This window comes from Populus nigra, chromosome 5 (assembly GCF_951802175.1).
Source record: "Populus nigra chromosome 5, ddPopNigr1.1, whole genome shotgun sequence".
Lineage (NCBI taxonomy): Eukaryota > Viridiplantae > Streptophyta > Magnoliopsida > Malpighiales > Salicaceae > Populus > Populus nigra.
In genome coordinates this window covers 9,733,260-9,877,438 of record NC_084856.1, presented here as the reverse complement: position 1 = coordinate 9,877,438, position 144,179 = coordinate 9,733,260, and the positions used below count along the sequence as shown (strand labels likewise).

At 35.5% G+C, this 144,179-nt stretch overlaps 1 protein-coding gene and 1 pseudogene across 1 annotated transcript; both read left to right on the top strand.

The window, feature by feature from the left end:
• The first annotated feature begins 60,964 nt into the window (after positions 1-60,964).
• On the top strand, positions 60,965-139,890 carry LOC133694377 (uncharacterized; annotated as a pseudogene).
• LOC133695459 (uncharacterized) lies at positions 100,183-103,346 on the top strand. Its single transcript, XM_062117472.1, has 2 exons — positions 100,183-101,544; positions 102,979-103,346. The coding sequence occupies exon 1, from the start codon at positions 100,316-100,318 to the stop codon at positions 101,420-101,422; it is 1,107 nt and encodes a 368-aa protein (XP_061973456.1). The 5' UTR covers positions 100,183-100,315; the 3' UTR covers positions 101,423-101,544; positions 102,979-103,346.
• Positions 139,891-144,179: the final 4,289 nt, after the last annotated feature.

Here is a 144,179-nt window from a genome sequence, read left to right as displayed (position 1 = left end):
ATATAAGCCTAAGAAGGATGACTACAAGGGGGTTGTCAAGATTAAAAGAGAGGCAAAAATGATGATGATTAAAGGATGAGAGCTAGAGGAAGAGGAAATTGTCATCCCACCATTCCAAGGTCTGTAGAAGTGATTAGATTCGGCATAACAAATATTCATATTGGTACTCTAGAATGCTAAGATAAGGAACAAACTAAGAAAGTGGAAGCTGAAATAAAAATGAAATTTTATCACAACTTTCTGTCCACACAATTAATGAGATCCCTGCAAGAGCTTTTGTGAGGAAGTTGGTCGAAGGAGAGGTGTACTAGAATCGGAAGATGGAGCCTGCCTCTATTATTTTCAAAAAGTAATTTGGCTTTATTTGATCATGTCCATAAAATTATTTTAACTTTATTATGTTTCGACTAATTATAGTCTTGTCGGCAATTTAACTCATAATGCCACAAGATTTTTTCTATCAAATATGCCCTTGTTTTTAAGGAGATCATGCATTTTTTTGTGTTCATGATGTGCCTTCATTTTTTTAACACACTTGCACGAGCATAACCTATACTTTCAGAAATCCTAAAAGTTCCATCAATTCATAAACTCACTGCAATAAGAATAATTAGCAAAACTTTGATAATACTATTGCAATGGGTGATGAAGAATTGGAATAAGAGGACATGAAAGAGTTTGTTAAGTTGGTGGAAAAATCCAAGAAAATTGGAAAACTATTAGTGAAGAACTATAAACTATAATTCCAGAACTAAGAAAGAAAAGAAAGAATTGAAGATTGACACTCTTATTACAGTTGAAGAAAGAGATAGGTTGACATCTCTACTGCATAAGTATGCAAACATTTTCGCTTGGAGTTATGCAAATATGTCTGATTTAGACACAGATATAGTGGTGTATAAAATTCCTTTGGTAGAAGCAAGCAAGCCAGTTAAATAGAAGACCAAACGAATGCGCCTAAATAAGTTGCTAGAGTAAAGGCAAAGATACAAAAATAGTGGATGCGGGATTTCTGGAAGTAGTCGACTACCCATAATGGGTAGCCAATGTGGTTATAATCACCTAAAAGGATTGAAATGAGATGCTTCTATAAGGACCAAACTTAATTTTTACAAAGTCAATTGATTGAAATCAGGGGTAAACTTGCAAGAAAATTGGAAGTTTAGGGTCAAATAGGAGTTGAATTGAAGAAATTCATAGCTAAAGACCTTTTTAAAAAAGGCGCTAAACTTCAGGGACTTAATTCGATTGAAGATAGGGGTGAGATTAAAGATAATTAAAAGTTTAATGGTAAATTGAGAATCAATTTTCATGAATCCAATACCAAGGATCACAATGAAAAATGAACTAAAATTTAGGGCTGAATCAATTGCATAAAATCAAAAGTTTGCGATCAATTTGCAATTAAAATCAATCAAAAGATGATGGACTACATTGAATTTTGGTTGAATCCTTAAATTAAAACCCTAAAAGCCAAAATGATAGTGTTTTGACCAAAAAATATATATATAAAAAACCAGATGACTTGTCATTTGATTACTGCATCTCTTCCACTTTTGTACCATAAAAAACCACTCAAGTTGCTACTTTTTCATATCATTTAATGCTTCATCTCTCAACCAAATCAGACAAACCATACACTACTATGATAGCCTGACATTGTACTACACCCCATAGTAGTTCTTGCTGGCTGGTTGTCCCTACAACCATCGCCTTAAAAAGGCCAACCTAATCAACCTTTTTGCAGCCAATTTTCACAGACCATGATGACACCTTTGTGCCAAGAGTTGGGATCCTTCTCGCTTGAATCAAGGGTCAAGATTTGTCCCCAATAAAAGTAAGATGTCCCTCTTCCACCTTCCCATAAATAGGGTTAGATTTTAGGCATTGAGAAATAAGAAATTAGTGTGCAAAGTTGGCAAAAAGGGAGAAAGGATTATTGGGTCGTTAGTTGGCCCAACCCATTTCGACTGAGCTAGGTTGGACTCGTTTCAACCTAGCCTAGATGGATGGGTCGGGTCCTACCCAATATATTTAATAATAATAAGATAATATAATAATATTAAAAAAAAATGAATTTTTTTTTCAAAATTTTCAAAAGGCTTTTTAAAAATATTTGTGAGTCCTTTGCATGTTTTTACAACAATTTTGCTTAATATCGGGCAGTAGACTTACATTGTAAGATACATACTCAATATTAAAAGCACCTGTTTTCTCCGAAACTTCAAAAAGAAATTCCAAAAAAAGTCCAAGAATAGAAAAAAAAGGCTTTTCATGTTTCAAGAAATGCAAAAATGGATATGAAAACCCAATAATTGAACAATGTTCCAATTTGAATTAGGATTTGGCTAAAATACAAAAAAATCCCATTATAACTAGTTTGTTATTCGGAATGTTAGGACTTGGTTGTATTCAAGAGATAAATAAGTCTAGGTCTTAGAATAGTTAGGACATAACCCAATAAGGTAGAGACTTTCTTATGAAGGAAGATCTGCCTTGTACGTTTGACAAGATCAATGGAGAGAAATACGACTTAGAATAACAATCAAACAATAATGCAATTTATCTTAGGTAGGGTGCATTGGGGTGATGCGTCTCCCCTTTGCATAACTAATCCTCTTATCCAGACTTTCGTAGATCTTTAGGTTTTCTAGTGACTATAATACTAGGTGACTATTTCTGAACTTTATAATCTTATGATTATGATTACACCCAAAAACCCCCTTTTACCATTTTTAGAAGGCAGATTCGTCATTCAATGACAATTCCAATCCATAGTGACATATGGTTTGGTGCACAATGAATGAGTGATGCCTCTAAGTGTTTTTTTTTAAATTCTAATTGTTCTTATTTTTTTTGTTTCTTCTTTAGATGTAACTAGATTTGTGGCCCGCGCTCTGCTGTGGGTCGTCCAAATTTTTTTTCCATGTAAGAAAAATAATAAGGAAAAAAAATCCAAGAATCGAGTCATTGGTTAAATTGGTAATTTAAATAATATGAATTAAAAAAATACATTGACAATAAATAAATTAAGAAAAAAATAACAAAGAAAAAAGGTTAAAAAAACCCAATCTGAGCCTATTCAGATTATTAAATAACCTAATATTGAAGGGAAAACTAAAAAAGGATAATTTAGAAAAAAACTACAAAAATTATATCGGGTTAACTCGCAAATTTTATGTCTATGGACATAAGATTGGTATAATCTCATAGAAAGGAAAGTAAAAAAAAAAAAAGGATGAAGACTAATTTCTAATAAATCAAATGAGAGCATGATAGCTCCATAGAAAATAAAATGAAAAGAAAAAAAAGTTGAAACTTAATTTCTTGCAAATAAAATGTTGAAGGACAAAATTTCAAAAGAAATAATTAAAAAAGGTAAATAAAACTCAATTAATGTAAACACTTAAAAAGTAAAGCCAAAAACGACTCCACCGTTGCTGCCGATTTTTGAATTGGCAATGGCACACTTCTTTGCTACCGATTTCTGGATCAGTAGTGACATAGTTTGTGGTTGCTGATTTTTGGATAGGTAGCGACACAATACTTGGTTATTGATTTCAGAATCGACAGCGGTACAGTTTAAGGCTGCTGATTTCTAAATCAGCAGCGATGCAATTTGGCTGCCGATTTCAAAATCGGTAGCAATAAAGCTTTTGGTTGTCGATTTCTAAATCGGTAGTGGCACGGTTTGGCTGCCGATTTATAAATTAGTAGTGACGTAATTTTTGTTGATGATTTCTGAATCGGAAGCGACGTAGTTTGCTACCAATTTTAGAATCGGCAACGACAAAGCTTTTGGCTGCCGATTTATAAACTGACATGGGTGTAGTTTTCGTAGATGATTTTTGAATTAGCAGCGATATAGTTTGTGGCTACCAATTTTTGAATCGACAGCGACGCCGAAAAGCCTAACAAAAATTCGTGTTGGATCGAGCTATTCTAGATAAGAACAATAGAGGACATGACCAACCTTAGATTAACCCAAAAGAGGGATAGGAACAACCTTATCCAGCCCACCAAACACCGTTTTTGCATTTAAGAAGGTATAAATGTAGCAAGGAAAGAGAAAGGGGCACTCTTTCCAAAAGGGGCTGTATGTTCTTGCCTTCTTCCTCTCCAAAAAAAACAGCCAGCTAGCAGCCTTGGCTGCAATAACCTCTCTCCCCAAAGCAAAACCAGCAAACCTAGTTGCATGCATCTCCTTGGAACGTGGGAGAAGAAGGGAGGATTAGGGAAAAACAGAGGTGGCTGAAGGCATGGAATAAGAAGAAGTCTAGACCTCTCCCCAATAGCCAGCCAGCAAACACCACTGCAACCGCTGCTTCCCCAAGAAGAAAACTTAGCAACCAGTTGCATGCACATTCCTTGAGTGTTAGAGAGGAAAGGAGAGTTAGAGAAAAACATAAATGGTCAAACCATGGAGGGAGAGGAGGTGTAACAAATGGCTTAACAAAGGAAGAAGAAGAGGAAAACCGTGAGTAGAGGGGAAGAAGTAGTAGAAGAAGAAGACTGCGAGTAGAGGGGGAGAAAAACTTGTTGAATCCTTTCCTAAAACTACCAAACACAGTAAGGTATGAACCATACCTCTCTCCCCACTTGTTCTTGAGACTTTGGGATTAAAATGATGAATAAAAAACTCCAGGTAGATGACCTAGAATTCTTATGTCAGCTGCTAAGTAAAACTAGGCTGAAGAATACATGTAAAACAGGGGTGAATGGGAGGCTAAATTCCAGAACACTTAATAAAGGAAATGGATAATTTAAATACACAAACTGAGGTGGAAGACCGACCTTGGTGGGGGCTAGATAGAATGCAAACACTATGAGAAGAAAAGCAGGAATTATGACCTTGTTATAACTTTAGACCATACTAAAGTCAAAACAGAAAACATGCTAGTGTTATTGACTTGATTTCTTATTGTGTTTGATGAAATTATGTGATAACAGTCTTAGAGTAAGGTTATGCGCATGATTGTGTGTGTTTGTAACCTTGAAAGCATGCTACAACTGAAACAAGAATCTAATGAAAAAGTATGTGCTGGAACTGAATTTGTACAGCTAAAACAAGAATCTAATGAAAAAGTATGTGCTAGAATTAAATTTGCATGTGTGTTCAAGCTGAAATTGTATGATTTTGCTGGATCCAAAGAACGAATTGAGGCGTCGCAGCGAATAAGTTTTCATTGCGAACTGTGTTTTCAGCAGCGAATCAGTTTCGCTGCCGAACTGTGTTGTCTGCAACGAATGAGTTTCGATGCCTAATTGTGTGTTAGTAGCGAATCAGTTTCACTGCCAAACTGTGTTGTCTACAGTGAATGAGTTTTCGTTGTCGAATTGTGTGTTAGCAGAGAATGAGTTTTGCTGCCGAATTGTGTTGTCAGCAGCGAATCAGTTTCGCTACCGAACTGTGTTGTCTACAGCGAATGCGTTTCGCTGCTGAATTGTTGATTAGTACTTAAAAGTGTATTTTTATCAAGGTTTTATATCATCATTTTGCACTTGAAGTATCAATAACTCCTTAACTAAAGCATGTTTTATAATAACATGTCTGATACCATAAGATACCTTTAATTTATGGTAAATATTCATCTTAAATGCAGGCCTATCACATAAATGAAAGGGTTGATTGATGAGTTTAAGTACGGAAATTGAAAGGACAAAGAAAGGACCAAATTTAGAAAAGAGATGTTAGTTCAGTCCAAACTGGAACGCTGTTCAGTCATCGGGTCAGTCATAGGCCTAAAACTTTCATGTGGAGTTTAAGATTTAAAAAGGTCGTTTTCAAGTCCAAATTGTAGCAACAATGGAGAAGTCCGAATCTGTTCTACAGCCAAGACACTGTTAAGTGTTCAGCCTATATCTCGAGTTCTAGAAGTCCAAATGACCTCAATGTTTTTTTTCTGGAAAGCTGAGATAATGTCCCAGAAGTTTCATGATTTAAGTATGTTCAAATTCGGACGCTATCAATGACCATTATCAATTTCTGAGTTTATACTATACTTGTTTGAAATACCATTAGTGGATCCTCTAACCCTGACAATTATTTTTATTAGTGTTTAATCCTTATATCAATATCACATCTCAAAGCTCTCTTTATTACTACTACTACTACTACTACTACTACTACTACTACTACTACTACTACTATTATTGCTGTTGTTGTTGTTGTTGTTGTTATTTATAATTTATATAGTTAACCTCCTCGTGGTTCGACCCCGGTCTTGCCGGGTTATTTATTACTTCGACACTCCTGCACTTGGGAGAAGACATCAATCTTTTAGTCGTGTCAATTGTGTGTCAGCAGCGAATCAGTTTCGCTACCGAATTGTGTTGTCTACAACGAATGAGTTTTCACTGCCGAATTGTGTGGTAGCAGCGAATCAGTTTCGCTGCTGAATTGTGTTGTCTGCAGTGACTGAGTTTTCGCTACCGAATTGTGTATTCCTAGCGAATCAGGTGTTTGTTGTCGAATTATGTATTCCGCAGTGAATCAGGTGTTGGCTGCCGAATTGTGTTGTCTGCAGCGAATCAGGTTTTTGTTGCCAAATTTATGTTGTCCATAATGAATCAGGTTTTCGCTACTGAATTTGTGTGGTCCGCAGCGAATCAGGTGTTCACTACCGAATCGTGTTGTCTGCAACGAATCAGGTGTTTGCTGTTGAATTGTGTTGTCCGCAGCGAATCAGGTTTTTGCTGTCGAATTATGTTGTTCGCAGCGATTTAGGTTTTGGCTGCTGAATTTGTGTGGTCCGCAGCGAATCAAGTGTTCGCTACCGAATTATATTGTCTGTAGTGATTCAGGTTTTCACTGCTGAATTTGTGTGGTCTGTAGTGAATCAGGTGTTCGCTGCCGATCGTGTTGTCCACAGTGAATAAGGTTTTCGCTGCCAAATTATGTTGTCGCAGCAAATCAGGTTTTCGCTGCTGAAATGTGTTCACGTGAATCAGGTGTTCATTGCCAAATTTGTGTTGTTCGCAGTGAATCAGGTGTTCGCTGTTGAATTGTGTTGTCCACAGCAAATTAGCATTTGTTGTCGAAAGTGTGTTGGCTGCAGCGAATTAGCATTGGCTGTTGAAGTTGTGTTTTCTGCAGCGAATCAGTGTTCGCTACCGAAGTTATGTTGTCTGCAGTGGAAGTGTGATTCGCTGCCAAAATCAAGTTGCCTGCAGCGAATAAGTTTTCGCTACCGAAAGCGTGTCGGCTGCAGCGAAGTAGCATTTGCTGTCGAAATTGAGGTGCCTGCAGTGAACCAATTTTTTCTACTGAAGTGTGCGGCTTGCAGCGAACCAGTTTTCGTTGCCGAATTGTGTGGCAAGCACCAAATTAGTTTCACTGCCGGTTTTTCTACAATAGTCCCCCAGGCAGAAAGGACTTAAATGCTTGTAACAATTTCATTTTATGTTGGTGTAAAATGTGGGACACTTGAATGTGAACATATGAACTCTTGAAATAAGTATGGTGATGAATGTGATTTAAGGATGCAAATGTACTGATTTGTGACCATTGATGTCTTAAGTGGTGTGGTCGGGATCGAACCATCGCTGACAACCTGCAAGTGGAATAGGTAGGTGGTTTCCACCTTTTTCTCGTATGACGTTTATGTTTTGAAATGATTTACTTATGATGATATTTTATTAAATCCTTGTTGAATGATGAAACAACGAATGAAGTGTTTGATTGAATTCTTGATGATTGTCGAAACGACTATGAAATGCCAATTGAGTTCTTAATGAAGTTGAAACAATGACAAAAATGTTAATGTTCCGAAATGACCTATTTGAGGTAGATATATTATTGTTTTGTGATGAATATTAAACCGACTATGAGGTGTTGATTGGGCTATTATGAATTTCAGCTGTTGATGAATAGTAGTATGAGTATTACGAGGGATCTACTGTTTTATTTTATTGAATGTATTTGTGATGAACGGTTGTATGAATATTACGAAGGATCTACTGTTGTATGAGTATTACGAAAGATCTACTATTGTATTTTATTAAATGTAATTCTGAGGAATGATTGTATGAGTATTATAAAAAATCTACCGTTTTGTTATATTGAATGTAATTGTGACAAATGATTGTATGAGTATTATGAAGGATCTACCATTTTATTATATTGAGTATAATTCTGACGCATGGTTGTATGAGTATAACGAAGGATCTACCGTTGTATTATATGAATGAAATTGTCACGAATGGTTGTATGAGTACTACGAAAATCTATCGTTGTATTATACTGAATGTTAATAATCACAAATGGTTGTATGAGTGTTATGAGGGATCTAATTGTTGTATTGTATTGAACATTAACTTTCATGAATAGTTGGATGAGTAATACGAAGGGTGTACTATTGTGTTACACTGAACGCTAAACTGTTATGGAATGTTTGTTTGTGTTTTACAAAGGACGTATTATCTTGTTACTAAACGTTTAACTATTATTGAACGCCCATACAAGTATCACGAAGGGTCTACTATTATGTTGCAGTGAATGTCAAGTTGTTATAAACTGCTTGAATAAGCAATTCAAAGGATATTACATGTTATAGTGAATTCATAAACCGCCTCTAGAACGTTTGATTGGTTGCTTGATTAACTTTGACTAATGGCATCTTAAGCGGATGACCGGAATGAGCAAATGATTAGCTACTGCTAGTATCATCCAAAGCGGATGACCAGGACAAATGATTGATTAATTTTGGCTAATGGCATCTAAACAGATGACCATAATAAATGATTGATTAGCTACGACAAATGGCATCCAAAATGAATGACCTGGACAAATGATTGATTACTTCTGACTAATGGCATCCGAATGGATGACCGGGACAATTGATTGTTTAGCTTCGGCTAATGGCATCTGAACAGATGACCATAATAAATGATTGATTGGCTACGGCTAATGGCATCCTAAGCGGATGACCAAGACAAATGATTGATTAACTTCGGCTAATGGCATCCAAAGCGATGGTCGGGGTAAATGATTGATTAGCTTTAACTAATGGCATCTGAATTGAAGGTCGGGATGAATGATTGATTAGCTATGGCTAATGGCATCCAAAATGGATAGCCGAGATGAATAAATGATTAGCTTTGGCTAATGGCACCCTAAGGGGATGACTGGGATGAATAAATGATTAGTTTCGGCTAATGGCATCCAAAGTGGATGACCATGATGAATAAATGATTAACTTTTGCTAATGGTATCCTAAATGTATGACCAGGAAGAATAAATGACTAGCTTCGACTAATAGCATCCTACGTGGATGACCAGGATGAGTAAACGATTGGCTTCGGCTAATGGCATCCTAAGAGGATAGGCGGATTTGAGAGTTATGAGTTAGTTTCAAGAATTGATATGTTTATGTATACTATGTTTTGTATATACTAAGTATATGAAAGAATTACGATTAGTATGCTTTAACGAGAGAATAATATTAGTTTGCCTAGTGGTATTCGAGATGAATGATCGGGTTTGAGTATTGTACCTAGCCTTGATAATTGACGAATTGTTAATGGTGGTATTTACACAAGTAAAGGGAAATGATAGAATTACGCTCTTTTGGTCCATGAATGAAATGGAATGATAATATTGCTTTATTATGTTTTTAGATTGCTTATAAAGCTTGAAATTATCTTGTGTTGTAATAGCGACATCATACCAACATGATGCGTAAGAAAATCCATTTCGCAGCTCACACATTTCAAAAAGAAATATATATTTGGACATTATAGGTGATATGAGTTCTGTAGCAACAGACGTGTTAATCACTCAATTAGTCGCTCGACCCCTTTTGTAAAGACTAGTAATGAAAAATTTAAATGGAACATGGATGTGAATGTGCGAACATGTTGATATGATGTGTATGAATATACATATGAGGTATTCATCTTATGAGGATGTTATTTTGTGAAATTACATGAGGTCAGGATAACAAAAGTACTAGTTATGTAACTTGTTGTTCAACACTCTTGATAGTTTGAGGCGGGTTCAACCTCCTTTGCATTTCCCTTATTAGTTTCGCATTGTCTTCCAATAGTATGTGATGTATACACATTGAGGGGTGAATGACTCCTGCATCATGGAGAATAGTTTGCAAAGCTTGCAAAGCCAATGCTGATTTATACACATTTTGGGGAACACATATATGCCTCTCCATCTCTTATATCTTGGTAAAATCATAGCCATAGCTTAAAGCTACGCTTAATCCATCCTCACTATCAAAATCACAAACTTGCTACACACACTTATCAACTTGGTCATAACATGTGATATAAACATTGTTATAAGGATATTTCATTGCATCATGAAAATTAAATTCAATCTTTTCATCTCCTACTTCCATAGATAAAGTATCCTTACCACAATCAATCTTTGTATTGGCAGTTTTCAAGAATGGTCTCCCAAACAATATAGGAGTGTTGTTTGATGAATCACAAGAATCATGTTCCATATTAAGAATATAAAAGTTGTATGGAATGACTAACTATCAATCTTGACTAGGACATCTTCTATCACACCAAGTGGGTAAACAAAACTAAAATCCGCAAGTTGTATTACAATGCTAGTTTTATTCAAAGGCTCCAAACTAAGAGAATCATAAACATATTCAGGAATAATGACACGACCAAAAGATTGATGTCTTCTCCCAAGTGCAGGAGTGTCGAAGTAATAAATAACTCGACAAGACCGGGGTCGAACCATAGGGAGGTTAATTGTATAAATTATAAACAACAACAACAACAACAACAACAACAACAACAACAACAACAATAATAAGTTAAAGAGAGCTTTGAGATGTGATATTGATGTAAAAATTAAATAAGGATAAAAATAATTGTCAGGGTTAGAGGATCCACTAATGTTATTTTAAACAAGTATAGTATAAACTCTTTTTATTACTCAACTGGACACCACACACAAAGGAGGTTCCTATCGGATTATAAATTGTTAACATGATTACATTAGTTATCTTATTCGAATAATGCTAATACTTGTAAATGTTGTCAGGCATTCATGATTATAACTTATGTTAACAACAAATCAAGTTCCTTTCATAGCTCAGGTGTCGGTTATACCATACAATTTGGGCTATGAAAGTGCCAAGTATTTGTTGTACCAAGTGTTATACAACATAAATCTAGATTAACCATTTAACAAGCAAAGTATTAAAAGTGAACAAGATAACAAATATAAAGCATGTTAGTATCCAACATTAAGGTCCATGTTAAGTTTATATTATACTTATTCTTACACCATTAGTGTACCCTTTTCACCTTGACATAATTAACTTAGTTAAACATAATGAAAGAAAGAAACATAAACAAACAAAATAAGAACATAAAATAAGATAAAGGTTAACTAAGTAAAGGAAAGGAAATGAAAGGCATAAACTTGATATTAATAAAAGCAAAACATAAGTAATACAAAGAGAGAAAACAAGAGCATGATCTTGATCTGAACACCAAGATGCCTAAATACATGGCAAATGCCTCCTTTTATAGGCCAAAATTCAGAACTATTGATTTGTTGACTAATTGATGAATGGGTGGCTACATCTTGACTTGGTGACAATTCTTATCTTCTTGTCTGCCAAAAACATCATTGATAACATCATAATTTGAACAGACTTCAATCATGAAAGTTCTAGGAAATTGTCTCATCTTTCCAGGGTAAAATCTGAGATCATTTGGACTTCTAGAACTCGAGATATGGGCTGAACAATGAACAGTGTCTGGGCTGCAGGACAGATTCAGACTTCTTCTTTGTTGCTACAATGTGGACTTGAAAACGGCCTTGTTAAATCTTGGGCTCCACATGAAAGTTGTAGGCCTATGTCTTATCTTTCCATCCATATAAAATGGACCTAAATCCAAGATCTACAGCTCCAGATATGACCCAATTACCGAACAGTGTTCCAGTTTGGACTGCACCAACATCTTTTTTCTAAGTTTGGCCATCTCTTTGTCCTTTCAATTTCAGTACTTCAACTCATCAATCAATTCTTTCATTTATGTGATAGGCCTGCATTTAAGATGAACATTTACCATAAATTAAAGGTATCTTATATAATTAGATATGTTATTATAAAACATGTTTTAGTTAATGAGTTATTGATACTTCAAATGCAAAATGATGACATAAAACCTTGATAAAAATGCACTTTCAAGTACTAATCACATAACACTAATGGATGCACCTAAATCACAAAAGGCCCTTTTGAAACTAGCATTACCAATAACAAATGAGATAGTAAATGCCCCTGGGTCCTTTTGCTTCAAATTTGAACAACAACAATACAACTTCACCCATACTTACCATTTCATGACGTTTCAGTTTGAAAGCTCTCTTAGTAGCATACAACTCCTTCAAAAATTTGGCATACTTAAGAATTTGCTTGATAGTATCAAACAAAGGAATGTTGAGTTCTACTTTCTTGAAAACCTCTAAATCTCTTTTTCTTTGTCCTCTTTCTTTGATTTAGAAGAACTCATAGGAAAGGGTGGAATTGTTTTAAAACTGGAATTCATTGAGAGAGGAGTTACCTTTGGAGTGTTGGTCATTGTTTCAGTTTGTGGAGGAGGAGGAGGATGTTCCTTCTTTGTACTCAATTCGGTTTCTATCTCTTCTTTTTCCTCAATCTCAATTTGTTTGGACCTTTGCCTTTCAAGTTCTTTCCCACTTCGCAACATGATCGCATTAATATTCTCTTTTGGATTCAATGCTTGGGAGAGCAACTTTCCATTCATTTGTGCTTCCAATTTCCCTACACTTAAAGTTACTTGCCCCATTTGCTTCTCCAAGTTGTGAATAGTTGACCTTGTTTCCTGTTGAAAAGACATGACATTTTGCTATAAGGTCACAGTGTTAGAGGCCAAAGTTTTCATCATCTCACAAAGATCATCACTAGATGACTACCCCCAAAACATTGGAGTTTGTGAATGGAGGGGGTTATCTTGCTTGATAATTCTATTAGGGCTGAAATCTATAGGGATGGAACTATCAGCCTTAATTGCCTTGTTGAGGTGGGTTCCCATAGTGTAGGTTTGGATGATCTCTTCATCCGGGATTATATGTGTTGGAAAAGGGATCATATTTAAGCTGGGGCTGTTCGTTGAATCCTCCAAAACTGCATTAGCTTGTTCAATGTAATCTTCTTGCATTGTTGGGCACATATCCGAAGCATGTCCTTGTAAGGAGCATATGCTACAAACTTTCACTTGTTGTACATTGCCACAAGCCAAAGAACGCACAAGAGAAGTAAGATCATTAACTTTATTCTCAAGGTTAGAAATACTTACCTCATTTACTCATTTACTTGGGAAGTCTCCACACGTGCCAAATTGTTTCGAGTTGGCTGCCATATTTGAGATCAATTGGCATACAACCTCGGATGTCTTATTTACCAATGCCCCTCCACTTGCAGCATCAATGATATTATGATCAGTAGGCATCAATCCTTCATAGAAATATTGAATGAGCAGTTGATCGGGTATTTGATGATGAGGGCATTGAATGCATAGTTGCTCAAATCTTTCCCAATACTCGGAGAGAGTCTCTCCATGAGATTGCCGAATCCTATATATTTCTTTCCTTATGTTGGCAACTCGAGATGATGGGAAATACTTCTCACATAAAATATTCTTCATGGCATTCCAAGTTCCAATAGATCCTGGGAGAATAGAGAAAAGCCATGCCTTTGCTGCCCCCTTCAAAGAGAACGGGAAAGCTTTCAACTTAACTTGTTCTTCATCAACTCCATTCGGTTTCATGCCAACACAAACCATATAGAACTCCTTGAGATGAGTATGAGGATCTTCTCTTGCAAGACCATTGAATGTTGGTACCAAATGTATAAAACCAGATTTGAGCTCAAAGTTTACATTATTGTCCATGTTTATGCACAATGGTTGATTTTCCACGTTAGGGGTAGCAAGCTCCTTGAGTGTTTGTTGTCGTGCAACCATCATGGTGTTGAGGCGAGCTTCCTTTCTTAACTTGCGTAAAGTCCTTTCTATTTCAAGATCAACCTACACTTGAATTTGATTAGTAGAACGAGTCACAACCATAAATCGCTATGAAAACTCAAAAGAAAGCAACCATACAAGAGATAAAAAAAAACAATGCAAATTATATGAAAATCCTACGCTAGAAAACTAAAATTGCCTAAAAACCCTAGAAAAAAGTGGAATTTGGCCTCGATAGGGTGGGGCTAGTGGTGACCACTAGTCTTGTTCAGAACGTCGTTTTCCTTCCGGAAACAAAAGGTCGAAACCTAATTCCACCAAAAATTCTGCTTTGAATAGTACCGCTGCCGCAAAAATTCTGTTTCTCTTTTTTTTTCAAAATATAAATAACAATCACAACAACTAAAAATAACAGTACAAGCACAAGAATCAACTAAAATTACTTCCCTAACAATGGCGCCAAAATTTGTTGCGATGTCGTGGTCGCACAAATTAATTACCCTACCTTAAAACACACAAGATAATATAGAGTAAGGAAGGGGTCGATCCCACGAGGAAGTTTTAATTCAGATTTTTATGTTGTACGTTATGTAATTGGGGGGATTTGGTTTGTGATTATCTAAACTATGGCAACAATTAAACTAGCAAATAAAATCAATTAAAACCAAAACTTATCAAGAAAACAAATCTTGGTCGTAAGCACACATCCACCTACAGAAATTAGAACTGATCATGGAAATGAAACATCAATTTATATTCTGAATATTTATCTCTTCTTAACATTGGTTAGTTAACGGATCCGCTGTATAATTAACCCTAACCATCAAACAACCACAGTGTCCGCACTAGTAATTTAATTCAATGACAGCCTTAAGAACTAGATAAGTTGATTAATCAAGAAAACATAATTGTCTGCAGTCTATGTTTGATTTGATTGAATGTTCTCCCTAAGATTAATAACGTAGATTCGCCACAGTTATTAAACTCAGTTGTTTCACAAGTTCATATACCACAACTCTGGTTTTGATATCAAACTTAGCAATATATTGTCTACAATAATAACTTAGAGTCCGCTCTAGCAATTAAAATAAACAATCATAGGAAAAATAAGCATAGGAGAACAAACATATTCATCATATAAACTGAAAATAAAAGGAAGAATAAATCTCACGGTTCTTGAAATCTGAAGGTTTTTGCGTCATTGCAACCAAGAAAACGAGTTTAGCCTTGCATATCTATTGAACAACTACTCCTAAAGATAGAAGAAAGCATTATCTCTGATTTGTAGAGGGGAGAGTTTGTGTTTCTTCTCTTATGGCTGCCACCCCTCTTTCTTTTATTCTACTGCACTCTCTTTCCCTCTCTCTTGGCTCTCTTAATAGCATAAACTTAGCTGCCTATTTATACACAAAATGTAAGTAAGAAAAATCAAAGTTCAAGTGTGAACATCAATAGATGGTGGTAGTATGAAGGCAGCTGGAGGCTGGCAGCTGGCAGCTGGTTTATGATTGGTGGCTGCCTTCCTTGACCTTCTAGATTGATTTATTAGAGGAGCTAAATTGCTGAAATTAAAACTTGGATGTCGGTTTAGATGCTTCAGGATATAATTTGGATTCGTTTCTTCACAAAACCTGTTTGCTGACAGAATTCAGTTGTCATCTTTGAAAACTCATATCTCCCTCATATGACATCTTTTTTGGTTGCAATTTGGAGCGTTTATAGGTCTTTGAGTCAGAAATCCAAAAAAATTAAGTTTGCATCAATTGGACTTCTGAAGGTCCAGATATTGAATTTTGAATGACCAAAGGTCAACACTGGCAGAATGCAAGATTTGACTTTGAAGGATGTGATTTCCATGCTCTTTGTCTTTTTTATTTTTCTTGACTTTGATTTCCAGAAAGGTATGGATGTTAGCTTTCTAATGCCACTAGAATCACTTCGTTTCAACTTTTGGAGCTCATGCTCTGCACAAAACATCGACTAAGGGTCAAATCTACCAATTACCTCCAATTTACTCCTTTTTGCATCTTTCATCCAAAAGTGCCTTCAAAACATAAAACAAAAAATATCAAGGCACTTTATACATAAAACATAGGCAAAATACTAGTTAAATATGGGTGAAACTATCGAATAATATGGTTGAATCAGTAACCTGCGTAAAGTGTTTTCTATTTTGAGATCAACCTACACTTGACTCTGGTTGGTAGAATGGGTTACAGGCATAAATCATCAAGAAAACTCAAAAGAAACCAACCACATAAGAGATCAAAAACAATGCAAATTATACAAAAATCCAACGCTAGAAAACTAAAACTACCTAAAAACCCTAGAAAACAGTGGAATTTGGCCTCGATAGGGTGGGGCTAGTGGTATAATAGGCCTGTTCAAAATGTTGTTTTCCTTCAGGAAACAAAGGGTTGAAACCTAATTCCACCAAAAAATCTATTTTGAACAGTATCGCTGCCGTAAATGAACAGTACTGTAGCAAGCAAAAATTATGTTTCTCTTTGTTTTTAGAAAAATAAATAACAATCACAACAAATAAAAATAAAAGCAAAAAAATCAACTAAAATTACTTACCCGGCAATGGCGCTAAAATTTATTGCGATGTCGCAGTCGCACAAATTAATTACCCTAACTTAAAACACAACACACAAGATAGTATAGAGCAAGCAATGGGTCGATCCCACGAGGAAGGTTCAAGTCAGATTTTTATGCTAGATGATATGCAATTTGGGGAGGTTTGGACGTTATCTAGTCCAAAGCAAAAGAAAACAGAAGCAAGCGAAATTAAATAAAATCAGAAAATTATCAAGAGAACAAACCCTGGTCACAAGCACACATCCACCTACGAAAATTAGAACTGATCATGAAAATGAAACATCAATTTATATTATGAATATTTATCTCTTCTTAATATTTGTTAGTTAATGGATCCGTTGTATAATTAACCCTAGCCATCAAACAACCATAGTGTCCGTATTAGTAGTTTAATTCAATGGCAGCCTTAAGAACTAGATAAATTGATTAATCAAGAAAACATAACTATCTGCAGTCTATGTTTGATTTGATTGAATGTTCTCCCTAAGATTAATAACATAAATCCGCCACAATTATTAAACTTAGTTGCTTCACAAGTTCATATACCACAACTCCAGTTTTGATATCAAAACTTAGCAATAGATTGTCTACAATAATAACTTAGAGACCGCTCTAGCAATTAAAATAAACAATCATAGGAAAAATAAGCATAGGAAAACATTCATATTCATCATATAAACTGAAAACAAAAGGTAAAATAAATCTCATAGTTCTTGAAATCTGAAGGTTTTCGTGTCCTTGCAACCAAGAAAAAGAGTTTAGCTTTGCATGTTTGTTGAACAACTAATAAAAAAGAAGGAGGAATGCATGATTTCGGGTTTTTTAAAGGAAGGGGGCGTTTTTCTCTTCTTGGCTGGCTGCCCCCTTCTCTTCTCTCATTCTTTTTATATCTTAGAAAAGCCTAGTCTCTATTTTACAAAATAGTCCTCCCTTAAGTAGACAGTTTATATTTAAGTACTTCAATAACTATTTTGCTAAAAAAGAAAAAATAGCTTTACATGAAATCTTCAAGCTTAGGAAACCCTAGTCTCTATTTTACAAAATAGTCCTCCCTTAAGTAGACAGTTTATATTTAAGTACTTCAATAACTATTTTGCTAAAAAAGAAGAAATAGCCTTGTATGAAATCTTCAAGCTTTGACTTAGAGGAGCTAAATTATTGAAATAAAAACTTGGATGTCGGTTTAGATGCTTCAGAACGTGATATGAACTTGTTTCTTCACAAAACCTGTTTGCTGACAGAATTCAGTTGTCATCTTTGAAAAATCATATATCCCTCATATGACATCGTTTTTGGCCGAAATATGGAGTGTTGATAGGTCTTTGAGACAGGAATTCAAAACAATTGAGTTTGCATCAATTGGACTTTTGTAGCTCCAGATATTCAAGTGGGAATGACCGAAGGTCAACATTGGCAGATTGCGAGATTTGACTTTGAAGGCTTCGATTTCCATGCTCTTCCTTATTTTATTTTCTTGCCTTAGAGTTCTAGAAAGATATGGATGTTAGCTTTTTAATGACACTAGAATCACTTCATTTCGACCTCTAGAGCTCACGCTCTACACAAAACATCGACTTAAGGTCAAATCTGCCAATTACCTCCAATTTACTCCTTTTTGCATCTTTCATCCAAAAGTGCCTTCAAAACATAAAACAAAGAATATCAAGACATTTTATATATAAAACATAGGCAAAAAACTAGTTAAATGTGGGTGATACTATTGAATAATATGGTTGAAAGTGTGTTGGCTGTAGTGAATCAGCGTTTGTTATCAAAGTTGTGTTGTCTGTAGGAAATCAATGTTCACTGCCGAAAGTGTGCTGTTTATAACGAATTTGTGATTCGCTGCCAAAATTGAGCTGTCTGCAACGAATCAGCATTCGCTGCCGAAATTGTGTTGGTTGCAGTAAATCAGCATCCATTGCCAAAAGTGTGTTGTCTTCAGTGAATTTGTGATTCACTGCCAAAACTAAGATGTCTGCAGTGAATTAGCTTTCACTGCCAAAAGTGTTGTTTTGTAGCGAATTTGTGATTCGCTACCGAAATCTAGTTGTCTGCAGCGAATTAGCATTCGTTGCCGAGAGTGTGTTGGCTATAGCGAATTAGCATTCGCTGCTGAAGTTGAGTTGTTTACAACGAATCAGCGTTCACTGCTGAAAGTGTATTGACTACAGCGAAATTATGATTCGTTGCTGAAATTGAGTTGCCTGCAGCGAATTAACATTTGTTGCTGAAAGTGTGTTGGCTATAGCGAAGTAGCATTCGTTGTCAAAATTGAAGTGTCTGCAGCGAAATAGTTTTTGCTGCCAAATTATGCGGCCTGCAACGAATTAGTTTCGCTGCCGAATTGTGCGGCTTGCAGCGAATCAGTTTCACTGTCGATTTTCTACAATAGACAAGGGAGCTGAAATTACTTAAATGCTTGTAACAATTTCATTGTATGATGGTGATGAAATAAGTATGGTGATGAATGTGATTTAAGGATGCAAATGCATTAATTTGTGGCCATTGATGTCTTAGGTGGTGTGGCTGGGATCAGACCATCGTTAGGGCTAGGACAACCCGCAAGTGGAGTAGGTAAGTGGTTTCCATCTTTTCCTCGTATGATGTTTATGTTTTGAAATAATTTACTTATGATGATATTTTATTAAATCCTTGTTGAATAATGAAACAACGATGAAGTGTTTGATTGAATTCTTGATGATTGTTGAAATAACTATGAAATGTTGACCGAGTTCTTGTTGAATGTTGAAACAATGATGAAAATGTTAATGTTTTGAAATGACCTATTTGAGGTGGATATATTATTGTGTTGCGATGACTATTAAACTGACTATGAGATGTTGATTAGGCTACTATGAATTTGGGCTGCTGATGAATGGTCGTATGAGTATTATGAAGGATCTACTGTTGTATTTTATTGAATGTAATTGTGATGAATGGTTGTATGAGTATTACGAAGCATCTATTGTTGTATTTTATTGAATGTAATTATGGCAAGTGGTTGTATGAGTATTATGAAGGATCTACTGTTATATTTTATTGAATGTAATAATGGTTGTTTGAGTATTATGTTGCGATGTCGCGTCGCACAAATTAATTACCCTAGCTTCAAACACAACACACAAGATAGTATAGAGCAAGCAAGGGGTCGATCCCACGAGGAAGATTCAAGTTAGATTTTTATGCTAGATGATATGTAATTTGGGGGGGTTTGGACGTTATCTAGGCTAAAGCAAAAGAAAACAGAAAACTATCAAACTAAAAGAAAATTATCAAGAGAACAAACCTTGGTCACAAGCACACATCCACTTACAGAAATCAGAACTGATCATGGAAACGAAACATCAATTTATATTCTGAATATTTATCTCTTCTTAACATTGGTTAGTTAACGGATCCGCCGTATAACTAGCCCTAATCATCAAACAACCACAGTGTCCGCACTAGTAATTTAATTCAATGGCAGCATTAAGAACTAGATAAGTTTATTAATCAAGAAAACATAACTGTCCGCAGTCTATGTTTGATTTGATTGAATGTTCTCCCTAAGATTAATAACGTAGATCCGCCACAATTATTAAACTCAGTTGCTTCATAAGTTCATATACCACAACTCCGGTTTTGATATCAAACTTAACAATAGATTGTCTACAATAATAACTTAGAGTCCGCTCTAGCAATTAAAATAAACAATCATAGGAAAAATAAGCATAGGAGAACAAACATATTCATCATATAAACTGAAAAGAAAAGGTAAAATAAATCTCACAGTTCTTGAAATCCGAAGGTTTCCGTGTCCTTGCAACCAAGAAAAAGTGTTTAGCCTTGCATGTTTGTTGAACAACTAATCAAAAAGAAGGAAGAATGCATAATTTAGGGTTTCTTAGAGGAAGGGGGCGTTTTTCTCTCCTTGGCTGGCTGCCCCACTTCTCTTCTCTCATTCTTTTTATATCCTAGGAAACCCTAGGTCTCTATTTTACAAAATAGTCCTCCATTAAGTAGACTGTTTACATTTAAGTACTTCAATAACTATTTTCCTAAAAAAAAAGAAATAGCCTTGCATGAAATCTTCAAAATTTGACTTAGAGGAGCTAAATTGCTGAAATAAAAACTTGGATATCGGTTTAGATGCTTCGGAACGTAATTTGGACTCGTTTCTTCACGAAACCTGTTTGCTGGCAGAATTCAGATGTCATCTTTGAAAAATCATATCTCCCTCATATGACATCATTTTTGGCTGAAATTTTGAGCGTTTATATAACATTGAGTCATGAATCCAAAAAAATTGAGTTTGCATCAATTGGACTTCTGTAGCTCCAGATATTCAAGTTGGAATGGCCAAAGGTCAACACTGGCAGATTGCGAGATTTGACTTTGAAGGCTGCGATTTCCATGCTCTTCCATATTTTATTTTCTTGCCTTAGATGTCCAGAAAGGTATGGATGTTACCTTTTTAATTCCACTGGAATCACTTCATTTCAACCTCTAGAGCTCACGCTCTGCACAAAACATCGATTGAAGGTCAAATCTGCCAATTATCTCCAATTTACTCCTTTTTGCATCTTTTATCCAAAAGTGCCTTCAAAACATAAAACAAAGAATATCAAGGCATTTTATATATAAAAAATAGGCAAAACACTAGTTAAATGTGGGTGAAACTATTGAATAATATGGTTGCATCATATTACGAACGATCTACCATTGTATTGTATCGAATGGAATTGTCACGAATGGTTGTATGAGTATTACAAAAGATCTACCATTGTATTATACTAAATGTTAATTATCATGGATGGTTGTATGAGTATTACAAGGGATCTATTGTTGTATTGTATTGAACATTAATTGTCATGAATGGTTAGATGAGTAATATGATTAGTATTTAAAAGTGCATTTTTATCAAGGTTTTATATCATCATTTTGCACTTGAAGTATCAATATCTCCTTAACTAAAGCATGTTTTATAATAACAAGTCTGATACTATAAGATACCTTTAATTTATGGTAAATATTCATTTTAAATGCAGGCCTATCACATAAATCAAAGGATTGATTGATGAGTTTAACAACTAAAATTGAGAAGAAAAAGAGAGGGGCAAGCTTATAAACAAGATGCTAGTTCAGTCCAAACTGGAACACTATTCGGTTATTGGATCATACCTGGAGCTGTAGAACTTGATTTAGGACTGGTCTATATGATTGGAAAGCTAAGAAATAGGCCTAAAACTTTCATGAAGAGTCCAATATTCATAAAGGTTGTATTCAAGTTCAAATTGTAGCAACAATAGAGAAGTCGAAATATGTCCTACAACCCAGACACTGTTCAGTGTTCAGCCCCTATCTCAAGTTCTAGAAGTCCAAATGCACCGATTTGTTTTTTGTTGGAAAGCTGAGACAATTTCCTAAAACTTTCATGAAGACTACCTGTTCAAATTCTGACGTTAGCAATGATGTTTTGTTCACACATGAAGATAAGGATTGTCACCAAGTCAAGATGTGGCCACCCACTGAACAATTAGTCATCAAATCAATAGTTCTGAATTTTAGCATATAAAAAGAGGCATTTGCCATGCATTTAGGCATCTGGGTTTTCAAATTAAGATCATGTTCTTGTTCTCTTTCTTTATATTTTCGTAATGCTTAGGATTTGCTCTCATTAATCTCTTGTTTATAATTTTCATCATAACTATGTTCTTATCTAGTTTGTTTATGTTTCTCTTCTTAATCATGTTTAACTATGTTTATCATGTCAAGGTGAAAAGGGTACACTAATGGTGTAAGAATAAGTATAATATAAACTCAACATGGACTTTAATGTTTGATACTAACATGTTTTGTATTCGTTATCTTGTTCATTTTTAATACTCTGCTTGTTAAATGGTTAATCTAGATTTATGTTGTACAACCCATGGTACAACAAATACTTGGCACTTTTATAGCCCAACCGTATGGTATAACCGACACATGTGCTATGAAAGGAAGTTGATTTGTTGTTAACATAAGTTATAATCATGAATGTCTGACAACATTTACAAGTATTAGCATTATTCGAATAAGATAACTAATGTAATCATGTTAACAATTTATAATCCAATTGGAACCTCCTTTACGTGTGGTTTCCAGTTGAGTAATAAAAAAATTTATACTATACTTGTTTGAAATACCATTAGTGGATCCTCTAACCTTGACAATTATTTTATCATTGTTTAATCCTCATATCAATATTACATCTCAAAGCTCTCTTCAACTCCTTTTCTGTTATTATCTATTTCTTTATTTGTAGTTTATATAGTCAACCTCCTTGTGGTTTGACCCTGAGAAACATTTTACCGATGTTGGGATAGGTATCGAGACTTGCTTAATACCTGCCCTCATTATGGTTTTGAAACATGGAGATTAGTTTCACATTTATGAAGGGTTAACACCTGAAGATAGACAAATAGTGGAATTGATGTGCAATGGAAATTTTGAAGATAAATACCCTAATGAAGCAATTGAGTACCTAGACTTGCTAGCTGAAAATGCTCAAAATTAGGACACTACAGGCACTTATGAGGCACCAAGTAAAACTCAACCTCATACATTTAGTGGAGGAATGTACAATTTTAAGGAAGATTATGACCTCCAAGCCAAGTTTGCATCTTTAGCTAGAAAAGTCGAGGCACTAGAATTGAAAAAGAGTGGTCAATTAAAATCTGTTCAAGACATTGTGTGTCAAATATGTGAAACCAATGAACACTCAACAAATAATTGTCCAATTTTGCCTTCTTTTAGGGAATGCCTCCATGAACAAGCCCATGTTTTAAATAGTTTCCAAAGGCCCAGTCATAACCCATACTCGCAAACATACGACCCTAGTTGGAGAAATCATTCAAATTTCAGTTGGAAGAGTGCTAACAATAATGCACAAACTTCCTTTTATTCTCTTCCTACATATGCATGAGAGTTTGGTCACGTATATTAAGTGGTGGACTTTGTAGGGTATCCTCATCATTTTTAGAAAATATGGCCAAAAAAGATAATCAGTCGCTTCATAATGAGAATAACCGTGTTAGAACACTTAGAGACTACATGAATCCTACAAGAACAAGTACACCCTCATGCATAGTTTTTCCCCATGATGCATCTCATTTATTTTTAAGCCAGACATTATTCAACTTTTACCTTCTTTTTATGGATTAGATCTAGAAAATCCATACTTGCATTTAAGAGAATTTGAGAAGGTGTGTAACACCTATAATGACTTAAATTGTAGCATGAACACCATCATATTAAAACCTTTTTCTTTTTCATTAAAAGATAAAGCTAAAACATGGCTACAAAATTTGAGACTAGGATCCATTCGTGCTTTTGATGAAATGCAACAACAATTTTTAAAGAAGTTATTTCCGTCTCACAGAACAAACTCTTTCAAAAGACAAATCACCACACTAAAAAACACGGAGATTGGTTTCACATTTTTATGAAGGGTTAACACTTAAAGATAGACAAATGGTGCAATTGATGTGCAATAGAACTTTTGAAGATAAAGACCCTAATAAAGCAATGGAGTACCTAGACTTGCTAGCTGAAAATGTTCAAAATTGGGGCACTATAGGAACTTATGAGGCACCAAGTAAAACTCAACCTCATACATTTAGTGGAGGATGTACAACCTTAGGTAAGATCATGACCTCCAAACTAAGTTTGCATTTTTAGCTAGAAAAGTCGAGCCACTAGAATTGAAAAAGAGTGGTCAATTAAAATCTGTTCAGTAAATTATATGTCAAATCTATGAAACCAATGAACATTAAACAAATGATTGTCCAAGTTTGCCTTCTTTTAGGGAATGCCTCCATGAACAAGCCCATGCTTTAAACAGTTTCCAAAGGCACAATCATAACCCATGCTCACAAACTTATAACGCTAGTTGGAGAAATCACCAAAATTTCAGTTGGAAGAGTGATGCACAAACTTCACAGCCACCGTTTCAAGCACAACATAATTTTCAAAATTCTCATGGATATACACCTCCTTATGCTCCACCTCCTAAAAGAAATCATGAGGAAATATTGCATGCATTTATTGAAAGGGACAATCAACACTCAACTTGCTCAAAGCATGACAGATTTTAAAGATACTTTTGAAAAATTCACATCTACTCTTAGTTTTTAAGAGAAAGGTAAGTTTCCATCTCAACCACAGCAAAATCCAAAGGGGCAATACAATGCAAATGCATGTAGTTCCAGAAGCCAACACTTGGATTAAGTCAAATAAGTCATAACTCTTTGCAGTGGTAAGGTTATTGAAAAACTCACTCTTGAACCTTGTGAGAAAGATGATGAGTCAATCTCTGAAGGTAAGGAAGGGGTTGAATCTGAACATTGCAAAGAAAAGACTGATTCCCTACCAGCACTTTCATTTCCTGATGTCATGACCAAACAAAGGATCAATATACCTTTGTTGGATGCTATTAAACAAGTATCTTCTTATGCTAAATTTTTGAAAGATCTGTGCACTGTGAAGAGAAAACTGAATGTGAAAAAGAAAGCCTTTTTTGCCGAACAAGTAAGTGTTATTCTTAAAAACAATAATGCTTTGAAATATAAAGACCCTAATTTTCCTACAATTTCATGCTTTATTGGAGAACATAAAATTGAAAAAGCTTTACTTTGGAGCTAGTGTGAATTTACTTCCACATTCAGTTTTTCAAAGTCTCAATCTAGGTGCCTTAAAACCAACTTCTGCAACTCTTTTACTTGCTGATAGATTTGTAAAAGTGCCTAGAGGAATAGTTGAAGATATGTTAGTACAAGTTGATAAATTCATTTATCTTGTGGATTTTATTGTCTCAGATACACAACATGTTGAAGCATGTAATTTAATTCTTGTTATTTTAGGATGTCCATTTCTTGCAACTTCTAATGCATTGATTAATTGTAGAAATGGAGTGATGAAGTTATCTTTTGAAAACATGACATTGGAGATGAATATTTTCAACATTTGTAAGCAACCTGGAGATGATAATGATTTACTAGAAGTAGATCTTATTGAAGAATTAGTTTATGATCAATTTGAATCTACCTTTAGTAAAACTAAGTTTGATGAATTTGAAGATTTGCAAATGGTTTATTCTCAAGAAGAAATTGAGGACAAGAAAGGCACAAAAAATGTTGATATGGATCTTTTGTCAAGATTGACAATAAATTCGACATCCGACATCACACCAATCGATGATTACTTTCCTGATGAATCTTTACTTTCTCTTAGTTCAATGCCTTGGTTTGCTAAAAATATCAATTTTCTTGCTTCAGGATTGTTGCCAAACTCACTGGAGTACGGAAGACAAAGGAAAGTTTTTGAATGAAATGATGAACTTTTATTGGGATGACCTTTACTTATTCAAATATTATCCTGATCAAATATTTCGAAGATGCATTTCGGACAATAAGATAAGTAGTGTCATTAAACTTTGTCATTCTGAGGCATGTGAGAGTCATTTCTCGTAAAAAAGACGACTGCAAAAATCTTACAATATGGATTCGATTGGCCCACCATGTTCAAAGACACACATGTGTTTTGCAAAGCTTGTGAAAATAGTCAAAAGTCAGGATTTATTTCAAAACATAAGGAATCTTTAGATAATCTTCTATTGATTTTTGGGACATATCCTAGTGGCAATGTGCATTGTAACAACCCGGCTTTTCAAGCCCAAAACAACAGTAAATTTTTTTATATATATACCTGACACATATAGTGTCGGTAATCAGCGAACCTGATCCCTCACATCATCAAAATACAATCCATATAATCAACATTTCATTTAAAAGTGAATCTTACATAAACATATAATATTATGGTTGCATGATTATAAGTTCATATTAAAAATATACATACATAGATATGAGTTTGCATTCCTATCCTACTAATAGCCATTACGAATTTAAACAAAAGGATCTAATAAAAGTTATACATTCAGTACATTGTTTCATACAAAATACATTGTGATTTAGAATGCATCTACATGATTCCTTGCAAAAGTAGGTTCCCGTGTATTGGGTTTCCTAGACATCTCGTTGGTGTGACATCTCTGCTGCAGTACAAAACATTTAAGAGAATGCAATTACTTAATAATAATAATAATGGTAACTAAATGGTCTGGTAGTTAAATGAAGCATTAACATTTATAATTTCTTCATGTACTTGGTATAAACAGCTTGTAATACATATAGATGCACCAATTTTTGCAATCAACCATAATCTTAAACCCGGCTATCCTCTTAAAGCATCATTTGCTGAGGTTAACCGTTCACTCACCCCAGTCATCCACTTCGGATGCCATTAGCCAAAGCTAATCAATCGTTCGTCCCAATCATCCATTCGGATGCCATTAACCGAAGCTAATCATTCATTTGTCCTGGCCATCCATTCGGATGTCATTAGTCGAAGTGTAACAACCCCGATTTTCTCCATTCTTTTTCGCGATACATTGGAAATTTTCAGGTATTTTTTTTTTGATATATAGGTTCCACCAAAATTTCAGTAGAGTCTCCCTTATACTAGGAGGTCCCAAGTTATCGACATATATCCTGTTTACACTTCTAATATCTCACATCTCCTCATAACTCAATTACGACCTAATCGTCCTGGGTCCCAACCCAACTTATTATCATCAACACAACACTTCTTATTCAATAACACCATATAATGTAGTTCAAATGAAAGATTCAATTTCAACTATAAACATGCATGGTTAAATAGGTACTTAAAGTTTCAACCATTAGATTAAAGGCATACATTCAGACTTACGGATTGATATTACATCTCAAGTTTTAGGAGATAAGTCTTTTAATTTACAAATAATTTACATGGTCAAAAGCAAAAGACAAACTAAACTAGCGTCACTCTTGACACGACCCTGATGGACCTGAAAATAGAAATTAACATATACACATAATTATAAAAGACAGTAACAAGCAATAACAATGGCAGCCAATAATCTCTACGGAATTTCTTTTGATATATAAAATTAGGCATAAACCTCTTTTACAACATATATTTTCCATCTATTACCAATATCCATCTAATATCCTATCTCATTTGTCAAGAATAATTCCATTTTGGAAATCTCAACACAACTCAACGGTCTGCGAACACCATCTCCTTATAAATCAATTCTCACTTAATACCAAGATATTCCTCTCTTGGTATCATTAGCTTATCTCATTCTTTTGGAATGACTAATCCATATATTCCCTTTCTGAATCTGTTGCTAAAAGGTAATCGCTGAAACTAATAAATCTTATTAGTATAATTGGTATTCTAATATTAGGCTAGACTAATCAATTATATTCACATGTCAATATCAATACAACTGATCAATATCATTAACTATTCCTTCCTTAGAATAGTTAATCAAATCTTATTCATATCTGGTTTACCATCAAAATTGTCGATGTCAAGAACCCTTGACATCATTAGCCTCCTTACCTAGAGTAGCTAATCACACCAGAAATGGTTGTCGATACCAATGTGACCTATTGATATCATTAACTATTCTCGACCCGGAATAGTTAATCAATGCCATTTGATTCTTCCATTCGTGCCGAACCCCTTTCATTTTTCTTATTAACATCATATGCATTGTAACCACGGTTGCCAAGTATCATTCGCACACAATCTTAGTTATTGACACTATGGTCACTAAGCATCCTTCACATAACTTTGGTCACCATCATCACAGTGCTAAGTATCAATTTATGCCCTTAGCCACCGTCATTATGGCGTTAAGTATCATTGTAATGTATCCTTAGCCACCAACACTATGGTAACCAATTATCTATCAATTCCCCTCCAATCTCCAAGTCATTGTGTCTACCCAATAACCAAATTAATTAATTTACTCAATATCTTAGTTATATTTTAATTGTTAGCCAATCAATCCGGTAATTCCATACGAATTACCTCATATTCGGTTAACTTCCTCGTGAACCAATAAACCCGGTAATTCTCTTAATTACCCAAGAAATCTGGCTAATCCATCCTGGTTGTCAAAATCAATCCGGTAATTCCATACGAATTACCTAGCATCTGGCTAACCTCTTTTGTTAGCCAATCAATCCGATAATTCCATATGAATTACCCCATATTCGGTTAACTTGCTTGTTAACCAATAAACCTGGTAATTCTCTTAATTACCCAAGAAATCTGGCTAATCCATCCTGGTTGTCAAAATCAATCCGGTAATTCCATACGAATTACCTAGCATCCGGCTAACCTCTTTTGTTAGCCAATCAATCCGGTAATTCCATACGAATTACCCTATATTCGGTTAACTTGCTTGTTAACCAATAAACCTGGTAATTCTCTTAATTACCCAAGAAATCCAGTTAACCCTTCTTGGTTGCCACAATCAATCCGGTAATTCCATACAAATTACCTAGCATCCGGCTAACCTCTTTTGTTAGCCAATCAATCCGGTAATACATTGAGATTTAGAATGCATCTACACGATTCCTTGCAAAAGTAGGTTCCCGTATATCGGGTTTCCTAGACATCTCGTTTGTGTGACGTTCCTGCTGCAGTACAAAACATTTAAGAGAATGCAATTACTTAATATAATAATAATGATAACTAAATGGTCTGGCAGTTAAATGAAGCATTAACATTTATAATTTCTTCATGTACTTGGTATAAACAACTTGTAGTACATATAGATGCACCAATTCTTACAATCAACCATAATCTTAAACCCGGCTATCCTCTTAAGGCATCATTTGCTGAGGTTAACCGTTCACTCACCCTGGACATCCACTTCGGATGCTATTTACCAAAGCTAATCATTCATTTTTCCCGGCCATCCATTCGGATGCCATTAGCCGAAGCTAATCAGTCGTTCATCTCGGTCATCCATTCGGATGCCATTAGCTGAAGCTAATCATTCATTTATCCCGGCCATCCATTCGGAAGCCATTAGCCGAAGCTAATCAGTCCTTCATCCCGGTCATCCATTCGGATGCCATTAGCCGAAGCTAATTAGTCGTTCGTCCCGGTCATCCATTCGGATGTCGTTCGTCCCGGTCATCCATTCGGATGCCATTAGCCGAAGCTAATCATTCATTAGTCTTGGCCATCCATTCGGATGCCATTAGCCGAAGCTAATCAGTCGTTCGTCTTGGTCATCCATTCAGATGTCATTAGCCGAAGCTAATTAACCATTTGTCAACATTTAAGCGTTCGATGATCTAATATCTGTTCTAACGCAATATGGTAGCATTCATGATAAAGTATTTTATTATTCAATGTATATAAAAAAGAGAAGGTGCAAGTCACCTACCTAGAATAGGTGCACGTGCTGCCACTCCATGCAATTGTCCAGTCCCCACAGCTTTCCCTGTACCACCAGGAATTCAATTTTTATCAACAATACAACAAACATCACATCTTCATTTAATTCTCATTCAACTAGTATTCTCAAACTATTCACAAGGAATTTTCTTTAAGATCTCATACTCTTACTCATTTTAATGTTTATATTCATTCTTATAATTTTGTTATCAAAACCATCACTCAACAACAATTCCAAGCAACGATTAAAAATTGTCTAATTCCGATCAATTAACTTAACCAACCCAGAACACTATCTAGTGTCTTAATCATAACTAAAGTTGTAAAACTCAGTTTTGGGCGTGATTTATCTCTATGAAAGGCTAAACATAGAGATACAACTTTTATGAAGAAACCAATTCCAAATTATTTTGTTTTAAGGCTCAAAATCAACAATCACAATAGCCCCTTCTTTATAGCTAAAATTTTGGACAACGAGGATTTTCATTCCTTGGAAATCCTTTTCAAACTCCAACTTATTTTCATGCAAAATCAACATCATCCAAGGTCATTTGGCATCATTAAATCACAAATTCAAACCAATCCTAAAGCAAAACATTCAAACAATTTCCCTACCTCTAAAATATAGCAAGATTAGACCAAAATAAGGAAACTCATTCCTTTTGAGATTTCTCCTATTATTATTATTATTAATACAACAAAATGATGAACCATTCATTTTCTTTCGCTTTCTCCTCGTGCGATTAAACATACACGGCAAACCTTAACAATTAATATTCTCAGATCATTATCACAACAATAATTTCACCCTACTAATGGGGATCCATGACAACCTTCATTAACTAACCATTTGCTAAAAAAACTTATGGCTAGCTTTAAATATGTTTTATTTTTCCAAATTTCTTTCATTTCAATTTCTTCATGGTTCCACCCCATTTATATCCACACAACCAACAAGTTAGCTTTCTATTCAATCAACATGTTCTATTCAATCAACATGTTCATATAGCAATGTTCCTTATTATTCTTACACAATAATCATTCTTCCCCTCATATAAAGAATACACAATTAATCTATGATAATACTAATAACAAGAACATATTTTACCATTACATCTTCCATAAAACCTACACCCACACAATTCTAATTTCATCAAAACATGTATTTAATCAAGATTACTACATTTTGCCAAAACTAGCAATAGATTCAAAAGGCAATAAGTCATCAACCTCTGATTATTGTTTCAAACCCAATGATCAGACTACATATCATAGAGTTGTGCATAATATATCTCAAAAGCATAATGATCCAATGGTTAAATCTTCCTAGATCTGAAGAAAACCGAGCTTACCTGAAAATGGGCGAGCTACTATTCAACATGCATGAAACCTTGCTGGAGAAATATTTTCCGATCTTCACCGTCCAGAATGAAGGTAACATCTAGGCGCACCATATATCCAAGAATGAGCATGATCCAACGGTGGAAGAGAGAGAAATCGGCCGGCGACCAAAACTGCTCTGCAGAATTATTTCCTTTTGTTTTCCAGAAAAGTTCCGATGATGATTTCTGTCAAACGGATTGTGTTCCTTCAAATCCCTCCGGTAAGTTAGTAGAGGAGTGTGAGAAGAACAATATATCAAAAACTCAACATGATCCAACGGTGGCTTATAGAGATATGGCCACCGGAGTATTATTATTTCTTCTAAATTTTGCACCCCTTTCTCTAGCCGAATTCTCCATTGTCTCTCCCTCTTTTCTCTTTTTTTTTTCTTTTCCTTGAACTGGTGGCCTTTGGCTGTTTTAAATGTACATTTTCCTCTAATTACAATTATGTCACTCATTGATGTCTTTATGTATTTTATTTTATTTTTCATGTAAACTATCCGGTTTATTTCTGCTTAATCGCTAGTCTTTACTGAACTCCGATTGGGATGTGATCTTTAACCAAGGTAGGAAAATATATTAATAGACTTCATGCAAAATTGCATCTCGATCCGACGATTGGATCAAGAGCTTTGTTTTCTAATGTAAAATTGGTCATTTCATGACTTTTCATAAACAATCTAGATTTTTCTTGTTCAATCTTCACATAAAATCATATCAATTGTCCTTCTAACCCTTTAAGGTCATTTTATTATTTTGGAATATATTCATTTTAGAATTTCCACCTTTACTTATTTATCGGGCTTATTACTGTTTTAAAATAACATCATTAATTTTAATCGGCGTTTGCACCTTCAGTCCTACCCTTTTCATTGCATTATCCTTTATTATAATGTATTCTTTATTACCTCACTTATTTCCTAGAAATATTTTGTCATTTTTCTCATTATTTTATCCATTAAAACACGTTACCAGTTTCTCTGTCCTTATGAATTCTAAATCAAAATTCATTTTATGGAGGTCATATTTTCCATTATATATCATTATTTATCTATTATTTCTAATCTTGTTTTCCATCATTCATTGAAATATTACCACTTTCAGTCTTACATTTACATGAGGGTTTACGCATCTGCATATTTAAATTATAATTTTCCAGGGTTTCACACGAAGCTAATCAGTCGTTCGTCCCGGTCATCCATTCGGATGCCATTAGCCGAAGCTAATCATTCATTTATCCCGGCCATTTATTCAGATGCCATTAGCCGAAGCTAATCAGTCGTTTGTCCCGGTCATCCATTCGGATGCCATTAGCCAAAGCTAATCATTCATTTGTCCCGGCCTTCCATTTGGATGCCATTAGCCGAAGCTAATCATTCATTTGTCCCGACCATCTATTTGGATGCCATTAGCCAAAGCTAATCAACCATTTGTCAACATTTAAGCGTACGAAAATCTAATATCTGTTTTAACGCAATATGGTAATATTCATGATAAAGTATTTCATTATTCAACGTATGAAAAAGGAAGGTGTAAGTCACCTACCTGCTCCACCTAAGACATCAATGGTTACAAATCAGTACATTTGTATTTTTGAATCACATTCGTCACCACACTTATTTCAAGAGTTCATATGTTCACATTCAAGTGTTCCACATTTTACACCATCATACCATGAAATTGTTACTAGCATTTAAGTCATTTCTACCTAGGAGGCTTATTGTAGAATCGGCAGCGAGAACTGGTTCGCTGTAGGCTGCCCAATTCGGCAGTGAGAACTGGTTCGCTACAGGCAGCCAATTCGGCAACGAGAACTGGTTCGCTGCAGGCTGCCTAATTCGGCAGCGAGAACTGGTTCAAGCTGCCCAATTCGGCAGCGAGAACTGTTTTGCTGCAGGCAGCCAATTCGGCAGCGAGAACTGTTTCGCTGCCAGCAGCCAGTTCGATAGTGAAAACTGTTTCGCTGCTGGCGCCCCAATTTTGGCAGCAAATGCTAACTCGTAGCAAACAACTCAATTTCGGTAGGAAATCACAATTTCGCTACAGCCAACTCAACTTCGACAGCAATTTGTTGCTGACAACTCCACTTTGGCAGCGAATCGCAAGTTCGCTGCAGAACGCCACTCGACGGTGAATTGTTAATTCACTGTAGATGACACAGTTTCGGCAGCGAATCACAATTCACTGCCGAACACATAATTCGGCAGCAAATGCTAATTCACTGTAGAAGACTCCATCTCGGCATCGAATCACAAATTCGCTGCAGACAACTCAGTTTCGGCAGCGAATGCTAACTCGCTGCAGCTGACACAGTTTCGGCAACGAATTACAGTTTCGCTGCACAACATACAATTTGACAGCAAATGCTAATTCGCTACAGAAAACTCAGTTTCGGCAGCGAATCACAAATTCACTGCAGACAACTTAGTTTTGGCAGCGAATGCTAATTCGCTGCAGCCGACGCAGTTTCGGCAGCGAATCACAATTTCGCTGCACAACACACAATTCGGCAGCGAATTCTAGTTCGCTACAGAAGACTCAGTTTCGGTAGTGAATCACAAATTCGCTGCAGACAACTCATTTTCAGCAGCGAATGCTAATTCGCTGCAGCCGACACAGTTTCGGCAGCGAATCACAATTTCGCTGCACAACACACATTTTGGCATGCACACACACCACACATGTTGTAACAACCCCAGCATATACCCTGTCACTAAGTTCCAGCAGAAACACACACATTGAAACCATTAATTTCAGCACATAATCCTTCAACAACATCCCAGCAGAACACGCACATTGAAAACCATCAATTACAGCATATAATCTTTCAATAAATTCTAGCAGAACACACACATTGAAACCATTAATTTCAGCACATAATCCTTTAACAAATCCCAGCAGAACACACACATGCATGCTGGCCAACCCCATAGTTAAAGCTAGCCCTCTACCATGATTTGTTATTTCCATTTTATTCATTTTTCTTTGTTAGATGTTCTGAAATTGGCTTCATTTCATTTCTGTTTCCTTGTCCTCCTAGTTAATTTCAGTTTCCTTCACAGCTAGCTTAGGTATTAGGTCAATTTTCTTAGGGTTTTCTTCTTCATTTCCGTTTCTGGTCTTAAGGAGAAGAAGAAGGGAGTCTCATGACCCATACCTTTCGAATCTAACTAAGTTTGGGGAAGGTTTGACACTATTCTTTCTCTTCTCCTGCTGGTTCTCCTCCTTTTTCTTCCTCTCACGTTTTCCAGCCCTCTTTTTCCTTTCCCTCTAGGCAGCTGTCCAATCTTCTCTCAAGGTCTCATCTTTCCCTCACACGTTCACAAAGCATTCTCTACTGGTTTGGTTTAGGTTCTCTTGTGAAAGAAAAAGGGAAGAACGACATGCAGCTGTTATTTAGGAAGAGGAAGGATCATCCTCTCTCTCCTCGTATTTATATTCCCCATCAAATGAGGTGGGTTGTTTGGGGGTTGGTTTAGAAGTGTTCTTATCCTTGTTTTGGTCCATGTAAAACCGGTTTTACCCCTCCCTCCTAGCTCCTCAAGTTAATTAATTTTTTAAAAAAACAAAAACTGCTTCGCTGCAGATGCAGAAATCGACAGCGAAAACTGAGTCATCAATTCTATCTATCTATATATATATTTTTTTCTTTTGGGTGTTTACATGCATTGTGCATTTCATAACTTATGACCCATTTTCATAAAAAACATGCTTGGCATAGTCTTGGGAATTTGACTATAAAAGACCCTGTTTGCCAGTTTTTTAAAAAACTAGATGGGAAGTCTATCCCCAACCCATAAAGCGCGTTTAAGCCATTCTTGGACGTAAAACCAAGGGAAGATGTGAGCCACAATCACAACTACTTGTACATACACATGCTTTTTCTAAATAAATAAATAAATATAGAGAGAGAGAGAGACTCCAGCTGGCCTACATATAGGTGGTATGATTGCATTTTTAATTTCTCATCTATAAAATCTTCCCTTCCTTCCCTTCATTTCTACTCAACCCACACATTCAACAGATATAGAAGTGTGTAGAAATGTCAGGTTCCTCAAGTAATCATATAAGAAATATTTGTGTTTTCGGTGGATCCAGTCCTGGGAAAGAAAAAGAGTTTTTAGAATCAACAAATCATCTTGGTCAGGTACTAGCTGAGAGAAAGATTTATTTAGTGTATGGGGGAGGCAGCCTTGGGTTAATGGAGGGTGTGTCAATAGCTGTATTTTTAAGAGGCAGTCAAGTTTTGGGGGTCGTCCCCAAAGCTTTAGCAAAAGGGGACGTCATTGGAAAAACAATTGGAGAGGAACTATAGGTCTCCACAATGTCTGATCGAATGAATACAATGTTTAACCATGCTGACGCCTTCATTGCCTTACCAGGTGGTCTGGGCATATTGGAAGAGATCTTTCATATTTCCTCTTAGGCCCAACTGCACATTCACTATAAACTTATAGGTTTGTTAAATGTTAATGGGTTTTATGATAATTTGTTGTCTTTTCTTGATCAAGTTGTGGAACATGAATTTCTAACATCTTCGGTATGAAAAATCATAATCTCTGCTGCTACTGCTGAATGACCAACTACAATCTTTCATCCCTGTAATGGATCCCTCCATGAGTCGCATAAATTGGTCAACTAAGAAAAGCTGTAAAAAGCTTATATTAGATTTGAGCGTTCGTTTGTGAAACCTTGTGTCTTTTGGTTTTATTAATAGCATTTTATTTTGTTTTGTTATTTCTTATATTTGTTTAAGGGTGTTTCTGGTTTGTAAGTGTTTGTTGTTTCAGGTGATGTCTTCTATACTCTATCTTTCTACCTTAGAACATTGAGGACAATGTCTCGTTTTGGTTGGGGGGAGAAGGTAGTAGTTGATATTAAAAACAAAAAAAAATAACTAACTGTGTTTTCTATTATTAAACCATTTGCAAAACTATATTACTAGGATGGCAGAGTAAAGGAGTAATTTAAGTGACTCTTGAGACGCATCTTAGTAAACATTCTTAATAAGATCTATCAGAATACTTCTTGAAATATTCAGGTTTACAAACTCTTGCATTGTTATCATTTGATTGTGCTCATATACTCATTTAACAAGTATTCTTAAACTTTCATTTTCACACACACACTTTAACATATGATTGTGGGTTGCATATTGGATTATTACGTTACTTATGTTCTTTTGTTAAAGGTAACAACTAAGGGAAAGGGACAGTATATAATTTGCAAAAAAAGAAGACTAATTGATAATATTGATGATAATAAAAACATCGATAAGTTTGGTTTCATAGCTTTCCCAACCTAAGCAATTAAGCCCAAATGGGTGTTTTAACACCTAATACCCTAAAGTCAATTGACTTGGGAGCTATTGGTCCAATGCCTGTTACATGGGTTAAGGAGAAAAGCTTAAGAAAATCAAACATTGCATTATCTACGTATCAATATCTGCAACCCTTGTTACTAAACTCGTAGGGGTTTCTCAACACTTAATGGCCTAAGACCAACTGGTTTGGGAGTCATTAGTCCAAAGCTCGTTACATGGGTTAAAGATGCATTATGTTTTAAATTATATGTATATATTTAAAAAAAACAGATAAAAAAAAGAAAAAAGAAAAAAAAAAGATAATAATCCCAACTATGTATTGATACATTGAGCATAAAAAAGGAAGGTTATTAATATCTTGTTTAAGAAGTATGAAGCATATATATAAATTTAATGAGAGTTTGTTTATTTGGATAGATTAATGGAAGTTGAATGATGAATGCCTTGCTTTATGGAACTTACAAATTGTTTTTCTATTTTAACGCTTTGATTACTAAGGACTAGTAATAAGCTTGTTGGGGGTTGTGATTAGTACTTAAAAGTGCATTTTTATCAAGGTTTTATATCATCATTTTGCACTTGAAGTATCAATAACTCCTTACCTAAAACATGTTTTATAATAACAAGTCTGATACTATAAGATACCTTTAATTTATGGTAAATGTTCATCTTAAATGCAGGCCTATCACATAAATCAAATGATTGATTGATGAGTTTAACTACTGAAATTGAGAAGAAAAAGAGAGGGGCAAGCTTATAAACGAGATGTTGGTTCAGTCCAAACTGGAACACTATTCGGTTATTGGATCATACCTGGAGCTATAGAACTTGATTTAGGACTGGTCTATATTGATGGAAAGCTAAGAAATAGGCCTAAAACTTTCATAAGGAGTCCAAGATTCAAAAAGGCTGTATTCAAGTTCAAATTGTAGCAACAACAGAGAAGTCGAAATCTGTCCTGCAGCCCAGACACTATTCAGTGTTCAATCCCTATCTCAAGTTCTAGAAGTCCAAATGCACCGATTTGTTCAAATTCTGATGTTAGCAATGACGTTTTGTTCAGACAAGAAGACATGGATTGTCACCAAGTCAAGATGTGGCCATCCACTCAACAATTAGTCATCAAATCAATAGTTCTGAATTTTGGCCTATAAAAGGAGGCATTTGCCATGCATTTAGGCATCTTGGTTTTCAGATCAAGATCATGTTCTTGCTCTCTTTCTTTATATTTTTGTAATGCTTAAGTTTTGCTCTCATTAATCTCTTGTTTATACTTTTCATCATAACTATGTTCTTATCTAGTTCGTTTATGTTTCTCTTCTTAATCATGTTCACCTAAGTTTATCATGTCAATGTGAAAAGGGTACACTAATGGGGTAAGAATAAGTATAATATAAACTCAACATGGACTTTAATGTTTGATAATAACATGTTTTGTATTTGTTATCTTGTTTATTTTTAACAGTCTGCTTGTTAAATGGTTAATTTAGATTTATATTGTATAACCCTTAGCACAACAAATACTTGGCACTTTCATCGCCCAACCATATAGTATAACTGACACCTGTGCTATGAAAGGAACTTAATTTGTTGTTAACATAAGTTATAATCATGAATGCCTGACAACATTTACAAGTATTAGCATTATTCGAATAAGATAACTAATGTAATCATGTTAACAATTTATAAAGGAGTGGTTTCTAGTTGAGTAATAAAAAGAGTTTATACTATACTTGTTTGAAATACCATTAATGGATCCTCTAACCTTGATAATTATTTTATTCTTGTTTAATCCTCATATCAATATAACATCTCAAAGCTCTCTTCAATTCTTTCTCTATTATTATCTATTTTTTTGTAGTTTATATAATTAACCTCCATGTGGTTCTACCTCGGTCTTGCTAGGTTATTTATTACTTCGACATTCCTGCACTTGGGATAACATCAATCTTTTGATCATGTCATAATACGAAGGGTGTACTGTTGTGTTACTAAATGCTAAACTGTTATGGAATGTTTGTTTGTGTATTACAAAGGATCTATTATCCTGTTTACTAAATGTTAAACTATTACGAAACGCCTGTATGAGTATCACGAAGGGTTTGCTATTATGTTGCAGTGAATGTCAAGTTGTTATAAATCGTTTGAATGAACAATTCAAGGGATATTACCATGTTATAGTGATTTCATAAATGATTACCATGCTAGATATTACCATGCTAGTGGCATCTGAATGGGTGACTAGGACAAATGATTGATTAGCTTCGGCTAATGGCATCCAAATGGATGACCGGGACACACATTAGCATCCGAATGGATGACCGAGATAAATCATTGATTAGCTTCGGCTAATGGCATCCGAATGGATGACCAGGACAAATAATTGATTAGTTTCGGCAAATGGCATCCGAATGGATGACCGGGACAAATAATTGATTAGCTTTGGCTAATGGCATCCTAAGTGGATGACCGAGATGAACAAATGATTAGCTTCGGCTAATGACACCCTAAGTGGATGCCCGAGATGAACAAATGATTAGCTATGGCTAATGGCATCCAACGTGGATGCCCGAGATGAATAAATGGTTAGCTTTGGCTAATGGCACCCTAAGTGGATGCCCGGGATGAAGAAATGACTAGTTTTGGCTAATAGCATCCTAAGTGGATGACCGGGATGAATAAACGATTGGCTTTGGCAAATGGCATCCTAATAGGATTGCCGGATTTGAGAGTTATGAGTTAGTTTCAAGAATTGATGCGTTCATGTATACTATGTTTTATATATACTAAGTATATGAAAGAACTGAAATTGTTAGTTTTAAACAGAGAATAACGTTAGTTCGGCTAATGGTATTCGAGATGAATGATCGGGTTTGAGTATTGTAATTAGCCTAGTAATTGACAAATTATTAACGGTGGTATTTATATAAGTAAGGAGAAATGATAGAATTACGCTCTTTTGTTCCATGAATGAAATGTAACGCTAATATTGCTTTATTATGTTTTTTTAAGTTGCCTATAATGCTTGAAATTATCTTGTGTTGTAACAGGGACATCATACCAACATGGTGATAGGGAAATCCATTTCACAACTCACACATTTTGAAAAGAACTATATATTCGCATGTTATGGGTGATATGAGTTTTGTATGAACGGACGTGTTAGTCACCCAATTAGTCGTCCGACCCTTTTTGTAAAGACTAGTAATGAAAAAATGAAATGGAAAACGGATGTTAATGTGCAAATAAGTTGATATGATGTGTATGAATATACATATAAGGTATTCATCTAATGAGGATGTCGTGTTGTGAAATTACATGAGGTTAGGATAACGAAAGTACTAGTTGTGTAACTTGTTCGACATTCTTGTATGAACTCATGATGTTATCGAGACTAGAACAAGAATGTGAATTTATGGGTATGTCAATATGATGTAATGTAAACCTATGAGTATGTAAATATAATATTATGGGCACGTGTATTGAGAATCTGTTTTATGAGAATGTTGATTTATATTATCCTACGTAGATTGTGCCTTGTTAATGAACAAAATGTAATGATAAATCTGAAGAATGATATGGTGAAAAACATCCAGAAACCGAACGATTAAAAAAAATTCCATTAATTTTTGCCTTGAAAAAGCCGGGTCGTTACAAAACCGAAACAGTCAAGAAACAAGAAAGGAAAAAACTGAGAGAGAGGACTTGGATGCAAACATGCATGAACATGCTGCCTGGAATGAGCAACAAGCCATATGCAAGCAGCAAGGGAAAATAACAAAAAACAACTAGCTAACTAGCTAAGAGAGAGGTCTTGGAGGCGAGAAGATTACTGCTCCTGTATGTTCCATATCTAGCGAATGGAGTCTAGAATAGTGCACTTGTTGATGTTGTTCAAGTGAGCTCGAATGAGATGAATAATGTCTGCACTTACTTCCTGGTTAGGGTGGGAGATGCTGCTGAAAATTCTGTTGTTCCTTTCAAACCAAAAGAAATAAACTGTGGCCGAGAGAATCAACCTTGCTAGAATGTGTGTTCTATCCTTCCTCTTCTTGTAGTTCACGGATGCCCATTGTAGAAGTTGGATCCACTGCAAGTTAGGCCATTGCATGCATGTGTGCATGGGTGTTGATGGATTCCCAAACTGAGCTTGCATAAGAGCATTGGAAGAAAAGATGATCATGGAATTCATTCTGGCTACCACATAGGATGCACATTGTGCTGGCTATGTTTCCTGCAATGTGGAGTCTGTCCATGGTTTGAAGCCTTTCCTGTGATGCTAACCAGAGGATGAAGGATTGGTGGGGAATATGTCCTGGGAAGCATTGCAGATGATGATAGGAATTAGGAGGTCTAGATAACAGCTCCCAAGCAGAATCAATGGTGAACTTGCCTGAGTTGTGCCCTTTCCGAACGAGGTGGTCCTGCAAGTTTGTCCTAGGCTGAAGAGTCATCGAATTCCAGATGTGCAGGAGGGCTTAGTGGCCACTTGGGAAGCTCCAACCTTCCTCATCAATGATGTCTGAAACTCTAGCATTGCATCTTGCTAAAAGAAGAAAAGTCTCCTATATTCAGGGAAAAATATTAAGCCACCTACAGAATCAAAGATGAGTATAAAAGTGGTATGCTAAAAATTAAAAAGTGAATAGGTGACTATTGATGTCTGTGACTCAATTATGAAGGTTTTTACAATTATCTACTGCCTACAAAATTCAAAATGTTCTATCAACAGCCTTTTATGATGGAAATGTTGAGTTCCAAGTTTTCACCTTAAACCAAAAGGTCTTCGCTGCCAAATAACATGGAAAGTCTATATCAAACTATTATAGAGAGCTAACCGAGATTTTCTAAGAGTTAGAACACCATAACAAATTTATCATGAAAGATCTTGATGATATTACAATATACCAGGAGTCCTTTGAACAACTAAGGGTACACATATTTGTTGCTAGATTGGAAGATGACTTTGAACAAATTCAAGGAGAGATTTTACATAAAGAGCTAGTTACATACTTGAAAAATGCTACTATTTTGTTTAACGAGAGGCATTGAACCTTACAACGCTAAAAGAAAAATATAAAAATTATAATGCTTCATCCTTATTGGCTCGAAATCTGTAACAACCCGGCTTTTTAAGCCCAAAACAACGGTAAATATATATATATACATATATATATATATATATATATATATATATATAGACACACACACTTGACACACATCTTGTCGGTAATCGGCGAACATGTTCTCTCTCATTATCAAGATACAATCCATACACCAACATCAAATAACATTTCATTTAAAAGTGAATCTTACTTATACACATAATATTATGTTTGCATGATTATAAGTTCACATTAAAAAATACATGCATAGACATGAGTTTGCATTCCTATCCTACTAATAGTCATCATGAATTTAAATAGAAAGATCTAATAATAGTTATACGTTCAGTACATTAATTCGTACAAAATACATCGTGATTTAGAATGCAATTACATGATTCCTTACAAAAGTAAGTTCCTATGTATTGAGGTTCTTAGGCACCTTGTTAGTGTGACATCCTTGTTGTAAGAATGTGATTACTTAATAATAATAAGCATCTCAGATCACAACTTTTGCACCTTAAGTCGGCAGAGCAGAGTTACTATGGGCAGAAACTCAAATTTACTTTCTTAAAGGAAGCGGACAAAGGCACTTGTTTCTTCCACGCATTGCTGAGCCAAAAGCATAGGAGAAATCATATTCCAGCAATCCAGGTTCCCTCTGGCATGTATACTTCTTCGGTTGATGAGGTGGGGCATGAGTTCGTTCGATACTATAGAAGTCTCCTCGGCTCTACAAAACAAACTATCCCCATCAATGAGGATGTCATCCATTGTGGCCCCTGCCTTGATGCTGCTTCTTATGATTTTCTTTTGGGACCATTAACAGATGACCTCATCCAGCAAACACTTTTCAGCATTGGCAACGAGAAGGCCCCAGGGCCAGATGGATACTCATCCCTGTTCTTCAAGAAAGCATGGAGTATAGTTGGCGGTGAATTCTGTGCTGCAGTCAAGGATTTCTTTGCTTCTGGAGAGTTGCTTAAGCAGGTCAACCATTCGATCATTGCCCTTGTTCCAAAATCATCCAATGCCAACTTGGCTGCTGATTTTCGGCCGATCTCTTGTTGCAATGTTATTTATAAGGTTATTTCCAAGATTCTTGCGGGGAGAATGGCACATGTTCTTCAGGATCTCATCAGCCCTGCCCAGAATGCTTTTCTAGGAGGAAGGAATATGGCTGACAATATCCACCTCATGCAGGAGCTTCTACGTCATTATGGGAGGAAGAGGGCATCCCCTAGATGTATTATCAAGATTGATTTCAGGAAAGCTTTTGACTCTATTCAATGGTCTTTTCTGCGACAAGTCTTGCTATCCTTGGGTTTCCCTCCTCTTTTTGTCCAGCTTATTATGCAATGTGTTGAGACTGCTTCGTTTTTTGTTGCTGTTAATGGGAATTTATATGGTTTCTTCAAAGGGCAATGCAGAGTTCGTCAAGGAGATCCCCTTTCCCCTTATCTTTTTCTTGCTTGTATGGAATACTTTTCTAGAATGCTTAACCAGAGTACGCAGCACACTGATTTCAATTTCCACCCCAAGTGTAGTGCTCTAGGGGTCAGCCACTTAGCTTTTGCAGATGATGTCCTTTTACTCTGTCGGTGTGATATGCAGTCAGTTAGCATTTTAAACCAGCAGCTTCTTGCTTTTGGATGGATGTCCGGTCTTGATATTAATGCTGCGAAGTCCTCTATATACTTTGGTGGAGTGGGGGAAAGTGTTAAGCTTGCCATCTTGCGCCTCACTGGTTTTTTAGAAGGGAGTTTTCCTTTCCGTTATCTAGGAGTCCCTCTAAGTCCTCATAGATTATTGGCTACTCAATTCTGCCCTCTCCTTCAGAAATTGGAATCTTCTATTCAGAGTTGGATGGGGAAACTCCTCTCCTATGCTGGTCGCCTTGAACTCATTAGATCAGTACTGCATGGCATGGTTCAATTCTGGCTCAGTATTTTTCCGATTCCAGGTATAGTTATTACCAAGATCAATAGCATCTGTCGTAGCTTTCTCTGGTCTGGGAACTCTTGTTTGCCTCACTCTGCTCTTGTCTCCTGTCAAAAGTTTTGTCTTCCCAAACAGGAAGGAGGCTTGGCTCTCCTAGATATCAGGGCTCATAACAAAGGTTTTTTGGTCAAACAGCTATGGAACTTTCACCTTAAAACAGACTCTTTGTGGATTCGTTGGGTGGCGCATTATTACCTTTCTCATACCACAATCTGGGATGTGGGTGTAAGGAGCGTTTCATCACCTCTATGGAAGTCCATTTGCACTCTCAAAAACCAGCTGGTAGAACAATGTGGAGGCGTTCTTGCTACAATCAACACTCTTCAAAGTTGGGATACTAGTTCGGGGACATTTCTTATTAATGCTCATGAGTTCTTTAGGTCTAAAGGTGAGAGTGTCCAGTGGACTAAGGTTGTTTGGGAGGAATGGTCTCTGCCTCAGACTAAATTCATTCTTTGGCTCGCAGCCCTCAGTAGACTCCGAACAAGGGACCGACTCAGCTACCTCTCCACAGAAACTCTTTGTTCTTTATGCAATAATGATGACGAGACACATGCCCATCTTTTTTTCATTTGCAGCTGGACTTCTTTACTATGGAATCGTGCTAAGAGCTGGTTAAGAATCAACCGACCTATGTCTACACTTTCCAGTGCCATAAGCGGTCTCAATGGTAGGAGAAAAGAGCTTACGCAAAGAATGAGACGTGCATCCCTTGCCCTGCTTGTGTATTTGATTTGGGATGAACGAAACAACCGCATCTTTGCACACAAGTCATCCTCTATAGATGCCACATTCCGAAGATTCCAACTTCTTTTCTACACAGTTTTGCATTTCCATGAAAAAGACCACTCTCTTTACCACGTTGCTGCATGAGCAAGGCCAATCGATTCCCTTCCCCTATGTCACTGCATGAGGAAGTGCGATGCTTGCTCTTGTGTTCCTCACATCAGGTTCACCTCTCTGGGTCCTCTAGGCTTTGTCTTCCGGTGGCTGTGCGCTCACATATTTTTGGGTGTTGGAATTTTGAAGATAGTACTCTCAGTTATGGTTTTTCTATAGAGAAATGCTGCTTCGTGTATGCATGGTTCATGCAGATTGGCTACACGTGCATCTCTTTGCTGTCGGGTCCACCTGCTTTTGTCCGTGGTCTCTATCCATGGCTTTTGGAATTTTGGGTAAATGTAGTTAAGCATTTTTGTCTTGATGGCTTGTGGTTTTTTGTTTCCCTCGGTTATTCTTGGCACCTATATCTTTGGGTTCTTGGCACCTGTAGTGAGGGTACCTTATCTCTATGTATGAGAAGTTTTGTTTCTCTGGGTTTTTTATTTTGTTTGCACTTGTTGGGAGTCTGTTTTCACTGGCTTGTTCTGTACATATGTATTTTTGGCATGCTGGTTTTCCAGCTAATATTGCTTTTTGATCTATAAAATTCTAACATTTGATCAAAAAACAAAAACATTATCCTATGTTTGAGGCGTAACATTCGTAGTTCCTTTATGTACTTGGTATGCACAACTTGTAGTACATATAAATGCATCAATTCATTCAATCAGCCATAATCTTAAATCTAGTTATCCTCTTAAGTCATCATTAGCCGAGGTTAATTGTTCACTCATCTCGACCATTTGCTTCGGATGCCATTACTCGAAGCTAATCAACCATTTATCCCGGTCATCCATTTGGATGCTATTAGTCGGAGCTAATCAACCGTTTGTCTCGACCATCCATTCAGATGCCATTAGCCGAAGCTAATCAATCATTTGTCCCGGTCATCCATTCAGATGCCATTAGCCGAAGCTAATCAATCATTTGTCAACATTTACCCATTTGGCACTTTGATAACTATACTAACACAATACGGTAACAATTCATGATAGAGCATTTCATAAATCAACGTTATGAAAAAGGAAGGTGGAAGTCACCTACATGCTCCACTTGCAGGTTGTCTCTGTCCTGACGATGGTTCGATTCCGGCTGCACCACCTAAGACATCAATGGTCATAAATCACTACATTTGTATTTTTGAATCACATTCATCACCATACTTATTTCAAGAGTTCATATGTTCACATTCAAGTGTTCCACATTTTACACCATCATACAATGAAATTGTTACAAGCATTTGAGTCATTTCTACCCGAAGGCCTATTGTAGAAATCGACGGTGAAAACTGATTCGTTGCAGGCCGTACTTCGTCAACGAAAACTATTTCGCTGCTAGTGCCACAATTTCGGCAGCAAAAGCTACTTCGGTGCAGCCAACACGTTTTCAGCAATGAATGCTAATTCGCTGTGAACAACACAATTCTGATAGTAACTCACAATTTCGCTGCAGACAACACAACCTCGGCCGTGAACGTTGATTCACTGTAAACAATACAACTTCGGTAATGAACGTTGATTCGCTGTAAACAATATAACTTCGGCAGTGAATGCTGATTCGCTATAGACAACTCAATTTCGGCAACGAATCACAAATTCATTGTATACAATATAACTTCGGCAGTGAATCCCAAATTCGTTCAGAACACATAATTCGGCAGCGAATGCAAATCCGCTGCAAACAACTCAATTTCGGCAACGAGTCCTAAATTCTCTGTAGAACACACAATTCAGGAGCGAATGCTAATTCGCTGCAAATAACTCAATTTCAACAGCGAATTACAAATTCACTGCAGAAAATACAACTTCAGCAATGAACCCTAAATTTGCTGCAAAACACACAATTCGACAGCGAATGTTAATTCGCTGCAAACAACTCAATTTCAGCAGCGAGTCCCAAATTCTCTGCAGAACTCACAATTCAATAATGAATGCTAATGCGTTGCAAACAACTTAATTTTGGCAGTGAATTACTTATTCACTGCATAACACACAATTCGACAGCGAATGTTAATTCGCTACAAACAACTCAATTTCAGCAGTGAATTACAAATTCACTGCAGACAATACAACTTCAACAGCGAACCCCAAATTCACTGCAGAACACACAATTCGGCAGCGAATGTTAATTCGCTGCAAACAACTCAATTTCATCAACGAATCACAAATTCGTTGTATATAATATAACTTCGGCAGTCAATCCCAAATTCTCTGTAAAACATATAATTTGGTAGCGAATGCAAATTCGCTACAAACAACTCAATTTCGGCAGCGAGTCCTAAATTCTCTGCAGAACACACAATTCAGGAGCGAATGCTAATTCGCTGCAAATAACTCAATTTCAGCAGCGAATTACAAATTCGCTGCAGAAAATACAACTTCGGCAATGAACCCCAAATTTGCTGCAAAACACACAATTCGACAACGAATGTTAATTCGCTGCAAACAACTCAATTTCAGTAGCAGGTCCCAAATTCTCTGCAGAACACACAATTCAACAGTGAATGCTAATTTGCTGCAAACAACTCAATTTCGACAGTGAATTACATATTCGCTACAGAACACACAATTCAGCATCGAATGCTAATTCGCTGCAAACAACTCAATTTCGGCAGCAAATTACAAATTTGTTTTAGAGAATACAACTTTAGCAACGAACCCCAAGCTCGCTGCAGAACACACAATTCGACAGTGAATGCTAATCGTTGCAGCAATACAACTTCGGCAACGAAACCAAAATTCGTTGTAGAACACACAATTCAGTATCGAATGTTAATTCGCTGCAAACAACTCAATTTTGGCAGTGAATTACAAATTCACTGCAGACAATACAACTTTGGAAGCAAATCCCAAATTCGCTGCAAAACACATAATTAGTCAGCGAATGTTAATTCGCTACAAACAACTCAATTTTGACACCGTTTTACAAATTCGCTATAGACAATACAACTTCAACAACGAATCTCAAATTAACTGCAGAACACGCAATTCAGCATCGAATGTTAATTCGCTGCAAACAACTCAATTTCAGTAGTGAATTTCAAATTCGCTGTAAACAATACAACTTCAGCAGCGAACCCCAAATTCACTACAAAACACATAATTTGACAGTGAATCACAGATTCGCTGGAGACATGCAATTTGACATTAAGTTCCAGCAAAGTCATATGATTTTAGCATGAACAAACACACACACATGCAAAAATCAATCCCAGCACATAATCTATCACAAAAGTCGAGCAAATACACACATGCAATAATCAATTTTAGCACATAATCTTTCATCAAATTCCAGCAGAACACACACATTGTTATCATCAACTCTAGCACATAATGTTTCATCAAATCTCAACAGAATACACACATTGAAATTATCAATTCCAGCACATAATCTTTCATCAAATCCTAGCAGAACACACACATGCATTTTGGCCAATCCCATAGCTAAGGTTGGCCCTCTACCATGTTTTTTTCTTTTCATTTTATACATTTTTCTTTTTTTGATGTTATGGAAATTGCCTTATTTGTCTCTATTTCTTTGTCCTCTTAGTTGCTTCAATTTTCTTTTATAGCTAGCTTAGGGGTCTTAGGTCAATTTTCTATTAGGTCAATTTTCTAAGGAACTCCTTCATCATTTTCGGTTCTGGGTTCCAAGAATAAGGGGAGGAGACTACATGGCCCATACCTTTCATATCTAAGTTTATCTTGATAGTTTGGTAGATTTCCTTCTCTCTTTCTCCCTCTTTCTCTCTCGGTTCTCCTTCTTCTGCCAATTTCTTCCCACCTGTTATGTAATAGTCCGACTGTACGACTTGATCAATGTTAAAAGATTCCAACATATCTTTTTTATTTGAGGGTAATTTTTTTTTCCAAAAATCGTCAGAGTTTCGTTTGCATGTAAGACATCCCAAGTTATCGACTACTATCAGTTTACTCAATCAACACATCATCACAAGGTCCCTTAATTCCGGACCTTATATCAAACCTCATGATTCCACACCTCATACAATCCACACAATATATATATATATATATATATATATATATATATATATATATATATATATATCCTACGAGTAAGTTCAATATGAACATAGTCCAACACATTATATCATAAAATTTAAAGGAAAAGGAGTACTCACATGCAAAGAAAGTATTTACAAAATAAGAAGTGTTCTTAAATATTTCAAAAGGGTTGATTACAAGATAACTAAGATACTACATGCTAAGCTGAACCTTTATAAATACATCAAGGTTTGCACAAAAGTATACTGCCTAAACACGTTAATTCCCTTTTGTTTTAAGTTAAATAATTACATAAGTTTCACAAAGTAGAGTCCTAAACTAATGATCTTCCTGGATGTTTGATGGACCTGTAACATAAATAAACATACCATTATGTTGCTAAAGAATATATGTATGCTCATGTAATGAATACGAATGAAGTATTTGCTTTCTATCGACTCCATGAGAACTCTAACAAAAACTTATATTTTGCTTGTAAATCTTTTAAACCCAATTAACACTTATTTGTATATTCTTAATTGAATAATCTTATTTACTTGCATAAACTGGGTGACATTGCAAGGTTTAATCATGTAAATCTTATCTCGGCAATCCTATCATGGATGTCATTAGCCGAAGCTAATCATGTAAATCTTATCCCGGCAATCCTATCACGGATGCCATTAGCCAAAGCTAATCATGTAAATCATATCCGGCAATCCTATCACGGATGCCATTAGTCGAAGCTAATCTTGTAAATACACTAGGCTTTATTTACATTGAACACGATATTTATTATAATTGCATTCACCAGAAGGATTCTAAATTGTATAAGTGCAAATAGGAGGGAAAATCATGCACCTGCTTCGCCTGTCTCACGACCTCCCCTAACAGAAGATCCAATCCTGATTGCTCCTCCTGAATCACAAGGAAGTTTTTTTTACTTTCTATGCATGTTCATTTCCTCATAATAACATACATACATATATCATGTATATTTTCAAAGTTAATATCTCAATATACAAGTGTTCGTATGACTCAATTATTTTATATTCTTATTTATAGTATTCACATGAAAGTCTACTGTTACTATCTAACTTTGAATTGTTACTGTCCAATTTCCAACTGTTACTGTCAAATTTCCAACTGTTACTGTCCAATTTTCAACTATTACTGTCTAACTTTGAACTGTTACTGTTTGACTTTTGCTATTGTTACTGTTTGACTTTTCCATCCGTTACTGTCTGACTTTTCCATCCGTTACTGTCTGACTTTTCCCACCGTTACTGTTTGACTTTTCCAACTGTTACTGTTTGACTTTTCCCATTGTTACTGTTTGACTTTGAACTGTTACTGTTTGACTTTGAACTGTTACTGTCCAATTTCCAACTGTTACTATCAAATTTCCAACTGTTACTGTTTGAACACTCATCAGATTTTTAACTATATCTAAAGTTCTAAAACTCCATTTTAACTAAGATTGATCTCGTTAGAAAGCTAATACACGAGGCTACTAGTTCTTTAAGGGAGGAGAACCCAATTTTGCCTCCAAGATAGTCAAAATTGTTCATTTACTAATTAGTCCTACTGCCTTACATAATCAGTCACGACTCAGTCTCAGTTGGTAACCCATAACTGGAGTTCTATATTTCCAAATTGAGCAAGACCAGTTTCCTTGGTTAGCTAACATTCAAATCTACAATTTCTATAGGGAACCCGATCCTAATCCCCTCATCCTCCTACCTGAAATCTCATCGAAAGTTAGGAGACAAGTCTGTCCAAATTCGTCTCCCCCTCCCCTTCACACAATAGTCTCATAAACTACATACTACACACATGAATTAACTTAATCTCAACAATAAGTACTTTTCCCCCAATTTAAGTCTAAGAACCCTAACCTATGATTCAATATCAAGGTTGAAGATTTTGATCTTCAACCAGTTGAAGATTTTTAACTCCCTCCTTTCTTTTCTTCTTGTTCAATTTCTCTCCTGTCTTTTCTTCTTGTTCAATTTCTTGGTAATCCTTTGCTCTCAAGTAATTATCCCATCTTTAAGCTCTTAATCTTGGATGGGTTCTTGAAATTTTAGTATCTCTCTCTTGATTTCTCGAGAATGGGTATAAAACTCCCTATTTTCTCTCCTTATGGTTCCTACCGATTGTCTTGGTGAGCAGAGAGTATTTATACTCTATATTTTCCCTTATTTGCATTTAGACCCCCTTTTTCTTTAAGTGCATTATTCTCTTCAATTAAATCTAACCCTCAACAGTACCGTGTTTATTATAATGTCTCGAATTATTTCGCCGGGAAATTTATATTCAAAAATTTCTGAATTTCTGTTTTTATTTAATCATATGCATGAATTCTTTCACTTTTATTTATTTATTATTTTTCCCAGGTTTTACATGTTCTACCCCCTTTTCTCTTCCCTCTAAATAGTTCTTCAGCCTCTACTCAAGATCTCAACTCTCTCTCTTTCTCTCACACGTTCACAGATGTGCTTTCTGCTGGTTTTGGTTCAGTTTTCATTAGGAAGGAGGAAGAGAAGAGAAGCATACAGCTGGACATGAAGCTACTGCTTGTAGACGTTGGGAAAAGGAAGGGTCACCTTCTCTCTCTCTGTCCTTGCATTTATACTTCACATTAAATGAAATGGGGTGTTTGGGGTTGGTTTAGATGTGCTCTTGTCCTTGTTTTGTCTGTCCAAAATAGGTTTTACCCCTCCCTCTTAGCTCCTTAAGACAACCTGATTATTTCCAAAACTTTCAATTAGACTGAGTTGCTGTCGATTTCTGAATCGACAGCAAAAACTGTGTCGCTGACGATTCAAAAATCAACCATGAAAACTATGTCACTGCCAATTTCTAAATCAACAGCGAAAACTATGTCGCTGCCAATTTAGAAATCAGTAGCGATGGTGGGGTTGATTGTACTTTCATTTTTTTTGTTGTTTTCATTCTCCCTCCCTTAACATGAATTTCATCCTCGAAATTTAAGAGGTTTTATAATCCATATCTGGTAGCTCAAATAAATTGGGGTACTTTTTCCTCATTTCAAACTCCCTGTCCCAAGTTTCCTCTTCTATTTGAGCATTTCACCATAAGATTCTGATGATGGGCATCCTTTTGTTTCGCAGCTTCTTCACTTCTCGATCTAGTATCCTTATGGGCCTTGATTCGAGTGTTAAGTCTTCATTGACTTCTACTGGAACTCGAGGTAGGATCTAGGTGGGGTCCACGTTAGCCTTCCTTAACAAGGAGACATGGAACACATCATGGAGCTTGGCTAATTATAGGGACAAGTCCACTTAGTAGGCTACTAGCCCCACTTGTTGCAAGTTTTTGAAGGGTCCGATGAAGCAGGGAGTTAACTTCCCTTTCAATCTGAATTGTAACGTGTTCTTCCATAAGGCTACCTTCAGGAACACCTGGTCCCCCGCACTAAACTTGAGAGGTCTCCTCCTTACATTATCATACTTCTTATGTCTATCCTATGTGGCTTTGATGTGATCCCTGATGGTTCTCACTTTCTCCATGGTGACTTTAACCAACTCCGCGCCATCCAACTTCTGGTCCCCAACTTCTTCTCAACATATAGGAGTCCTGCACCTCCTACCATACAAGAATTCATAACAGGCCATCCCTAATGTGGTTTGGTGACTATTGTTACACGTGAACTCCACCAATGTTATGTGTTCCATCCAGTTTCCTCCAAATTCTAGCACACATGCCTGTAATAGGTCTACCAAGACTTGGAACACTCTTTCTAATTGGCCATCAGTTTGAGGGTGAAACACAATGCTCACGTCCAACCTTGTCCCCAAGGCATGTTGTATGCTCGGCCAAAGTCGAGAGGTGAACCTAGGATCTTGATCCGATACAATGGACATTGGAATCCCATGGAGTCGTACCGCATCGTTTATATAGATCTTGGCAATCTTGTCTACCGAGTCGGTCATCTTTATAGGCAAGAATAGTTCAGATTTCATCAACCGATCTACAATGACTCATATCGCATCATTTCCTTTCATCCCTTTGGGAAATCCCGACACAAAATCCATGGTGATCATCTCCTACTTCTATTCTGGAATTTGTAATGATTGTAAGGGTCATACGGGCCTTTAGTGTGTTCAACCTTGACTTGTTGACATATCCCGCACTTAGACACATACTCAACTATTTCCCTTTTCATATTAAGCCACCAATAGAGGTGTTTTAGGTCTCGATACATCTTAGTGCTGCCAGGATGTATAGAGAACTAGGACTCATGTTCTTCTCGTAGAACCATTTGTTTGACTGTTTTGTCATTAGGTACGTACAACCATTATTCCATCATCAATGATCTATCATCCGCTACCCATAATTGTGTTTCTCCCCCGACCTCCATGTTCTTCCTAATCTTGAACCCCTCATTGTCATGGAATTGGGCTTGTAGTATCTATTCCCAATACATTGGTCGCACCAATAATTAGGCCACTAGCCCACCTCCTGTATTAATGCCCAATTCTGCACCCATTCTTTTCAATTCCACCAATTGCCGATCCTTTCCCACCATTGGCTTACTCATGGCAGCTCTATTTTTGCAACTGAGGGCATTTACCACCACATTTGCTTTCCTGGGGTGGTATTCTATGGTGCAGTTGTTGTGAACCCTAGCAGAATTTAATGGAATTCGCAACCCCAAGATCAATCTAATCCAAGTTTTTTTAGATTTGAATGAGCTTATCACAATGGAAGACTTGCTCCAAGGCAACAAGACTATAAACCAACTCGATCACAACGCCTATACCTGGAGACGAGCAAAGAAAGTATAAATTCACAACAAATAATGGTTAGTTCTTTGAAGAGTTGAAAGTTCAATCAAGAACCAAGATTGAGCAACCAAAAAGTTGGCTATAATGCTGAAAATATCATCAGAAGTCTACCCTAAAATTATTCCTAAAGAGTATTTAAACTCTAAGCCAAAACCTTAGTTTTCCTAATGGGTCTCACATAAGCCCAATTTAAATAATAATCAACTCAATCTAAAACTAGCCTAAACTAATTAAAATAAACAAGTCTAAACCCAAACAAAATGTCTCTTCTCAAAACAAATAAAGTTTGATAGTCCAACTAATTAAATAAGACAAGTTTGTTGTTTCCGCATTCTATCTGGCAGCAACAAAAGCCCAACTTAAAATGAATGATTCTCTCTCTTCTTAATGAATTAAAAGGTGTTCCATATACCGTTGGAAAGGTATGGAGGTCTAGTTTCCAGCCCAACTAGAATTACATTAAAATTCAATTTGTAGCTCCAGTTATGACTAACATAGTAACCAAAGATCAAACTATCTGAATCTAGTCTTCTTCTCCCAATCCTTGTGTAATGGTCTTGGTTCCACCAACAAGCCCCTCTTAAACATGAATAAGATTAATCAAGGCTTGCTTTTTATTATTACAAATCCTCTTGAAGTCCACCTTAGCCAATGTATCTTAAAGAAGTCCATTGAAAGCTTCTTTGAACTTCTTAGTCTTAAGCCTAATAACAGGATCAACTGGAACCTCTAATGGATCCTTTGATGGTTGGATCGCGTCATCCCCTCTCTTCTTAAAAGGATTCGACCTCGAATCATCACCTACATCAAACAAAGAAAGATCAGAAACATTGAAGGTAGCACTAACACCATACTCACCCGGTAAGTCCACTTTGTAGTCATTATCATTAATCCTTTCTATGATCTGATAAAAACCATCTCCTTGAGGCATCAACTTTGATCCTCTTTGTTCAAGAAACCTTTCCTTCCTCATATGCACCCAACCCAATCACCTGGTTCAAATCTCACCAATTTCCGTCCTTTATTTGCCTTGTGTGCATATTGTTCATTGTTTTTCTCTATTTGTTGTTGAATCTTTGTATGCAAATCCTTCACCTTAGCCTCATCCATCGCTATACCTTTTGCACTAACAACATATCCAAGAAAAATAATTATATCTATGCAAAAGTCACACTTTTTCAAATTAGCATATAAGGGCTTTTTCTAAGCACATTAAGAACTTGTCTCAAATAATCCATATGCTCATCAAACTCCTTACTATAAATCAAAATATCATCAAAGTAGACAACTTCAAACTTACCAATGAAAGTACGCAAAACATGATTCATCAATCTCATAAAAATACTATGTGCATTAGTAAGTCCAAAAGGTATAACCAACCACTCATACAAACCATATTTAGTTTTAAAAGCAGTTTTCCATCCATCCCCTTCGTTCATCCTAATTTGATGATAACTACTTTTTAAATCAATATTTGAAAACATTTTAAAACCACGTAATCCATCCAACATATCATCTAATCTAGGAATAAGATGTTGATACTTTATAGTAATGTTATTGATAGGTCTGCAATCTTTTTTTTATTGATCAAATGTAAGAATATTATAGATCAAAAATGCGCTGGAGACCAGCAATACAAGGAAAAGGGAGTAAAGTCCCTTGACCAAATCAAAAGCAAGACAAGCTTGCTGAACAGAAGGCAAAGGGAACAGACTCCCTTGAACAAACTATAAGCAAGACAAGCTTGCTGAATAGAAAAACTAAGGGAACAGACTCCCTGGATTAACAGAATCAAAAGGGAACAGGCTCCCTTAAACAAGCATCAAAGCCATAAGGCACAACAAACTAGCATACAATGAAAACATCGGCTAGGAGACCCAAAAACCAGCAGCGAAACTCCTTCCAACCCAGTAGACGGCAGAACAACAGTTGAGATGAGGAGCAAAACATCAACAACAGACCCCAGCAGCAGCCTGTTCTAGCACAGCAGCAAAAGCCAGCCCTAAGCTATCAAGCGGCAGTATGCCAACAATGATGCCCTATAGAGGCATGGCTTCCAGCACTCCAATGCCGCAAGGATTGTGCATCCAGGAACAGGGAGATCAAAGCATTGGGGAGAGAGCCTCACCCGAATTGATCCCCATTACAGTCAAACAGTAGCAGGGCCTACATAGCTGCTCTAGCTTCCATCAACTAGACAAGAACAAGCAAATGGGGAAAGAGCCTCACCCTAACTAATCCCCACTAGCAGATAAAAAAGCTTCAATCTGGAGATCCAAAACCCGGCAGCATCAGAGAAATTAGAAGCCTAACCTTGAGGGGAGAGAGCCTTACCCAAACAGTTGAGAGCCATAGCAACGATCAAGAGCCAACATTTCCACTTGCAACCAAGGTAGCAACAGACACACACAATAGTGATAAAGCACTTAAGCAAAAGGCCACGCTGTCATTATATCTCTCATATAAGACAACATCCATTGAGACCAACCCTCTACCAACCAAAGCTTGTGAAAGGACAAGCAACAGAAACGAGCCAGAGAAGAACACAGTAGTCTAGCAAACCATTAGACCACCCAGCTTCAAAAGCGTTCCAGCCAGCTTTAAGAAGCACAGCATACCAAGCTGCATATAGCAGCAACCAACTCCAGAGCAATGCTGCATTTAGCAGCAACAGATCCCTGTACTAGGCCTCAATGGGAAAACATCCACACATCATCATCAACAACCCAACCCTGCACCACTGCATAGCTAGTGCGCTATTAGGACAGACTCCATCCAATACTCTCCACTAAGGAAGCAAAGCAACAACAGAGAACACTACATCAGCAGCCCAACCATGAGGGGAGAGAGCCTCACCCAAACTGTTGGTATCTATAGTAGTTATTGAGGGAGGTCAACCGAATCAGACTTGCAGAAGAATCAAGGAGACAAGAGGCATAGGTTTTGGACAAGGGGAGAGAACCTCACCTAAACGAATCCCAAGTAATGCACCACATCCAGTAAAGAAACTTTTGTAGCAAACCAGTAGCATCTAGAGACTAAACACAGGTTTGCAAATCAGCACTATATCAGCACCCGTGCAACCCATATCATACCAAGGACGGAGTCCAGCAAACAGCACCAAAGTGGTGAGACTAGATCATATCCAGCAGCCAGTCACAAGAGCCCAAATTAGCATCAGATACCAGGCCACACAAACATAGGACCAAAGCAGCCTCCACCCATCGAGAAGACCAGCAAACCATGACCATACCATTACAATCATGACCATTCCGCAATCAAAGTAGAGACCAGACAAGGAATCCAGCTGCTCCAAACCAGTAACAGGCAGGAAGACAAAGCATTTGGGGAGAGAGCCTCACCCAAACAGAGCTCTATACCAAGCAACACAAGAGTAGTGAACCTTCCGCACATCATCACCAGAAGACCAAAACTGGCCCACAACGTTAACCTGATTGGTACTAAGATAGTCTCCATCCAACACTCTCCACTTAGACTAAAAAAGGAAAATCCCCCAATTTCCTTCAATCAAATGCTAGCAGAGCTGCGACAGAGGACACTATATCAATAGCCCAAACAGCTGGGGAGAGAGCCTCACCCAAACTGATGGAATCCATGGCATCAACATAGAGAGCATAGTGGGAGCAGTCTCCACGTAAGCCCAAGAAAAGGGTAGCCAAAACAGACCTGCAGAAAACCAATATAGAACAAGGGGGCAATAGTTTGTACTTTGGGGAGAGACCCTCACCCAGCCAGACAAAGCCTCAGAAGGCAAGAAAGCCTTCACCTATTCAAGTCCCATAATGTACCCATATCTGAACAATCTTGACATGCACACACAGATCATCCACTACTAGCAAAGAAGCCCAGGCCAACCAGCCAGAACCGATAACTCATGTTATGAACAAGCCAACAACAAATAGCCGCAAATAGGCTATAGCATAACCAAAAGGAAATACACAAAACAAGAGCTTGACAAATCCACTAGGTCAAGCAATAAGCAACTCCAAGGCAGCATTCAAGCACTAGCTGCCCACCAGGTATATCAATAACAAACGTTCTACAACCAAACTTTCAGAGACTATCGAGCTACCAGTAGCACAACCACAAGCAAATCCTAGCTCCAGCACACTGGCCATAAACAACTAGCCTCAAAGACCACAAAACCGAACTACATGAGGGGAAAAACCTCATGTTGATCAGAGGGCTTGAAAGCCCTCTGATAAATCATCATAGAGATACAGAACAAAGACGGAGGGGCAGGTGATGCCCTACCCCGTCTCCTTGCATCATCAAATAAACCCAAAATCACAAACCAAAATTCAAAGCTACAGTGCTGGTGAACATATCACTCCAGTGCCCTAAGGTAGAGGGTTTAAAAGTACCTGGACCTTGAGCATTAGCAATAAGGTCAAAAACCCATCTAATTGCATCAATGGTGGCAGAGGGATTCTCTAAGGCGACACTAGAGAAGGACTTTTCACCGTCGAGGGAGTTAACTCCAGATCCATCAAGACCAACGTCCACCAGAGATGATGAGGACACGATCCCATCCCTTGAGCTATCTCTGAGGGTTGGAGAGGGAGAAGAATTTGAACCCTCCGAAGCAGGGGTAGAAGAAGGCGAGACCAAGACTATACCTAAGAAAATTAAGTTAAACTGAAACCCCTCTTGTCGTTTCAGATGAAGAAGAGACTCAGATTACTTTCTATAGGTGGCCACGTGAGTGGTCAATGAAGAAAGAGCCTACAATCAGGAACTCTAGAGCTGCAGCTCACCATTGGGAGGAGAAATTTTCAAATTGGAGGAAAGCATCTCTCTTTAGTTCTCTCTCTAGCTGCAACCCGCTTCAGCTCTTTCTTCTCACGATAGCTCTACAATCTTATTAGTACTTAAAAGTGTATTTTTATCAAGGTTTTATATCATCATTTTGCACTTGAAGTATCAATAACTCCTTAACTAAAGCATGTTTTATAATAACAAGTCTGATACCATAAGATACCTTTAATTTATGGTAAATTTTCATCTTAAATGCAGGCCTATCACATAAATGAAAGGATTGATTAATGAGTTTAAGTATGGAAATTGAAAGGACAAAGAGAGGGCCAAATTTAGAAAAGAGATGTTGGTTCAGTCCAAACTGGAACACTATTCGGTCATCGGGTCATATCTGGAGCTTTAGTCTTGGATTTAGGTCTGCCTTATATGGATGGAATGCTAAGACATAAGCCTAAAACTTTCATGTGGAGTTCAAGATTTAAAAAGACCTTTTTCAAGTCCAAATTGTAGCAACAACGGAGAAGTTTGAATCTGTCCTGCAACCCAGACACTGTTCAGTTTTCAGCCCATATCTTGAGTTCTAAAAGTCCAAATGACCTCAATTGTTTTTTCTAGGAAAGCTGAGACAATTTTCTAGAACTTTCATGATTTAAATATGATCAAATTATGACATTATCAATGATGTTTTTGGCAGACAAGAAGATAAGGATTGTCACGAAGTCAAGATGTGGCCACCCACTCAACAATTAGTCAACAAATCAACAGTTCTGAATTTTGGCCTATAAAAGGAGGCATTTGCCATGTATTTAGGCATCTTAGTTTTCAGATCAAGATCATGCTCTTGCTCTTGCTCTCTCTTTATATTTTGTAATGCTTAAGTTTTGCTTATATTAATCTCATGCTTATGCTTTTCATTTCCTTTCCTTGTTTATTTATGTTTCTCTTTTTCATTATGTTTAGCTAAGTTTATCATGTCAAGGTGAAAAGGTTACACTAATAGTGTAAGAATAAGTATAATATAAACTCAACATGGACCTTAATGTTTAATACTAACATGTTTTATATTTGTTATCTTTTTCACTTTTAATATTTTGCTTGTTAAATGGTTAATCTAGATTTATGTTGTATAACTCTTGGTACAACAAATACTTGGCACTTTCATAGCCTAGCTGTATGGTATAACTGACACCTGTGCTATGAAAGGAACTTGATTTATTGGTAACATAAGTTATAATCATGAATGCCTGACAACAGTTACAAGTATTAGCAATATTCGAATAAGATAACTAATGTAATCAGTTAACAATTTATAATCTGATTAGAACCTCCTTTGTGTGTGGTTTCCAGTTGAGTAATAAAAAGAGTTTATACTATACTTGTTTGAAATACCATTAGTGGATCCTTTAACCTTGACAATTATTTTATCATTGTTTAATCCTTACATCAATATCACATCTCAAAGCTCTCTTTAACTTATTATTGTTGTTGTTGTTGTTGTTGTTGTTGTTGTTGTTGTTGTTGTTTATAATTTATATAGTTAACCTCCCTGTGGTTTGACCCGGTCTTGCCGGGTTATCTATTACTTCGACACTCATGCACTCGGGAGAAGATATCAATCCTCTAGTCATGTCAAGTTTTTGGCGCCATTGACGGGGAGGTAAATTCTTGTACAAATTATAGTATTTATTTTATTTTCTCTTTTCACTTTTCATTTTATCTAACTTTTGTTTGTTTTGTTTTGTTTTTTTTCTTTTTTTTTCTTTTCTTCCTTTTATTCTCTTCCTACACGTGCATGAGAGTTTGGTCACGTACATTAAGTGGTGGACTTTGTAGGGTATCCCCATCATTTTTAGAAAATATGGCCGAAAAAGATAATCAGTCGCTTCATAATGAGAATAATCGTGTTAGAACACTTAGAGACCACATGAATCCTACAAGAACAACTGCACCCTCATGCATAGTTTTTCCCCCTGATGCATCTCATTTTAATTTTAAGCCAGGCATTATTCAACTTTTACCTTCTTTTCATGGCTTGGATTTAGAAAATCCATAATTGCATTTAAGGGAATTTGAGGAGGTCTGTAACACCTATAATGACTTAAATTGTAGCATGAACACCATTAGAATAAATCTTTTTCCTTTTTCATTAAAAGATAAAGCTAAAACATGGCTACAAAATTTGAGACCAAGATCTATTCGTGCTTGGGATGAAATGCAACAACAATTTTTAAAGAAGTTTTTTCCGTTTCATAAAACAAACTCTTTCAAAAGACAAATCATCACTTTCACTCAAAAACCAGGAGAAATATTTTATTAATGTTGGGATATGTATCGAGACTTGCTTAATACTTGCCCTCATCATTGTTTTGAAACATGGAGATTGGTTTCACATTTTTATAAAGGGTTAACTCCTAGAGATAGGTAAATGATTGAATTGATATGTAATGGAACTTTTGAGGATAAAGACCCTAATGAAGCAATGGAGTACCTAGAATTGCTAGCTAAAAATGCTCAAAATTGAGACACTACAGGCACTTATGAGGCACCAAGTAAAACCCAACCTCATACATCTAGTTGAGGTATGTACAACCTTGGGGAAGATCATGATCTCCAAGCCAAGTTTGCATCTTTAGCTATAAAAGTCGAGGCACTAGAATTAAAAAAGAGTGGTCAACTAAAATATGTTCAAGACATTGTGTGTCAAATCTTTGAAACCAATGAACATTCAACCAATGACTGTCCAACTTTGCCTTCTTTTAAGGAATGTCTCCATGAACAAGCTCATGCTTTAAACAGTTTTCAAAGGCCCAATCATAACCCATACTCGCAAACATACATCCCTAGTTGGAGAAATCACCCAAATTTCAATTTGAAGAGCGATAAAAATAATGCACAAACTTCACAGCCACCGTTTTAAGCACACCTATTGCGATGTCGCGGTCGCACAAATTAATTACCCTAGCTTAAAACACACAAGATAGTATAGAGCAAGCAAGGGGTCGATCTCACGAGGAAGTTTCAAGTCAGATTTTTATGTTGTACGTTATGTAATTGGGGGGATTTGATTTGTGATTATCTAAACTATGGCAGCAATTAAACTAGCAAACAAAATCAATTAAAACCAAAACTTATCAAGAAAACAAACCTTGGTCGCAAGCACGCATCCACCAACGGAAATTAGAACCGATCCTTGAAACAAAAAATTGCAGTTTATGTTCTGAAATTTTATCTTTTCTTAACGTTGATTAATTAACGGATCTGCCGTATAACTAATCCTAACCAATAAACAATCAAAGTGTCCGCACTAATGATTTAATTTAATGGTAGCTTTAAGAACTAGATAATTTCATCAAGATTAACATACAAGCTGTCTGCAGCTTGTGTCACTTTGTTCTAATGTTCTCCCTAAGTTCAATAACGTAGTTCCGCCACAATTATCAAGCTTAGTTGCTTCACAAGTTCATATATCACAACTCCGGTTTTGATATTAAACTTAGCAATAGATTGTTCACAACAATAACTTAGAGTCCGCTCTAGCAATCATCAACAACAATCATAGGAAATATGCATAGGAAAACAATCATACTCATTCATAACATAAACTGAAAATAGAAGGAAGAATAAATCTCACGGTTCTTGAATTCCAAAGGTTTGTTGTGTCCTTGCAACCAAGAAAAGAGCTTAGCCTTGCATAACTATTCAACAACTACTTCTAAAGAATGAAAGGAGCATGATTTTTTGGGTTTGTAGAGGAGAGAATTTGTGTTTATTCTCTGCTGGCTACTGCCGCCTTCTGCTCTCCCTCTTTTCTGGTGGCTGCTGCCTCCTTCTCTCTTTCTTTTTATATGCTAAGAAACCCTAGTCTCTATTTTACAAAATAGTCCTTCCTTAAGTTGACAATTTACATTTAAGTACTTCAATAACTATTTTTCCTAAAAAGGAGAAATAGCCTTGCATGAAATCTTCAAACTCTGACTTAGAGGAGCTAAATTGCTGATATAAAAACTTGGATGTCGGTTTAGATGCTTCGGAATGTAATTTGGACTCGTTTCTTCATGAAACCTGTTTGCTCGTAGAATTCAGTTGTGATCTTTGGAAAATCATATCTCCCTCATATGACATCGTTTTTTTCTGATATTTGGAGCGTGGATAGGTATTTGAATTAGAAATCCAAGAAAATTAAGTTTGCATCAATTGGACTTCTGTAGCTCCCGATATTAAAATTTGAATGGCCAAAGGTCAACACTGGCAGAATGCGAGATTTGACTTTGCAGGATGTGATTTCCATGATCTTTCTCCTTTTATTTTTCTTGCATTACATTTCCAGAAAGGTATGGATGTTAGCTTTTTAGTGCCACTAGAATCACTTCATTTCGATCTCTAGAACTCACGCTCTGCACAAAACATCAACTGAACGTCAAAACTGCCAATTACCTCCAATTTACTCCTTTTTGCATCTTTCATCCAAAAATGCCTTCAAAACATAAAACAAAGAATATCAAGGCATTTTATATATAAAACATAGACAAAACATTAGGTAGATGTGGGTGAAACTATCGAATAATATGGTTACATCAAATACCCCCACACTTAGCTCTTGCTCGTCCTCGAGAAAGGATAAATAAAATCAAATTGGAAAAAACTATGATCAATCTCTTAATCTCCCATCAATGTCCAAGAATATATGCATTATAAACAAGAATACAATCATGAAGGATAAATAGTATAATTCTCATGAATTCATTTACATGCAAACTTTAAAACTCAATCAATCGTCGGGATTTAAATGAAATCTATGTCATGCCAAAGTGATAGGTCCTCTCATTGATATACACTCCAACACTCATGTGTTTAGGGTTTATGTGTTTAAATCTCTCAAATTCAATCAAAGAGTATGTTCTACCATAAGCTTGCTTTTTAATCTCATCTCCATTAGCAACTTATTACAAGTACTACATGAATCAAAAGGTCTTATTTTCCGGTTGTAATGGGGCTAAGGTTAAGGTGAGGTAAAAGAAAGTAAAAGGAAAGGTTCAAACCAAAGAATGTAGAGCATTCTGAAAAATGATATTTCAAACAAGATATTCCATCAAAGCACATAAATTTTTCATCTTTAATCACCAATGCTTAACTTCTTTTGATTTCAAGCTCTTTCAACATAAAATCTTAAGAACATAAAAGAACACTTTTTTTCATTTTTTTCCTTTTTTTTTCTTTTTCTCTTTTTTTTTCTCTTTTTTTTTTACCTTTGGCAACTTTGCCCATCTTTTCATCAAGTATCACTTCTTCTTTCTTTTCACATAATTTCCAACCATAATTCCATGAGATATCATAAGTATATGCTCTACTAATCCTTGGCCAGGGGAAAAGGAAAACATAAAAAAAGTTAAGGATTATACATGGATAAAGCAAAGAAAAGATAAACAAGCTCAAAAGGGGCTCACTAAGGATAATATGCTTTAGGTTGACTTTTTGGTTCAAGTGATTAAAATTCCTAATGCCTTTATCATCTTCATGTATATTTGTAATGGAATATAATCTCAATAAGATATGAAGCAAGTTCTAGAGATACATATCATTGAAAGAAGGCACAATCAAAGAATATAATGTTGAAGGCTCAAAAGCTTGTATTGGTATAACACTATAAAGTCAACATGACATATTCTCAAAGTCAATCCTTAAACCAATTAAACCTTAAAATTTGCATGCATACTCCTTCATTTGATTTATATCTTCATCTATCTCAATTAATTCTCATACATAATACTCATATTCTCAAAAACCAATGGGAGTTAAAAAGATCAAATACAATTTTTTTTTTTAAGAACAACAAAGAAAACTAAAATTCTCCCAATACCCCCACACTTAAAACACAACATTGTCCTCAATGTTGAAATAAAAGCAAAGGAACATAAGAGAATGACAGAAAATAAATTAAAATGCAAAAAAAAAAGATAAGGAAAAAGAAAGCAAATCTGATTTTTTTCTTTTTGTGCTGGATTGCCTCCTAGTAAGCGCTTTTGTTTTATGTCATTGGCTTGACATGTGGCATTCTCATTCTTCATAGATTGGTTCAGCTAACTCTACAGAAGCGGTGAGTTCTGCCATCCAACCTTCATAGAAAGGTTTCAAACGATGCCCATTGACCTTGAGTACTTTGTTGGTTTCTAAACTTGTAATTTCAACTGCACCATAAGGAAAAACATTAGAAACAACAAAGGGTCCAATCCAACGAGAGCGCAATTTTCCAGGAAAAAGTTTCAAACACGAATGATAAAGAAGGACTTTGTCTCCAACATGAAACTCCTTTCTTGTAAGCATTCGGTCATGAAGATTCTTAGTCTTTGCTTTGTAAATCCCAGCATTCTCATAAGCATCATTTCGTATTTCTTCCAATGTAATTCCAATCTTTTTAGGCACCAAAAGGATAGGCGCCACCCATGCATTGTCCATGATGGGGTGAATGACTCCTGCATCATGGGGAACAGTTTGCAAAGCTCGCAAAGCCAATGCTGATTCATGCATGTTTTGGGGAACACATATATTCCTGTCCATCTCTTCTATCTTGGTAAAATCATAGCCATAGCTCAAAGCTATGCTTAATCCATCCTCACTATCAAAATCACAAACTTGCTGCACACACTTATCAACTTGGTCATAACATATGATAGAATAAACATTGCTATAAGGATATGTCATTGCATCATGAAAATTAAATTCAATTTTTTCATCTCCTACCTCCATAGACAAGGTATCCTTACCACAATCAATCTTTGTGTTGGCAGTTTTCAAGAATGGTCTCCCAAACAATATAGGAGTGTTGGTTGATGAATCATAAGAATCATGTTCCATATCAAGAATATAAAAGTCACATGGAATAACCAAACTATCAATCTTGACCAGGACATCTTCTATCACACCAAGTGGGTAAACAAAACTACGATTCGCAAGTTGTATTACAATACTAGTTTTATTCAAAGGCTCTAGACTAAGAGAATCATAAACATGTTTAGGCATAACACTAATGGATGCACCTAAATCGCATAAAGCTCTTTTAAAACTAGCATTACCAATAACACATGGGATAGTAAACGCACCTGGGTCTTTTTGTTTTAAAGGCAGATTCTTTTGAACAATGGCAGATACAACTTCACCCATACTTACCGTTTCATGACCTTTCAGTTTGAAAGCTCTCTTGGTAGTACACAACTCCTTCAAGAATTTTGCATATTTGGGAATTTGCTTGATAGCATCAAGCAAAGGAATGTTCAGTTCTACTTTCTTGAAAACCTCTAAAATCTCTTTTTCTTTGTCCTCTTTCTTTGACCTAGAAGAACTCACAGGAAAGGGTGAAATTGTTTTAAAAATGGAATTAATTGAGTGAGAAGTTACCTTTGGAGTGTTGGTCTTTGTTTCAGTTTGTGGAGGAGGAGGATGTTCTTTCTTTGTACTCAATTCAATTTCTATCTCTTCCTCCTCCTCCATCTCAATTTGTTTCAACTTTTTCTCTTCAAGTTCTTTCCCGCTTCGCAGCATGATAGCACTAACATTCTCTTTTGGATTCAATGCTTGGGAGGGCAACTTTCCATTCATTTGTGCTTCCAATTTCCCTACACTTGAAGCTACTTGCCCCATTTGCTTTTCCAAGTTGTGAATACTTGACCTTGTTTCCTGTTGAAAAGACATGACATTTTGTTGCAAGGTAAGAGTATTAGAAGCCAATGTTTTCATCATCTCACGATGATCATCATTGGATGACGACCCCATAACATTGGAGTTTGTGAATGGAGGGGGTTGTCTTGCTTGATAATTTTGTTGGGGCTGAAATCTATGGGGATGGAACTGTTGGCCCTGATTGCCTTGTTGGGATGGGTTGCCGTAATGTAAGTTGGGATGATCTCTCCATCCGGGATTGTACGTGTTGGAAAAGGGATCATATTTATGTTGGGGCTGTCCGTTGAATGTTCCTTCAATTGCATGAGCTTGTTCAATGTAATCTTCTTGCATTGTTGGACACATATCCGAAGCATGTCCTTGTAAGGAGCATATGCTACAAACTTTCACCTGCTGCACATTTCCACAAGCCAAAGAACGCACAAGAGAAGTAAGATCATTAACTTTATTTTCAAGGTTAGAAATACTTACCTCATTTACTCGTTTGTTGGAGAAGTCTCCATGCGTGCCAAATTGTTTCGAGTTAGCTGCCATGTTTGAGATTAATTGGCGTGCAGCCTCGGTGTCTTATCTACCAATGCCCCTCCACTTGCAGCATCAATGATACTACGGTCAGTAGGCATCAATCCTTCATATAAATATTGAATGAGCAGCTGATCGGGTATTTGATGATGAGGGCATTGAATGCACAGTTGCTCAAATCTTTCCCAATACTCGGAAAGTGTCTCTCCATGAGATTGTCGAATCCCACATATTTCTTTCCTTATGTTGGCAACTAGAGATGCTGGGAAATACTTTTCAAGGAAAATCTTCTTCATGGCATTCCATGTTCCAATGGAACATGGGAGAATAGAGAAAAACCATGCCTTTTCTGCCCCTTTTAAAGAGAAAGGGAAAGCTTTCAACTTAACCTGTTCTTCATCAACTCCGATCGGTTTCATGCCAACACAAACCATATGGAACTCCTTGAGATGAGTATGAGGATCTTCTCCTGCAAGACCATTAAATGTTGGTAGCAAATGTATAAAACCAGATTTGAGCTCAAAGTTTACATTATTGTTGATGTTTATACACAGTGGTTGATTTTCCACATTAGGAGCAGCAAGCTCCTTGAGTGTTTGTTGTCGTGCAATAGCCATGGTGTTGAGGCGAGCTTCCTTTCGTAACCTGCGTAAAGTTTTTTCTATTTCGAGATCCAACTACACTTGACTTTGTTTAGTAGAACGGGTTACTGGCATAAATCATCAACTCAAAAGAAATTAATCACACAAGAGATCGAAAACAATGCAAATTGTACGAAAATCTAACGGTAGAAAACTAAAACTGCCTAAAAACACTAGAAAACAGTAGAATTTGGCCTTGATAGTGTGGGGCTAGTGGTCTACCATTAGTCCTGTTTAGAACGTCGTTTCCCTTCAGGAAACAAAAAATTCTGTTTTGAACAGTACTGCTGCCGCAAGTGAACAGTACTGTCGCAAGCAAAAATTCTGTTTCTTTTTTTTTTTGAATCACAGCAAATAAAAATAACAGTACAAGCACAAGAATCAACTAAAATTACCTCCCCAGCAACGACGCCAAAATTTGTTGCGATGTCGCGGTCGCACAAATTAATTACCCTAGCTTAAAACACACAAGATAGTATAGAGCAAGCAAGGGGTCGATCCCACGAGGAAGTTTCAAGTCAGATTTTTATGTTGTACGTTATGTAATTGGGGGGATTTGGTTTGTGATTATCTAAACTATGGAAGCAATTAAACTAGCAAACAAAATCAATTAAAACCGAAACTTATCAAGAAAACAAACCTTGGTCGCAAGCACACATCCACCAACGGAAATTAGAACCGATCCTTGAAATGAAAATTGCAGTTTATGTTCTGAAATTTTATCTTTTCTTAACGTTGATTAATTAACTGATCCGCCGTATAACTAATCCTAACCAATAAACAATCAAAGTGTCCGCACTAATGATTCAATTTAATGATAGATTTAAGAACTAGATAATTTCATCAAGATTAACATACAAGTTGTCCGCAGCTTATGTCACTTCGTTCTAATGTTCTCCCTAAGTTCAATAACGTAGTTCCGCCACAATTATCAAGCTTAGTTGCTTCACAAGTTCATATATCACAACTCCGGTTTTGATATTAAACTTAGCAATAGATTGTTCACAACAATAACTTAGAGTCCGCTCTAGCAATCATCAACAACAATCATAGGAAATATGCATAGGAAAACAATCATACTCATTCATAACATAAACTGAAAATAGAAGGAAGAATAAATCTCACGGTTCTTGAATTCCGAAGGTTTGTTGTGTCCTTGCAACCAAGAAAAGAGCTTAGCCTTGCATAACTATTGAACAACTACTTCTAAAGAATGAAAAGAGCATGATTTTTTGGGTTTGTAGAGGAGAGAATTTGTGTTTATTCTCTGCTGGTTGCTGCCTCCTTATACTCTCCCTCTTTTCTGCTGGCTGCTGCCTCCTTTTCTCTTTCTTTTTATATGCTAAGAAACCCTAGTCTCTATTTTACAAAATAGTCCTTCCTTAAGTTGACAGTTTACATTTAAGTACTTCAATAACTATTTTTTCTAAAAAGGAGAAATAGCCTTGCATGAAATCTTCAAACTCTGACTTAGAGGAGCTAAATTGCTGATATAAAAACTTGGATGTCGGTTTAGATGCTTCGGAATGTAATTTGGACTCGTTTCTTCACGAAACCTGTTTGCTCGTAGAATTCAGTTGTGATCTTTGGAAAATCATATCTCCCTCATATGACATCGTTTTGAATCAGGAATCCAAGAAAATTGAGTTTGCATCAATTGGACATCTGTAGCTCCAGATATTAAAATTTGAATGGCCAAAGGTCAACACTAGCAGAATGCGAGATTTGACTTTGTAGGACGTGATTTTCATGATCTTTCTCCTTTTATTTTTCTTGCATTACATTTCCAGAAAGGTATGGATGTTAGCTTTTTAGTGTCACTGGAATCACTTCATTTCGATCTCTAGAACTCACGCTCTGCACAAAACATTAACTGAACGTCAAATCTGCCAATTACCTCCAATTTACTCCTTTTTGCATCTTTCATCCAAAAATGCCTTCAAAACATAAAACAAAGAATATCAAGGCATTTTATATATAAAACATGGACAAAACATTAGGTAGATGTGGGTGAAACTATCGAATAATATGGTTACATCAACACCATAATTTCCAAATTCTCATGGATATGCACCTTTTTCTGCTCTACCTCCTAGAAGAAATCTTGAGGAAACATTGCAAGCATTCATTGAAAAGCAAGAGACAATCAACACTCAACTTGCTCAAAGCATGATAGATTTTAAAGATACTCTTGCAAAATTGACATCTGCTCTCAGTTTTCAAGAGAAAGGTAAGTTTTCATCTCAACCACAGCAAAATCCAAAGGGGCAATACATTACAAATGCAAGTAGTTCTGGAAGCCAACACATAGATCAAGCCAAATCAGTCATCACTCTTCGTAGTGGTAAGGTTATTGAAAAACCCATTCTTAAACCTTGTGAGAAAGATGATGAGTCAATCTCTGAGCGTAAGGAAAGGGTTGAATCTGAACATTGTAAAGAAAAGACTGATTCTTCGCATGTGTGGAGTCACTATGATAACAAATGAGAAAAATGAGTTAATTCCAACTAGGACTATTACTAGTTGGCGCATGTGTATTGACTATAGGAAACTTAATTTAATGACTAGAAAAGATCATTTTCCTTTACCTTTCATAGATCAAATCCTAGAAAGAGTTGCAGGTCATGAATTTTATTGTTTCCTATATAGCTATTCAGGTTATAACCAAATTGAAATTGCATTGGAAGATCAAGAGAAAACTACTTTCACATGTCCATTTGGTACTTTTGCATATCGAAGGATGCCTTTTGGATTATGTAAAGCACCAGCCACATTTCAAAGATGCATGCTTAGTATATTTAGTGATATGGTTAAACATTTTCTTGAAATTTTTATGGATGATTTTTCTGTTTTTGGTGATTCATTTGATGATTGTTTGACTAACTTAGAAAAGGTTTTGAGCAGGTGTGAAGAGAAGAATCTTGTACTGAATTGGGAAAAATGTCACTTTATGGTAACAAACGGCATTGTACTTGGTCACATTATTTCATCGAAAGGAATTGAGGTTGACAAATCTAAAATTGAGTTAATTGCTAACTTGTCAACACCAAAATCTCTTAAATATGTTAGATCATTCTTAGGACATGCTGGTTTTTATAGAAGGTTTATCAAAGATTTTAGTGTGATATCCAAGCCCTTGAGTAACCTTTTAACAAAGGATAATATTTTTAAATGGACTGAACATTGTGAAGAAGCCTTTGTTAAACTGAAAAACTTGTTTACTTCTGCTCCTGTCATTCAACCTACTAATTAGTCACTACCTTTTGAAATAATATGTGATGCTAGCTGATACAATCCAGGCAAGGTCAAATTCGGATTTTGATGAAAAAATGCACCTATCAAGTTTTACAGCAATAGTCATAATTCTCAATCTGACCGTTGGATCATGTTGAAATTTTATGTGGAGTCTCCTGACATGTTGTCCTACAATGATATGATCCAGGCAAGGTCAAATTCGGATTTTGACGTCAAAAGTGCAACTATCCATTTTTACAGCAACAGTCATAATTCTCAATCTAACCGTTGGATCAAGCCGAAATTTTATGTGGAGTCTCCTGACATGTTGTCCTACCTTGGTTTAAAATTTCAGGCAATTAGAGTTCGGTAAGGCATCGAAACACGGGTCAACAGAGGTTGTATGAATTTTGTTATTTACTTCCTTTTGACTTGTGGACTTCCTATTTGGCTAGGATTCTTTTCTTAAAAGGATGTGGCAATTTATTTTGGGAATCTCCTAATTCTCCAAAGATCTTTAATGGGCTGCAACATAGTTTCCATGTGTGGCAAGGATTCATAAACAGAATCCTTTTCTTACAAGGATTCCTTATTCATTCTATCTACAAAAAGGAAAGAAGACTTCAGAATAAATTCTACCTTCAGATCAGATTTCCTAGTCTATTTGGGACTTCTTAATGGTGACAAATCTGATTCTAACATATTTAGGACGGTAATTTTTGGATTTTTATTATTTGTATTATTTTCTTCTTAGTTTTTAGGTTATTATTACTTATTTGGATCAATTGTAAGTGGGCTTCATATAAGTCCACCTAAGGGGGGTCTATTAGGGTTTATTTAAGTCTAGTGTGAATATAAATAAAGGCATAAGCAGACATGTAGGTCAGACAATTCAGATTAATAAAACTTCTTGTTTGCCACACTTTGTGTGTGTGTTGGTGAGTTAATCTCCCTTCCATGGTTCTCTAAAGAACTGAAAAACAACTTATCAAAGAACAACTGTCTTCGTGGCGTCATCCTTATACTTCTCGTTCGCGAATCAATATTCGTTGGGTGGGGGTTTTCCGTTTCCAATAGTGCTGGTGCCTAGGTACAAGTTATCTTTGTGTCACGCTCCTATCAAACCTGATTTACTTGGCTTTCCGGGAATTAGTGTCTTTGCGTGTGGGTTGCGTGATCACGAGGTTCGCATCACTAGTGATTATGTCGTGGGTGCTGTCTTGGGTCAAAGAAAACATAAGAAACCTTATGTGATTTATTATGCAAGTAAAACTTTAAATAGTGCTCAAATGAATTACACCACCACTGAAAAAGAATTACTTGCAGTAGTATTTGCATGTGAAAAATTCAGGTCTTATCTTGTTGACTCGCCGTTGTTCTTTTTAGTGATCATGCAGCATTGAAATGTCTTTTTTCTATGAAAGATTCTAATGCTAGATTGGTATGATGGATTTTGGTACTTCAAGAATTTGATATCACAATCAAAGACAAGAAAGGCACCAAAAATGTTGTCCCAGATCATTTGTCAAGATTGACAATAGATTCGAGATTTGACATCACACTAATCGATGACTACTTTCCTGATGAATCTTTATTTTATGTCTCTATAATGCCTTGGTTTGGTAATATTGTTAATTTTCTTGTTTCATGACAATTGCTAACTCATTAGAGTACCCAAGAAAAAAGAAAGTTCTTGAATGAAGTGAAGAATTTTTATTGGGATGACCCTTATTTATTCAAATATTGTCCTGATCAAATATTTTGAAGATGCATTCCTGACAATGAGGTAAGTAGTGTCATTAAATTTTGTCATTCTAAGGCATGTAGGGGTCATTTCTCATCAAGAAAGACCACTGTAAAAATCTTACAAAGTGGATTTTACTGGCCCACCATGTTCAAGGACTCACATGCATTCTGCAAGGCTTGTGAAAACTGTCAAAAGTTGGGATCTATTTCAAAACATCACATGATGCCTTTAAATCATATTCTTGTCATTGAGATCTTTGACTGTTGGGGTATAGATTTCATGGGTCCATTTCCTCCATCATTTGGTTTCTTGTACATATTAGTCGCAGTAGATTATGTTTCAAAATGGATAGAGGCAATTCCAAGTCGAAACAATAATCACAAAACATTGATAAAGTTTTTGAAAGAAAATATTTTGAGTCGATTTGGAATCCCTCGAGCCGTGATAAGTGATGGTGGAACACATTTCTGCAACAAGTCATTTGAGTCTTTAATGAAGAAATATGGAATCACACACAAAGTTGCCACCCCTTATCACCCTCAGACAAGTGGACAAGTAGAGCTTGCTAATAGGGAGATCAAACAAATCTTAGAGAAAACAGTGAACCTTAATAGGAAAGACTGGTCTTTAAGACTTAATGATGCACTTTGGGCTTATCGAACTGCTTATAAATCATGAAATTTTTGAAGATATTCACTGGCTGATTAAAGCAAAGGTCCGATTATTAGGTGAGTCCTCCAATTCTTTCATCTCATAAATGCCTAGAACAGGTAAAAGCACTTTTGCAAAGAAACGTCGTGCAAAACGACTGAAAGTATGTCACAGATGTGCTAGATGGACTTGTAATGCAACATGTCGTTTTTTAGGAATGGTATCTATAAACCGTGAAGATAAAATACAATTCATTAAGGATGGCTTGAGTAAGGGGTCTTTAGATAATCTTCTATTGACTCTTGAGACGCATCCTAGTGGAGATGTGCATCATACAATTCATGATTTATGGCCACAATTCCATAAAGAACATGATCAACTTAGTCTTGGGAATCTGACTATAAAAGACCATATTTGCCAGTTTTTAAGAAAACTGGATGAGAAGCCTATCCCCGACCCATAGAGGGCGTTTAAGTCGTTCTTGGACGTAAAATCAAGGGAAGATGTGAGCCACAATCACAACTACCTGTACATACACATGCTTTTTGTAAAATAAATAATAGAAAGAGAAAGAGAGAGAGAGAGATAGAGAGAGAGAGACTCTAGCTAGCCTACATATAGGTGGTATGATTGCATTTTCAATTTCTCATCTATAAAATCTTCTCTTCCTTCCATTATTTCTACTCAACCCATACATTCAACAAATATAGAAGTGTGTAGAAATGGCAGGTTCCTCAAGTCATCACATCAAAAATATTTGTGTTTTCAATGGATCCAGTCCCGGGAAAGAAAAAGAGTTTTTAGAATCAGCAAATCATCTTGGTCAAGTACTAGCTGGGAGAAAAATTCATTTAGTGTATGGGGGAGGCAGCCTTGGGTTAATGGGGGGTGTGTCAATAGCTGCATTTTTAGGAGTTGATGCCTTCATTGCCTGGTCTGGACACATTGGAAGAGATCTTTCATATTTCCTTTTGGGCCTAACTGCACATTCACCATAAACCTATAGGTCTGTTAAATATTAATGGTTTTTATGATAATTTGTTGTCTTTTCTTGATCAAGCTATGGAACAAGAATTTCTAACATCTTCGGCACGACAAATCATAATCTCTGCTGCTACTACTGAACAATTGATTGACCAATTACAATCTTTCATCCCTGTAATTGATCCTTCCATGAGTCGCATAAATTGGTCAACTAAGGAAAGTCCTAAAAAGCTGAGATTGGACTTGAGCCTTCATTTGTGAATCCTTGTGTCTTTTGGTTTTATTAATAGTATATTATTTTGTTTTGTTATTTCTTATATTTGTTTAAGTGTCTTTTAGGTTTGTTAGTGTTCATTGTTTCAGGTGACGTCTTCTATACTCTATCTTTCTACCTTATGACATTGAGGACAATGTCTCGTTCTGGTTTGGGAGAGAGGGTAGTAGTTGATATTAAAAAAAAAACTTACTAACTGTTTTTGCTATTTGACAAAACTGTTATTAGGATGGCAGAGTAAGGAGGAATTTTATTGACTCTTGAGACGCATCTTAGTAAATAATCTTATCAAGGTCTATCAGAATACTTCTTGAAATATTCAGGTTTACAAACTCTCGCATTGTTATCACTTGATTCTGCTCATATACTCATTTAACAAGTATTCTTAAATCTTCATTTTCACACACACTCTAACATATGATTGTGGGTTGCATATTGGATTATTACATTATTTATGTTCTTTTATTGAAGGTAACAATTAAGGGAAAGGGATAGTATATAATTTGCAAAAAAAAACAAAAAAAACAAATTGATAATATTGATGATAATAAAAATGTAGATAAGTTTGGTTTCGTAGCCTCCCTAACCTAAGTAAGTAAGCCCGAAGGGGTGTTTTAACACCTAATACCCTAAAGTCAACTGATTTCGGAGCTATTGGCCCAAACCTTGTGATGTAATCATATTATTCGATAGTTTTACCCACATCTACCTAATGTTTTGTCCATGTTTTATATATAAAATGTCTTGATATTCGTTGTTTTATATTTTGAAGGTACTTTTGGATGAAAGATGCAAAAAGGAGTAAATTGGAGGTAATTGGCAGATTTGACGTTTAGTCGATGTTTTGTGCAAAGCATGAGTTCTAGAGATCAAAATGAAGTGATTATAGTGGCACTAAAAAGCTAACACCTATACCTTTCTAGAAATGTAATGCAAGAAAAATAAAAAGAGAAAGATCATGGAAATCACATCATGCAAAGTCAAATCTCGCATTCTGCCAGTGTTGACCTTTGGCCATTAAAAATTTAATATCTGGAGCTACAGAAGTCCAATTGATGCAAACTCAATTTTCTTGGATTCCTAATTCAAAGACCTATCCACGTTCCAAATATCAGCCAAAATCGATGTCATATGAGGGAGATATGATTTTCCAAAGATGACAACTGAATTCTGCCAGCAAACAGGTTTCGTGAAGAAACGAGTCCAAATTACATTCCAAAGCATCTTAACCGACATTCAAGTTTTTATATCAGCAATTTAGCTCCTTTAAGTCAGAGCTTGAAGATTTCATGCAAGGCTATTTCTTCTTTTTAGGGAAAATAGTTATTAAAGTATTTGAATGTAAACTGCCAACTTAAGGAAGGACTATTTTGTAAAATAAAGACTAGGGTTTCTTAGCATATAAAAAGAAAGAGAGAAGAGGCAGCAGCCAGCAGAAAAGGAGGGAGAGTAGAAGGAGGCAGCAGCCAGCAGAGAATAAACACAAATTCTCTCCTCCACAAACCCAAAAATCATGCTCTCTTCAATCCTTAGAAGTAGTTGTTCAATAGTTATGCAAGGCTAAGCTCTTTTCTTGGTTGCAAGGACACAAAAACCTTCGGATTTCAAGAACCGTGAGATTTATTCTTCCTTCTATTTTTAGTTTATGTTATGAATGAGTATGATTGTTTTCCTATGCATATTTCCTATGATTGTTGTTGATGATTGCTAGAGCGGACTCTAAGTTATTGTTGTGAACAATCTATTGCTAAGTTTAACATCAAAACCGGAGTTGTGATATATGAACTTGTGAAGCAACTAAGCTTGATAATTGTGGCGGAACTACATTATTGAACTTAGGGAGAACATTTAAACAAAGTGACACAAGCTGCGGACAACTGGTATGTTAATCTTGATGAAATTATCTAGTTCTTAAAGCTACCATTAAATTGAATCATTAGTGCGGACACTTTGATTATTTGTTGGTTAGGATTAGTTATACGCCGGATCCGTTAATTAATCAACGTTAAGAAAAGATAAAATTTCAGAACATAAACTGCAATTTTTGTTTCAAGGATCGGTTTTAATTTCCGTAAGTGGATGTGTGCTTGCGACCAAGATTTGTTTTCTTGATAAGTTTCGGTTTTAATTGATTTTGTTTGCTAGTTTAATTGCTACCATAGTTTAAATAATCACAAACCAAACCCCCCCATTACATAACGTACAACATAAAAATTTGACTTGAAACTTCGTCGTGGGATTGACCCCTTACTTGCTCTATACTATCTTGCGTGTTTTAAGCTAGGGTAATTAATTTGTGTGACCACGACATCGCAACAAATTTTGGCGCCGTTGTCGGGGTTTTAGTTGATTCTTGTGCTTGTACTGTTATTTTTATTTACTGTGATTAAAAAAAAAGAGAAACAGATTTTTTGCTTGCGGAGGTACTGTTCACTTACGGCAGCGGTACTGTTCAAAATAGGTTGTTTGGTGGAATTAGGTATTGCCCTTTTGTTTCCTGAAGGAAAATGACGTTCTGAACAGGACTAGTGGAAAGCCACTAGCCCCACACTATTGATGCCAAATTCTGTTGTTTTCTAGTGTTTTTAGGCCAGTTTTAGTTTTCTACCGTAGGATTTTCGTATAATTTGCATTGTTTTCGATCTCTTGTGTGGTTGGTTTCTTTTAAGTTTTCTTGATGATTTATTCCAGTAACCCGTTCTACTAATCAAAGTCAAGTGCAATTGGATCACGAAATAGAAAAACTTTACGCAGGTTACGAAAAGAAGTTCGCCTCAACACATGGCTATTGCACGACAACAAACACTCAAGGAGCTTGCTGCTCCTAATATGGAAAATCAGCCACTGTGCATAAACATCGATAATAATGTAAACTTTGAGCTCAAATCTGGTTTTATACATTTGCTACCAACATTTAATGGTCTTGCAGGCGAAGATCCTCATACTCATCTCAAGGAGTTCCATATGGTTTGCGTTGGCATGAAACCGAATGGAGTTGATGAAGAACAGGTTAAGTTGAAAGCTTTCCCTTTCTCTTTAAAAGGGGCAACAAAGGCATGGCTTTTCTCTATTCTCCCAGGATCTATTGGAACTTGGAATGCTATGAAGAAGATTTTCCTTGAGAAGTATTTCCCAGCATCTCGAGTTGCCAACATAAGAAAAGAAATATGTGGGATTCAGCAATCTCACGGAGAGACTCTCTCCGAGTATTGGGAAAGATTTGAGCAACTATGCATTCAATGCCCTCATCATCAAATACCCGATCAGCTGCTCATTCAATATTTCTATGAAGGATTGATGCCTACTGACCGTAGTATCATTGATGCTGCAAGTGGAGGGGCATTGGTAGATAAGACACCCGAGGCTGCATGCCAATTGATCTCAAACATGGCAGCCAACTCAAAAAAAATTTGGCACTCGTGGAGACTTCTCCAACAAACGAGTAAATGAGGTAAGTATTTCTAACCTTGAAAATAAAGTTAATGATCTTACTTCTCTTGTGCGTTCTTTGGCTTGTGGAAATGTGCGGCAGGTGAAAGTTTGTAGCATATGCTCCTTGCAAGGACATGCTTCGGATATGTGTCCAACAATGCAAAAAGATTACATTGAACAAGCTCATGCAATTGATGGAACATTCAACAGACAGCCCCAGCGTAAATATGATCCCTTTTCCAACACGTACAATCCTGGATGGAGAGATCATCCCAACTTACGCTACGGTAACCCATCCCAACAAGGCAATCAGGGCCGACAGTTCCATCCCCATGGATTTCAGCCCCAACAAAATTATCAAGCAAGACAACCCCCTCCATTCACAAACTCCAATGTTATGGGGTCGTCATCCAATGATGATCTTTGTGAGATGATGAAAACTTTGGCTTCTAATACTGTTACCTTGCAACAAAATGTCATGTCTTTTCAACAGGAAACAAGGTCAAGTATTCACAACTTGGAAAAGTAAATGGGGCAAGTAGCTTCAAGTGTGGGGAAATTGGAAGCACAAATGAATGGAAAATTGCCCTCCCAAGCATTGAATCCAAAAGAGAATGTTAGTGCGATCATGCTGCGAAGTGGGAAAGAACTTGAAAGACAAAGGTCGAAATAGATTGAGATGGAGGAGGAAGAAGAAGAGATAGAAACTAAATTGAGTACAAAGAAGGAACATCCTCTTCCTCCACAAACCGAAACCATGACCAACACTCTAAAGGTAAGTCCTCACTCAATGAATTCCAATTTTAAAACAATTGCACTCTTTCCTGTGAGTTTTTCTAGGTCAAAGAAAGAGGGCAAAGAAAAAGAGATTTTAGAGGTTTTCAAGAAAGTAAAACTCAACATTCCTTTGTTTGATGCTATCAAGCAAATTCCCAAATATGTCAAATTCTTGAAGGAGTTGTGTACTACCAAGAGAGCTTTCAAACTGAAAGGTCATGAAACGGTAAGTATGGGTGAAGTTGTATCTGCTGTTGTTCAAAAGAATCTGCCTTTGAAACAAAAAGACCCAGGTGTGTTTACTATCCCATGTGTTATTGGTAATGCTAGTTTTAAAAGAGCTTTATGCGATTTAGGTGCATCCATTAGTGTTATGCCTAAACATGTTTATGATTCTCTTAGTTTAGAGCCTTTGAATAAAACTAGTATTGTAATACAACTTGCGGATCGTAGTTTTGTTTACTCACTTGGTGTGATAGAAGATGTCCTAGTCAAGATTGATTGTTTGGTTATTCCATGTGACTTTTATATTCTTGATATGGAACATGATTCTTGTGATTCATCAACCAGCACTCCTATATTGTTTGGGAGACCATTCTTGAAAACTGCCAACACAAAGATTGATTGTGGTAAGGATACCTTGTCTATGGAGGTAGGAGATGAAAAAATTGAATTCAATTTTTATGATGCAATGAAATATCCTTATAGCAATGTTTATTTTATCACATGTTATGACCAAATTGATAAGTGTGTGCAGCAAGTTTGTAATTTTGATTGCGAAGACGGATTAAGCATAGCTTTGAGCTATGGCTATGATTTCACCGAGATAGAAGAGATGGAGAGGCACGTGTGTTTTCCCCAAAACATGCACGAATCAGTATTGGCCTTACAAGCTTTGCAAATCGTTCCCTATGGTAATGTCTTTGTTGATTTAGTACTCTCACATAAAAAGCTTTTGCCATCTATTTTACAGGCCCCCGAGTTAGAATTAAAACCTTTGCATTTGAAGTATGTATTCATTGGTGACAACAATACACTTCCCGTTATCATAGCAAAAGGTTTGACAAGTATGCAAGAGAAAAAACTTGTGAAGTTGTTATGTGATCACAAGACGGCCATTGGATGGACTTTAGCCGACATCAAAGGCATTAGTCCCTCAATGTGTATGCATCACATACTATTAGAGGATAACGCAAAACCAACAAGGGAAATGCAAAGGAGGTTGAACCCGCCTATGATGGAGGTAGTGAAAGCTGAAATTTTGAAATTGTTAGATGCAGGAGTCATTTACCCCATCACTGACAGTAAATGGGTCGTGCCAATCCATGTGGTGCCCAAAAAGACCGGAATCACGTTGGTGAAAAACAAAAATGATGAGCTCATTCCGACTCGTATCTCGAGTGGATGGAGAATGTGTGTTGATTACAGAAAGCTCAATCTTTCTACACGCAAAGATCATTTCCCATTACCATTCATGGATCAAATGCTTCAACGCCTAGCAGGTAAGTCTTTTTATTGCTTTCTTGATGGATATAATGGATACAATCAGATTGTTATTAATCCTGAGGATCAAGAAAAGACTACATTTACATGTCCATTTGGTGCATATGCATATAAGAGAATGCCCTTGGTCTCTGTAATGCACCCGCAACTTTTCAAAGATGCATGATGAGTATTTTTTCTGATTATGTTGAAAGAATAATCGAGATTTTTATGGATGATTTCACAGTGTATGGTGATTCTTTTGATAAATGTCTAGAAAATTTATCTTTGATCTTGAAAAGGTGCATTGAAACTAACCTTGTCTTTAACTATGAAAAGTGTTATTTTATGGTAGAACAAGGAATAGTTCTTGGGCATGTTGTGTCTTTACGTGGATTAGAGGTTGATAAAGCTAAAATAGATGTTATTTCATCATTGCCTTACCCCTCATGCGTGAGGGAAGTTCGTTCTTTTCTAGGTCATGCAGGTTTCTATCGACGCTTTATCAAAGATTTCTCGAAGATTACAGCACCCTTGTGCAAACTATTAGCTAAAGAAGTGGATTTTGTGTTTGATCAAGCATGTAAAGATGCCCATGATGAGCTTAAGAGACGTGTTACATCTGCCCATATCATCCAACCACCAAATTAGGATGAACCTTTTGAGATAATGTGTGATGCGAGTGACTATGCGGTAGGAGCTGTGCTTGGGCAAAGAATTGGGATGAATTTGCATGTTATCACCTATGCTTCTCACATGTTGGATGGAGCACAATGCAATTACCATACAACTAAAAAGGAACTTTTTGCAGTGGTGTTTCCTCTTGAAAAATTCAGGTCATATCTACTTGGTACAAAAGTCATTGTTTTTACTGACCATGCAGCTCTCAGGTATCTTTTGAAGAAGAAGGAGTCCAAACCAAGACTAATTAGGTGGATCTTGCTTTTACAAGAATTCGATCTTGAGATCAAAGACAAAAGAGGTGCCGAAAACCATGTGGCTGATCACTTGAGCCGACTAAGGACCGAGGATATACAAACCGAAACAATACGAGAGACATTTCCCAATGAGTGGTTGTATGTGTTACATTCCTCTACAAGACCATGGTATGCTGATTTGGTGAACTATTTAGTCACCAAAGAATTTCCTCCAGGTTTGTCTACATACCAAAAAGACAAGTTACGAGCTGATGCTAAATATTATTTTTGGGATACTCCTTATCTATGGAAATTTTGTGTTGATCAAGTAGTTAGGAGATGTGTACCACAAGATGAATTTCATTCCATTCTTACTTTTTGTCATTCTCATTCTTGTGGTGGGCATTTTGGAGTAAAAAGAACGACCTACAAGGTACTTGAAAGTGGTTTTTATTGGCCTTCTATTTTTAAGGATGCATATCATTTTTGTAAATCATGTGAAAAATGCCAAAAAACAGGTAATATCACTCATAAGAATCAAATGCCTTTAACGAATATTCTTGTAAGTGAAATTTTTTATGTTTGGGGTATTGATTTTATGGGTCCATTTCCTTCTTTATCATTCGTGTTTGAAACTTTTTCCTGGAAAACTGCGCTCTAGTTGGATTGGACCCGTTGTTGTTTCTAATGTTTTTCCTTATGGTGCAGTTGAAATTACAAGTTTAGAAACCAACAAAGTACTCAAGGTCAATGGGCATCGTTTGAAACCTTTCTATGAAGGTTGGACGGCAGAACTCACCGCTTCTGTAGAGTTAGCTGAACCAATCTATGAAGAATGAGCATGCCACATGTCAAGCCAATGACATAAAAAAGCGCTTACTGGGAGGCAACCCAGCACAAAAAAAAATCAGATTTGCTTTCTTTTTCCTTATCTTTTATTTTTTTTCGCATTTTAATTTATTTTCTGTCATTCTCTTCTGTTCCTTTGCTTTTATTTCAACATTGAGAACAATGTTGTGTTTTAAGTGTGGGGGTATTGGGAGGATATTGGTTTTCTAATTTTGGTTTTCTTTGTTATTTGTTTTTTTTAAAAAATTATGTTTAATCTTTTAAACTCCCATTGGTTTTTTAGAATATGAGTATTATGTATGAGAATTAGTTGAGATAGATGAAGATATAAATCAAGTGAAGGAGTATGCATGTAAATTTTAAGGTTTAATTGGTTTAGGGATTGACCTTGAGAATATGCCATGTTGACTTTATAGTGTTATACCAATGCAAGCTTTTGAGCCTTCAACATTATATTCCTTGATTATGCATTCTTTCAATGATATGTATCTCTAGAACTTGCTTCATATCTTGTTGAGATTACATTCGCATTACATATATACATGAAGATGATAAAGGCATTAGAAATGTTAACCACTTTTGAGCTTGTTTATCTTTTCTTTGCTTTATCCATGTATAAGCCTTAACTTTTTATATGTTTTCCTTTTCCCTTGGCCAAGGATTAGTAGAGCATATACTTATGATATCTCATGGAATTATGGTTGGAAATTATATGAAAAGAAAGAAGAAGTGATGCTTGATGAAAAGATGGGCAAAGTTGCCAAAGGTAAAAAAAAGAACAAAGAAAAAGAAAAAAATGTTCCTTTATGTTCTTAAGATTTTATGTTGAAAAAGCTTGAAATCAAAAGAAGCTAAGCATTGGTGTTTAAAGATGAAAAATTTATGTGCTTTGATGAAATATCTTGTTTGAAATATCATTTTTTTAGAATGCTCTACTTTCTTTGGTTTGAACCTTTTCTTTTACTCTCTTTTACCTCATCTTAACCTTAGCCCCATTACAACCAGAAAATAAGACCTTTTGATTCATGCATTGTTTGTAATATGTTAGTAATGGAGATGAGATTGAAGAGCAAGCTTATGGTAGAACATATTCATTGATTGAATTTGAGAGATTTAAACATATAAGCCTTAAACACGTGAATGTTGGAGCGTATATCAATGAGAGGACCTATCACTTTGGCATGGCATAGATTTCATTTAAATCCCGACGATTAATTAAGTTTTGAAGTTTGCATGTAAATGAATTCATGAGAATTATACTATTTATCATTCTTGATTGTATTCTTGTTTATAATGCATATATTCTTGGACATTGATGGGAGATTAAGAGATTAATCATAGTTATTTTCAATTTGATTTTATTTATCCTTTCTCGAGGACGAGAAAGAGCTAAGTGTGGGGGTATTTGATGTAACCATATTATTCGATAGTTTCACCCACATCTACCTAATGTTTTGTCCATGTTTTATATATAAAATGTATTGATATTCTTTGTTTTATGTTTTGAAGGTCCTTTTGGATGAAAGATGCAAAAATGAGTAAATTGGAGGTAATTGGCAGATTTTGACGTTCAGTCGATGTTTTGTGCAGAGCGTGAGTTCTAGAGATCGAAATGAAGTGATTCTAGTGGAACTAAAAAGCTAACACCCATACCTTTCTGGAAATGTAATACAAGAAAAATAAAAAGAGAAAGATCATGGGAAATCACATCCTGCAAAGTCAAATCTCGCATTCTGTCAATGTTGACCTTTGGCCATTAAAAATTTAATATATGGAGCTACAGAAGTCTAATTGATGCAAACTCAATTTTCTTGGATTCCTAATTCAAAGACCTATCCACGTTCCAAATATCAGCCAAAATCGATGTCATATGAGGGAGATATGATTTTCCAAAGATGACAACTGAATTCTGCCAACAAACAGGTTTCGTGAAGAAACGAGTCCAAATTACATTCCGAAGCATCTTAACCGACATCCAAGTTTTTATATCAGCAATTTAGTTCCTCTAAGTCAGAGCTTGAAGATTTCATGCAAGGCTATTTCTTCTTTTTAAGGAAAATAGTTATTGAAGTACTTGAATGTAAACTGCCAACTTAAGGAAGGACTATTTTGTAAAATAAAGACTAGGGTTTCTTAGCATATAAAAAGAAAGAGAGAAGAGGCAGCAGCCAGCAGAAAAGGAGGGAGAGCAGAAGGAGGCAGCAGCCAGCAGAGAATAAACACAAATTCTCTCCTCCACAAACCCAAAAATCATGCTCTCTTCAATCCTTAGAAGTAGTTGTTCAATAGTTATGCAAGGCTAAGCTCTTTTCTTGGTTGCAAGGACACAAAAACTTTCGGATTTCAAGAACCGTGAGATTTATTCTTCCTTCTATTTTCAGTTTATGTTATGAATGAGTATGATTGTTTTCCTATGCATATTTCCTATGATTGTTGGTGATGATTGCTAGAGCGGACTCTAAGTTATTGTTGTGAACAATCTATTGCTAAGTTTAACATCAAAACCGGAGTTGTGATATATGAACTTGTGAAGCAACTAAGCTTGATAATTATGGCGGAACTACGTTATTGAACTTAGGGAGAACATTTGAACAAAGTGACACAAGTTGCGGACAACTTGTATGTTAATCTTGATGAAATTATCTAGTTCTTAAAGCTACCATTAAATTGAATCATTAGTGCGAACACTTTGATTGTTTGTTGGTTAGGATTAGTTATACGGCGGATCCGTTAATTAATCAACGTTAAGAAAAGATAAAATTTCAGAACATAAACTGCAATTTTCGTTTCAAGGATCGGTTCTAATTTCCGTAGGTGGATGTGTGCTTGCGACCAAGATTTGTTTTCTTGATAAGTTTTGGTTTTAATTGATTTTGTTTGCTAGTTTAATTGCTGCCATAGTTTAAATAATCACAAACCAAACCCCCCCAATTACAGAACGTACAACATAAAAATCTGACTTGAAACTTCCTCGTGGGATCGACCCCTTGCTTGCTCTATACTATCTTGTGTGTTTTTAAGCTAGGGTAATTAATTTGTGCGACCACGACATCGCAACAGCTTGTTACAGGGGTTAAGGAGAAAAGCTTAAGAAAATCAAATATTGCACTATCTACGTATCTGTATCTGCAACCCGAGTTACTAAGCTCGTAGGAGTTTCTCAACGCCTAATGCCCTAAGACCAACTGGTCTGGGAGTCATTAGTTGAAAGCTCATTACATGGGTTAAAGATGCATTGTGTTTTAAGTTGTATGTATATATATTGAAAAAAAAAAGTAGAAAAAAAAAATTATAATAATCCTAACCCAAGGAAGTGAACCTTAAACATTAGAACATAGTATTATTTTCTTCCAATAAAAGCCCCATCATCTATGTTTTCATACATTGAGCACATAAAAAGAAAGGTTTATTAATATTTTGTTTAAGAGGTATTAAGCAGATATATAAATTTAATGAGAATATGTTTATCTGGATAGATTAATGGAAGTTGAATGATGAATGCCTTGCTTTGTGGAATTTACAAATTTTTTTTTCTATTTTAACGCTTTGATTACTAGGGTTAATGAAAGTTGAATGATGAATGCCTTGCTTTGTGGAATTTACAAATTGTTTTTTCTATTTTAACGCTTTGATTACTAGGGTTAATGCCATAAGATATCTTTAATTTATGGTAAATGTTCATCTTAAATGCAGGCCTATCACATAAATGAAAGGATTGATTGATGAGTTTAAGTACGGAAATTGAAAGGACAAAGAGAGGGCCAAATTTAAAAGAGAGATGTTGGTTTAGTCCAAATTGGAACACTGTTCGGTCATCGGGTCATATCTGGAGTTGTAGATCTTGGATTTAGGTCTTCCTTATATGGATGGAAAGCTAAGATATAGGCCTAAAACTTTCATGTGGAGTCCAAGATTTAAAAAGGCCATTTTCAAGTCCAAATTGTAGCAACAACGGAGAAGTCTAAATCTATCCTGCAACCCAGACACTATTCAGTATTCAGCCCATATCTTGAGTTCTAGAAGTCCAAATGACCTCAATTTTTGTTTTTGGAAAGCTGAGACAATTACCTAGAAATTTCATGATTTAAGTCTGTTCAAATTATGATGTTATCAATGATGTTTTTGGCAGACAAGAAGATAAGGATTGTCACCAAGTCAAGATATGGCCACCCACTCAACAATTAGTCAACAAATCAATAGTTCTAAATTTTGGCCTATAAAAGGAGGCATTTGCCATGTATTTAGGCATCTTAGTTTTCAGATCAAGATCATGCTCTTGCTCTCTCTTTATATTTTGTAATGCTTAAGTTTTGCTTATATTAATCTCTTGCTTATGGTTTTCATTTCCTTTCCTTTTTTATTTATATTTCTCTCTTTCGTTATGTTTAGCTAAGTTTATCATGTCAAGGTGAAAAGGTTACACTAATGGTGTAAGAATAAGTATAATATAAACTCAACATGGACCTTAATGTTTGATGCTAACATGTTTTATATTTGTTATCTTATTCACTTTTAATACTTTGCTTGTTAAATGGTTAATCTAGATTTATGTTGTATAACTCTTGGTACAACAAATAGTTGGCACTTTCATAGCCCAATCGTTTGGTATAACCGACACCTGTGCTATGAAAGGAACTTGATTTGTTGTTAACATAAGTTATAATTATGAATACTTGACAACATTTACAAGTATTAGCATTATTCAAATAAGATAACTAATGTAATCATGTTAACAATTTATAATCCGATTGGAACCTCCTTTGTGTGTGGTTTCCAGTTGAGTAATAAAAAGAGTTTATACCATATTTGTTTGAAATACCATTACTGGATCCTGTAATCTTGACAATTATTTTATCCTTGTTTAATCCTTACATCAATATCACATCTCAAAGCTCTTTTTAACTTATTATTATTATTGTTGTTGTTATTTATAATTTATATAGTTAACCTCCCTATGGTTCGATCCTGGTCTTGCCGGGTTATTTATTACTTCAACACTCATGCACTTGGGAGAAGACATCAATCCTTTGGTCGTGTCACAATCGACACACATTCATCAATTTTTGTTCTTTTTTAGAACAAGAAGCACGAGAACTGCACAAAAACCCATGCTCTCTCGAATGTATCCTTTCGACATCAACTCCCCCACTTGCCTTTGAAGCTCTTTAGTCTCTTCATGATTGCTCCTATAAGTTGGCCTATTTGGTATAGATGCTCTTGGAACAAAGTCGATTAATGCTCAATACCTCTAATTGATGGCAAACCACTAGGAATGTCATCCGAAAAGACATCCTTAAATTCCTGCAAAAGAACTTTAACAATACTAGGAACACAAGAATTTAAATCATTTGAGTTAAACAATACCTCCTTATACACAAGTAAAGTCATAGGCAAGTCGAAAAGATAGACATGTTTAAGATCATTAGATTTTGCAAAAAAATTAAGGTGTTTCCCTACTTTTTCTACACTCTTCTTTTATCACCTTTTCTTTCTTCTCTCCACTCATTTTCTCTCTACTCTCGACCTTTTTTTTATTTTTCTGTTCTTGGTTGTGACCCTCCCCTAATATCCTAAGGGCCGAAACTTTGGTCCCTTTTATTTTCAACTCATGACTCACTTTCTTTACTCTCTTCCTCACATCCTCACCATGTTCTTCAACTTGTTTTTTCATTTTGGCTAAATTTTTTTGTTCCTCCACTTTGGCCAAAACATGTTGCTCTTCCTCAAAACCCTTCTTCAATTGAATTTGATCTTCATACACTTGCTTTGATGAGAGCAGGGCAAGTGTATATATCTTTTCATCATTCTCCAATGAATACATGTTTTTAAACCCATCGTGCTTGACTTTTCTATCAAATTGCCAAGGCCTTCCTAGTAACAGATGAGTAGCATGTATAGGCACAACATCACATAACACTTCATCCTTATATTTGCCTACTGAAAAAGAAATCATCACCTGTCTATTCACCCTAACAACACCATATTCATTCAACCATTGAAGTTGATAAGGCCTCTCGTGTTTTATGGTATTCAATCCCAACTTTTTAACCAAAGTAACACTAGCAACATTAGTACAACTACCACTATTAATGATCATACTATATACCTTATCGTTGATTAGGCATCTAGTATGAAAGATGTTCTCCCTTTGTTGCTCCACATCATCCTCCTTAGTTTGAACATTAAGCGACCTTCTAATCACCAAAACTTTATCACCAACAGCATACTCTAAATCACTAGCATCCTCAAGTGGTGGCATGTCATCACAATCACTTAGAAATGCCTCTGGTGGAGGTCATTCCAACCAACCTATCGCCGTTGTTCAGAATCCAATAACAACTTAACCTAAAGAAAGAATGGGCGAATATGGTTAGAAGACCCAATACAATCTAGCATTTGTGTGGTTAGAAGCACTGATACCAGCCCTTACAGTTGTAAAAGAGTTTGCCAATGAATCCCACAAGACAAAGTCATCTGATGACATTGAACAAGATAAGATGGCATCACTGAAAGCCAGAATTAGGGCCATTACAGCAAGATAAGATGGCATCATTAGAAGCCAGGAACAGGGCCATTGAAGGGGTAGACTTATATGACCCAGTACGAGCAGCAAAAATATGTCTGGTCCCGAATATGGTTGTACTGAAGAAGTTTTGTGTCCTGAATTCATCAAATACACTGAAACGCAATGCCCTATCACACACCATAAGTCCTATTGTAACAAAATGGCAGAAGTAGTACACAACGAGAAACTCTTAATGTATTTTTTCTAAGATAGTTTAAGTGGGGCAATATTGAGCTGATACATGAGGCTGGACAACAGAAGGATCCAGAAATGGAAAGACCTAGTAGATGCTTTTGTCAAGCAATACAAGTACAATATAGGCATTGCTCCTAACAGAACCAGCTTGTCCAATCTAGAAAGAGGGGACAAAGAAAGCATAAGAAAGTATGCCCAAAGATGGAGAGATTTAGTTGCACAAGTGCATCCCCACTCTTGGATAAATAAATGGTCACTTTATTTGCCAACACGCTCAAGGAGCCATACTACGACCATGTAATGGGTAGTTTAGCATAACAATTCACTGATGTTATAGCACTAGTCGAGCTCATAGAGCAAGGAGTTAGGAGTGGTAGAATTTTCATGCATATCGAGAAAAGAGGCTTCAAAGGAAAAGGGAAGGAGGTTGACCATGTTGAAGGTGGTTATAGGGGTACAAAAAACAAATTCCAAAACTAACACACTTCACCTCAAATTATCAACATCAAATTTAACCCTTCATTTCTTACTAGAAAACCTAAGCCTCAAATCAAAAACCAAACTAAGAGTTTTCAAAGAGTCCAGGAACAACTACCCCCATTACCATTGCCCTTAAATGAGATGTATCAGAAGCTACTGAGCATCAAGCATGTATCTCCATAACCACTCGCGCCTCTACAGCCACTTTACCCTAACTGGTACAAACCCAATCTCACCTTCAAATACCATGCTGGTGCTGTGAGACATAGCATTCATTCCTACAGTGCCTTCAAGAAGAGGCTCATGCATTTAATTAAAGCTAGGTGGATAACATTTGAAGAAACTCCAAACATGAGTATAAACCCTCTACCCAATCATTCTTCAAGTAGTGGATCGATAAATGCACTAGAAGCGGAATGTCCAAGAAAGCACCAATGGCAAGAGTAGTGTGCAAAAAAGGTAGCATGGATCCTCGAGGGTGTCCATACTGTTGATGAAATTTCCACAAAAGCTTTTGTGGGGAGGCTGACCAAAAGTGAAATGTACTAGAGTAGGAAAGTGGATCATGTTCCTATTATGTCCAAAAATAACTACCCTTGTTTGATCATATCTACAAAGTTATTTTGACTTGTGTCAAATTTTAGTCTTGTCAATAACTTAGATCATAATGCCATAAGACTTTCTTTGTCAAATGAGTCCCTTTTTAATAAGATCATGTGTTTCCTTATGATGTGCCTTCATTTTTGTTATTTCATACAAATAAGCCACTTAGAATTCTTTGGTGTGTTTCCTTCCTCTAAAACTATGCATGATTTCATATTTTCACAAGGTTTTAGTACAAAAACAAAATTGAAATTGGTGTTTGTTCCAAGAAACAAGTTCTGGAAATTCAAGTGATCACCTAAAAAAGAAAAAAAAACTGAAGAGCAACCCAAATACCATTAGTTAACTTCAAAGCTAAGTTTTAACTTAATGAATATTGAGAAACCATTTTATATATTTGCATGAAAGCAAGGCTTACCGATCCTAAGTGTATGCATTTGAAATAGGGAAAAACCATATTTGATAATCCTTTCACGAGGCTAAAATACACCTTTCACAATCTCCTTTTGAGCCTGATAGGTTTTTCTTGAGAAAAATAAGCATGGCTAGGATTACACCCTATTCTAGGGGGCAAGTGCAAGAGATAAACAGAAAATTCCTCAATGATGAAAAGTGCCCAAACAAAGCTGTAAGGGCATGAAAGAATACAAAAGTTTCAAAAATGTTTGAGCATACCACAAAAATAAATAATATGATAATGCTCAAAACCAAACAAAGAAAACAAATAGAAAATGCCCAAGCCCGATACTTGCAGGGCACGATGAACCATTTTGCAAATCAATTCAAAAGACAAAAAGGTCAAGAGACAAGCACTATTGATCCTTAGTCTTGAAATCTCTTAAACACTTTTTAAGCCTACAAATATCCTTTTTCTTCGTAGCCAATAGTCATAGCCTATGTTATGTGCCTCATGAAGCCCTGTCTGATCAAAAGTAAGCAATCTGGATCAGTAGGCAATGCTTTCTCATGAGAAATAAGTCATTATTCATACAAGCAAAGTGAATACTTTAAAGATCGGTTCTTTATAACTCTAAAATTGAAGCTTGAACCTCTTTGACCAACAAAATGTCACTTCATATTTTCACCAAAGGCAAAACAAAAAAATTTCAACACTTTAAAGACCTGTCTATAGGAATCACTTGAATTTCTTCAGAACGAGTTTGTTTTAAACTGACATGAAATTGATTTTTATGTTTGGAATAGCTTTGAAATTCCAAAAATTCTTCATGAAAACAACTCCTTGTAAATATCAGAATATTTTTTCACACATCCTCATCCCCAAAGAATACCAAAATTGAACATTTGGGAGCATGATCAAGCTGGGAGGGCAATCTAAAAAACACATAATAGGGTTGGCTCTATGATTCCTTTTCTAAAAAACAAAAAATATAGGGCAGAGCTAATGACCTTTGAGATAAAGGTTTGTAGACAAAGAAGTGTGTTGAAATCAAGCCTTTCTCAGAGGTTAAGATCATAAGATATGACTTGCGTAAGAAAGAGTGAAGAGTCATCCAAGCTTACTGCAAAGACTCAAACTTAAGAAAGTCAATGAAGAAAGGGGACCTGTATTTCTCAAGTAAGTACACATGCATATTAATAATAATGCATCTTTGATGAAATTGATGCCATCCCATTTTTCCCTTTGAGTGCGCTTTCGAGTCGTCATCTCCTAGGTAACCATTTTCTAACCTTACCTCCTTTCGAGTGCGCCTTTGAGCCCTTATCTTTCAGATATTGTGTTTTCTAATCCTACCTCCTTTTGAGTACGCCTTTGAGCCCTCACCTCTCAGGTAGCGCATTTTCTAACCCTACCTCCTTTTGAGTATGCCTTTGAGTCCTTACCTCTCGAGTAGCATGTTTTTTAACACTACCTTTTTTTTAACGCGCCATTAAGCCCTCATCATTAAGATAGTGTGCTTTCTAGCCATATATTCCTTCTTTAGAGTGTGCCTTTGAGCCCTCACCTTTCGGATAGTGTGTTTTCTAAACTTACCTCCTTTCAATTATTTCTGAAAAAAATTGTATTTTTCACCTAGATAGGTACACTCATTTAATGAGACTATTTTGAAAAATCTTTGTATTTTTCACCGAAGCAGGTCACTCATTACAATGGGACCACTTTGAAAACTCTTTTCATTTTCTGCTTGAGCAGGTCACCCATAACAATGAGACCACTTTGAAAAATCTTTTTATTTTTCTACTTGGGCAGTTCATCAATTACAATGAGACCACATTGAAAACTCTTCATTTTTCCTTGGGCAAGTCACTCATGACAATTTGACCATTTCAAAAATCTTTCAATTTTACCAATAGGCAGGTTGTCTGGTACAACTATACCATTTCAAAAGATCCTTTAGTTTTTTCTCTGAATGCACTTTCTAGATCTCACTTCAAGTACTTTCAGAAGGATTGACAATTTCTTGATCTATTGAATATGTTATTATCATTTTTTTTCTTTACAAAGCTTACTATCTAAAGTCTCTTACGAGACTTTTTATTGTAAGCATTGTAAAAAGGGGGGCAACTTTTTCAAAATGGTGAAAAAAGAAAATGATTTTTTCAAAGTGGTTTTATTGTAATGGGTGACCTATCCAAGTTAAAAAAAATTATTGTAATTTTTCACCATTTTGAAAAATCATTTGTATTTTTCACCACTTTAAAAAATCTTTACATTTTTTCACCTGGACAGGTGGCGTACAACATCAACTCCAGCAGACTGACAGTCCCCACCATTTTAGTTTCTTCCTTTTCCAGCATTGGCAGCAGCAATAGCCCCTCCTCTATAACAAATCTGACAACCCATGATGTCTATTTTGAATCAATAGTTGTGATCCTTCCGGATCGATCCAAGGGCTAAGATTTGGCACAAGTGGAGACCAAACATCCCTCTTCCATCCCTTATAAATAGATTTGGATTTCATGGCATGAGAGAGCAGAGAGCAGAAGCCAAAGTTGAGAAAAAACCATATTTGCCCTGTTATTTTCCTTTTTTCCCCTCTCGACTACCACTTTGGCTGGCTCCATCATTGTGCCTTAGCCACCGTTACAACCACCAAGTACTCACCGGTCTTCCTTGCAACACTAGAAACGTTGCCGACCAGTTTTCCATCCAGGTAAGCCACCCCCATGTCTTTTGTTTTCTTCCTCCCTGCCCCCCCCAGCTAGCCACTGTATGCAAAATTTGCATGCAACGGTGGCTTTTAAGTTTTTAATAGGCTGGGTCGGGTCCAGCCCATGCCTAAAAAAGGGAGAGCCCAGGTCTGCTGGGCCGCCATATTTTTAATAATATATTTAAATATAATAATATATATTATAATATTATATATTATTAAAAAATAAGAAAATTAAAAAAAATCCCAAGGGGCATTTCAAAATATTTCTGATTGTCTTGCATGTTTTTCTACCAATTTTGTTTAATATTGAGTTATATTTTTATATTGTAAGATACTAATCTGTTATTAAAATATCCAATTTTCTTCAAAATATTTCAAAATTTGTTTTAAAAAAATTCAAACAGATCTCAAAACTTTTAAATTAATTTCCCTTTTCAAAAAACAAAAAAAAAATTGTTTCATGCATACAGCCAAATCTTAAAAAATTTTCTAAGCATATTTTCATGAAAAAACAAAACACATCTTTCTCATGTTTTAAAAAACAAAAAAAAATTGATATCATAACCAGTTTATGATCATTCGTTAACGTTTGGCCAAAATGTCAAAAACCCTTTATCAATAATTTTGTTCATTTTATATTAAGATTTAGATGTAGACTTTAATATCTGTGGGGTGTAAAGCTATACAAGTACACCTTCGGGTATTAAAAATACAAAATGTGAAATAAATCTAATGCTAAAATTCAGACTTTAGAACAGTTAGGATTTAACTCGATAAGGTAGAGATTTTTTCATGAAGATAAATCTGCCTTAAACCTTAGACGAGACCAACAAATAGAAATTTAACCTAGAAAAACAATCAAATAACAATGTAGCTTACCTTAGGTAGGGTGCACTGAGGGTAATGCATCTTTCCCTTGCACAACCAGTCCCTCTCGCAGACTTTCGCAGACCATAGGTTCCTAATAACCATAATATTAGGTGGCAACTCCTGAACCTTAATCATAATTTTATGGTTAAACTAAAAACCTTTTTCCTTTCTAAAAAGCATTGTTGTTTGATTGTTTTTCTCTGGAAAAAAAATGTGCCTCCCTAAGAGGTGTGTGTTGTTGGGAAAGGAAAGAGTTTGGTTTTTAATCATAGAATTATTATTAAGGTCCAAGAATCGTCATCTAGAATTACAAGTTGGGTCGCCATCGACCGAACAAACCTGGGCTCTTTTTTTTAGGTTGGACCCAACCTAGACATATGGGCTTGACCCCAACCTAGGCCCGCATGGTCACTGGCCCAGCTCAGTGACCATGGGGTTAATTATTATCACCACTACATGTAAAATGTAGTGGCTGGTGAAGGGGGAAGAAGGAAGCAAAAAAGACAAGTGGGTGGCTTACCTGGCTGGAAAAGTAACCGGCAACGTTCCTAATATTACAGGGAAGCCCAATGAGTGGTTGGTGATGGCAACGATGGTTGAGACGCAGCGGTGGAAGTGGCCAAAGTAGTAGCCGAGAAGGGGGGAAAGGAAAAAAAACTGGGTAAAGATGGTTTTTTTCTCAACTTTGGCTTCTTATTTCTCTTTCCTCAGGACATGAAATCATCATTTATTTATAGGGGTTGGAAAAGGGGCATTTGGTCTCTACTGGAACCAAATCTTGGTTCTTAGTTCGACCTAAAAAGATCACAACCATTGACTCAAAGTAGCCATTGATTAGTACTTAAAAGTGCATTTTTATCAAGGTTTTATATCATCATTTTTGCACTTGAAGTATCAATAACTCCTTAACTAAAGCATGTTTTATAATAACATATCTAATTATATAAGATACCTTTAATTTATGGTAAATATTCATCTTAAATGCAGGCCTATCACATAAAAAAAAGAATTGATTGATGAGTTGAAGTGCTGAAATTGAAAGGACAAAGAGATGGCCAAACTTAGAAAAGAGATGCTGGTGCAGTCCAAACTGGAACACTGTTCGGTAATTGGGTCATATCTGGAGCTGTAGATCTTGGATTTAGGTCTATTTTATATGGATGGAAAGATGAGACATATGCCTACAACTTTCATGTGGAGCTCAAGATTTAACAAGGCTGTTTTCAAGTCCAAATTGTAGCAACAAAGAAGAAGTCTGAATCTGTCATGCAGCCCAGACACTGTTCAGTGTTCAGCACATATCTCGAGTTCTAGAAGTCCAAATGATCTCAAATTTTTACCCTGGAAAGATGAGACAATTTCCTAGAACTTTCATGATTTAAGTCTGTTCAAATTATGATGTTATCAATGACGTTTTTGGCAGACAAGAAGATAAGAATTGTCACCAAGTCAAGATGTGGCCACCCATTCATCAATTAGTCAACAAATCAATAGTTCTGAATTTTGGCCTATAAAAGGAGGCATTTGCCATGTATTTGCATCTTGGTGTTCAGATCAAGATCATGCTGTTGCTCTCTCTTTTGTAATACTTAAGTTTTGTTTATATTAATCTCTTGCTTATGCTTTTCATTTCATTTCCTTGTTTATTTATGTTTCTTTCTTTCATTATGTTTAGTTAAGTTAATTATGTCAAGGTGAAAAGGGTACACTAATGATGTAAGAATAAGTATAATATAAACTTAACATGGACCTTAATGTTGGATACTAACATGCTTTATATTTGTTATCTTGTTCACTTTTAATACTTTGCTTGTTAAATGGTTAATCTTGATTTATGTTGTATAACACTTGGTACAACAAATACTTGGCACTTTCATAGCCCATATTGTATGGTATAACCGACACCTGAGCTATGAAAGGAACTTGATTTGTTGTTAACATAAGTTATAATCATGAATGCCTGACAACATTTACAAGTATTAGCATTATTCGAATAAGATAACTAATGTAACCATGTTAACAATTAATAATCCGATTGGAACCTCCTTTGTGTGTGGTTTCCAGTTGAGTAATAAAAAGAGTTTATATTATACTTGTTTGAAATACCATTAGTGGATCCTCTAACCTTGACAATTATTTTTATCCTTCTTTAATCCTTACATCAATATCACATCTCAAAGCTCTCTTTAACTTATTATTATTGTTGTTGTTGTTGTATTATTGTTGTATTATTGTTGTTTATAATTTATACAATTAACCTCCCTGTGGTTCGACCCTGGTCTTGCCGGGTTATTTATTACTTCGACACTCCTGCACTTGGGAGAAGACATCAATCTTTTGGTCGTGTCAGCCATCATGGGTTGTCAGGTTTGTTAAAGGAAAAAGGCTGGTCGGGTTGGCCACGTTAGAGTGATGCCACCACCTCTATGGTGTTTTTCTACAAGAATTGACCATATTGAGGTGTAGTCACATGTCAGGTGATCATTTTGGTGTAAGTTTTATCTAATTTGATGGAGAAATGAAGCATTAAATGCCTTATGAAGAGGGCCACTCTTGCCAATTTCATTTTAATCCTTCGATTTGTGATTTATTCTTAATTACACCCTTGATTAGCTTCAAACTTTTAATTTGATGCAATTATGCCCCTGATAAATTTCAATTTAAGCCCCGGATTTCAGCGCCTTTTATTTTGGTTCTTGGTCTCGAATTTCTTCAATTTAGCCCCTAATTGACCATTAAACTTTCAAATTTCTTTGATTTCATCCCTGATTTCAACCAATTGGGTCCCTAGAGTTCAATGTGATTTTCATTTTGGTCCTTGTCTATGATTTTCTTCAATTTAGCCCTTAATTAACCCTAAACCTTTGATTTTCTTGCAATTTTACCCTTGATTTCAATCAATTGACTTGGTAAAAATTAAATTCGGTCTTTTAAAATTTTAATCTTCTCAATTAAGTCCAAAATGGGCTCCCAAACTTAAGTTTTCACTGATTAAACCCCTAATAATATTAATTTGACATGTTTAAAGTATAATTAAGTCCTTGCACCTAATTAAATTCTTCAATCATACCCAAATTAATTCTTAAACATAATTAAACTTTAATTTGGCCTATGATGAAATCAAATTGGCCTATTAAAAATCTAATTATGTTCTTAGGCTTAAATTTTAAATAGATTCATTCGATAATCATATAATTTGTCCTTGAATCTGCATTATATCTTTAGTCTTGGATTGAGGAACAATTAGGCTTCAAATTTCATCTAAAATTGCAGCTTGATTTTTATGTATCTTTTGGGAATCCTTATTAACCTGCTTTCTCCACATTAACCTTATTTATGTATAAAAATAAATCATTTTTTATTTTTATTTTGGAAGAAAAAAATGAATTTAGGGAATAACCGAGAAATGAGTTATGATAAATAGTACTAGTCGTGACCCTCCACACCAGCAACTTGTGACCATTCGAAGCTCCCTTGGCAGCAACCCATACTAGAAGCTCCTCCTTATAGCAGTAACTTTAATTTGGCCTATGATTAAATCAAATTGGCCTATTAAAAATCTAATTATGTTCTTAAGCTTAAATTTTAAGCATATTCATCCGATAATTATTTAAGTTGTCCTTGAATCTGCATTTTATCTTTAGTCTTGAGTATAATGGGGTACAATTAGGCTTCAAATTTCATCCAAAATTGCAGCTTGATTTTTATGTATTTTTTTGGAATCTTCCTTGACTTGTTTTCTCCACGTTAACCTTTTTTACGTATAAAATTAAATCATTTTTTTATTTTTATTTTGGAAGAAAAAAATGAATTTGGGGAATAATCGAGAAATGAGTTATGACAAATAATATCAGTTGTGACCCTCTATAGCAGCAACTCGTGACCAACAGAAGCTCCCTTGGCAGCAACCCATACTAGAAGCTCCTCCTTATAGCAATAACAACCTAGTTATGCCATTAACTAAGACAAAATAGGTGTTACCTTCTCTCCTCAAGCTTATTCAAAACCTCCTTTAACAAAACTAGCAGTAGCAAGTTGACCTTAATAAAGAGAGAAATAAATCCGAAGACAAAAGTAAAAAAAATTGCCTTGTGTGATTTTTATGCTTTTGCATGTCACAATGAGAGCCACTGCTAGCACAAGAAAGAAGAGAAAAAGAAGCTGCTTTAGATCTACCTTGTTTCCAGTTCACCAGCGACGACGCGTGAATCCACGCGCCGACATTGTTTAACCACTTCCAGAAGCTTTACAGTACTATTCTTATGCCTCTAAAAGACTCTAGTCTTTATTCTAGTAGTTTATGGACATGCCAAACACCTTGGAAAGTCGATCTATAACTTCAAATTATTTCTTTGGAAAAATTGATAAAATGGTGTGAAATTTGGGACAAAATGTTTATTATCATGTGTAACATTGGACTGTTTGGATATTTATTTGGTTTGATGTGTGTTTTGATTTTGAAATGATTTGATTATTTTTGTGGTGAATTTTGAGTTTACTTTCTTAGAATTATGATTTCTAATTGAACGCTAATTCTTAATTCATGATTTGTGCTTATGTTGTTTTGATTTATTTGAATTAGCATGCAATTTGAATATAGTTTATGAAGTTAACAAGACTTGATGTTTGATTTTGTTTTGTATTATTGGATTTTTTTTGTTGTTGTTTAGTGCTGAATAAATAGTTTGCGTGGATTTTATACCTTGATTGAAATAGTTTGATTAAAGCATATTATTGCATTTTGCTAAACATGATCTTAGTCTAAATTTAATAAATTTTCAAAATTTTAGAAGATCATCTTGCAATTAATTTTGAGTTCGCTATATTTTTTTATCCCTGCATATTTTATATTTGAAATTATAACCTACACGTGAGGCACCTTTTCAGTATTAGACGAATTAGTTCCCTTTCACGAGAAAACAACAAAAATCTTTCTTTACAAAAAAATACAACTATATTTTAAAATGCATATGGCCAAGTTTTTCAAAAATAAAAAATCATATTTGCAAAAAATAATAAAAATAAAAAATATACAAGGCATTATTTAGCATCTTTGAAAATTTTAAAAAATATTTTTATTGATATTTTTTCATGTAGTTTTGGATTTAATAACCAGATTATTAAATCCATAAGAACTTTACACACATTTTAAAAAAAATATTTTGTTTTCTTTTAATATACGAGATTATGAACTTTTACGTAAGATGTATTCTCAATATTGAATAAAAAGATATTTTCTTTTATTTATATTTTTTTGACATTAGAATGGTTAGGTTTTAACCTGATAAGATAAATATCTGCTTACCGTAAATGACATTTCTTAAACCTTAGACAAACCAACAAATTTGAAAACACTACAACAAATCAGTTTATATCAGACAAACAAACAATGCAGCTTACCTTAGATAAGGTGTATTAGGGGTAATAAGTCATCTCTATACACAACAAGTCCTCTTATCTAGACTCTGAGACTAGTTAGGATTTTTAGTGATCAAAATATTAGGTGATAACTTCATCCTTGTTTTACTAATAAAAAACAAGAATTTCTTATTCTTTCCATCCATTACCACGAAGATCTTAATACGGGAGGATAATCATTGCGATGTCGTAGATGTCCAACAACATGCTTAGTATTTTTTTATCTTATTTTTTTTATCCCAATAGTAGAATGGTGTGGAAAGTAACCTAGTAAACTCAATAAAATATAACCATGAACTAATAGATTCATGTGTACTTATTCTATTAAAGTCTCGTATATTTGTCGAAAAGTGGTTTCTTTTTAGAAAGTGATTTTTATAAGAATTAGATTCTTATAAATTTGATAAAAAAAAATTATGTTTGATAGTGTATTGAAAAATTAGTCAAAAAACACTTTTTCTTATTTGGCTATGCCATGAAAAATAAATTAAAAAATTATTTATTAATATTTTTTTTTCAAGTTTATCTAATATATAGAACATTAAATATAACTATTTGACTACATATAAGAAAACAATTATATATAAAAATTGTAATGGTGGAATTGTTTTTATTATATCATATATTTATATATATAGTTTGTTTTATAAAATATTTGAATGTATTTACTATATAAAATAATATAAGTATTTTAAATATAATATTATAAACATATAGTTTTTTTTGGTGTTTGGAGAAGATTGGAAATAAACTTTTTTTGTATAGTATTCTAATTTTATAATATAATTTATATGATTTAAAATGTATGATTATTGTTAAATATAATATCTTTGTATTTGAATGTATTTTCTAGCAATTTTATCTAAATTAAAGTATTATATGCCCTAATATATCAAATTAATATACTTTTATATTGTATATTAATATATCCTAATATGTTATTTCTTATATAAAAATATTTTTAATTTATTATTTTTTAATAATATTATATTTTAAAGTATTTTATTTATAATAATAATAATAATAATAATAATAATAATAATAATAATGATGTATCATTTTAGTTTTTAAATCTTTAATGAATAGTATTTTTTTAATTTTTAAATAAAAAATACTTTTTTTCATTTAAATTTTATGTTTTCTTTTGACGGAACTAATTTTAAACAATATAATTAAATATAAAAAAGTTAAGAGTTGTATTTTATAGGAGATATTTGAGAGGATGTTATCGATTGTTTTTTAAAATGGTTTTTTTAGAAGTATATTAAAATAATATTTTATTATTTTTTAAAAATTATTTTTAACATTAACATATTAAATAATATGAAAATATTAAAAAATATTAATTTAAAATAAAAAAATAATTTTTTAAATTTTTTCAAAAAACATTTAAAATAAAAAAAAAAACAAACAGCACATGCTTTTAAAAAACAAACATGGACAACTCGGTTGGTGTGATAGGTTATCTTTCTCATTGAGTTTTGTACCTTAAAAGACTAAAATACCCATTCTCATTTCCACGCCATTTCCCTATAAAACTCAACAGTTAAGCCCAATTCAGTCCAATAAAGAAAAAGCATCCAGCCATTAGCAACGAGCATGTACCTTTTCAGTCTCCTCCCTCGAACATTTCCTCACCTTCCATGACAAACAGTTAAAACCAAAAACAGCATCAACTCCATCAGCCAAAATGAACGAAAATCCCAACAGAGCCGAAGCCGAGCGCCTTCTCGGAATCGCTGAGAAACTCTTACAATCACGAGATCTCAGCGGCACAAAAGACTTCGCAGTTTTAGCTCAAGAAACCGAACCCCTTTTGGAAGGCTCAGAACAGATCTTAGCCGTTGCCGATGTGCTTTTATCAGCCGAAAAACGCATCAACAATCACCACGACTGGTACTCGATCCTGCAAATCAGCCAAAAAACTGACGATTCCGAACTTATAAAAAAGCAGTATCGTCGCCTCGCATTACTCCTCCATCCAGACAAGAACAGGTACCCTTTCGCGGACCATGCCTTCAAGCTTGTCGCTGATGCTTGGGCTGTTTTGTCTGATACTTGTAAAAAAACGTTGTACGATAATGAATTGAGTTTGTTTTCGAAGATTGATTTGTCTACTTCAGGGAAATTACCGGTCAGGAGAAGCCAGAGACCGGTTGGCCATAAAAAGGCTGAAAATTTGAAAACTAATGTCAATAACGTGAGTAATCAACAAGAAGGGCAGGGACAGAGAGCTAAATTATCTTCGTTCTGGACCGCATGTCCGTATTGTTATATTTTGTATGAGTATCCTAGGGTTTACGAGAATTGTTGTTTGCGGTGTCAAAACTGCCAGAGAGGGTTTCATGCGGTTTTAATACCGTCACTGCCGCCTCTGGTTCCCGGGCAGGAGTCTTATTATTGTTGCTGGGGGTTCTTTCCTTTGGGGTTTACACTTGGTATTGCAGGGAGTGGGGAGAAAAATGGCGGGGGAGGTGCGGGGTTTCCTAATTGGATGCCGCCAATGTTTGGAACAGAGCAGCTGCAAGGAGGTGATAAGAATTGTGTCAACGTGGCGGCAAATGTGGGCGGTAAGAGTGGTAGCGGTGGTGGCCATGGTGGCGCTGGTATGAGGAGTAATGCTGCATCTGCCACGCCAGTGAGGGTTGATGGGGAGAGTAAGGATAGAATGGTGGTGGCTTCTGGTAGCAGTGCAAAGGGAATGTCTGGGAGTGCAACGGGCATGGCTGGGAATTCAACGGGGATGGCAGGGCCCAGGAAGAGAGGAAGGCCTAGGAAATATCCTGTGCAGGCGTAGTTTGTGATGTCTGATGTGTAGTCAGTAATTGCAATGTGGTGGAAAGGAATAGAATGTGAAGGTGTTGACGGCTGAAGGATTGGAGTCTTTTTTGCAGCTGGCTAAGTTCCGGGACTTCGTAGGTATTGTTGTTGTAACCTTTTTGCTTTTAGTTGTTTTGTAGAGTTCAAATGTTATGATGCAACTGACTGCGTATAGTTGATATGTAACATTTTATGATGTTTAGCAATGTCCTTTCAGCAGTTTATGCAATGTGTCTGTAAAACTTGTTCCGTGTTTCACTAAATGTACATTTTGTACGATGGTTATTTGTTCTATGCTGAACATTTTAGGCATTTAGTTTAAAAAAAAAATAAAAATATGCAGGCATTCTATATGAAGTCAATGATTTGTAATGTTGTAATGTGCGAGTAAATGGAGGTAAATGCTACTTGAAAGTTCAAAGTAATTAGTAATATATTTTTTCATGACTATAGATCTATATGTCTGCATGCATACTTATCCTATCATCGAACTATGCCAATACTTTTAGATGTCAACAACATTCCTGCGTGTGTTTTAAATTTTCTCCAGATATGTCAATTGATTTACTACGGTTTTTATTCATATTAACTAGATGGTCAAGTTCCTGCTCCTATGACTGAAAGTCAACTAAACAACTGTTCTTACAGTCATCCTTTAGAAATTGGATGATCTTTTTATTCTTGTGCATTATTTTACTTTCATTTCAGGGGCACAATATACTAGAGTCTTGGAGTTCAAAAGGTCTAGCATAATTTTGGTTCAAATGCAAATCATTAGAAGTTGTTCCTAGCTCCTTTCATCAGAATAGCTCAATGTTGGCATTGTCCTTGTTTAGTAGTTGTTGGAGTCTTTCCCATGATGTCTTGGTTGGGATGTCCATCTCTAGACCTGTTCATTGGGGATTTGCATGCTTGTCCTCAGAACTGGCAAAGAATGTTTTTAGGTCAATCTCCAAACATGCTCTATTCTGTGTGTTTCAAACATGGTTGCTGTATCCCATTGTTGGTAAAAAGCCCAAATGAAAAGAGACTTGTTTTAGTTCAAGTGGAAATGGAAATGTAGACTTAGGTCATCTGGCAGATTTTAGGTTCTTCCTGATTTTCTTTTCTGTCTGAAGTAGTATGTGTAATCTTTATAATCCATCTCTGGTTACCGGATCAAAGCTGAATAGAAAAATGAAGTTGAAAATTATTGTTAACAGGCATCGAAGTTGTCAATGTTCGTAGATGATGGTTAAGTCTGTTTGCATTATTGTCTCAGCTTGATTCATTTTGGCGTGGACAGCGTTTCAGCTGTAGGGTTTTCTGACATCTTGTGATCCTGGAAGTGAAGAAGTTAGAGCTTCTACAGTGCATGTTTGGAAGTCCGATTGAACTGTCTTTTAGCTTTGATTCAATTGTGGCAGGCTTAATTTACTGAATGAATCAGAGTTACATCCCGAGAATTCTCTGACTAGTTTTCTCAGATATACATGGTCTCAATATTATCTGCCTTCTGTATCCGTTCATTTAAACTTGTCTAAACTGCCACAGGAGACTGGGAATAAAAGGTCTAGGTGGTCTACCGACTTTCTAGGTTTGGAGCCTTTGATCGCACAACGGTTACTTCGGGGATGGTGAAACTAGACAACAGGTGACACAAAGCAGCCAAGGCAGTCATAAATATTGAATTCCACTGCAGCTGCCTCCACTTTCTCCTCATTTACACCCCTATCGAGTGATTTAGGAACATGTAGCTTTAACAGTTTGACAACATCAATTAGATTGAGTTTGTAACTTAATTGAAAGAATTATATTACAATTACAAAAAAAAAAAAACAACATAGGCATAGATGTTTTCTACAGGAATTCATGGTGTTTTTTTTTATTCAATTTGGTAATCAAATTTTTTTCTCATTTAATTGATTCTTTTATTGTCAATTTAATACTCAATTGCTTTTTATTTGTTAAGAAATGGTCAAGCTTGAGAATCAAAGTGAAAAAATCAGGTGGTGATTTCAAAGTTGTTGTGGAATGTTCATTTTGATACACAACTTCATATTTCTTAATTTTCGATTCTTGATTTGAGAGAGGAGAAAGAGTTATTGAGTTTCAGTAGTAGAGAGAAGACAAGACATTGACTAGAATCAATTTCATCCAAGAAAAACTGATTTTGGTGTTAATAGGTTATATTCAATAAGTAGAGTTTCACTTAGGTATTCTTTGTCGTCTTTCTTGTTTAAGATGATAGATCTAATTTTGAGAATTTTTTTAGTTGATTTTGAGTTTTTAGGTTATTTGAGGTCATGTATGAGTTTATGAAAGTGCTTATAGTATTTTCTAGGTGTTTTGGTTAAAAATGAGTTAAAAACCAAATTTTAGGATAAAAAAATCTAAGACTTGATTTTTCGACGACCTTTTGGTCTCCAGAAACTAAGCGACCAAATGACATGTTGTCTGTGTTATTTTTTATTTTAAAAATTAAAGGGTGGATGACATATTGTCCACCTTTTAATATTGAAAAAACCTTTTAATATTGAAAAAAGAAGCCTGGAATGTACGTTAAACCTCTTTTCATGAACCTCTGCGTTAACCATGTTTTTTTTATGGGTCATGCGTATGGGTAAGCCCACACACCTTGCTTATTTGTTTATATATATATATATATATATAACCCTTTAAACTTAGAAAAAATATATCATTTCATCATTTCTTTGTTCTTTAGAGGTTTTTATTTTTATTTGACTTGAAAAAAAGTGTTTTTTTTGTTATATGACTTTTAAAAAAAACAGGTTGCTTTTTATTTCATGCATTACCTGGTTGGTGTATAATTAAATCAAAAATAACTTTGGAAAATAAAAAGTTGTTAAATATAATGAGGTGAATGACCCGAATCGTAAGTTTGACACAGGTTAACTCGATTTTTTTTAATTTAGTATTTATATTTTCAATTTCATCATTTAATATTAAGTTGATTGAGAATTGAACATCATAATTTGTTTCAGTTTTTTTTTTGATGAGGTTACCATAGTCTTATGATTCAGGTCGTAGATTTAGTTGATTCACCTAAATCTATCTAGTTTAATCCAATATGTTACCGTTTTAATATTTTTATAAAGAATATCATTTAATTTGTGTTAGATTTTGAATTCATCATTCTTTTTTTTTCTCTTAGAAAACATATTAATGATGCCTAGACATTTTTTATATGTAAAAAAAAAGGATTAATTTGATCTGCTTTTCTTGTGTGTTTTTTTACTATCTGATTTAATAAAAAAGTGATTCCAAGAAATAAAGTTATTAGACTATAGAAATCAAAATTTTCTACCAATCAAATCTCGTCATGTGTTGTTTTTATTTTGTTTTTACATGAAAGGATAAAATAAAATTGAAATAAATAATATGGAAAAAAAATGAACCTTCGTATATTTCTTGGCCAATAAAAGATTAACACATGGGATGAAATATTCAAGATATCTTGTCATTAAATGCAAGATTCCATCAATAAAGGTCAATCAATAAAATTATGTCATGTGGCATTGGAAAAGGACCTGAAATCCCTTGCAAACCTCTATAAATAAAGGGCCTCGACCTAGAAAAAAAGGGAAGGTTTCTTGGAGATACAAATTTTCTTCAAGACAAACTCTTCAAGTAAAGAAGCTCTCTTAAAAACTTTCAAGTCTCCTTCATCTACGCTTGAAGTCTACAAAGAATAAGGCTATATTGGATCAAGCCTCAACCTAGAAAAAGAGGGGAGGTTTCTTGGAGATATAAATTTTCTTCAAGACAAACTCTTCAAGTAAATAAGCTCTCTTAAAAACTTTCAAGTCTCCTTCATCTACGCTTGAAGACAAATCAAGTCTAAACGCCCTCCATTAGAGTTCTTCAACAACACTTAGAAGACAAATCAAAGATATTTTCAAAGTATCAAATCTTGCTTCGCAATACATCTCAAAGTCTATGTTCTTGCAAAGCACAAATCTTGACTTGATTTCACAAATAAATCAAGTCACTACATATCAAATTCAAGGGAAGAATAAGAGGATTGTTTATTATTTTTGTAAGAATATTTTAAATAGAGATTGTACCCAATTATATATTTAATAAAATCAAATATTTTTACATGTTTGCTTTTCTAATTTCAAGTGCTCAAAATTGTGTCTACAAATTTCTGGTAACTCTACTAGGGATTTCTCTACCTTTCATCTCTTCCCTTTAAGAAAGAATTTTCAACATCCTCTCAATGTCAACTAGGAAGAACATGATCACCATTGTCGCTTCCAAAAGAAACAAGGCTACTAATTCAAGTCGTCGACATACCATTGAAGATTATTCAACCCTGCCATTGAAAACAAAATCTATCACTGGGTTGTATGCATAAACTAAGTCGATTATGAAGTTGACATCAACTTCAAATGCAAAAAGAGCATGAGAGCTCGCTCCAAACCTGAAGCTACTAGTAACTCCACTACAAAAGCCAAGATGACTACTTTGACAATTCACCCATGGAAACTTCTCCATGTCAATCATCAAGTACGGCTTCGAGTTTTGAGACCATGTCAGTGATGATGACTAAGACTATATTTTTGAAGGATTAAGTGGCTAACTTAACAAAACTCGTCAAGGGGCTTTCAACTTCACTCAAGGAAAAAGACCACGCAATAGTAAAGTTGATGAACAAACTTGGGAGCATGAAAGAGGGAGGCCAAACTTTAGGTACAAAGGCTTTGCAAGTAGATCAACTAGATGTCATTGAAGATATTACAATTGGAGCTATAAGAAATATCTGTGGTATTACTAATAACATTTTCACCATGAATCAACTGAAAGAACTTATCAAGGAAGCCATCATGGACCAAATAAAAAGCTTAGTTCAACCTATATATTCTTATACAAAGTCATACACCCAAAGAATCAACCTGCTAAGGATGCCTCTGAGCTATCAACCACTAAAGTTTCAACAATTCGATGGCAAGGCAACATATAGCTCACTTTATGGAGACTTGCAACAATGTCGGAAGTGATGGTAATATCATGATAAAACAATTTGTTTCTTCCTTGAAAGGTAATGCCTTCGACTGGTACACTGACTTTGAGTCTGGTTCAATCGATAGTTGGGAGCAATTAAAATGCGAGTTTCTTAACCGCTTTTACAGGACCCGTCATGTGGTTAGCATGATTGAACTCACCAATGCATGTAAATGGAAGAAGGAGTTTGTCATCGACTACATTCATTGATAGAGAAACCTTAGCCTCAACTGTAGAGATCGGCTTACTGGAACTTCCACTCTAGATATGTGTGTTCAAGGGATACATTGGGTACTACACTGTATTTTACAAGGCATCAAACTAAAGTCTTTTAAAGAATTGGCTACTCGAGCTTACGACATGGAACTTAGTATTGCTACAGCTGAAAGATTATTATTACCTATGCAAAAGCCCAAGAGAAATAAGCCTAAAGATCATAGATTCGGAAAGAGCGCTCTAAAGATCGAGGGAAACCAGTCTTTAGTAGTTAACTCTGTTGTCGTAAAGGTACCAATTAGAGTTAAGAGAAATGATCATGCAACATCGATTACTTTTTACAAGGGTGAAAAAAAGAAGTCATCCTTGAAAGAGCGATAAGAAAAGGTATATCCATTCCCAGACTTAGACATATCTAGGATGCTAAATGATCTACTTGAGAAAAATCTCATCGAGTTGCTAAAGGTGAAACATCCTAAAAAAGCAAACCAAGTGGACAATTCAAACTATTGCAAATACCATCACTTGATCAACCATTTTCATAGAGAAGTGTTTTGTGTTGAAAGACAAGATCATGAGGCTATATAAGAACAAGGATATCATTTTTTATGAAGAAATAGCAGCCTCTAATATCACAACCATGGTCAATTTAGGTCCACACCATTCGCCCCCTACAATGAGTTTTGGCTCCTTTGAACTTATAAAATTTGGTGTCATTTTGCCTACAAGCTTCACTGTATCCTCAAGTCAAATTTCATGTATAACCCTTACACCTCAAGTTAGCAACTTGAAGCCTGATTCACTTCAACATTATAACGATAAAGGATGGACTTTAATCACGTGTAGAAAAGGAAGGAAGAAGTGCTTGCAAATGACAAAGCCAACTATAATGAGAATCTCGATGGTGAGGAAGGTAATTGATGAGAAGATACACTGAAAGATTTGACAAATGTCTATTCTACTTAGAGAGAGGGTTTTTCTAGCTCAAAGCTTAAGAAAACCCATTACACTAAATGAGTATCCAAAGGAGCTAAGAAGGATGGAAAATGTATTTGTTGCTTGCTATCATATTGATGAAGAGAAAACTTATACTGAAAATGTCATGAAAGAAAGTCATGATAACTCTCCAAACTTACCTCACGATGTATGCAATGTGAAGATATCCTTTAATGATGAAGACCTATTGGTTGGATCAAAAGTCCATTATCATCCTCTTTTTATTAAAAGATATGTCGATGAAAAGATAGTGAATTGTATCTTGGTGGATGATGGTTTGATTGTCAATATATTACCTCTTAAGACCATGAAAAAGCTTGAGATTCCTATGACTGAACTCTCTCTAAGTTATCTGATGATTCAAGGCTTTAATCAATGAGGACAAAATGTTATGGGAAAGATAAGACTTGCGATACACTTGGAAGATATGGAATCCAATGCACTTTTCCTTTGAATAGATGTTGTTGTGATATCGCGGTCACACAAATTAATTACCCTAGCTTAAATAAACAAGATAGTATAGAGCAAGCAAGGGGTCGATCCCACGAGGAAGGTTTAGTTCAGATTTTTATGCTATATAATATGCAATTGGGGGCTTTTGAAGTTATCTATGCTATGCTATAGTAAAAAAAAAGAAATTATCAATGCTAAATCAAAGAAAACTGAAATTTATCAAGAAAACAAACCTCGGTCACAAGTAAATGTCCACCTACAGAAATCAGAATTGATTATGGAAATAAAATGTTAATTTATACTCTAAATATTTATCTTTTGTTATGTTGATTAGTTAACAGATCCGTTGTATAACTAATCCTAACCATCAAACAACCACAGTGTCCGCACTAGTAATTTAATTCAATGGAAGCCTTAAGAACTAGATAAATTGATTAATCTAGACAACATAATTGCCTGCAGTTCATGTTTGATTCGTTCGAATGCTCTCCTTAAGATTAATAACATAGATCCACCATTAAACTCAGTTACTTCACAAGTTTATATACCACAACTCTGGTTTTGATAACAAACTTAACAATAGATTGTTCACAATAATAACGTAGAGTCCGCTCTATCAATTAAAAGAAACAATCATAGGAAATAAGCATAGGAGAACAAACATATTCATTCATCATATAAATTGAAAAGAAAAGGTAAAATAAATCTCACAGTTCTTGAAATCTGAAGATTTTGTATCCTTGCAACCAAGAAAAAGACTTTAGCCTTGGCTGGCTAAATCTCACATATCTATTGAACAACTAATAAAAAAAGAATGCATGATTACGGGTTTTTTAGAGGAAGGTACGTTTTTTATCTCTTGGTTGGCCGCTCCCTCTTCTTTTCTCTCTTTCTTTTTATTTGATAGGAAACCCTAATATCTCTTTCCTACAAAATAGTCCTTACCTAAGTAAACAATTTACATTTAAGTAGTTCAATAACTATTTTTCTAAAAAAGGAAAATAGCCTTGCATAAAATCCTCAAACTTTGACTTTGGACTTATAAGAGTTAAATTGCCGAAATAAAGACTTGGATGTCGGTTTGGATGCTTTGGGACGTAATTTGGACTTCTTTCTTCACAAAACCTGTTTGTTGGCAGAATTCATATGTCATCTTAGAAAAATCATATCTCTCTTATATGATCTCTTTTTATACTGACATTTGGTAGGCTGATAGGTCTTCGAGTCAGGAATCCAAAACAATTGAGTTTGCATCAAATGGACTTATGTAGCTCAAGATATTTAAGTCGAAATGGTCGAAGGTCAACATTGGCAGAATGCGAGATTTGTCTTTGAAGGCTGCGATTTCCAAGGTGTTTCTGTTTTTTATTTTTCTTGCTATATATTTATAGAAAGGTATGGATGTTAGCTTTCTAATGGCACTAGAATCACTTCCTTTCGACTTCTAGAGCTTAAGCTCTGCATAAAACATAGATCAGAGGTCAAATATGTCAATTATCTCTAATTTACTTCTTTTTTAATCTTACATCCAAAAGTGCCTTCAAAACATAAAATAAAGAATATCAAGGCATTTTATATATAAAACATAGGTAAAATACTAGGTAAATATGGGTAAAAATATCAAATAATATGGTTGCATCATATGTTAAAACTATTTACAATAGGCTACTTGGATGACCATGGATATATAAAAATGGTATCGTCTCCTCAACGCTCCACCAATGTTTTAAGTATTGTCAAAATGGACAGGTGAGAAAGATAGTAGCAGACACTGACCCCTTTGCCATAACTAAAGCCCATTTTGCAGACACAAAGTTCTATTTTAAGTCAACTATGATGGAAGAACTACAATCCCTACTTGACCATCTAGGAGAGGGAAAAGTTGACTATAAAAGCTCAAAAGGGTATAAGTCATCTACAAATGAAAGAGTGACTTGTCCAACGAAGAATAAAAGAAAAGAAAAGGTAGTAGAAAACTTTGTTGATGATAAGGTATCACGTAAAGCCATAGATAATACTATGATATATCCCAGTATTAGCAAGAAAAAAGGGTCAATATTATTTTACTAAGGATGGAGAGAAGATCAACAAGGGGCTAAAAAACTTGACCTTGCTAGCTACTAATCTTGCATTGAACAAGGTGTCAGAACCTTTATTAAAAGGGTTTATTCATCAAACTGAGTCGGTGGTTAAAATCTTGAAGGACTCTTTAATAAACAAGCGAATGACTTCGACCCTAATGCTTATAAGCTTTTAGCCATGGTTGATTATAGTCATGAGAAAATCAATAAGTTAGTAAAGGATGATGATATGTGTAAATCCCGGGAAAAATCAAGGCTGGATTAAATTAAAGAAAATAAACTAAATTAAAAAGAAGTGGGGGTAAAACGAATACACTTAAAGAAAATGGGGCCTAAATGAAAATAATAATAATAATAAATAAATAAATAAAGATCTGCAGCTATCATAAAAAAAGAAAAGAGGGAGTTTTTGTATCCATTTCTTACAAATCAAGAGAGAAATAAAAAATTCCAAGAACCCATCCAAGATTAAGGGTTATTCGTAGAATAAACACTGGTGGGCAATGGATTAACAAGAAAATTTGAAACAAGAAGAGAAGAGGGGAGGGCCAGCTGTCATTAGAAACAAAAGGAGGGTGTTGAAAATCAAAACCTTGATTCGTACCGGGTAAGGTGTTCTAAACATGGTTTTATGAGTTGTTTCAAAGTCGATTATAAATTGATGCCTGGATGTTGAATTATAGTTAGGGTTCTTATACTTGAATTTAGGGAAAATATATGAGTCGCTAAATTAAATAACTTCAGGTGTTGTGTGTATTAAGGTTGACGAATCTGGATCTCTTCATTTCAGAGGGATTTTGGGTAGGAGGATGAAGAAATTAGGATTAGGTTCCTCATAGAAATTGTAGTTTTAGATGTCGACTAACTAAGAAAATTGGTCTTGCTCAATTTAGAGTTATAGAACTCCAGCTATAGGTCACCAACCGAGACTGGGTCACGACAGACCCTGTAAAGTAATAGATCTGGTTCATTGATAAACAATTTTAACTGCCTTAGAGGCAGATCTAGATTCTCCTTCCTTTAGAGAACTTATAGCCTCATATCTTAGCTTCCAACGAGACTAATCTCGCTTGAAACAGAGTTCCATAACTCTAGATACAACTAAACATTTGAGGAGAAGTTGGACAGTAACAGTTCAAATACCTAGACAGTAACAGTTCAAAATAAGACAGTAACGGTTCAAATGTCTAGACAGTAACAGTTCAAAACAAGACAGTAACAGTGCAAAAACAAGACAGTAATGGTTCAAATGTCTAGACAGTAACAGTTCGACAATAACAAATCAAATGTTTAGACAGTAACAGTTCATAACAAGACAGTAACGGTTCAAAAACAAGACAGTAATAGTTTGACAGTAACAATCCAAATATAAAGAAAGGAATGATAACTATGGTTGGACAAATAACGATAATATTAATGGGTGAAATGAGAAAAACATAAAATATTAAGAAATGACAGGAAAAAAAAGATTTATTGATTGTTGATATGGTTACTATAAAACATATCCTGGGTGAGGAAAATTTATGAGATAAACCTGTGATTTACAGGAGGGACCACATGTGTGGTGCAACAGCAGCAGCAGGGGAGCACGAGTAGAGCTTCTATTGTAGGTAGGTGAATCGCACCTATACTTTATAAGTTAAATTCCATGATTTAATATATATTACCGATGTGAAATGTGAATTACTGAATGTATGTGTAATCAAGGTGAAAGGTTGTTGTGTGAATTGCCGAGTGGTGAAATCATCATTGACAAAAAGAAATATGAAAAATATGATTTGAGGCATGAACTAACATATATTTAGTGTATGTTAGGATCCCGAGTAAGGGGATCAAGCATGTATTGACTAGCATACATTTAGTGTATGTTAGGATCCCGAGTAAGGGGATCGAGCATGTATTGTCTAACATACATTTAGAGTATGTTAGGATTCCGGGCGAGGGGATCACCATGTAATGGCTAGCATACATTTAGTGTATGTTAGGATCCCGGGTAAGGGGATCACCTTGCATCGACTACTACGGGGTGGTGATGATGATACCAGTGAAATTGCTATCGGTAATGTGTTACACAAAAATAATCATGGTTGATGTTATAAAGTAAAAAATGGAGGTTGATGATGGAAGAGGGAACAATTATTAATAGTTGAATAAGGAAGAGATTCTAATGAAAAACCAAAAGGGAGAAGTGAACAAAATATGAATGCATGTTACCCTTTTTAAATTGATAGATATTCATGTTGTTATATTTATTGTGATATTCACATTTCAATAATATTCTGTTATATAATGTGTATCATAAATATTGTGGTTGGTTGGTGTGATAATATTTGTAGAATTGAAAACCGGGTTGATTGGGTCGGGATTAAATTATGAGATGCGAGTTACTAGAAGTGTAAACAGGTTATATGTCGATAACTTGGAACCTTCCGGTATAAGGGGGGAACTTGTTGAAATTTTAGTAGATGTTAATATGAATACCATGAATATATATAAAAAATTCTAATTACTCTGTTTTTGTTTGACATGAGATTGCTGCTTTTATCTCGGTATAGGGGGGATGTTACAGTTGGTATCAGAGCCTAGGTTGTTATTCCGGGGAAAAGAATAACTATATGATTTTGAAATGTGTTTCAGTATGGTGAGAACAAGGCAAGGAGCTAGGACTGATCCATCCTCAGTTCGGGGAAGTTATCAGAGTTTTCATAATGAAAGTGATCTAGACTGGGATCCCTTGGCAGACACCTCCTCTCATATACCTGCACATTAGTGTACTTAGAAGGGGACGAGTCAGTGAGACTTTGAGATGATTCGTTGTCCCATCAGGCAAATGTATCCATGCCCGAGGTATTAGATAAACATGGGGGAGATAAGTTACCCCCAACAGTGGCACCAGTAGTTGGATCAAACCCATTTTCGGATCCTGCTTTCATAGAACATATAGTGAGAGCTGTAGTAGCAGGAATGGTAGCAGGAGCCTCCAGTACAACTCCTAGGTCAGGGGGAGCAGTCACCATAGTACAATGGGTAAAGGGTATGAGAGAAATGGGTTGTATGACTTACAGTGGTGAAGAGGATGCTAAGGTTGCTGGGCATTGGCTGAGGAAAGTGGAAAGAGTTATAAATTAGATGCAGGTGCTAGAGGAGTTACGGGTGGATTGCATGACTCAGCTATTGGTTGAAAGTGCCCACTCTTGGTGGGAGACCATTAGAGAGAGGAGATCAGGGGAGGTATTAAGATGGAGGGACTTTCATGAAGAGTTTGAGGAGAGGTACTATTCTTGGGAGCATAGGAGGGAGAAAGAACAAGAGTTTTTGGATTTAAAGCAGGGATGACAGGAGTAGATCCTAGCTTATGTTTCCATTATTGTAATCTAGGTTCTAGGGAGTATACCCTTATATTTTGTAAACATGAAAATGTTTGTATAATTGAATTTGTATAATTAATGTCTAAACTTGAATGAATGAACTTAGCTCTGTAGTTTATATAACCATATTTAATGTCTATATGTTTATATTTTTATCCATCCATAATAATATTTTGTTATATAATGTGTATCATAAATATTGTGGTTGGTCGGTGTGATAATATTTGTAGAATTGAAAACCGGGTTAATTAGGTCGGGATTGAATTATGATATGCGAGTTACTAGAAGTGTAAACAAGTTATATGTCGATAACTTGGAACCTTCCGGTATAAGGGGGGACCTTGTTGAAATTTCAGTAGATGTTAATACGAGGACCATGAATATATATATAAAAATTCTAATTACTCTTTTTTCGGTTGACAAGAGATTGTTGCTTTTATCCCAGTATAGGGGGGATGTTACAATATGACTCAAGCCAAAGGTAAACTAGTTTCTACAGAGACTAGGAAGGCTTTAAGAGAGAAGAAATGTTTTTGCAAAACTTTAAGGGTTGGTCTTGGATACGAGTCTTCTACAATGCTTCATTTTAAGATTAACAAAGAGGCCTCACGATACATAAGTGTGGAAGAAGTGAAGGATAAACAACAATGTCAGTTTACACCTCTTAGAGCTTCAATTTGGGATTGTCTTGGTGTAACTACGACTTGTGCTTCCATTTTTGTTAGGATTGGAACCCAAAAGAATGGAAGGACACTAAAACACATATTAATCTTTACAAGACATAGACAATCCAAGTAAAAGATAACAAGTATGTACTCGATCATCTACCAAATTTGATGGAGGGTTCAAAGGATTCTCATAACAAAATACCTTCATGCATAAAGAGACAATGTGAGTGGGTGGCGGGTGCTAAGGTGACATTGAAAAGGAAAAAGCATATGATAGTGATTACAACCCCCTCTGATGAAGAGAAAGAAGATAAAATGATGTATCTCACTTCAAATAACATCACCATTGAAAAGGATGGTAATGATGAGCATATCATCGGAGAAGATGTTGAGGAAGCTTTGCCCACCTTTGAATCAGAAAATAAGCCTATAATGGATGAGTTTAAAGAGATTAACTTAGGCATTGTTGAAAACCCACGCCCAACCTTCATCTATGCAAACTTATCACATGAAGAAGAAATGGATTACATGGAACTTTTGATGGAGTATCGAGATATCTTTGCTTGGTCCTATGATGAAATGCTAGGTTTAGACCCAATGGTTGTTGTCTATCAATTAGAAGTAAAAAATAGAGCTAGAGTTGTAAAACAAGCCCAATATTGCTTTTGTCCTGAACTCAACTTATAAATTGAGGCCAAAGTCAACTAACTTATCCAAGTAGGTTTTATTCGTGAGGTCAAATATCCTACATGGATTTCAAATATTATGCTAGTAAAAAAGAAGAATGGCTAAATCCGTGTTTGTGTGGATTTTCGAGACCTTAACTATGCTTGTCCTAAAGATGACTTTCCATTTCCAATCACTGAGATCATGGTTAACGCTACTATAGGCCATGAGAGATCAACCTTCATGGATGGTTCATTTGGCTATAATCAAATTTGAATGGCACCCGAAGATAAGGAAGAGATGGCTTTCTGGACTCTGAAAGGGATGTATTGCTATAAAGTCATGCCTTTTGACTTAAAGAATGCAGGTGACACTTATCAAAGGTAGAAGATTTTTGATGATATGCTTTATCAACATGTTGAATTCTATGTTGATGGCCTCGTATGGTGAAGTCAAAAGAAAAATAAAATCATTTACAAGATCTTCGTCTGGTATTTAAATGGTTACACCAATTTCAACTAAAAATGAACTCACTAAAATGCATATTTAGTGTGTCCTCAGGCAAAATCCTAGGATTTATAGTTCGACATTGAGGAATTGAGGTTGACAAGTCTAAGATCGATGTCATCCTAAAAATGCTGGAGCCAAGAAACATCCATGAGTTGAAGAGTCTCCAATGAAAGTTGGCCTATATACAGAGATTCATTTCTAACTTAGCGGGTCAATGTCACCCATTCACCCATTTGATAAAGAAGGATACATCATTTTATTAGGATGAAGCTTGTATTAATGCTTCCAACAAGATTAAAAAGTACTTGCTAAATCCACCTATCCTACAAGCACTAGTACCAAGACGCCCATTTATCCTTTATATTGTGTCTCGAATACATTTCTTAAGAGTGTTATTGGCATAAAAAAGTAACAAAGATAAAGAAAGTGCTTTATATTACCTTAGTAGGACATTAAATGGGGGGGTTGTAATAGAGAAGACATGTTTAACATTAATGTTTGTGATAAAGAAGTTAAGCACATTAAGTATGACTAATCTCCTAAGCTAACCCTCTCAAGTACATCATCTCAAGGCCAATACTATCGGGAAGAATGACAAAGTGGGCTTTATTGCTTCAAGATTTTAAAAGTGTATATGTCTCACAAAAGGCTATTAAAGGGCAAGCACTAGTTGATTTTCTCGTTGATCATCATATTCCTGATAAATGGAAGTTCTCTGAAGACTTGCCTAATAAGGATGTTTTGTTTATTAAAATGTCAGAACCATGGAAAATGTTCTTTAATGGTGCAGCATGAAAAAATGGAGCCGGAGCTAGGGTAATATTCATCATACTAGAAGGAGAGGTCTTGCTTTTCGCCTTTTCAGTTACTAAATGTTCTTCCAATAACATGGCTGAATATCAAGCTTTGATTCTTGGGTTAGAAATGCCGATGAATATAAAAATGTCTCACCTTAAAGTTTTTAGAGACTCTCAATTCGTCATCAGACGACTCCTCTCACTTTATAAAGTCAATAAGCCAGAATTCATCTCATATCACAAGTATGCACTAAAACTGATGACATCACTTGATTATATCACTTTAGAACATGTACCATGAAAAGAAAATAAGCAAGTCGATGCCTTAGCAAATCTGGCGTTAACATTAGCATAATGTAGTGAGGAAATAAAAGTCTTTGTGTGTCAAATATAGGTCAGTCCACTGATAATTCATAATGTATAAGAGAAAAAACAAGTAGGTGCAGTTTCTATCTGTGAGATTGAAAAAGAAGACTTGCGTCAGCCTTTTATCAACGATTTGAGACATGGTAAGCTACCTAAAGACATACTCTATAAGATAGATGTGAGATGAAGAGCTTTTTTCTTCATATACTTCTAATGCACTCTTTATCGATGCTATTTTGATAGAGTCCTTTTGCATGTCTTGGAGAATAAGCTACAAAAGCACTAGAAGAAACACACTCTAGATCTATGGAGTGCCTAATTGGGTTATAAACTTCACTTTTGAATCAAAAGAATGGGGTACTACTGGCCTATAATGGTAAAAGATTGCACAAACTATGCTAGAAGATGTCAAAGTTGTCAATTACATGCTAATTTGATCCACCGGGCACTCGAGCCTTTACACCCAACAATTGCTTCTTGGCCCTTTGATGCATGGGGACTTGATGTGGTAGGGCCATTACCGAAAAGCTTTGAGGGGCATCTTTACATATTGTTCATAACAAATTACTTCTCAAATAGGGCAGAAGATGTAGCATTAAAATAGATCAAGAAAGAGACAGTTGTAAACTTCATTCAGAAAAATATCATCTACCGTTATAGGGTACCAAGACATATCATAACTGATAATGGAAAGGAGTTCTACAATACAACAATGAACAAGTTGTGTGCACAGTTCGGTTTCAAACAACATAACTCTTCTATGTATAATGCTCTAACTAATGGCTTGACGAAAGCTTTTAATAAGACCTTATGCAATATTCTCAAGAAGATGGTGAATCACTCGAAGAAGGATTGACATGATAGAATTGGAGAAGCATTATAGGCTTATCATACTACATTTTGAAAGCCAAATCAAGTTACTCTATGTTCCTTGATATACGGGGTAAAAGTTGTTCTTTCACCATAATGTCAAATTCCATCTCTAAGAATTACAATCCAGGAAGGACTCTCCAACAAAGACAATGTTCTTCTACACCTCGAAAAACTTGAAGCTTTAGATGAGAAGCGTCATAAAGCATAACAACTATTAAAATGTTATCAAGCCTGACTTTGCAAAACTTTTAATAAGAAGGTGTGACCATACTCATTCCAAGTTAAAGATCTTGTGTTGGCAATACAACTCCCAATAATCATGTTAAAATACATGGGCAACAAGTTACTCTCTAAATAAGATGGACCTTATGTGGTTCAAGAAGTCTACACCAATGGAGCTTACAAAATTATCAATGTGAATAGATTGAGGATTAGGCCTATCAACGAAAAATTCTTAAAGAGATACTATGCTTGAAATCTGATATAGCTCTTAGCCCGCACGAGCTAAAACTACAAACGACATAAAAAAAATTGAACTATGTTAGAACTTGATCCTTTGTCCACAACAGTATGTAGGCAACTTGGAAATTTTTTCCAAGTACAATAATGCAAAAAAAAAAAACTTTAAAATATGTTGTGACTTGATCTTTTATCCATAAAGATACGTAGACAACTTAGAAATTCTTGTATAGTCACACCATCCCTTAAAAACTATTTGGACCTATATGATTGTTCACAAAAAAAAAACTTACAGAACCTTTCATACAAGAAGAAAGTTACCAAGGCATTCGTATTCACTTCCCTTTGAGGATCAACAAGTAGGAATTATTTATGGTGAAATACGAAGTGTTGCAATTAAGATTATATGCCTTCATTAACAAGGTGCTTTAAAACGTTTCATTGATGAATGTAATGCTTTAAGAAGTGTAAATAATTGTGATCTCCTAAAGACCTTCATTGCTTGCTCAACCATTGATCATCAAGAATACAACAAATTACCCCAATAAAAAAGCCGCTACAACTACTCCAAATATATGTTTGGCATTTATTTTCTCTCTTCTAGTGCAAACTCTCTCTCGTTGGATGTGTTGTCGATAACTTTGTAGTGCTTCAAGGATTTGAAAGGGATTTTTATCTAGAGAACAACAGTCCAGAAACAACTCTTTTAGAACCTGCTAAGGTGAAGTTGACAAAATTGTTGTTACTGCTGCAACATGCAAAGCTCACCTTTGTTGGAAAAGAAGGATGGGTGTGGTAGCTAATTTATAAGAACAAAGCTAAAGTATTGATTGTGCATCAAAAGTATCATTAAGTCTTTTATTTTACATATGTATTTATTGTTTTTATTTGGGTTTTTTATAATAATTGATGTGCTTTTTAGTAATGAAGTTTCTTTTAATGTTTCGATAGGTTTTTGGAGCTTAAATGAATTATTTCAGAAAATTCAACGTCAGAATTCGAAAAAAAGAATTGAAGAGAAATTTAGTTGAAGATTGAAGCAAATCTTGGTTCAAATAAGTGCTCCAAATTTGCCCCAAAAATCAATTCCATTCCAATTCTAGAAAAGAATATCATATGATCTATTTCAAGCCCAAACTTGCCTTATGTTGTGTGCAAACTTCAACCATCAAACCTCAAGGTTTTAATGTCAATATTAGCCCAAATAATAGGTACATTTGTATCCTTATTTGATGCTTAAATTCAGCCCCAAATCAGCCTCAAATCAGCCCAAGCACAATCCATGATCTTACATGTCCACACAACAAATAACATTTGATTTATTTTGGGTAATTCATTGACCCAAGAGGGCAAGCACATGGATGGAAAGCTGGAGGGGACATTGTCACATTATTTGGGTCAAAAAGAAGAACGACAACTCACAAAGGAGGAAGAAAAACGTGCACCAAAGTGTTCTCCAAACTGGCCTGATTTGATTTTCCAGAACACCTTTCGGTGTTTTGCCCATAACTTTTGACTCAGATGTCCAAATGAGCTGTTCTTTAATGATTTGGAACGCTAACATATCCAAAAGAGGCTTTTAAGAGGGTCGAATTGCTGTCCAAAGTTAGAGTCAGATTTGTGTCCGAATATTTACTAAAATTGTGTTATGTTCTTCTTTATAGATTTCGGTTCTTTAGATTGTAAAACTTATTATTTCAGTGTGATTGAAGTTATTTCATGTTTATTGAAGTGTTCTTATATATAATCATGTTTATTGAAGTGTTCTTATATATCAATCTTCATCTTTTTAAACTTTGTTGTAATATCTTCCGATCTAATATCACCATCATTGATATTAGGTTGAGTTATCTTATATATGTTGAAGGAATCACCAATACATCACCATTAAAATTGATTTGGACCAAGACTTACTTTTTCTTGTCATTTAAAATCTATTTACACTTTTTCATCTTTGAAAACAAATCCATCAATCATTTTCAACCAAGTTATTGTTAATTTAATTTCTCTTGAGTTTTTTTTGTTACCTAGCTTAATTTCCAAATCTAGCTCTCTGTGGATATGACCTCGATCTTACCGAGTTAATTACTACATTGCACACTCGTGCACTTGCGAGTTAAAACAAGCCGAACATAAAAAGCGGTCAAGCAATTTTAGCGCCGTTGCCGGGGAGCTAGCAAGCAATGGTAGCAAATTTATATTTGATTATTGGAAAACAAAAAAAATACGTATAAATAAAAAATCAAATGGTCGGTTTTACCGCCTAAAAAAATAATAATTTGACCTCAACTTTTCGGATATTGGACTGTGGATTGGACTATTAATTGTTGGATTTTGGTTGGTTCAACCATTTTTCTTTTATTGTCTATTCTAATTAGTTTCTAATGTTTATTGTTTATATTATAAGGCTGGTTTTACCGCCTCTTGCTTATTTTATTTTATTTTATTGTTATTATTTTTCTTATATTTATTGTCTGAAGTGCTTAGCCGGTATTACTGTCTTTTGTTCATTTTATTTTATTTTGTTATTATTTTTCTTATATTTATTGTCTAAAGTGCTTGGCCGGTATTACCGTTTTTTGTTCATTTTATTTTATTTTGTTATTTATTGTTGTTATCTTTCTTATATTTATTGTTTGAAGTGCTTGGCCGGTATTATTGCCTTTTTATTCATGCTTGTTATAATTATCTTTTAATGTTTATTGTTGTTATTATTGCTTATTAGTTGGAGTGTGAATTTCTTAATTTGTTGTATTTTTATTTTTGTGCTATTTCTTTAACTTTTACGTTTCATTTACTTTTATTTGCAATCTTCTTTTTCTTTTTCTTTTTCTTTCATATTCATATAATTGTTATATTATTTTTCATCATGGCTAATGTTGAAGATGTAGAGGGTGAAGGGAGTGTTCAAGGTAATGGACCTCCACAATTCAATGATCAACCTAATTTTTGAACTCTTAAGGAGTATCTTCACCCGGCTAGACAAAGTACACCTTCGTGTATTATTTTGCCTTTTAACCAACAAGCTTTCAATTTGAAACCGGGCATGATTCAACTTCTTCCCACATTTCACGATATGGATTCTGAAAATCCATACATACATATTAAGGACTTTGAAGAGGTATGTAATACTTTTATTGATAGAACATGCACCAAGGAAACCATTCGGCTTAAATTGTTCCCATTCTCTCTAAAGGATAAAGCCAAGCTTTGGCTAAACTCCTTGCGTCCTAGGTCTATAGGTACATGGAGAGAAATGCAAGCTGAATTTTTGAAAAAAATACTTCCCCACTCATAGGATGGTAGCCTTACAACGTCAAATGATGAATTTTTCTTGTAGTCCAAATGAGTCATTTCACCAAGCTTGGGAAAGGTTCAAAGACTTGTTAAATGCATGCCCCGCCATGGTTTTGAGATGTGGAGGTTAGTGAGTTTCTTCTACGACTCTCTTACTATAAATTTTAAAAAGCTAGTGTCAACCATGTGTAATGGTGAGTTTTATGACAAAGAACCAAGTGAAAGCCTTTGATTTCTTTGATCAATTGGCTAAAAACACAAAGCAATGGGAGACTTCTCTCCCACTTCATGTTGAGTCTAGAAACACCATTTCTCATTCAAGCGGGAAGTTCCAATTGAAAGAGACTGATGACCTCAATGCTAGATTAGCCTCATTGGCTAGGAAAGTAGAGTCTCTTGAGATTAAAAAAGTGCATGTCATGAGTGAACAACAAGAGAAAAGTTGTGTTGTTTGTAAGTGTTGCAATGTCGCGGTCGCACAAATTAATTACCCTAGCTTAAAACATACAAGATAGTATAGAGCAAGCAAGGGGTCGATCCCACAAGGAAGTTTCAAGTCAGATTTTTATGTTGCACGTTATGTAATTGGAGGGATTTGGTTTGTGATTATCTAAACTATAACAACAATTAAACTAGCAAACAAAATCAATTAAAACCGAAACATATCAAGAAAACAAACCTTGGTCGCAAGCACACATCCACCAACGAAAATTAGAACCGATCCTTGAAACGAAAATTGCAGTTTATGTTCTGAAATTATATCTTTTCTTAACGTTGATTAATTAACGAATCCGCCGTATAACTAATCCTAACCAATAAACAATCAAAGTGTCCGCACTAATGATTCAATTTAATGGTAGCTTTAAGAACTAGATAATTTCATCAAGATTAACATACACGCTGTCCGCAACTTGTATCACTTTGTTCAAATGTTCTCCCTGAGTTCAATGACATAGTTCCGCCACAATTATCAAGCTTAGTTGCTTCACAAGTTCATATATCACAACTCCGGTTTTGATACTAAACTTAGCAATAGATTGTTGACAACAATAACTTAGAGTCCGCTCTAGCAATCATCAACAACAATCATAGGAAATATGCATAGGAAAACAATCATACTCATTCATAACATGAACTGAAAATAAAAGGAAGAATAAATCTCATGGTTCTTGAAATCCGAAGGTTTGTTGTGTTTTTGCAACCAAGAAAAGAGCTTAGCCTTGCATAACTATTGAACAACTACTTCTAAAGAATGAAAAGAACATGATTTTTGGGTTTGTAGAGGAGAGAATTTGTGTTTATTCTCTGCTGGCTGCTACCTCCTTCTGCTCTCCCTCTTTTCTGCTGGCTGCTGCCTCTTCTCTCTTTCTTTTTATATGCTAAGAAACCCTAGTCTCTATTTTACAAAATAGTCCTTTCTTAAGTTGGCAGTTTACATTCAAGTACTTCAATAACTATTTTCCCTAAAAAGAAGAAATAGCCTTGCATGAAATCTTCAAGCTCTGACTTAGAGGAGCTAAATTGCTGATATAAAAACTTGGATGTCGGTTAAGATGCTTCGGAATGTAATTTGGACTCGTTTCTTCACGAAACTTGTTTGCTGGTAGAATTCAGTTGTCATCTTTGGAAAATCATATCTCCCTTATATAACATCAGTTTTTCTCTAATATTTGGAGCGTGGATAGGTCTTTGAATTAGGAATTCAAGAAAATTGAGTTTGCATCAATTGGACTTCTGTAGCTCCAGATATTAAATTTTGAATGACCAAAGGTCAACACTGGCAGAATGCGAGATTTGACTTTGCAGGATGTGATTTCCATGATCTTTCTCTTTTTATTTTTCTTGCATTACATTTCTAGAAAGGTATGGATGTTAGCTTTGTAGTGCCACTGGAATCACTTCATTTTGATCTCTAGAACTCACGCTCTGCACAAAACATCGACTGAATGTCAAATCTGCCAATTACCTCCAATTTACTCCTTTTTGCATCTTTCATCCAAAAGTACCTTCAAAACATAAAACAAAGAATATCAAGACATTTTATATATAAAACATGGACAAAACATTAGGTAGATGTGGGTGAAACTATCGAATAATATGGTTACATCAAATACCCCCACACTTAGCTCTTGCTCGTCCTTGAGAAAGGATAAATAAAATCAAATTGAAAATAACTATGATCAATCTCTTAATCTCCCATCAATGTCCAAGAATATAAGCATTATAAATAAGAATACAATCAAGAATGATAAATAGTATAATTCTCATGAATTCATTTACATGCAAACTTCAAAACTCAATTAATCATTGGGATTTAAATGAAATCTATGTCATGCCAAAGTGATAGGTCCTCTCATTGATATACTCTCCAAAACTCACGTGTTTAAGGCTTATATGTTTAAATCTCTCAAATTCAATCAATGAATATGTTCTACCATAATCTTGCTCTTCAATCTCATCTCCATTACTAACATATTACAAACAATGCATGAATCAAAAGGTCTTATTTTCCGGTTGTAATGGGGCTAAGGTTAAGGTGAGGTAAAAGAAAGTAAAAGGAAAGGTTCAAACCAAAGAATGTAGAGCATTCTAAAAAATGATATTTCAAACAAGATATTTCATCAAAGCACATAAATTTTCCATCTTTAATCACCAATGCTTAGCTTCTTTTGATTTCAAGCTTTTTCAACATAAAATCTTAAGAACATAAAGGAACACTTTTTTCTTTTTCTTTGTTCTTTTTTTTCTTTTTTTTTTTACCTTTGGCAACTTTGCCCATCTTTTCATCAAACATCACTTCTTCTTTCTTTTCACATAATTTCCAACCATAATTCCATGAGATATCATAAGTATATGCTCTACTAATCCTTGGCCAAGGGAAAAGGAAAACATATAAAAAGTTAAGGCTTATACATGGATAAAGCAAAGAAAAGATAAACAAGCTCAAAAGGGGCTCACTAAGGATAATATGCTTTAGGTTGGCTTTTTGGCTCAAGTGGTTAAAATTTCTAATGCCTTTATCATCTTCATGTATATATGTAATGCGAATGTAATCTCAACAAGATATGAAGCAAGTTCTAGAGATACATATCATTGAAAGAATGCACAATCAAAGAATATAATGTTGAAGGCTCAAAAGCTTGCATTGGTATAACACTATAAAGTCAACATGGCATATTCTCAAAGTCAATCCCTAAACCAATTAAACCTTAAAATTTACATGCATACTCCTTCATTTGATTTATATCTTCATCTATCTCAACTAATTCTCATACATAATACTCATATTCTCAAAAACCAATGGGAGTTCAAAAGATCAAACATAATTTTTTTTTAAAAAAAATAACAAAGAAAACCAAAATTAGAAAACCAACATCCTCCCAATACCCCCACACTTAAAACACAACATTGTCCTCAATGTTGAAATAAAAGCAAAGGAACAGAAGAGAATGACAGAAAATAAATTAAAATGCAAAAAAAAAATAAAAGATAAGGAAAAAGAAAGCAAATCTGATTTTTTTTTTGTGTTGGGTTGCCTCCCAGTAAGCGCTTTTGTTTTATGTCATTGGCTTGACATATGGCATGCTCATTCTTCATAGATTGGTTTAGATAACTCTACAGAAGCAGTGAGTTCTGTCGTCCAACCTTCATAGAAAGGTTTCAAACGATGCCTATTGACCTTGAGTACTTTGTTGGTTTCTAAACTTGTAATTTCAACTGCACCATAAGGAAAAACATTAGAAACAACAAAGGGTCCAATCCAACTAGAGCGTAGTTTTCCTGGAAAAAGTTTCAAATGCGAATGATAAAGAAGGACTTTGTCTCCAACATGAAACTCCTTTCTTGTAAGCATTCGATCATAAAGATTCATAGTCTTTTCTTTGTAAATCCTTGCATTCTCATAAGCATCATTTCGAATTTCTTCAAACTCTTGCAGTTGTAGTTTTCTTGCAATCTCAACAGCATCATAATCCATGTTACATTGTTTAATGGCCCAAAAAGCTTTGTGTTCAAGCTCCACCGGTAGATAACATGCTTTCCCATAAATCATTCTATAAGGTGACTTTCCTATAGGTGATTTATTAGCAGTCCGATAAGCCCAAAGTGCATCTCCAAGACGTAGACTCCAATCTCGCTGGTTAGGTTGCACTGTTTTCTCCAAAATGGACTTGATTTCTCGATTTGAAATTTCAGCTTGGCCATTCGTTTGAGGATGATATGCTGTGGAAGTTCGATGAGTCACATGATATTTGTGTAGCAATGCTTCCATGGAACGATTATAGAAATGAGTGCCACGATCACTAATGATAGCTTTAGGGATTCCAAACCGGTCAAATATGTGAGTCCTGACAAAATCTAAAACAACCTTAGCATCGTTAGTTCATGTGGCTTTCGCCTCAATCTATTTGGACATATAATCAACAACAAGAAAAATATAAAGATTGCCAGATGAAGAAGGAAATGGACCCATAAAGTCAATACCCCAAACATCAAAAATTTCACTTACAAGAATATTCGTTAAAGGCATTTGATTCTTATGAGTGATATTACCTGTTCTTTGGCATTTTTCACATGATTTGCAGAAGTGATATGCATCTTTAAAAATAGAAGGCCAATAGAAACCACTTTCAAGTACCTTGTGGGCTGTTCTTTTTGCTCCAAAATGCCCACCACAAGAATGAGAATGACAAAAAGTGAGAATGGAATGAAATTCATCTTGTGGTACACACCTCTTAACTACTTGATCCGCACAAAATTTCCAAAGGTAAGGATCGTCCCAAAAATAATATTTAGCATCAGCTCGTAACTTATCTTTTTGGGGTTTAGACAAACCTGGAGGGAATTCTTTGGTGACTAAATAGTTTACCAAATCAGCATACCATGGTCTTGTAGAGGAATGCAACGTATAAAACTGCTCATCGGGGAATGTCTCTCTTATTGTTTCGATCTGTATATCTTCGGTCCTCAGTCGGCTCAAGTGATCAGTCACATGGTTTTCGGCACCTTTTTTGTCTTTGATCTCAAGATCGAATTCTTGTAAAAGCAAGATCCACCTAATCAGTCTTGGTTTGGACTCCTTCTTCTTCAAAAGATACCTGAGAGCTGCATGGTCAGTAAAAACAATGACTTTTATACCAAGTAGATATGACCTGAATTTTTCAAGAGCAAACACCACTGCAAAAAGTTCCTTTTCAGTTGTATGGTAATTGCATTGTGCTTCATTCAACATGCGAGAAGCAAAGGCGATAACATGCAAATTCTTCCCAATTCTTTGCCCAAGCACAGCTCCTACCGCATAGTCACTCGCATCACACATTATCTCAAAAGGGTCATCCCAATTTGGTGGTTGGATGATAGGGGCAGATGTGACACGTCTGTTAAGCTCATCATGGGCATCTTTACATGCTTGATCAAACACAAAATCCACTTCTTTAAGGACTTTGAAGAGGTATGTAATACTTTTATTGATAGAACATGCACCGAGGAAACCATTCGGTTTAAATTGTTCCCATTCTCTCTAAAGGATAAAGCCAAGCTTTGGCTAAACTCCTTGCTTCCCAGGTCTATAGGTACATGGAGAGAAATGCAAGCTGAATTTTTGAAAAAATACTTCCCCACTCATAGGATGGCAGCCTTACAACGTCAAATGATGAATTTTTCTTGTAGTCCAAATGAGTCATTTCACCAAGCTTGGGAAAGGTTCAAAGACTTGTTAAATGCATGCCCCGCCATGGTTTTGAGATGTGGAGGTTAGTGAGTGATTAGTACTTAAAAGTGTATTTTTATCAAGGTTTTATATTATCATTTTGCACTTGAAGTATCAATAACTCCTTAACTAAAGCGTGTTTTATAATAACATATCTAAGTATATAAGATACCTTTAATTTATGGTAAATGTTCATCTTAAATGCAGGCCTATCACATAAATGAAAGAATTGATTGATGAGTTGAAGTACTGAAATTGAAAGGACAAAAAGATGGCCAAAGAGATGCCGGTGCAGTCCAAACTGGAACACAGTTCGGTAATGGGGTCATATCTGGAGCTGTAGATCTTGGATTTAGGTCCATTTTATATGGATGGAAAGATAAGACATAGGCCTACAACTTTCATGTGGAGCCCAAGATTTAACAAGGCCGTTTTCAAGTCCAAATTGTAGCAACAAAGAAGAAGTCCGAATCTGTCCTGCAGCCCAGACACTGTTCAGTGTTCAGCCCATATCTCGAGTTCTAGAAGTCCAAATGATCTCAAAGTTTTACCCTGGAAAGATGAGACAAATTACTAGAACTTTCATGATTGAAGTCTGTCCAAATTATGACGTTATCAATGACGTTTTTGGCAGACAAGAAGATAAGAATTGTCACCAAGTGAAGATGTGGCCACCCACTCATCAATTAGTCAACAAATCAATAGTTCCAAATTTTGGCCTATAAAAGGAGGCATTTGCCATGTATTTAGGCATCTTGGTGTTGAGATCAAGATCATGCTCTTGCTTTCTCTCTTTGTATTGCTTATGCTTTGCTTTCATTAATATCAAGTTTATGCCTTTCATTTCCTTTCCTTTACTTAGTTAACTTTTATCTTACTTATGTTCTTATCTTGTTTATTTATGTTTCTTTCTTTCATTATGTCTAGCTAAGTTAATTATGTCAAGGTGAAAAGGTTACACTAATGGTGTAAGGAAAAGTATAATATAAACTCAACATGGACTTTAATGTTGGATACTAACATGCTTTATATTTGTTATCTTATTCACTTTTAATACTTTGCTTGTTAAATGGTTAATCTAGATTTATGTTGTATAACACTTGGTACAACAAATACTTGGCACTTTCATAGCCCATACTGTATGGTATAACCGACACCTGAGCTATGAAAGGAACTTGATTTGTTGTTAACATAAGTTATAATCATGAATGCCTGAAAACATTTACAAGTATTAGCATTATTCGAATAAAATAGCTAATGTAATCATGTTAACAATTTATAATCTGATTGGAACCTCCTTGTGTGTAAGTTTCCATCTCAACCACAACAAAATCCAAAGGGGCAATACAATGTGAATGCAAGTAGTTCGGGAAGCCAACACATGGATCACGTAAAATCAGTCATCACTCTTCGTAATGGTAAGGTTATTGAAAAACCCATTCTTGAATCTTGTGAGAATGATGATGAATCAATCTCTGAGGGTAAGGAAGGGGTTGAATCTGATCATTGCAAAGAAAAGACTGATTCTCCGCCAGCACTTCCATTTCCTCATGCCATGACTAAACAAAGAAAAGTCAATCACAACTCTGAAATCTTTGAAACTTTCAAACAGGTAAGGATCAATATACCTTTGCTGGATGCTATTAAACAGGTTCCTTCTTATGCTAAATTTTTAAAAGATCTGTGCACTGTGAAGAGAAAACTGAATGTGAAAAAGAAAGCCTTTTTAGCCGAACAAGTAAGTGCCATTCTTCAGAACAATAATGCTTTGAAATATAAAGACCCTGGTTGTCCTACAATTTCTTGCTTTATTGGAGAACATAAAATTGAAAAAGCCTTACTTGATCTTGGAGCTAGTGTGAATTTACTTCCATATTCAGTTTTTCAAAGTCTCAATCTAGGTGAGTTAAAACCAACTTCTGTGACTCTTTTACTTGCCGATAGATCTGTAAAAGTGCCTAAAGGAATAGTTGAAGATGTGTTAGTACAAGTTGATAAATTCATTTATCCTGTGGATTTTATTATCTTGGACACACAACCTATTGAAACATGTAATTCATTTCCTGTTATTTTAGGGCGCCCATTTCTTGCAACTTCTAATGCATTGATTAATTGTAGGAATGGACTGATGAAGCTATCTTTTGGAAACATGACATTGGAGATGAATATTTTCAACATTTGCAAGCAACCTGGAGATGATAATGATTTACAGGAAGTGGACTTTACTGAAAAATTAGTTCATGATCAATTTCAAACCACTTCCAGTGAAATTGAGATTGATGAATCTGACGATTTGCAAATGGTCTATTTTCAGGAAGAATCAAAGGCAAGTAATTGGAGACCACAAATTGAGGAATTGCCGCCACAATCAATTGAGCCAATACCTTCAAGTGTTCAACCACCAAAACCTGATCTGAAGCCGTTACCCCTCAATCTCAAATACTCATTTTTGGGAGAAAATGAAACTTTTCCGGTAACAATCTCTTCCAAACTTAATGCACAGCAAGAAGGTAAGTTATTACAAACTCTGAAAATGCACAAAAATGCATTAGGATGGACCATAGCTGACATAAAAGGAATTAGTCCTTTGATTTGCACTCATAGGATTTATTTGGAGGAAAATGCTAAACCCTCTAGAGAAATGCAACGAAGGCTTAATCCTAATATGAAAGAAGTAGTGAAAAATGAAGTCATTAAGCTTCTAGATAATGGAATCATTTATCCTATTTCTGACAGCAAATGGGTAAGTCCTACCCAAGTGGTACCTAAGAAGTCTGGAGTCACTGTGATAACAAATGAAAAAAATGAGTTAATTCCAACTAGGACTATTACTGGTTGGCGCATGTGCATTGATTATAGAAAACTTAATTCAATGACTAGAAAAGATCATTTTCCTTTACCTTTCATGGATCAAATTCTAGAAAGAGTTGCAGGTCATGAATTTTATTGTTTCCTAGATGGCTATTCAGGCTACAACCAAATTGAAATTGCATTAGAAGATCAAGAGAAAACTACTTTCACATGTCCATTTGGTACTTTTGCATATCGAAGAATGCCTTTCGGATTATGTAATGCACCAGCCACGTTTCAAAGATGCATGCTTAGTATATTCAGTGATATGGTTGAACGTTTTCTTGAGATTTTTATGGATGATTTTTCTGTTTTTGGTGATTCATTTGATGATTGTTTGACTAACTTGAAAAAGGTTTTGAGCAGCTGTGAAGAGAAGAATCTTGTACTAAATTGGGAAAAATGTCACTTTATGGTAACAGACGGCATTGTACTTGGTCACATTGTTTCATCAAAAGGAATTGAGGTTGACAAATCTAAAATCGAGTTAATTGCTAACTTGCCAACACCAAAATCTATTAAAGATGTTAGATCATTCTTAGGACATGCTGGTTTTTATAAAAGGTTCATTAAAGATTTTAGTGTGATATCTAAACCCTTGAGTAGCCTTCTAACAAAGGATAATATTTTTGAATGGACTGAACATTGTGAAGAAGCCTTTGTTAAACTTAAAAACCTGCTTACTTCTGCTCCTGTCATTCAACCTCCTGATTGGTCATTACCTTTTGAAATAATGTGTGACGCTAGTGACTATGCCGTGGGTGCTGTCTTGGGACAAAGAAAAGATAAGAAACCCTATGTGATTTACTATGCAAGTAAAACTTTGAATAGTGCTCAAATGAATTACACCACCACTGAAAAAGAATTACTTGCAGTAGTATTTGCATGTGAAAAATTCAGGTCTTATCTTGTTGGCTCACCTGTTGTTGTTTTTAGTGATCATACAGCATTGAAATATCTTCTTTCTAAGAAAGATTCTAAGGCTAGATTGGTTCGGTGGATTTTGTTACTTCAAGAATTTGACATCACAATCAAAGACAAGAAAGGCACCGAAAATGTTGTCGCCGATCATTTGTCAAGATTGACAACAGATTCAAAATCTAACATCACACCAATCGATGATTACTTTCCTGATGAATCTTTATTTTCTGTCTCTACGATGCCTTGGTTTGCTAATATTGTTAATTTTCTTGTTTCAGGACAATTGCCAGCTCATTGGAGTACCCAGGACAAAAAAAAAGTTCTTGAACAAAGTAAAGAACTTTTATTGGGATGACCCTTATTTATTCAAATATTGTTCTGATCAAATATTTCGAAGATGCATTCCTGACAATGAGGCAAGTAGTGTCATTAAATTTTGTAATTCTGATGCATGTGGGGGCCATTTCTCATCAAGAAAGACAACTGCAAAAATCTTACAATGCGGATTTTACTGGCCCACCATGTTCAAGGACTCACATGCATTCTGTAAGATTTGTGAAAATTGTCAAAAGTTGGGATCTATTTCAAAACGTCACATGATGCCTTTAAATCCTATTCTTGTCATTGAGATCTTTGACTGTTGGGGTATAGATTTCATGGGTCCATTTCCTTCATCATTTGGTTTCGTGTATATATTAGTCGCAGTAGATTATGTTTCAAAATGGATAGAGGCAATTCCAAGTCGAAACAATGATCACAAAATAGTGATAAAATTCTTGAAAGAAAATATTTTGAGTCGATTTGGAATCCCTCGAGCCATGATAAGTGATGGTGGAACACATTTCTGCAACAAGCCATTTGAGTCTTTAATGAAGAAATATGGAATCACTCACAAAGTTGCCACCCCTTATCACCCTCAGACTAGTGGACAAGTAGAGCTTGCTAATAGGGAGATCAAACAAATCTTGGAGAAAACAGTGAACCCTAATAGGAAAGACTGGTCTTTAAGACTTAATGATGCACTTTGGGCTTATCGAACTGCTTATAAAACATCATTAGGTATGTCACCTTATAGACTAGTCTATGGAAAACCTTATCACTTGCCTGTGGAACTTGAACATAAAGCTTATTTGGCTATTAAAGCTTTTAATTCAAACCTTGATGATGCTGGTCAACTGCGAAAATTACAAATAAATGAGCTTGAGGAAATAAGAAATGATGCATATGAAAATTCAAGAATTCATAAAGCAAGAATCAAAGAGTTGCATGACAAGAAAATATTGAGAAAAACATTCAATGTTGGTCAAAAAGTCTGCTTTATAATTCTCGACTCCATTTATTTCCTGGAAAACTAAGATCAAGATGGAGTGGTCCTTTCATTGTGAAACATGTGTATCCATATGGGGCCTGTGATATCGAGAATCCAAAGAATGACAATGTTTTCAAGGTAAATGGACATCGTTTGAAAGTCTACTTTGATAATTTTTCAGTTGAAAATGACTCGATTGAATTGAGTGATCCTATATATAAAGATTGATTCGTTTTCTCACATTGTTTTGTGTTTCATTTTGCTAGTTTCTCTCACCCCAGTCAAAAGGCGAATAACGGTACTCCGTGACTTAAGTCGGTTCTTTTAGTTTCCCATAATAACTGATATCTGTATATATTTGTGCAATTTTTTGCTCTTTCTCTCTTCTTTGAATCTCTTCTCCAATTCTCATTTCAAAATGGACACCATTCTTAAAAAAATGAAAAAGTACTTTCCCGCTCTGCCTCAGAATGCGATTACAAAAATTTACCGTGCTAGGTGTGCAAGATTGAAGTTGTTAATGGATCATGGAATTCCTGAAGATATACGCTGGCTGATTGAAGCAAAGGTCCGATTATCAGGTGAGTCCTCCAATTCTTTCATTTCACACATGCCTGGAACAGGTAAAAGCACTTTTGCAAAGAAACGTCGTGCAAAACGACTGAAAGTCTGTCACCGATGTGCCAGATGGACTTGTAATGCAACATGTCGTTCTTTAGGAATGGTATCTATAAACCGTGAAGATAAAATACAATTCATTAAGGATGGCCTGAGTAAAGGGTCTTTAGATAATCTTTTGTTGACCCTTGAGACACATCCTAGTAGAGATGTGCATCGTGCAATTCATGATTTATGGCCCCAATTTCATAAAGAACATAATAGACTTAGTCTTGGGAATCTGACTAAAAAAGACCCTGTTTGCCAGTTTTTAAGAAAACTGGATGGGAAGCCTATCCCCGACCCATAGAGGGCATTTAAGCCGTTCTTGAACGTAAAACCAAGGGAAGATGTGAGCCACAATCACAACTACCTGTACATACACATGCTTTTTCAAATAAATAAATAAAGAGAGAGAGAGAGAGTGTGTGACTCCAGCTGGCCTACATATAGGTGATATGATTGCATTTTCAATTTCGCATCTATAAAATCTTCTCTTCCTTCCCCTCATTTCTACTCAACCCTTACATTAGACAGATATAGAAGCGTGTAGAAATGGCAGGTTCCTCAAGTTATCACATAAAAAATATTTGTGTTTTCGGTGGATCCAGTCCTGGGAAGGAAATAGCTTTTTTAGAAGCAGCAAATCATCTTGGTCAGGTACTAGCTGAGAAAAAGATTCATTTAGTGTATGAGGGAGGCAGCCTTGGGTTAATAGGGGGTGTGGCAATAGCTGCATTTTTAGGAGGTAGTCAAGTTTTGGGGGTCGTCCCCGAAGCTTTAACAAAAGGGGACATCATTGGAAGAACAATTGGAGAGGAACTACAGGTCTTCACAATGTTTGATCGAATGAATACAATGTTTAACCATGCTGATGCCTTCATTGCCTTACCAGGTGGTCTGGGCACATTGGAAGAGATCTTTCATATTTCCTCTTGGGCCCAACTTCACATTCACCATAAACCTATAGGTTTGCTCAATGTTAATGGTTTTTATGATACTTTGTTGTCTTTTCTTGATCAAGCTGTGGAACAGGAATTTCTAACATCTTCGGCACGACAAATCATAATCTCTGCTGCTACTGCTGAACAATTGATCGACAAACTACAATCTTTCGCCCCTGTAATTGATCCTTCCATGAGTCGCATAAATTGGTCAACTACAGAAAGCCGTAAAAAGCTTAGATTGGATTTGAGCCTTCGTTTGTGAATCCTTGTGTCTTTTGGTTTTATTTCTAGCATAGTATTTTGTTCTGTTATTTCTTATATTTGTTTAAGTGTGTTTCAGGTTTGTCAGTGTTCATTGTTTCAGGTGATGTCTTCTATACTCTATCTTTCTACCTTAGGACATTGAGGACAATGTCTCGTTTTGGTTGGGGGGAGAGGGTAGTAGTAATTTAAAAAAAAAAAACTAACCACCTAACTGTTTTTGTTTTTAAAAACCATTTGGCAAAATTGTTATTACTAGGATGGCAGAGTAAGGGGGAATGACTCTTGAGACGCATCTTAATAAACATTTTCTAATGGTTATTTGCAATATTCATAACAAGGCCTATTAGAATACTTCTTGAAATATTCAGGTTTACAAACTCTCGCATTGTTATCACTTGGTTCTGCTCATATACTCATTTAACAAATATTCTTAAACCTTCATTTTCACACACACACTTTAACATATGATTGTGGGTTGCACATTGGATTATTACATTATTTATGTTCTTTTGTTAAAGGTAACAACTAAGGGATAGGGATAGTCTATAATTTGCAAAAAAAAAAACAAAAAAAGAAGAAGAAGAAAATGATGATAATAAAAACGTAGATAAGTTTGATTTCGTAGCCTCCCTAACCTAAGCAATTAAGCCCGAAGGGGTGTTTTAACACCTAATACCCTAAAGTCAACTGACTTGGGAGCTATTGGCCCAAAGCTTGTTACATGGGTTATGGAGAAAAGCTTAAGGGAATCAAACATTGCACTATCTACGTATCAGTATCTACAACCCGAGTTACTAAGCTCGTAAGGGTGTCTCAACACCTAATGCCCTAAGACCAACTGGTTTGGGAGTCATTAGCCGAAAGCTCGTTACATGGGTTAAAGATGCATTGTGTTTTAAGTTATATGTATAGATATTAAAAAAAAAAGAGTAAAATAAAATAAAATAATCCCAACCCAAGGAAGTTAACCTTAAACATTAGAACAAAATATTGTTTTCTTCCAATAAAAGCCCCAACATCTATGTTTCATACATTGAGCACATAACAAGGAAGGTTTATTAATATTTTGTTTAAGAGGTATTGAGCAAATATATAAATTTAATGAGAGTTTGTTTATCTGGATAGATTAATGGAAGTTGAATGATGAATGCCTTGCTTTGTGGAATTTGCAAATTGTTTTTCTATTTTAACGCTTTAATTACTAGGGACTAGTAATAAGCTGGTTAGGGGGTGTGATTAGTACTTAAAAGTGCATTTTTATCAAGGTTTTATATCATCATTTTGCACTTGAAGTATCAATAACTCCTTAACTAAAGCGTGTTTTATAATAACATATCTAAGTATATAAGATACCTTTAATTTATGGTAAATGTTCATCTTAAATGCAGGCCTATCACATAAATGAAAGAATTGATTGATGAGTTGAAGTACTGAAATTGAAAGGACAAAAAGATGGCCAAAGAGATGCCGGTGCAGTCCAAACTGGAACACAGTTCGGTAATGGGGTCATATCTGGAGCTGTAGATCTTGGATTTAGGTACATTTTATATGGATGGAAAGATAAGACATAGGCCTACAACTTTCATGTGGAGCCCAAGATTTAACAAGGCCGTTTTCAAGTCCAAATTGTAGCAACAAAGAAGAAGTCCGAATCTGTCCTGCAGCCCAGACACTGTTCAGTGTTCAGCCCATATCTCGAGTTCTAGAAGTCCAAATGATCTCAAAGTTTTACCCTGGAAAGATGAGACAAATTACTAGAACTTTCATGATTGAAGTCTGTCCAAATTATGACGTTATCAATGACGTTTTTGGCAGACAAGAAGATAAGAATTGTCACCAAGTCAAGATGTGGCCACCCACTCATCAATTAGTCAACAAATCAATAGTTCCAAATTTTGGCCTATAAAAGGAGGCATTTGCCATGTATTTAGGCATCTTGGTGTTGAGATCAAGATCATGCTCTTGCTTTCTCTCTTTGTATTGCTTATGCTTTGCTTTCATTAATATCAAGTTTATGCCTTTCATTTCCTTTCCTTTACTTAGTTAACTTTTATCTTACTTATGTTCTTATCTTGTTTATTTATGTTTCTTTCTTTCATTATGTCTAGCTAAGTTAATTATGTCAAGGTGAAAAGGTTACACTAATGGTGTAAGGATAAGTATAATATAAACTCAACATGGACTTTAATGTTGGATACTAACATGCTTTATATTTGTTATCTTATTCACTTTTAATACTTTGCTTGTTAAATGGTTAATCTAGATTTATGTTGTATAACACTTGGTACAACAAATACTTGGCACTTTCATAGCCCATACTGTATGGTATAACCGACACCTGAGCTATGAAAGGAACTTGATTTGTTGTTAACATAAGTTATAATCATGAATGCCTGAAAACATTTACAAGTATTAGCATCATTCGAATAAGATAGCTAATGTAATCATGTTAACAATTTATAATCTGATTGGAACCTCCTTGTGTGTGGTTTCCAATTGAATAATAAGGGTTTATACTATACTTGTTTGAAATACCATTAGTGGATCCTCTAACCTTGACATTTGTTGTTATCATTGTTTAATCCTTACGTTAATCTTTCATCTCAAAGTTCTCATCAACTTCTTCCTCTTCTTCTTCATTATTATTATCACTATTATTATTATTATTATTGTTACTATTGTTGTAGTATTATTGTTGCTTATAATTTATACAAGTAACCTCCCTGTGGTTCGACCCCGGTCTTGCCGGGTTATTTATTACTTCGACACTCCTGCACTTGGGAAAAGACATCAATCTTTTGGTTGTGTCAGTGAGTTTCTTCTACGACTCTCTTACTATAAATTTTAAAAAGCTAGTGTCAACCATGTGTAATGGTGAGTTTTATGACAAAGAACCAAGTGAAGCCTTTGATTTCTTTGATCAATTGGCTGAAAACACAAAGCAATGGGAGACTTCTCTCCCACTTCATGTTGAGTCTAGAAACACCATTTCTCATTCAAGCGGGAAGTTCCAATTGAAAGAGACTGATGACCTCAATGCTAGATTAGCCTTATTGGCTAGGAAAGTAGAGTCTCTTGAGATTAAAAAAGTGCATGTCATGAGTGAACAACAAGAGAAAAGTTGTGTTGTTTGTAAGTGTTGCAATGTCGTGGTCGCACAAATTAATTACCCTAGCTTAAAACACACAAGATAGTATAGAGCAAGCAAGGGGTCGATCCCACAAGGAAGTTTCAAGTCAGATTTTTATGTTGCACGTTATGTAATTGGAGGGATTTGGTTTGTGATTATCTAAACTATGGCAGCAATTAAACTAGCAAACAAAATCAATTAAAACCGAAACATATCAAGAAAACAAACCTTGGTCGCAAGCACACATCCACCAACGAAAATTAGAACCGATCATTGAAACGAAAATTGCAGTTTATGTTCTGAAATTTTATCTTTTCTTAACGTTGATTAATTAATGAATCCGCCGTATAACTAATCCTAACCAATAAACAATCAAAGTGTCCGCACTAATGATTCAATTTAATGGTAGCTTTAAGAACTAGATAATTTCATCAAGATTAACATACACGCTGTCCGCAACTTGTATCACTTTGTTCAAATGTTCTCCCTGAGTTCAATAACGTAGTTCCGCCACAATTATCAAGCTTAGTTGCTTCACAAGTTCATATATCACAACTCCGGTTTTGATACTAAACTTAGTAATAGATTGTTGACAACAATAACTTAGAGTCCGCTCTAGCAATCATCAACAACAATCATAGGAAATATGCATAGGAAAACAATCATACTCATTCATAACATGAACTGAAAATAAAAGGAAGAATAAATCTCATGGTTCTTGAAATCTGAAGGTTTGTTGTGTTCTTGCAACCAAGAAAAGAGCTTAGCCTTGCATAACTATTGAACAACTACTTCTAAAGAATGAAAAGAGCATGATTTTTGGGTTTGTAGAGGAGAGAATTTGTGTTTATTCTCTGCTGGCTGCTACCTCCTTCTGCTCTCCCTCTTTTTTGCTGGCTGCTGCCTCTTCTCTCTTTCTTTTTATATGCTAAGAAACCCTAGTCTCTATTTTACAAAATAGTCCTTTCTTAAGTTGGCAGTTTACATTCAAGTACTTCAATAACTATTTTCCCTAAAAAGAATAAATAGCCTTGCATGAAATCTTCAAGCTCTGACTTAGAGGAGCTAAATTGCTGATATAAAAACTTGGATGTCGGTTAAGATGCTTCGGAATGTAATTTGGACTCGTTTCTTCACGAAACTTGTTTGCTGGTAGAATTCAGTTGTCATCTTTGGAAAATCATATCTCCCTTATATGACATTAGTTTTTCTCTAATATTTGGAGCATGGATAGGTCTTTGAATTAGGAATCCAAGAAAATTGAGTTTGCATCAATTGGACTTCTGTAGCTCCAGATATTAAATTTTGAATGACCAAAGGTCAACACAGGCAGAATGCGAGATTTGACTTTGCAGGATGTGATTTCCATGATCTTTCTCTTTTTATTTTTCTTGCATTACATTTCTAGAAAGGTATGGATGTTAGCTTTGTAGTGCCACTGGAATCACTTCATTTTGATCTCTAGAACTCACGCTCTGCACAAAACATCGACTGAATGTCAAATCTGCCAATTACCTCCAATTTACTCCTTTTTGCATCTTTCATCCAAAAGTACCTTCAAAACATAAAACAAAGAATATCAAAACATTTTATATATAAAACATGGACAAAACATTAGGTAGATGTGGGTGAAACTATCGAATAATATGGTTACATCAGTGAGAGCAAAGGGCATAGGACAACTGAGTGTCCTACCATTCCAGCCTTCAAGGAAGAGCTATATGGCCAAACTTCTGATTCAAGTAATGTTAGAAAGCCATTTTCAAACCAAGTAGGCAATCCCTACTCTGAGACCTACAATCCTGGATGGAGGAACCACCCAAATTTTGAATGGAGAAATGAGGGCCCTTCAGTACCTCAAACATTTCAACCTCCACCCCAACCATTTCATGCTCCCACACATAATACGTACCAACCACCTCATAAGAGATCCCTAGAGGATACTCTTCAACAATTCATGCAAAAGCAAGGAGGAATCAACAACCAAGCTTACAAATTTCAAGACCAGACCAATAGGACCTTAGATGACATTCGAAGTCAACTAACCAAGTTGACTCAATCACTAAGCATTCAAGAGAAGGGAAAGATTCCAGCTCAACCAATGCCAAATCCTAGAGGTCAGGTACACATGAGTGAATCCTCACTTAGTGAACCTTCAAACCATGAACAAGTCCAAGCCATCACCACTCTTAGAAGTGGAAAGATTGTAGACAAAGCTATAGGTTTTGGGATTCCTAGAGGTATTGTAGAGGAGGAATCTAGGGAAAGTGAAGAGGAAATCAAAACACAAGTGACAAATGAGAGCTTGAGTGACAAAGAAAGTGAGATAAATGAGAAAGAGATGAGCGAGAAAGGAGATGATTCAAGAAAAATTGGAGTCAAAGTGAGTGATTTAGAATTTGTTCTTAGAGCACCATTTCCACAAAGGTTAGGGAAACCTAAACATGATCTTATGAACTCGGAAATCTATGAATTGTTCAAACAAGTGAAAGTCAACATTCCACTCCTTGATGCAATTAAACAAGTCCCCTCTTATGCAAAGTTCCTCAAGGACTTATGCACAGTCAAAAGGAGATTGAATGTGAAAGAAAAAGCCTTTCTAACTGAACATGCTAGTGCCATCATCCAGTTTAAGACCCCTCCCAAATACAAAGATCTTGGTTGTCCTACCATTTCATACATTATTGGAAATCATAAGATAGACCAAGCTTTGTTGGATTTAGGAGCAAGTGTGAATTTGATACCCTACACTGTTTATGAAGAGTTAGGTTTAGGAGAAATCAAGCCTACTCGAATCACCCTTCAATTAGCTGATAGGTCAATCAAGATTCCTAGGGGTATTGTTGAGGATGTGTTGGTCCAAGTAGATAAATTCTACTTTCCTGTTGATTTTGTAGTGTTAGACACCGCACCAATTCAAGGTTCTAATGCTCTCATCCTAGTCATCTTAGGTAGACCTTTCCTAGCTACATCCAATGCTTTAATCAACTGTAGGAATGGGGTGATGAAATTGTCTTTTGGGAATATGACTGTGGAGATGAACATATTCAATGTCTCCAAACAAATTAGTGAACATGAGGACATTAGAGAGGTAGATTTGATCCAAACAGTTTGTCAAGAACACTTTGAGAGCGAATGGATCAAGGATCCATTGGAGAGAACTTTAATTCACGATGAAAGAATTTGTTCTTTGGAATGTGTTGATGAGGAAGTAAGAGAACTCGAGACTTATCTAGATCCAATGCCTATTATGTCAATAGGTCAATGGACCCCATCGTTTGAGCCTTTGATTTCACCCCAAGTGAAAGTTGAGGCATCTCTTGTCCAACCTTATAAACCAGAAAGGAAGCCTTTACCGAGTGATCTTAAGTATGCATTTCTAGGGGAAGATGAATCATATCCTATTGTGATTTCATCAAAACTTAGCATAGAGCAGGAGCAAGAACTTTTGAGAGTGGTGAGAAAACACAAGAAAGCAATTGAATGGACTATTACTGACTTGAAAGGAATTAGCCCTCTTTTATGTACACATAGAATCTATCTTGAAGAAGAAGCTAAATCTGTGAGGCAAATGCAAAGACGATTGAACCCAAACATAAAGGAAGTAGTAAGAGGTGAAGTGCTTAAGCTATTTGATGCAGGTATCATTTACCCCATTGCAAACTCAAAATGGGTTAGTCCAACCCAAGTTGTCCCTAAAAAATCTAGAGTCACGGTAGTGAAGAATGAAAACAATGAGCTAATACCAACTAGAATCCAAACTGGATGGTGTGTGTGCATTGACTATCGTAAGTTGAACATGGTGACTAGGAAGGACCATTTTCCGCTTCCATTTTTAGACCAAGTGCTTGAAAGAGTAGCCAGAAGAGCTTTTTATTGTTTTCTTGATGGATACTCAGGTTACAACCAAATTGAGATTTCTTTAGAAGACTAAGAAAAAACCACTTTCACTTGTCTTTTTGGTACCTATGCTTATAGAAGAATGTCTTTTGGCTTATGTAATGCACCAGCCACTTTTCAAAAGTGTATGATGAGTATCTTTAGTGACATGGTGGAAAATTTTTTGGAAGTTTTCATGGATGATTTTTCAGTTTATGGGGATTCTTATAAGTTGTGTCTAATGCATTTAGAAAAAGTCTTGAAAGGTGTGAAGAGAGCAATCTTGTACTCAATTGGGAGAAGTGTCATTTTATGGTGACACATGGCATTGTCTTAGGTCACATGATCTCTTCAAAAGGGATAGAGGTAGATAAGTCCAAGGTTGAAGTCATTCAAAAATTACCTACCCCTAGGACTGTGAAAGATGTGAGATCCTTTTTAGGACACGCTGGTTTTTACCGAAGATTCATTCATTCTTTTAGTACCATTGCCAAACCATTGTGTAACTTGTTGTCACAAGATGTTCAATTTGATTGGACATCAAAATGTCAAGAAGCTTTTGAAAAGCTTAAAGGGTTGTTGACCACTGCACCAATCATGCAAGCTCCTGATTGGTCTTTACCATTTGAACTAATGTGTGATGCTAGTGATTTTACGGTAGGGGCTGTTTTAGGACAAAGAAAAGATAAGAAGCCTCATGTCATTTATTATGCTAGCAAGACTTTGAATGATGCTCAATTGAATTACACTACAACTGAAAAAGAACTCTTAGCTGTGGTCTTTGCATTAGACAAGTTTAGGTCTTATTTGGTTGGATCTCTTGTTATTGTTTTCACTGATCATGCAGCATTGAAATACTTGCTCATAAAACAAGATGCCAAGCCACGTTTGATTCGATGGATCCTCCTACTCCAAGAGTTTAACCTTGAAATTCGAGATAAAAAGGGAGTAAAGAATGTAGTGGCTGATCATTTGTCCCGTCTTTCAAGCTATGAGACCATAATTGATGAATCTCCAATAAATGAATTCTTTGCTGATGAAAATTTATTTTGTGCAGGTACTGTTTCCTACATTGGCTCTCCATGGTATGCTGACATAGCAAATTACCTAGCCACATGTCAGATTCCTTCTCATTGGTCTAAACTTAACAAACAAAAATTCTTGCGCAACGTGCGTACCTTTTTTAGGATGACCCCTGCCTATTTAAATACTGCCCTGACCAAATTGTTAGGCGATGCATCCCTGATCATGAAATTCCAAGTGTCATTAATTTTTGTCATGCATTAGCCTGTGGTGGGCATTTCTCTTCTAAGAAAACCACTGCCAAGATCATGCAGTGTAGTTTTTATTGGCCCACCATGTTCAAAGATGTCCATGCCTTCTGTGTTGCATGTGACCGATGCCAAGGACTAGGTAACCTTACTAGGCGTAACATGATGCCCCTAAACCCCATTTTTGTTTTGGAAATATTTGATTGTTGGGGGATTGATTTCATGGGACCTTTTCCAATTTCATTTGGTTACCAGTTCATCCTTGTAGCTGTTGATTATATGTCTAAATGGGTGGAGGCCACTGCATCTCGAACCAATGACCATCGAGTTGTGGTCAAATTCTTGAAAGAAAATATTTTCTCTCGTTTTGGCATGCCCCGGGCTATGATTAGTGATGGGGTAAGCATTTTTGTAACAAGCCCGTTGGGATTTTGATGAGAAAATATGGTGTAATTCACAAGGTCAATACCCCTATCATTCACAAACTAGTGGCCAAGCTGAGTTGGCAAATAGGGAGATCAAGAACATTCTAGAGAAAACAGTCAATCCAAACCGTAAAGATTGGTCCCTACGACTAGTTGATGCTTTGTGGGCATATCACACTGCTTACAATACCTCTTTAGGAATGTCTCCTTATAGGCTAGTTTATGGAAAGCCTTGTCATCTCCCTGTTGAGATTGAGCACCGTGCATATTAAGCCATCCGGCAATTCAATGACAATGAAAACGAGGTTGGCAAAAATAGAAAGCTTCAATTGGATGAATTAGATGAGCTGAGAAATGATGCATTTGAAAATGCAAAAATTTCAAAACATAAGATGAAAACCTTGCATGATAAACATATTCTTAGAAAATCCTTTCATGTTGGTCAAAAGGTTCTCTTGTATAATTCACGATTACATCTCTTTCCTGGGAAGTTAAGGACAAAATGGATTGGTCCATTTGTGATTAAATCCATATCTGAGCATGGTGCATTTGAGGTAGAAAATCCTAAGAATGGAAACGTTTTCAAAGTAAATGGTCATCAATTGAAACCTTATCTTGAAAACTTTGTGGCTGAAGTTGAGACATTGGACTTGAAGATCTAATACCATTGTAGTATCAGAAGTAATGAGTTTTTATTTTTATTTTTTCATTTTCATTTTTATTTTTATTCTCTTTCTTCCATCTCTTATATTTTCTTGTTCATGCATTAGGGACAATGCATTATTTTAAGTTGGGGCGGTGTGAGGTTCTTTATTTTCAAAAAAAAAATGTGATGTTTTCTTTTAGTTGTGATATGCAGGTTAAAAAAAATCAAGCAAGAAGTCAGCTCATATCCAATTCAATCAGACATTCATCCTTGAAAAAAAAATAGGAGTAACAGTTTTCTAATCTTTATACTTTTCTTCTCTTCCTTTTTTTTTTACATTGAGGATAATGTAAAACTTAATTTTAGATATTTGATTAAATTGAATGCTTGAGATGACCATGCTTGTTTGAAAAAAAAAAAACTTGCATTCATATGTGAATGAGACTTGTTTAGGATCAACATTACATTTTTGGATTCATTATTGCGTTGAACATTGCATGCTTTAATTTGGGATAGATAATATCTTATAAAGCAAGATATAGCATACTTTTTTTTAAGATTATTGAAGTACATCTTTCCTTGTAAAAGTTGTGTGAGTTGTGTGATTATGCATGAAAGATGAGTGTGATGCTTTACTTGTGATCATCCCTTTTGATCTAGTCCTAAACAAGGTTTAAGTAAATAGAGTAATCATTATTACACAAATGTGTACAAAGTTCTATCTACTCCAATGTTTTGAGTTGCTCAGTAACTAGGGGTATTCATCACAAATGTTTATCTTTACGTCAAACGGTAGCTTGAAATATAAGTATGCAAAGCACTTTAAGTTTGTGACTTTGTGAGTAACTGGGTGCATTCATCACAAATATTTGTATTCGCGTCAAAAGAGAAGTGACCACTTAAAGAAAAAGAATAAATAATATCATCAAAAAAAAAGAGAAAAAGAAAAGAAAAGAAAAATATATATATAG

Bases quoted from the DNA above. Each gene is read 5' to 3' on its own strand.
- LOC133695459 (XM_062117472.1), top strand. From the start codon at position 100,316: ATGAACGAAAATCCCAACAGAGCCGAAGCCGAGCGCCTTCTCGGAATC.